The following is a 121896-nucleotide window of genomic DNA, read 5'->3' on the forward strand; positions in this document are numbered from 1 at the left end:
TAGGTACCGCCACGGCCAGGACAATGGAATTTTACCGCCACAACAGCAACAGCTCAAGCGGCAACAGCGGCGGTCAATACATTTAACAGTCAACGTGATGCGTTTTGCCTAAGCTTAAGCTGTCAAGCTGATACGCATTTTTACTATATTTGAATTTTTGACGAAGTATAATAGGTACTTTTAAATGTTTGCTGAAAATAGTTAAAGAGATAAAATAAAAGATTATTATCATATTAAAATTCGTAGCATACTTTACGAAATTAATTGACGATGCAAGTAATATATTATTAGGAGTAGGTACTCTGTATTATATTATTATTATAGTTATATGTACAACGTACATTGTACTGTGCCTATGTGTATTGTGTACGACGTGCGTTCGTTAGGCGCGCTTCCGAGTTAACAAAGGGACAAGCGTACTCTATCGAGACTAGAGACGGTCAATGAACTCTGTCGAGTACGTGACCAATCTACTCTAGTTCACTCATTGCTTAAAAATCAAAATTCAAATACTCAATATAATATTACAAAAAGTATACAGTAATTTTGGACGAGCCAGAGAAACCCGTTTCAATTACAGGCTAGCCCGGTCACTGTAAACCGCGACGTGTCGCGTACGGAGTAGTTTGTACTCGGTATGATATTTTCTTATATCTATGGACATTATAGCCACTCGGTCCGGCGAATATAATGAGTGTAGTAGACGCGTAGGTACCTACACGGCCAGTAAATTGTCGGTGAACAGGAAATGAGTTTTGCGGACGAGTAGTCGTCCCGTGTGCGCGTGTAAACATTCTACGTTCGTTTGGGCATGCGCGTAGCTGAATGCTGCATAAATAAATTGGTCATTGGCCTCGCAAAGTCGCGACGGACGCGTGAATATTGATTCGGCGAGCGTTGCTATAGCAACGGGCAGAATAAAGAAATGTACTGATTGCTACGAGAGAAGGAGAGTAGGTGAGTCAGCGTGTGAAAGAGAGAGTGAGTAGGTGAGTCAGTGTGTGAAAGAGAGAGTGAGTAGGTGAGTCAGTGTGTGAAAGAGAGAGTGAGTAGGTGAGTCAGTGTGCGAGAGAGTGTGGCGTGGTGCCAACATTATTATAAAGAGATAGCTACAACTTTTCCCATCCGTACACATTACAATAACGAGCGAGCGAGAGAGAAAAGAGAAGTTTACCGACTAGATTATTATAAAAATACAGCAGACACTATACGTCTATAAACTATCACACAAACGGGTTTTGAATATCTCTTTCTAACCCGCGTCGTTATTTGTTATCACTACGAGTTTTCGTAATAAAGTTTTAATAATAATAAAAAAAAATGGCAACTACGTTCTGAAGTAACATGAAACGTATGATATAATATTTTAATATGGCGCGTTCATTGACCTTATGACTTATACTAGTAGGCGGAGCATATGAGGACGGCGGTACTTGTCAATTTGCGTTGTGGTGATAATATTATATTAAAAACTATTTTTATTATTATTATTATTTTATTTTATTATTTACTAGCTGATCCCGTGCACTTCGTTGCCCATTAAAAATGCCAACTGTATATGAATAATATGTTTAAAATAATAATAATAGCCTTAAAACCCATGGCAACCATTTATAAACAAAAAATTCCAATCGGAAATATCAAAATCCCTGTTTGGGCACCTCCCGGGGCTTAAATTTTTTAAATTAGCCTATCTTTTGCCCAGAGGTCTAATCTATATCTGTACCAAATTTCATCAACATTGTTTCCTGCCGTTTAAGAATGCATAAAGGACACACAGACAGAATGACAAACATTCATTATTATATAATATATAAAAATGAATGTTTGTATATATATTATATACATTGTATCCTCTAGTGCGCATGCACAGTGTAATTCAGTAACACCCGAACGTCTGACCGGCGGAACTAGGTATATCCATGGACGGACTGGCCCATCGGAAAATCGGGATTTTCCTAGTAGGTCGCCATCAATATTATACTCAGAAGCCCTCCAATGCCCCCCCAAAAAAATAAAAAAAATTGAAAAGTTAATTATTATAATACCGGCTGGCGGCCGCGTGCCTGCGTATTTGTAATTTTTGTATACTCTATTAGCCATTAGAGCCCTCTGTGTAATATCTACGCGTTGCTACCCGTATAAATATATACCTATTGGCTATTATGTTGAATGATCTATGGTATATTGATACTAACTAGTAACTACTAAAACTAAATAATGTATAAAATGTAAATATAAATAAATATATTATACATTATTACATTCGCTTGCGACTTGCAAGCATTTTTTTTATATATAATATCGAGGCCCCAATAAATATGGGTGTACCCATGGGTACATCCATACTCCGTCTACTAGTATATAAGGTCTATGGGTGCTTTAAAAATTAATTACCGAATCATCTCTTATTATTTTACATTTTGTGCGTTTGCTTTGGAAAATTATGCTCATTATTTTACTCACGTCCTCGATCTCGATGCGAAAACAAAGTGGTTAGAATCGCGAATCATTGACGACGATGCTTATACCTAGTGTGCTATACTGCTACATTTTATTACAATGACGTCATAGTTGTAACTTGTACCTAAAAAATGTACCAAACCAAAAGGCAGCATAGATTTATGAGTATCGATTGTTTTACAAGTCCACAATATTAACGCACCTCGTGTAATAAAGGTTTACATTAATCATAAACATTTAATCGTATTACCATAATATGCAGTAATTTGTGGAACTGTACAATGTATGTACTTTAATCGTAATTATATTTTTATTGATACAAGTGGTGGGTTTGATAGGGGGTGACTTGGCGATTGCCTCTCCCTCTTTGGACTATTTTTTTAACGTTTCTTTTTATCATAATATTATAGCTAAACAAAAAGGTAATTTCATTTTTGAAAATACGCCCCCTCCCTTGGATGACGTCTGGATCCGCTACTGATTGGTACACAGTATAATATGAAAATAAATATAAATTTAATAATATGTAATTTAATATGAACCTATTGAACCTATTATATAGTTAAACATTTGTCATCGAATTGATTAAACGATAAGTAAATACGTAGATACAAGATACAACTAGTATAAGTACTACGACGAACTGCCCATACAAATTTATTGTCATTGATTTATAATTATATATGTTTTTTTTATTAATCAATACGATACGATTAAAATATTTAAAAATGTTAGTAGCTCGCTGAAAAATTTAAAATTGTACAGTCGCTACCCATGCCCATACGTTTGTTGTCTACGCCTTATGCAAATTATGTATTAGTTAAGGGGGGGGGTAAAATAATTCGCGATTATACAATATAGAGTTGATGTATGTCATGGACCCGCGTGTGCGAAAACAAGCTTCCCCTTCTATAACCACATCATCACAGACAATGGCCATTTATTACACTCTCGTTGGTTTCACGGCCACGATTCGCACGCAGAAAATCGCGTTATTGCCATACATAACTACAGATTATACATACCTGTTGCTTTGGCCACGAACAATGTAATTTTTTCAACATTTTTCGATTATGTTGCAAAGTTGTTATTGGTCATTTAAAACTGTTTTAATTCTTATTAATTATTACTTATTAGTGTTTAATCTTTTTTTAAATATGCAGACAAAATTATAATATTGTTTTGAATGCTTTTTAAAAGACGCATAATATCAAATTTAGCATTAATACATTTTTTGGTATTGAGAGGATATCATACAACCGATTTGTAGGAAATATGATTTAAGTAATTTTAATGAAAATCTAAGAAAATGTTTTAAAGTTTATTAAATATACCTATTATATAAAATGAAAAGTACTTAAAATATTGTATTATAAGTCTCAGCTAGTGATAGCTTGCGAGGTTCGCGTAAAGCGGTGTACACATTTTTTTTAAAGATATGTCATTAAAAATACTTTTTTATGTACAAACTACATACTTTACTCGATTATTTTTTAAAAAACCTTTACAATGGGAAAATAAAAATAAATTGAAAACCGAGAAAAAATAATAATTGGTGTAGTTTTGATAATGGTGGCGTGGCATATGGCTTGATTAACATACATTTGGTGCACAAATTGATTCTGTCGTCCGAAATATTGTGTGTTATAGGTCGACATGTCGGTGTATGTAAATAATATTAATGCGTCTGCTCTGTAGACGACGAATTTGTGCTCAGTGAAACTATCAATTTAGGCACGCTTGTCGTAAAAAAAATTATTATACTTTTAAAATCCATTATTTTTAGCAACCTAACTTTATGGTAAATTTTCAGAAAAATAAACCGTTAACATTTTCATAGCCTCTTAGGAACCAAAATAAACATTTTAACGAAAGTTTTGGACGTTCTAATACGTTTTAAATATCGAATTCGTATCTTCGGTTCATTTGATTAGGTTAGGTTGGATGATGGATTGAAAATTATAATTTGTTATAGCTGTTATGAGTTATGACTTATGAGTATGAAAAAAATAACAGTTTAAAAAAGCTTATATCTCGCATTAATATTTAAATTCGCAAAAAAACAGACAATATTCTTAGCTTAAAGTTACGTTAACTATATATACTAACGCTAACAATATAAGGTTGGTTCTGTTTGATAGCAGAACCAGCAAAATATTAAGTATACTACAATATAGTAAAGTATAGTATTCTAGTAATAGTTTACTAAAAAATCAATTGTTAAATATAATATATTTTATATATTAATATGTTAAACTAGGTAAAATATAACATGTGCCCACTTAAATACGCCCCTGATGAAGACATCTTGTAGAGATCTTTTCACAAATATATTTAAGTATAACTATATATATATAAATTTATTATAAAAATACCTCTTCCAGAATAAGAGGCAATGATAAAATTATTCTTTCTCTCTTCCCTATTCCAGCACGCTTCCAGAGGGAATATATTGTAATACATTTATGGTAAGTGGCCACTGAGGACAAGTAAGTACAGAAGTATAAAATATGTATAATGACGTCATGAAGTATCATACATTTGCATCGTAAAACCAAAGTTAAAACAGCGTTTTAATTTAAAATTATTATTATTATTATTATTATTATTATTATTATTATTATTATTATTATTATTATTATTATTATTATTATTATTATTATTATTATTATTATAATGATTGTGAATATTTTGTATTCTGCTCTCAAAGTATATGTCTTTCAAATACGCATTTTTAAAAGCAAGTAATTTTACTACCCACCACAATAACAATTTAGAATATAGGTACATTAAATCTCTATATAAATACTGTTTTTGTTTTGCCTCGTATTTTTACTTATACAAGTACTTACATACAGTAAATAATTATCACAATAATATACGTAATACGCGCAATACAAATACCTACTCAAGCCCCTAACCTAACCTGTGATACTCCAAATGGCACCCCTGAGCCCCTCCCCCATAAATTACACAACAACTGTAGTGTTATTGTGATTTATGATAGAAACTATCATATTGTTCTCACGGTGACAGTATCTCTGATTATTATATATTTTAAATATATTTAATATCATTATTCAACTACCTATGACAGGTCGATCTATCCCGCGGCCCTCAAAATATTTTTTTTAGGAAAACTTCTAGAAGACATAAATTATGTAGTAAATATATTTAATAATTTAATATTTTTATGAGTGTGATCGAAAAAAATAATAAATTGGCTTCTGAAAAACAAATAACAATACCAATTACCTATCACATTTTAACCATTAAAATTCTAAATTCTATAAATATACTATTTAAGTTACCTAATCATGATAATTATAAATTAATAATACTTTGTAATGTAATAATTTCTATATTATATAATAATATATTTGTTATAAAATATAAAACCAAGGCTGGGCATTAACAAGTTAAAACGTTAAGTTAATTAACTCGTTATTTTTTTTTTTCAAATTAACTTTTAACTTAATAAGTTACTTTTCTTTCAAGATTAACGTGTTAACTTCATGTTAATTTTATTTCAAAAGTATCTAAATTAAGTTAATTTTCGTCCTAAGAATAATGCAAATGTTTGAATGGGGTTTTACTTTGATGTATCATTTTAAATTTCCCAAATAATTTTCTCGAGCGTAAAAAAATAATCTAATAACCATATTATGTTTCTGGAATTTTTTATTTTTACAAATTCGCAAATTTTAACTTTACACTAAGTTAAGTTACTTTTTTTTAAAAGTTAACTTTTAACTTAACTTAACTTTATTATTTTAAAATAACTTAACTTAACGAGTTAAAAAAAAATCGTTAACTTGCCCAGCCAAGACAAAAACTATGATACTTGGGCGATGTTTCCTCTGAGTGGTTTTCATAAAAAACAGATATAAGAGAGTATAGGTAATGAAATATCACAAATTTTATAACCTAATTACTTTTTTTATTTATATTAATTGCGACTTGGTAAAAATCGTTGATTTTAAATAAACATATCAATTCGGTGTTATACGCTGTAAAAGAGGCAAAAGTCAACGAACGTAGTTTGAGCTAGTAATTTTACGCAGTAAAAATCAATTTTAAAGCGTTTGATTTTCAAAATCGTGTTTAATTGTTATTATTGTACGTTATTTTTTATTTCTATTACATATATGTATATCTGGACAATTATTTGGTCTTATCTTATTTCTGCAGATATATTCATTTTTCCATAAACGTGCTGGTGGGCAATTTGGAAACGGGATATCCATGCAGCCTATTCTAGTGCAGCAACCAGCATGTTTACACGAATCTTGTAAGCCATTGAGTTTTACACATAAACAATTTTGAATCTGAAAAAAATTGGATTTTATTAAATTTTCCAAGTAGCGAGGGTTAAAGGTTAAAGGTATTAACGCACTGTTAAGTCGTGCATTTTATTTTAATCAATATAGATATAATATATTATATTACCCAAATTATATAAACGTGCGAGGACATTATCGGCAAGGTCTTATATAATATAAGACGTATTCACATTTAATCTTAAGTTGTGTATTAAGACTTAAGAGCTATTTGGGTGTGACCAAATTCCAAAAGGGTAACCATTTTTTTAAACCATTTCCACTCTTACCATTAAACTCTTATACTAATCACATGAGTATGCAATACTATACCACATTAAAAAAAAATACTTTTAATATTATAATTTACAAATTTACAATTACCTATAAATTATGATACACTATTAATAATAGCTTTATAGTACTATACTAACTAGTCAGTTGTCACATTCCTTATTTTATACATAGGTATAATTAGTGTTTGAGATTTGAGAGATTGGGTGGGGGGTCTGAAGCCAAAATGTTTTCATATTTTCCCAAGGTGTGTAAAATTTTAAGTTTTTTCTATGGGAGATGCAACGGTAAGAGGGGGGGGGGGGAAGGGCTCAGCCTGATCCATAATTTTACTTACTTATAACACTTGTATTATTAATTTACATATTTACATAATTTATACTGTCAGTTATTTTAATCAATATATATGCCAATATTACACAACAACCACCAAATCACCCTTCCTCTAGTTGCACCACTACCATAATTATGCACGGCTGTTATATATAGACAACAATGCACTTACAAATAGTCGACGAGGAATCTCGAATTACAAACCCAACTGTATGGAGTACAATATTAAACTAACAAAAATTATATTTTATGTTTAATATTACGATATAATATTTTGAATAATATGCGCTTAATTATATGTTTCATTAAATTATTTGTCATATAAACTTAATTTTAGGCTCTTAAATTTGATAAGCAACTTAAGCAAGGTAATACAAAAATGTTGACTCACTAATCTTCCAGTTCTTAAAACGAATTCTTTTCCGTACGGTGTCAATTCGAAATCGTCACAATCGGCATTTACCGATCTACAAAAATTGCCTCTGCAAGGTCTAAGTTTTTCACAACAATCGACACGGATCAAAGGGGTCGGTGCAACGGGTGATAAAGTACAACATTTGTAAAATTGGCCGGATTTAGCTGTAGGCCTTGGATATTCACAATCTACTTTTCTGACCGGCTCTTGACACGTCTTATATGCAGTATCCGGCTCCGGATAACATTTCTGATAATGTTGTGAATTAATTTAAAGATTGATATAAAAAAATCAAAAGCCTGGTTTTAAATTATTTTTGTTGATGAATTTTTAAATATGACTATTGTATTATATTATTATTATTTACCAATGAAACCAAAGGGAAATATTTTTTCTCACAATATTGTTTGTAGATATTATACTTGGCGTTTGAAAATTTAAATATAATATTATACAATATTAATCTCTTAATTAAAGGTTATTACTATTTAGTATTTGTAAATGACTGTATTATAATATAGTATATATCAACAATTTTACCGGCTCTTGACACGTCTTAAATGAAGTATTTTGATCGCACGTAGGCTCCATATGACAGTTCTGATGTTGTGATGAATTCATTTCAAGATAGATATAAAAAATTAAAATAAAAAGACCGGTTTTAAATTATTTTTATTGATGCAATTTAAAATATGTCTATTAATAAGAAATAAAAATAATATACCTATGTAACGGAAAATAATTTTTCTGAAAATATTATTTTTTAGCCATGCTTGGCGTTAGACAACTTATTATTAATATAAAATTATCTATGCAACAGCGTGCCCATATTTTAGATAATATAAATACAACAAAAGTAATTTGCTTCTAAACATTTGGTTTTTTGTTTTTTTCATTTGCTTATAAAAAATTACTGGAAAGTGCTATTAAACAAAGAGCACGGTGTTGCACAGATAAAGTTCTTCTTTACGTGTTGATAAAATTTGGTAGTTCTACAACAAATATGGTGCGAGAAAAGTTGTCCCGCGCAAAACAGTTTTTGTGCAGGCCAACTTTACTCCCTTTGTATTTATAGTAGAATTAACAAAATTCCACAACGCATAGGGAAGAACTTTATCTGTGTCGTAGAGTTTTTATTATTTGGATAATATACATTTGTTTAAGTTTTTTAGTTTTTTTAAATTAAATTATTAAAAATTATTGGTTAATGCTATAAAAAAATGAAAACACTATAACATAGCTACATTTTTTCCATATGTGTTGTGGAATTTTGGTAATTCTGCTATAAACACTGAGGGGGTAAAGTTCTCCCGCGTAAAATAGTTTTTGGTACCTATGTTGTACATTTGTATAATGGAGACAACACATGCGGGTGTGACGTCCCCTTAATTAAAGGTTATTAATATTTGTAAACGACTATACATGCCTATATTATAAAATAATATATATTAAAAATTTTACCGGTTGTTGACACGTCTTAAATGAAGTATTTTGATTGTACGCCGGCTCCGTATAACATTTCTGATATTGTGGTGAATTCATTTCAAGATCGATAAAAAAAAAAAAGCTGGTAAGATAACTTTCACACAATTATTTCACGTGGTCATTTAAACTTTCAATGCTTATAAAAAAAATCTTGCCTATGTATTTTTAAATTGATATTGTAAAGGCGCGTTCGAGCGGCATGGGTATGAATACATAAATACTTTTCCGCGGCATAATTTCCGATCGACCTAGTAGGCGGTCTACATCAAAGGAAAGCCGCGCGGCTTGTGCCGCTCGCCTATGACGCGTGTGTGTGGATGTATTTTCGGCAAATCCGCGCTGAATCAGTACTTATTTTTTAAGTTTTTAAATTATTTTTTATGTAATTAGTAGCGGAACAAATATTTTTCAAATGCCGCACCGTGTGGACGCGTATTTGCCGCGCGGCCGTGCCGAGGGTCAAAAGCTGCTCCGTCTGGACGCGCCTTAACAATGAGCGATGTGAGTGAGTGAGACATAGGTAGACAAACTTATGAGGAATCTCGTGTTAAATTTCGAAATCTTAGATATTATAAATAGAAAATTTTTTTATGAATAATTCATTAGAAATTATTTCTAACTCAAAATAACTTGCAATTTTTCTTGATTTTGACAAATTTTGTCAATGTTTTTACTTCAGACGCTCACATTTTTCTTTTACTTTACACTTACAACTTATGAGCAAAATTTTTTTATCAACATTAACTAAAATAAACTAATACAAATTGAAAATTTCATATGCCTATAAACATGTCAATATGACTCAAAATATTTTGAAAATTTTATGCTGTATAGGAAAAACTAATATAACCATTCAGTCAAAATTTCATATATCTACGGTAATTTTTTTAAGAGGTACACAATTAACCAAAATCGAATTTATTCTAAACCAATTTTTCGTAAAAATTCCCGTTTTTACTTAATTTCTTTTTTTTTTGTTTTCCCTGCACTTTTGAAAACTTTTGGGAATTTCAATTGACCTCCTGAATACACCAACTAGATTCACTAGAAGCATTTTTTCGACTACTAATTATCGTATACATTGAACCAAAAAAAAAAAAAACCACATCACTGTAATATCAATAACATTATGGCTACTTTGGTATATTAATGATACATTCATAGGCTCCGCTTAGAATCTAAATTATTATAATAAAAATATTATTTTTATTGATGAATTTTTAAAACATGAATATTATATGATATATATATTTTATTATTTAGTAAAAGAAATAAAATATACCTATGTATGGTGGAAAATAATTTATCTTAAAATATTGTTTTTAGGCGTGCTTTGACAATTTATAAATAATATTATACAATCGTAATCTCCTAAGTCCTAATCAAAGGTTATTAATATTTGTAAACGACTATATAATATTTAAAAATTTTACCGGCTCTTGACATGTCTTCCTTGAAGGATTTTTATCACACTCCGGTTCCTTATAACATACTTTCTGATATTGTGGTGAATCCATTTCAAGATCGATAAAATAAAATAAAAGTTTGGTTTTAAAATACTTTTATTGATACATTTTTAAAACACTGTTATATGTTATATTATTTATGTATAAGAAATGAAATATATACCTACAAAAGGTGAAAAATAATTTATCTTAAGATATTGTTGTTAGTTATGCTTTGACAATTTATAGATAATATTGTACAATAGTAATCTCCTAAGTCCTAATAAAGAGTTATTCTGTATTCATATTTGTAAAAGCCTATAATATTAAAACTTTACTGGCTCTTGAAACGTTTTAATTGAAGTATTTTGATCGCACTCCGGTTCTTTATGACATACTTTCTGATATTGTGGTGAATATATTTCAAGATCGATAAAAAAATAAAAGTTTGGTTTTAAAATTATTTTTATTGATTCATTTTTAAAACATGACTGTTGTATATTACATTATTTATGTATAAGAAATTAAATATACCTACGGATGGTGGAAAATAATTTATCTCAAAATATTGTTTTTAGCTATGCTTTGACAATTTATAAATAATATTTTACAATAGTAATCTCCTAATTCCTAATTAAGGGTTATTTTGTATTCATATCTGTAATTGTAAATTACTATAATATTAAAATTTTACCGGCTCTTGATCCGTCTTAATTGAAGTATTTTGATCGCAGGCCGGCTCTGTATAACATTTCTGATATTGTGGTGAATCCATTTTAAGAACAATATAAAAAAATAAAAGTTTTTCTTTAAAATTATTTTTATCGATAAATTTTCAAAACATAACTGTTGTATATTATATTATTTATTTATAAGAAATAAATTATATCTACGTAACGTGGAAAGTAATTTATCTCAAAATATTGTTTTTAGCCATGCTTTGATAATTTATAAATAATATTATCCAATAGTAATCTCTTAAATGTTTTAATCAAAGGTTAAGATTAATATCTTTAAACGACAAATGTCGTATTATCTATTTCTATATCTATAGTACTATATATAAAATTAAGTCGCTTTTTTTTGTTCGGGATAAACTCCGAAACTATTTATTCAATCGTCATGCAGTTTTTTTCAAAATTAAAGAGGATATCACAGAGAAGGTTTTATGCATACATTTAGTCCGATAAAGTTGATAAATAATTAGTTATTAATAATTAAAACAAACATGTAAATTGTTTACCTATATAGTATATAGGGTATGGTCGAATTGCACTTATTTTAGTCGAACTACACTTGGGCTCAAAAAAGGTATTACAACAAAAATATCATGCATTTGAAGGGGTTAAATGTTTATAAAACACTAATTTCCCTTTCCACTTACAGGCTTAGGACTGACAATGATTGTCTTATACATAACATATTGTACATTATGTTAATATAATATTATATAATGTACAAATATTAAACCATCAAATATTATAATTGTCACTATTATAACTTTTTTTTTTTTTAACTAATTTTGATCATTTTTGTAGTAATTATATATCTTTTTTTATCTTTTTAAATCGTCAAATATTATTCATTATTTTCATTTTTTTCATTTTTTTTAGTAATTCGTTTTTTAAATCGTCAATTATTATTATAATAATAAACGTGAACGTCCATATTATAGTGAACTTAAATTTTAACTCCTTTTTTTGAACGAGTGCAGTTTGACCACTACCTGCTTTTTACACGAGTGCAGTTCGACCATTACCTTTTTTGAACCCAAGCGCAATTCGACCATTTCTTTTTAGGTAATAAGTGCAATTCGACTATCCCGAATATATATTATACATATTGTGCGGCACGGTGGCCCGTGGGTTTCCAGCTACCTGTAACCTGACCTTTTTTCTTTTGTGTGTGTTTTATCGGCGTGTAGATATGAATTGTTTGGAGAAGTAAAATTCAACAATTTACATATAAACTATATGTATCCATCTATCTTTATATACAAATTAAATATAAATTTCCCTTTGACGCGGTATAACGCGTGAACGTCTGGACTGATTTCGCTAATTCTTTTTTGTTGTGTTCGTAATATTGTCAGGAGAAGGTTCTTAACTCTTCAGTAAGATCATTTTAAGAAAATCCACCGAAAAAGTAGGAAATGATGTAGGTGCCATCTGTCTAGTCAGAAAAGAAACTAAATTATAATATATTTTTGTTTATTGTAAGGTTGCTATTGGTCATGACTCATGATGGAATAATGAATATAATTTTAGACCTGTAGCAATATAGCTTAGTAAAAATGGTTTCTCAAGACTAATTTTTCGACACTTACCATCGTAATATCAACGTGTTAATAAACCATTCGTACGCACTTCGAGGGGTCTGCAATCCACCGCACGTGGATTGCCTACCTGAAAATATACCTACTGCATGTCTCACGCATACAAAACATACAAGCGTGCCTCTCTGGTAATTATATATTCAAGATGATCGATGAAAATTTTTAAGTTTTGAACATCATATGCATGACATGTGTTCACTGAATATTAAATAAACGAATTGAACAAAGTTTGAATCATATAGAGTTTGTACATATTTTAACGAGAAACGAAGTGAACGGATCAGCTATAAATTATAGCCTATAATATATATATACAATTAATGTGTTTTTGACTCCTTGAACTTATACTTATAAGTTATAATACTGCCAATGTATTTCCTAAAGTAACTTTTGCATGGGCAACGCCGAATGGGTTGGCTATTTATATTATAAATATATAGGTCAAATTTAAATAAAAATTTATAATGTGCATAACAAAATGTTAATACCTAACATTTTAAATTAGTTTAAGATGACAATTTAATTCAATCAGTATAATGCATCTTTGTATATAAAATCTTATACTTGGCTAAATGGTTAGGAATTACTTATTCAGTTATTTTAACTAAAGTCTCTTTCTATACAGTATTTCTAAATAAATTTAAATCGATGTAAGTATTATGTTTCGATATGACAATAATACAATATATTTATTTTTCTGTTACTATTATAATATGAATAAAGAAAATTATACAATAATATTATTATAAGCATTTTAATTACATATTTACATATCTTTATTATTTACTACTGTCAACAAACGATTAGGTACAGCCGTATATAGGTATTACTGTATTAGATTATAAATATTGGCGCAAATAGCGTTTGAGATCTAGTGGGGTTAAAGCCTTACTTTGATAATATTGAATAAGCTTAAAATAAAATGTAGTAAATGTATGGGGGGCTATGGCCGGGGGGGGGGCTTAGCCCGTAAAGCCCCTCCACCCTATTTGCGCCCATGATTCATGATAAAATAACATTTTTTTATTTATTTTATTTTATTATATTGTTGTTATTTTATCATGATAAGATTGATATATAATATCATATTGACAGCATATTGACACATTTGTACAGTAGATATCATCTATAAGCCATATAAGACTATAACGACATCGTTTATCATGGCATACCTATTGATAGTAAAGACTTGACGTCGAACGTTTCTGAAATTGTCATACATTAATAGGTCATTCAAAAGGTGATTACGGGATACTGTAATAATGACGTACATTTACAAAAGAATTTGTGAAAATTCAGTGGCGTCTCGTGCTGGTGGTTGGGGTGCGACTTTAAATATAATAGCGGTAGCTATAGGTATAACAAATTATTAAAATATACATCTTACCATGACAAAATAGATCTATTTTGTCATGCATCTTACTTTTTATATGGTCGCAGGTCACAGTAGAAAATGGAAATTAAAATAATAATTATAGCGATTAGCAACCGACAACGTTTTTAATTTTAAAAATAAATTACCCAATATAGTAATATATAAATATTTTACTGTATGGACGACGCTGCCGGTCATCCAAACCCGTATAATATAACATCGCAACATCAACAAACTTACCCGCACGCACACGATTGCAGCCCAACGCTTATACATTGTGTAATACTAATATAGTTCGGAGTTCGGACGACGCTGCCGGTCTCGTGTGTACATGCGCACAGCGTACCCATATGCTCCTGGTATCTGAGAGAAATAACCAGAGAAACAAATTAAATGTTCGCACACGACGAATTAATAGACAAATGTAAGGTAGTAACTAGTAGGTAATTTATAGCTATTTTACTATTTAAAAATGTGCAATATTTTTTAAAAATGTAAAATTAAGAATATTATACAATTAATTTTCTTCATTTAATTAATTTTAGTGGGTACGATCAACCCGTCGCCCAAACCACGAGCCGCCACTGTGAAAATTCTATTATAAAATCGGTAATAATCGAAACAAGGTACTTATTAAATTTTTTTCCGCAGTCGTTTCTTTTTTTATTTAAGAAAATGTACAATCTATATACAAATTTATATAATAAGTAAATATGATGAGATGAATGTTACAGGACATGAAAATCTTGAGGGAAGGGAGTGTCCAGTGACACTACTTCCAATTTAAACTTAGTGGGGAGGTAACTTTATAATAATCGCAGTCGTTTTAAACAGTTAAAAGTGATGTTCCTTATATAAATGGGTATATATGGATATATATGGATTCTTTATATAGGTAAACAATATACATGTATAATTTAGAAAGTATGTTGTGTAACTTTTATTTAATTTTCGATTTATTACTTTTTGTTTATAATAACTATTGGCTACAATGACTTATTTTAAACAGTTTCCCGATGGTCTGTAAGACATCAAGCTTGGCGATCGATTGATCGAAGCTGGTAGTATTATGTGCTATTATAAACTCGTTAAAATACGTAAGATATTAATAAAATAATAAAAATTCGTTAAAGGTGCGGTTTGCGGCAAGCACATGCGTAAAAATAGAAAATCGCAAACTTCGGAAGGATACCTATAACTTCCAAATTAATGATTTCTGCAAATTTTTGTATTGCGTCATCGTTATGACTCAATGAAATACATGTTTCAAAAAAAAAAAAATTAGAAAAACGCGTGGTATTCACTAAGGTGAATTTGTTCCTTTACATAAAATACCAATAATCTTATATAATTTTATATAAGTATTTATAGTTTTTATTTTTAACACTCGACATCCACTTAAGAGATTACTATTGTATAATATTATTTATAAATTGTCAAAGCATGGCTAAAACAATATTTTGAGATAAATTATTTTCCACGTTACGTAGGAATTTCATTTCTTATAAATAAATAGTAAAATATTGATGAAACTCATCAGACCAAGTATAATATTACGGTATGCATTACAGGTTTTACTAGCTCTTTTGAGTGTACATAAACAAATTTAAATCAATTTAGATGATGTGATCGATTATTTTGCAATGGTAATCGTCCAATTTTTTTTTATTCCCTACCATTTCACTTGCCAACCCAAGTCACGGCTTTCACAAGCATTGTTTACGCAGATTTTTTGATAGAGTTGTTAAACTAACTTTTCATGATTCTGGTACAAAAAATTGTGATATTATTCTAAACCTAAATTCTTTGTTTTTATAAGTTTGCTAAATGTAGGTACCTCTTAAGATATTTTCATCAAAATACTGTAATAAGTCTACTGCTCCAATTGGATAATTTTTTTTAAATAATTCATCCCTTAACAATGAGGATTTTTTGTATCAGAATCACGGAACGTTAGTTTAACAACTCTATCAAAAAATCCACGCAAATTTAACAATGCTTGTGAAAGCCGCGACCTTGGTTGGCAAGTGATACAGTAAGGAATAAAAAAATTAGACGATTACCTTATTTTTTATTAAAAACCTGATATTTACCCCCAAGGCGAGCAGTGCAAAACGACGGCAGTTGGCAAGACAGCAAACCGCAGAATATCAAAATAATGTGCTGAGTGCAGACGGTCGTCTTTGTTACTTATTACCGCGTCTCTAGTTTAGCGTTGTCAGTTCGCGTCGCGTCAACCAAGGCCGTTGCTGGAACATGTTTTCGGGAAGGGTTTAAAACCAAATAATATATTTTTATAACATACAAAAAAATGTAGGTACCTACGACTTACCTATATAATATTATAATAATACATCTAAATAAGGGTTATTTTTATATATTATATGTGTTTTCAGTTGTACAGTTTTTCTTGGCACAGTTGTCTGTAACGCATTATATTGGTGTGTAATACTTTCCTATGTAATGGATTTTATTTTATTCAAAGTACCATCAGCATCAGTCTTTTATAAAACGCATTTAATTAAACATTTGATCAAGAGACCTTAATTACCTACATAATTTCAATAACTAATACATATTAATATATTATCATTATGTAATTATACAATATTAGAAATAAAGTCCTTAAAAAAAGTCCCCGGATAAATAGTCTTTGGAAAATTTAAATTCGTGTAAATTTAAATTTATCTTTATACTTCTGTAAACAACGGTTTGCCGTTACAATCGTTAAAATCTTAGTCAATAATTTATTTTATCATGTTCATTGCGTACCTATCTATAAGAATACATTGTAATCGTGATTTCCAATTTTGTAGCCAGCACGTCTTTATTTTTCTTATTATGCCCTAGAAAAAAATATTTTGGAAACCCTTGTATTATTATTTCATTGTTCAGTGACGCATACACTATGACCTCAAACGAACCGTAAACACATAAAAGGCGAGGGTCAATAATAATAATAAAAATGTTTCCAGTTGGTTGTATACAGCCGTTATTTGTTTGTTTTCGATGAAAAGAATTTATATGGTATAGAATATAATGTAGGTATAACGATATCTCTTAGGTACCCGCTGTCGGAGAGGGCATGCACCCACCCGGATATCTGTATATAGCTGCACTAACGATGATGGCCTATACAGTCGGCGTTGCGGTAGGTCGACCGGTTGTAAGGGTGAGCACGGAGTGGTGGTGCGGGGTGACTGAGCACCGAATCGACGGAATATAATAAATTACACGTGAAGGAAGGTTAAAATTGTTTTAGGGTGAATACATTACTATAACGCCGAGTAAGAGCGTGCGCATGATTAAATAAAAAAAAAGGGTTATGTGACAAAAAGATAAAAATAAATAAATTAAATCTCACTACAACGCTTTACTATGGGCGTACGTTACATAGAATGAAACATTTTTTGAAGGAATAATATAAATTGATACAAATCTTAGTTTCTTCTTTGATATTATTAAACAACATAGGTAGCAGGTACAGACATATTATATAGGTATCAATACTACATATTATATGAACAATTCCAAAGGGCGGGGCTGGGGAATCGTGAAAAAAAATCACCACAAAAAATCCCCTCACTAGTTTCGGTATAAGATAGTGGATACCACATTCTATAATCGTCGTAGGTAGATAAATACGTTATTAGGAGTGATTTCCAATGTAGGTACCTATAGGTAACCTATAAGTCAATTTTTATAAAATAACATTGTTTAACAAAATATACAATACCAATGAATTTTATTTTTAATATTTCATTTATAAAATAATAATAATTTATATTTAATTAAATGTAACGTACCCGTTAATCCCCAGTATCTACATTTTACCACTGAGAATTTTTTTTTATCCACAGGGGCTAGGGCGCCCTAAGAAGTATGAGTGCTCACTATTGGATACTATTATTGAATATGTACACTGTATTTATATTAAATGTACATTTTTATTTGTATTATAGAAAAATTGTTGGTCAGTGTTGGTTAAACAAAATTGATCAGTGCTTAGGATCCGTGCCTGGTCCGAGCCGAAAGAACAATTTATTTAATAAGATTATAATATGAACACAGAACAATTAAAAGAATAATTATGTTGATAGACGCTTGTTTCGATTTCACACAATAAGGATATAGTTACCTCATTACGATGACGCCACACCCGGCTTTATAGTCTGGCGCTCAAATATAGGTACCTAGTTTTAGTTTTAGTTCTAGTTTTAGGTCTATACTAAAGCGTTATAATGCAATTTTTAATTTTTCTTTTTCATATTTTAATTGCTGTAAGAGTACCGAGTAGGCCACGTGACCACAATTTGCCATGACATTTGCCGTGCGCCGCCATTCGGCCATTTTTAGTTAACTAGTTCGAAATTAAAAGGTTGGTACCAAAATCGTCTTTGGTAAAAACATACTCGTCTACAAGTATAAAAATCGAAAAGATAATTTTAAGGTAGAAGAATCATATTAAAAACAATCAACTTTTGGAAGTACGAGGTAGGCAATCGTCTGGTTTAAACAAAAGTTTTACACATGATTTTTACCGCATACATTTCAATACATCTCACTTTTAAAATAATATAAAAAAAAAAATTTGTGTTAGAACTTATAATATTTCTGAAATATTGTCAGTGATTATAATTGTTTTATCCTATCCAAGTGAACATGTTATAATTTGTAAGTGATTACAGTGTTTAGATACGTATTCAGAAATTTGATGCATTGATACTGTTTTTCCACCCACCGCAATAAAAATTATATTTTTTTAAAATAAGACATTTTTTTTATATATATAAAATTAAATTAAAGAAAAAACACAGTTTCACAGTTTTCATTTAATTTATCATGATTATCGTGAATAACACAGTCTCTTAGACCATTATTGATATACTAGATCATAAAGTCGTGTTTAGCTGTGAATTGTAATACCTAAAATAAACAAACATTTAAAAATGTTTACTTGCAGATTGATGACTATAAACTTTAATGTATTTAAGGAACCTAAAAAATTTTTTTTTTGGATTTTTCATAGAAATAAAATATTTCAAGAAAATACATTTTATACAATTCTAAATCCCTAGCAGTGTGTATAGAGTGATATTATATAAATGTATTTTATTATTATTAACGAAGTTTTCAAAACGTTGCCACACAACGACGATGAGCATCCGAAATAATTTATTGTACAGTCTCCCCCCACTGGCCACACCCCGTACAACAACATTCCAGTAAGTATCCCGTCTGACAATCTTTTACCGAAGCACCGACTACATTCCATATATAAATTAATAACTATCATCTGAAATATAAGTAAGCACTTAAGAGTCGTTTTATTTAGTGGTAGTTTTGTAACCTGGTCAAATAGTCTTCCGTTAAAATATAATATTATATTACACCATTGGTAGGTATTAGACCGATGCCTACTGATTACTTTTTAAGTATAAAAATGTACAATATACCTCTATATGTTTTCTTTAGTAGTTTATGCTAGAAGCTAATAAAATATTTAAAAAAAAATATACGATTTTGGACATTTTCCAAGTATTTACAATATTGTGCGTGTGTAGTGAGTGGTCGTTATAGAGTATAGACTATACCTATATATTGTAGTGCATGTGTTTGTGTGACTGTATAGTGTAAACAAATTATCACAGCACTACTACAGATGCACACACATGCCATACAATTATTCAATTGTAATGATATGCTCGCACATCATTGTAAAAAATAAACTAAAATATAACAGACTTATAAATAATGTCCAGACTGTCGCACGTAGAAATCGGACATCCCCAGTAAAACCATTGTCACCACAAAAATAGATGATTCATATTATACGATTACTGGTTGCGAAATCAACACGTATTTGTAAGGGTAAAATGTAGGGCGTATTGTTTTCTTATATTATGCCACCAGAGAATAGAGATGGTCGTAAAAGGTCTACGCTAAAGAAAAAAACTAGTTCAGGCAAACCAACTAGTTCAGGACCTTTTGATAAATCTGCCTGCCGCTCTCTGGTCAGCGAAATAATTTCCACAAAATCCATTTAGTCAGTGTATGAGTCATTTCAGTAACAACTTCCCATACCGAATCCTGCGAACGATAACTGGATGTCTGGATATCTTTTAATAAGCAGTAGTCAGTGTAGTTAATGTTTATTAATTAGTAGGATATAATATTGTAGTAGGTGATGAGTTTACTTCGAGTTATTTGAATTCAAAGGTAAATCCACTGTGTAAAACGATTATGTTTATCATCACATAAATATATTTCTAGGTATTAATCATTGAAGCAGGGATTCTAAACGTTATAATTATAACGTTTTATTTGACAAAAAACGATTGAAATTTGTAAACGTAATTTTAACGGAACGCGATAATCAAAAATAATTAAATACCGCAAAACATAACACAACGATTAACAAAATATATTATACACCATTAAATAAAACATAACGCAAAACGTAATTTATGGAATTTCATTGAACGAAAAATAACGCAAAACGAAATAATTTAAAATCCATCTATTCAAAAGTTATATTATTTGTTTCGTAGAAATATTTATTTCATGCATACGGACATTAGAATTGATTATATTATACTCCGTATCCGGGCCATTACCTACCCGCATTAGTTATTACTTATTATTACATTATTACATTTAATAGGTATTAACACTAAACTAAATAACAATAAACGCATAACTTGTATAATGTTCTAATTCTAAATAACGATAAACGCAAAACTTGTACAACGTTTTAAAACTAAATAACGATGGACGCAAAAATTGTGTAACGTTTTAATTATAAATGACATAAAATTAGGATTTTTTTTCAAATGCAAGTCCTGTATTGATGTGAAACTTCTTAACATTTTACAGAGGGTATAAAATAAAATTATCATAATATATTATGTCCGTGATGTACTATGATTTCCATGGTAATGTACTAATGTATAATAATTTTAGTCGTATATTTGTATAATATTAGTAATATTAAATTAATTTCGTATTCACAACAGGCATTTTTTTATAGTAATTTATTCTACCATAAGTAATACGGTACATATTAACTATACATAGGCAATAGCATATTATTATAATCAATCTAAAATTTAAAAAAATAAAATATTATCATACCTTTATCAAAGTATTAAATACAAGAAAATAACTAAAATCGTTATTCTTCATTTAAAATTAAATTTCGTAAAAAAAAATCGTGCTTACTCATAAATCTTTTTTAATATTAAATTACCATAATAAAATCTTACAAGGAACAAAATGTTTAAATTAAATGTTCAAACTTGACCGACCAACATTTTTTTGTAGATATTTGTAGTATTTGATATTTTTCCTCAGTAAGGCAAAATTGATAAATCATATCTCTATGTTTTTATAAGTATTACTGTATTAGGTACCAATTTGTATGCTATTACCTATTTATAGTTTATACCGTATACTGGTAATATAATTAATTAGTATAATAATATAGATTTACGTATAATAATAGGCTATAGACCGTCTCTCTTCAAAATTGTTTTTCGTATCTATGCAATGATTTATCTTCCAATTCAAACTAAACACAATATCCATTACAATGACCTACTCAATTTGACGAGGTGCACGTCTTCACTTTTATTTTTATACTATAGGTTCAGAGCGGTTATCTGAATTTCCACATGTTATGTCGTTGACCGGTGTATTACTTTTGTGTTAATATCTAATAAATGAATTAAAGAAGACAATAATTATGTAACACATTATTATTTATTATTTAAATATATTATAATAAAAATGCATTTTCCAAATTCTAACGTAAAATTCCTACCTAAATTACCTACATATAAATTATTTAAAAAGTAATTTCGTTGCAGAAACTTGTAATTTAAGGTAAGTTTCCAACTCCTCAACACTTGGTATTAGATAGTTATACCTAAATTGTGAAATGACAAACAGAATAATATTGTGCGTCTTACATAGAATTAAAATAAAAATAATAAAAATAGTGATACAAAGTTGGTATACTGACTATATATGCTGGTAGTGGGTATAGTGCCGGTATACCTATAGGTATATTATATTATGTTGTGTAGCGTCGAGATAACCTACGATAAAAAAGGTGTATATAATATATATACTTCTTGTAGTTGTTTGAGTGAGGCTGGCGTCAGCTACCAGGTGCCCGGTGTTTTTAACGTATCTGGTATATAGGTATAGGCATATATATTATATAATATATAGTATGCCTACACCTATGTAATACGTTATAAACACATTATACGTCGACAGCGGCGGCGTCGTCGTGTCGTACAGAAAACACGTTTTATAGGCTGAAATAAAATCTCCCTTCCAGTTACCTAAGCAGGGTTTTCCAAAAAAGAAAAAAACTTTCTGGTGTTGGTCCTCAAACGTTGTCCTTCTTATTCCGTGGCACACACGCAGCAAGACCAGTTCTGCGACGTACAATTAAAAATCGTTTTCTCACTCTATGATCGGACGTTACGTCCACAAACATATTCGGTGAGTAACCAAACTATAATTATCCACTTATAGTTTTATTTTATTATACCTATTATATAATTTTCATCAGTATTATTATTTATTAGTAGGGACAGGAGTCATTACAATGCAAATTGTTTTATTGGCATTTTTAGTTTTTTTTTAAAGGAAGTCAATTTTATGTTTTTTTGTTTAATGTAGGCATAGAAGGAAATGTAATATAATATACTTAGGTTGGTACCTACTTAAAAAATGTATAAAAATTGAAAATTTTCATTTTTGCAACTCAGACCTAGCTTTAATATAATTAAAAACCATATAATGAGCAATTTTATAGTCTTTGATGCCAAATTGAGTCAACCAATAGGACGTTTAGACATGAAAAATTCATACCACTACTGACTTAGGCACTTCAGTGATATTTTTTCAAAACGTCAGAAAATTTCAAATACAATAAAATACATATTTTAAATTTTAAGAATAATATAATATATTATACAGTGTTAAAGTACTTGACCGTACATATAAATTGATGAAAACAGTTTGTTTGACATCCTGATATCAGTGAAGCATTTTTGGCGCAATGTTTAGTGATATTAAAATCACAAGAGTTGATAACATGTAAACACTTTTACTTTTTAGGATGTTAACCATAGACCTTATATTACTCATAGACGGAGCATGTCTGGCCGGCGGGGATGGGTGGTACGATGACGGCAAACTGCGTTACAGTGAAGTATTATTATAATAATTCAATATAACGAAAACGTTGAAATCATATACGAGACTAGCTGTTTGTAATACTTAATACAAGTTTATTCATAATTTGTTTAATTCAATTGAAACCTGTAAGAAATATACATAATTCATGATATAATACAATGATTACGTATTTATGCTGTTTTCATTTTTAACTATGCTCAACATGGTTTGTTTTTCGTATATGCCCAGAAGTATGGAACTAAAGACCTGCACGGGCCGGGCTTACCTAGACCGGCCTGGAATTGGCCCGGCCCAGACGGGCTTTGGGCCGGGCCGCATTCTATAATATGCAAGACGGGCCGGACCGGACCTCTATTAGGACAAAAGTTACGAGGCGGGCCGGGACGGACTTTTCTTAAATCAAATCCGGGCTGGACTATTTTTTGGATGTTAGTATTTTTTATGTTCAACGTGTTGGTGCAATCTTGAATACGACCTTTGAAAGTTATGTAAATTAAAACAGTTACTCACCTAGTACTTAGTACCTAAACTATTTTATCATTTTTATAAAAAATTCTCTTAGATACATCCTGGCTGGGCTGTTTTAGAAAAAATATGGACCAAATATTGCTGGGCTTACTCGCCTAAAACTATTCGCGGGCCGGGCCGGGTTTTCAAAAAATATTACCGGGCCGGATCGGGCTGTAAATTATCAGCCCGTGCAGACCTCTATATGTAACAACATAATATATGTAGCGCAACCAACTTTTATCGTGGGAACTATGACGTGCTCCGTCTATGAGTAAGGTCTAAGGTCTACGATTTAAATAAATATTAAAAAATATTATAAGTTTATGTTCCTTAACTACTTATTTATGACGAATGACGATTTTATGAGTATCATAATCTATTAGTGGTAGTACACCATATAGTATACCTATAGGTATCAGTAGCGGTTCGTGAGTAAATAATATTCTGGTCCCTGGGGAGACTTAAATTAGCTTCTACAAGTATTAAATGTAAAAATATTATGATGGCGTACAGTGACTAACGACGGCTTGGTGGCTTAAAAAATAAATATTGTCATGAACCCAATTTCAATAGCACCTATAATACGCGGCTTATTGTCCCTCTGTCCACTCAGCGATAACATTACATGTTACGATTGAAACTGTCGGGTGGCAGTTTCACTAAATCGGCGACAGTCGTCCAAATTACTAAAATAATATTTCCATCGAAATAACTGTTTACAGGTCTTACTTTTTGTGACCTTTAATAATAATAATAATTATAATAAATAATAAAAACAATATTATATTATATTTTCAAAGACTTCTACACATTTTTATTTTCAACTAATTGTTATTTACAAGTAGCGGGTTTTTTTCGGTATTTGGATCACTAACTCTAACCGATGATTAAACCAATCAATTCTTCTACGTTATTAAAGATTAATAACATTAATTAATACTTACATTTTTTTTTAAAACATTATTACGGTTTAATAGAATAACAATACAAAAATTATTATCATCAACGTTGATTTTATATTATTATGCTTTTGTCAAGGGAGTTTTGACTAAACCAATTGAAAATGGCGAGAAATGGGCAGCTGCTTCCCAGGAGCCTTTGCGGTCGTTCAACAATTCGATTCTTTGATACATCCAAGGGCGGATTTTGGAAGTGCTATAGATGCAATCAAATCATGAATAGCACATCCGCGGCAATAAGTCACCGCAACCGTGGATGCACAATATCAATTCCTGAGTAAGTATAGGTACCTATTATATAGATGTAATAATATATTTAATTTATTTGGCCATAATTAGACAAATAACAGTGTGTTGTTGGAAGTGGTTATAACATTTATAACCTTATACTTCGCCTTTTTTCTGTGTCGTAGCATTTAAATGTTTTTAAATAATTATTAAATAATTAATACAAAAATAGTTATTGATATAATTTTAGTCAAGTTGATAATATTGTGATTAGTTATACACTAAAATGGTTTATAATATATAGATAAGTGGTTCTCAACCGGTGTTGCAAACTAGTTGTACGAGTGCCTCGACTCTATCATATTTAATACAAATATAAATTTCCCAATTCTTAATTTTCGTTATCGATAATGATTATTATATTTTATTACACTTATCGTTTAGTGGCCAAGGTATAATATTATGAACATTAGAAATCAATATCTTCTAAAAATCGTGGTTTTAGTATATCATTTTAAAATTAAAATTATAATTTTTATATAGGTACTATAATATTATTATAATGTTTCGTCAAAATGTATTGTTATAAAAAATGTGCCACAAACAACAAAAAAGTTGAGAACCATTGCTGTAGATATTGTTTGGATTACATTTACCTGTATGGTAATGATAGATGTACAAAATACAAACATTTGTTGGCGGGAATAATCAATAGTATGTAATTCGATATATTATGTTGCGCCCGATATGTGCCGGGTAGGCAACTAAATTATCAGCTAAACGAAATATTGCTCTTTTTGCACTTAATGTTCACCCGGTATGCAATTTAATTTATTGGTACAATGACAAAAGAATCAACAACGAGATAAACCAAAGTAGAGACAATTTAATTATGTGCACTGTAGTCGGGTCTGATTTAGAGGAATGACAGGATGCAATTATAATAATATACAGGCCTTAAAACTACCTTAAAATCTACTTAAAACTACGGCAGATGAAAGACGTCAGTGGTGATTCAATCCGTTGAGCAGTACAACTGGATGACCTGGGTGGCCATGTACTCAAAACCTAAGGGTTGCTGGCGGACTTACACGTAGAATGATTGATCGGGGTTTCGGCGTAGGGACGTTGGACTTACGGTAAATGTAGTTTTAAATTACAAAGCTCGGCAAGCCGAATAGACGGAGATATCGGTGGAAATAAACACACAAAATGTGAAACCAAAGTTGACTATTGTAAATTGTAGTTTTTTATGTACATCCTAATGTAATAAGTTCAATATTTTCTAATTGTATTTCTCAAAATATGATTTTTGTAAGCAAATTTATTTATACTTTTCATTAAATCGTAGGATATGCATTTTGGAAATATTAGTTTAATTATTTATATAGGTAATTAACTAATAACAAATAAATAATACATTTTTTAATAATTTAAACTTCCCCTCCAAAAGTTACGACATTGATAATATGTGATTGAAATATTTTTAATTAATATTATAAAATATTTGTTCTAGAGGCGTCTTTAAAAATGGAATATTTATGTGCAGAGACTGCGGCATTGTTTTTCACAACTCAAAGGATTGGGTCGATCACGAGGCAGGTCATTTAGCCAATTGTACACTGTAAACCAATGCAAACTTACAGATTTGAATAATTTTAATTATAGTTTATAGTAGTTATATCATTATATAACCTCCATTATTATCTTAACTGTATACGATGTATGAACAAAAAACCAACCTTATTGGTAAAGTCGTAATCTTACTCTGAATCTGTAGCTATTGTATACAACTATATAAAGCATTTATATTTATTTTATATTATCTAATAATATTATTATTTATCAATTAATTGTATTATAAACACTATAGATTAATATACTAAATATTTATCATTTTTAATGTCATAATATCCATAAAATATATTATAATATTATACTTTTATGTAATATTTATGACCCAGTCGTTGGCGCAGAATTTTTTTCGTGATCAATAAAAAATATTTGTACTATTGATATTGACAAATGACAAATAATAAACATATTAATCATACTGTATAGAATTTTGTGAATAAATTATTTGTAAAAATAGCTTAATATTAGTCTAAATAGTTTACGCATAAATTGTAAGTAGGTACCTATAATCTACATGCACTTGTATTTGCCTGTTGTCATAATGGAATTACCTCATAAGCAGATAAATCATAATATCATAATATCTGTCTTTGGATGTTAAGGCGCCTCTAAGCCATTTAATTCTTCATGCATTTAGACCTATATAAACTAGTGAAAAATAAATGTATTCAAGTAGTTAAATTTCAATTTTAAAACTAATTTGAATTCGTTGTCCTCTTTTCTATATTTAATAGAAAAACTTTTAAAAATTGTTTGTGTCATCGGCCCTTTAAATTACATATTATTAATTTTGAGAAATGAAGTAAATTCATTTGGAACTGTAGTACACTGGTACACCTACATACACTTTTCAAAATTCAAATATTGGACTGGATACTAGAAGTAATATTTTGTACATACAATGATGTTTTCAAATGTAGCTTTTCCGAAAAAATTAATTTAAACTACTGTATTACCTACCTGTCTAAAAGTAACATTAATTACTTTAAAAGCAATAATATAATTGTACTTACTATTACATATTACTAGTTAGTAATATAGGCTTACAGACTTTCTTTGCACATAATCGTTTTTCATACACATTGGTTTTATATAGTTTAATTAAAATGTAATATATTCAAATATTCAATACACTAGGGGCCCACGTTGTAGGGTCCCGACACCGCCACCCGACAAGTTAGATTAATGGGCACGTTAAGATTAGCGAATAACATAAATTTCACGAAAGTTCCAACACATAAGTTTTTGTTTTAATAATATATATTTTCTCGGTGGATACTGTTTGGTTTTTTGTTCATAAATTCAAATCCACTTAGATTCAACTGTGGTATTCTTAAGTTGGTTGAGTTGGTCCGATCTCTTATTACAGCTGCTTATAATCGTTTCGTACGTGGCAAACGCTATCCCATTAACGGGAAAAGCCCTTATGCAAAGTAACCGAAATCCTCGTAAAAAACTTTTCGCACCGCCCTTAATGTACGTCTTCTTTGCACAGTCCCACGCACCCTTGTATAACGGCTGCGTGAGGCTGTCCGTGATGATTTTAGATTTGATCACGTCAAACGGCAGCACCAAGATCCAACTAAGTACGCCTAAATTAATCATAAAAAATAGATTATGATAATAAATTATATTTCTCACATATATGAGAAAATGAGATTCAATAAATTAAATATTTTTTGTTACGCGCCACCTACTTAATATGGTTTATTCAATTTTTAGTTGATATGTACCTGCTACACCTCCAGACACAATTTGCACATGCATTGGCATTGACTCGTTTTTGGTTTCAGAATACCATAATTTCGTTAACACGCTACATAAATGTTCATATGAGAGCATATAAATTCCCATACTAGGAACATCTCTAAAAAATAAGATAATTTATTAAAAAAATATTTTCTTTTGAACTCTTTTCTTGTTGTTTAATATAATAATAAACCTAATAAACAATAATGTTCCTCCGCGAAACAGTGAACGTATGCCGTTGACCTTATAAAGTTCTCCAGTTAATTTAAATGCACTGGTCGTTTTTAATGGATCATCTGTTTTTGGAATTTCCCTATTGTCTTGCTTTTTTACATCTAAAACCGGGTAATTTATGAGTATCATGTAAGTGAATCGTATTAGAATCTTTAGGTACTCCTTGCTTGTAACAATGTTTTGATAACTTCAATTGGTGTGTTTATAAACGCATAAGGAAGGCCGGCAATACAACCCGATAAAAATACATCCATATGCCAATAATTGTGTAAATTTTCAGCATCGCTGCAAAACCTGACATCAATATTCTTATTTGTTTGATTGTCATCGCGTTGTATCTGGATTAACCTCATCACGTTACCATAAGTTCCAAAAAATACCGAATTCGCAACACCCACGCTTAAGATCGGAAACATCATTCCTCTAAAATATCCTTTCAACTGTTTAATACAGAAGATATAAAGGAATATATTTTGTTGTATTTCTTTAAGTGTTAAATTGATTTAAAATTAAAATTTGTTGCACCATTAATATTCTAATTAACTTTTTTTTACTTGCCTTATCTTGATGGTAAATATCTCTAACGGTTGTTTTTACTGTACTATTATTCACTTGTTGTATTACTTTTACTGTGTCTATTGGATGTCCAATTAATGTAGAAACAATACCTGAGAATAAGAATAAGAATGTATTTTAATGGATATTATTATGCATTCGTTATACCATTATATTAAATTCTAGTATTTATAATCAACAGTGACGGTTTTGGTAGCATTTTTTGGTGAGGCGACTTATGTATCACCCCCCCCCCCCTCCCCCCAGACCCTTTTATAGCGAAAATTAGACTTCAGAATAAATGGAATTTAATAAAAAGCACGGCAGCACGCGTAAACAAATTTAATCGAACCAACACAACTACACAATCGACGAAACGAAAAAAAACTGAAATATATATTAATATATAATTATTATCGAAATATGTGCTATAGGCGAACCAAAAAGTATACTTTTTGAGTATTATTTACTTCAAAATTTTAGGTGATGCGCCGCCTCATTTGCCTCACCCCTTAAAATCGCCACTGATAATCTATACCTAATGGCAATGTGATTAATACGATTAATGATTATCTGAGAATATAACAAACCAGCTGTCCATCCAGATAAATAATCACAAACGGAAAAAAACTTTTCATTTGAATTATTTGAATGGAAACTCGGTATTTTCGATAAACATTTTCGGTAAAATGGTTTTGAAAACTCCACGGTCAGCAGCAAAACTCCGGTGACCGGTATGGTTTTCACCATTGTTGGCAATAAACCAGAGTACAATCCTCGTGATCCATCTTTTATACTCATTACTTTTTGAATCACCTGAAATTCACTATCGTTTACTTCCATCTGCACACGAGATTTTATTGCATCTATTGGGTAGACGACCGACGACGTACATATCCCGGCTAAAGATCCCGCCACCATTGTAGCTACAGCACTACAGTCTTCTTTTCGTTGACCGTCTGGTCTTAGATGTTCACGAGCCCGTTCGTATGCACCAAAGAATACTGAACATCCTATAAACTCTCTGACTATTGTACATCCTAGTCCACGATACAGACCTTTAAAACCTTCAGAATTCCAGATATTTTTAAAAACTTGACCTGCTGATTCACATTTTACGTCATAGTTTATTCCTTGCATACGTATTTTTACCAATTCGGTCGGGCAAAGTACCAAAGCCGAAAAAAACTAGAAATATAAACATATAAATTATGTGACTGAGGAGAGTATTAACTGAAAAATTGGAAAAATATAAAATATAATGTAAACAAATTATTATAAAAATATATATAAATAAATATATATTTGGAAAAGATAAACTAATATTATGTCCGGGATTATTTTAGGTACTACACTAGTTGTGCCCTATTATTTTTTGGTGAGTACTACACTATACTATCATTTTCCTTATCATTTTAATAGACTTAGATCATAGACCAAAAGTTTTGTTGAATATGTATTTTGCAGTTTCTTTGCCAATGAAAATATAAATTATTAACATTTTAAAAATTATTATTTATTATATAACACAAAATATATAGGTACAATTCCAAGGCACAAAAAGGTGAACAAGTGGGTACTGCTCTGCTGTATAGTAGTTGTCAAACATGTCGTATTAATGGATGTATTACATATATGATTTATCATTGAATACAAAAAACAATTCTAAGCGGAGACGTTGTGTCATCATTTTAGTAAATTATTGCATAAATTATCAAATTTAAAAGTTAAAAAAATAATTAATAAAAATCAAAATTATCTCATGGCTATAAACAGCGTAACTTTCAATGAATTTTTTTTTAGATAGAGGTAGAAAAACTTGTTGGAAATCTTCTATTAAAATTTCTAATGTTAGATATGAAAAGAAAAACTTTTATGAATTTCCAACTGTAAAAATTTACTATTTTTTGAAAAAAACTATCAAGCCTCAAAAAGTTAAAATAGTTTAAAAATTTTACCAAGTATGGAAAATGCGAATATATAAATCAGAGCATTTTTACATCCCCTGTTGATGATAGACAGAAAAAAACGCAAAAATCATTGTAAATACAATACATTCATTCGTTCCGCTCATAATCAAATATTAAAAAAAAAAGAAAGTGGAAATCGCTCTGATATACAGTAGGTTACATTGGGTAACTGTAATGGATGGTGTTACATTTGAATTTAATGATATAATATTATTGTATACGAAAAACGATTTTGAGCGGAGATGGTTTATTGTATAATGTTATTAATTATTATTGATACGATGACCGGTTAAGGTGAATCATTATCATTTAAATATTATCATATTTGTTTACAATAATATACTTTAGAAGTTTCAAGTACCCACTAATAATTGTTTAAAAATATAACACAAACTAAAATCATTCTTCTTCGTTTAAATATCTAATTTCGTCTAAATTTGAACATAAAATAACTATAAAAAAGGTAGAATAATATTGTGAAATAAATACTCAAATAATATGATTATAATATTAAAGAAGCGGGTAAGTGGATGTCACTCTGCTGTACAGTAGGTTACAAGTGGGTCACTGACCACTGTAATGGATGGTGTTAAATTTGTATTCAATGATATAATATCATTGTATAAGAAAAACGATTATGAGTGAAAATGGTCAGTCAGCATATGATATTACCAAGTATATTTGATGATATTATTATACCTAAAAATCTGAGCTGGTCTATCTTAATTGCTAATCAGTAGCTGGTTTGTGGTCCCATAGAACAAGTTCGTACTTAAGTAGTGGGCGGACTATATATAGAACAGTAGACGTTTTTTAGCGAGTTGTGAAGTTTGAATTTTAATGATTTACCAACGTCTGACGAAATGGAGGATTTTAAGGACTTTGCAGCAAATATTTTGTATATTTTGTTCGGGGAATAAATTTGGTGAAAGCTGGAAACCAAGGTCTTGGACCGAATCAAAAGTAATAATAGGAATACCATAAACTGTGGTTTATCACTAGGCCCCGGATTTTGATGCCCTAAAAACAAATGAAAAAAAGGTGGGTAAGTGGATGTCGCTCTGCTGTACAGTAGGTTACAAGTGGGTCACTGTAATGGATGGTGTTAAATTTGAATTCAATGATATAATATCATTGTATAAGAAAAACGATTCTGAGCGAAAACGGTCAGTCAGCCTAAGATATTACCAAGTATATTTGATGATATTATTGTGAACAAAGTAATTTATATATAACCTATTTACGTGGAACCCCTTGTTTTAAATTTTCAATCCTTAGCCATAAAAGTTAAAAATTTATAAATTTATAAATTTTTAACCACAAAATAATTAATAAATTATACATTTGATAAATGTTGTCAAAATTTGAACTTTAAATGCTTATAAAAAAAAATTGTGCCTATGTATTTTTAATATTTTTCAACTGCTATTAGAACGATATATCAGGAGCCTTATATTAAATTTTTACGCTTTTTTACCAAACAAATAAAAATTTATTGATATTTATAGAAAAAAAATCTAAAAAAATTGAAAACTGACATTGTCCGTAAACAGCTCAAAAAGAGTCAAAATATTTTCAACATTTTATGGTGTATAGAAAATACTAATATGAACATTCAGTGAAATTTTCAAGTATCTACAGTCATTCGTTTTTTAATTACAATAAAATATAAAAATTGTTACATGAGAAATCGAGTAAATATCAAATGTTGTAAAAATATAAATTTCAGACGCTCGGAAAAATTTAATTTAAGTTTCTTCTAGACATTTTTTTTTTGATAAAGGTAGACAAACTTATGAGTAATCTTATATTACATTTTCAAATCTTAGATTTAAAAAGAAAATTTTTTATGAATTTCTAACTCAAAATAATTTGTAAATTTTCGTCATTTTTACGTATTTTGTCAATATTTAAACTTTAAATGCTTATAAAAAAAAATTGGGACAATGGATTTTTAATTTTTTTTCTTCTGCCTTTGAAGCAATAACCTAGGAGTCTTATATTAAATTTTCAAGCTTTTTTAACTAACAAATAAAATTTTATCAATATTAACTTATAATTTTCGCATTACACGTTCAAAATTATTTTTGTTTTTATTATTATTAGTAAAATATAATATAATTTATTATCATTTTTGTGTTATTATAATGGACAATGGTATCAAGTATTAACTATCAATTATTGAAATATATGATTGAGCCGTCAGCTGATTCTCATAAATAACAAAATGGCAGTGTCCATGAGTTCAAGGCCATGTTCCCATTTTTTTAAAATAGTATTAGGATTTGTGAGGGTATCATACCCCCGGTTGTAGTTAGATAAGCAGGTTTTCTAGATTTTAGTCTAAGGTTCTGGTTTGAAGTGTCTTGATTGTAATGGAAAGGATGAGTTTGATAAATATTTTGACCATTCTCTGCATGCAGCTTTTTAGATATGTGGCGGTAGAATGTTGCAGAAGACTGAGAGCCATTCTGTCGGAGTTGATTTGACAGTACCAGAGATAATGCGCATAAAATTATTAAGTTGAACATCGATCTTGCCTCAGTGCGCACTATTTATTCACACTGAGGAGGTATACTCAGCGGCAGAGTAGACTAGCGCTAAGGCCAACGTTCTCAGAGTGGGCATTACTGTCCCCCAGGATGAACCAGCTAGTTTGTGAATAATGTTGTTTCTAGTTGTGAGTTCAGCAGTAGTATTTTTGATGTGTTGTTCCATCTTGGATTAGGAATGGATTTAATTGCTTCGATTTGATATCCCACCTCTATGAATACTGGCTTGGGTTGGCTATTTGGAAAGTCCTCTAAAACTCTTCTCTGAGTTGGTAGGCTAGCTCCATTACTATCCGTTGATATAAAACACAGGTCTGGATTATACTCTCTGTTCCATCTTGCAGAGTGGAATGTACCTTTTTGTTTCTCATCGTGAACTAATTTTACTCTATTAGCTTCGCTCCGCTCTACTAGTTTATCTCTGCAGGTGTTAGTAATTCTGTATCTCCAACTCGTATGATGATTATTAAAGTCGGTTATATTTATTGCTGTATCGTATTAGGAGCAGAGTGGGCCAGTCAGTTGTCGGAGGCTTGTAAATATTATTTATATTAAGGTTCCCACCAGGGTAACTATGAAGAATATGTTGTTATCGTCTTAGGAATTAATCGGGTTCTATTTTCAATCGTTTTTAACATAGGTAGCAGTTCCATATTTTACTATGGTAAGTTGCGCTAGTGATAGAGTAACCCAGGATTGTTCCTCTTTTCATGAGTTGGTCCTGGTTGTGATTATGTGTTTCCTGAATATCAAGTGTATCTATCTTTTCTTCGTTTAAGATTCTACGTATGACTTCGGCTTTAGCTTTACTAAGTACACATTCAACTACATAATTCTGGTTAGATCCTTCGTTAAGAAGCTTTTAGAAAGGTGGTTTTGATCAGTATGCCGTTTGTTTGCTTGAATAATAGGTGGGAGATGTAGGAGCACAGTCCGCCAACCAAGAGTCCGTATACTTTAGCCAATTGAGAAAATAGAATTTTATCAAAGCCCACTAACCTTATATTTTAATATAATTTTACTTACTGACGCAATGCTCCCTGCCGCTGCGTTTTCAAGGTAATTCAAATCAGTCGTATTGTCAATCCCGACTGATTTGGCCACTATTTTCTGGCACTGGCCGTAAGTTCCAAACATGACCGCTTCATCGGCACCATGTGAGGCGAGTGCTGGTATTATACCCGCGTATAGACCACGGAATCCTTGTTGACGGACAATATTTGTTAAGCATGAGATCATGCCGCCGTACATATGGGGAAACAGTTGCATCCTCCCCTTGACCGTGTCCAGCGGTTGGCCCACGAGCGCTGACGCAAATCCTCCGGTAACACCAGCCAATACATCGACAAATAGTGTGGAATCCATCGCAAACTTCTATAACTATGATATGTATTTTTTTTGCCACATTTGTACCGATAGTTTCTGTAAATTATGTACATTGATGATAATTATGACCTATATACAAATTATACAAGCATAAGGTATTGGTCTATTACCTACTGTGAAGTTTGAGATCGGAATAAATAATCTACGCATCAATAACATGGTTGCCGGATTCAGATATTTCCTAGCAACGACTATTGAGATTGGAAATTAATACTTTAAGAAATAGGTACATCCAACATTAATTACACATTTTTTTCAGTGAAATTTTCTGAAAACTTTCAACTTTCTTTGAAAATTTGATTTTTAATGAATTTTTTTAGGATGTCCCATGATTTTAGCTCAAAAGAACTTAAGTTTTGACAAAATTAAAAATAGTTTGTGTTATTGGTTCAGAAAAAAAAATTGAACTCGATAAAAAATTGTTTGTAGATCGTATAGAACACTTAGTAAAAATGAAATATTTTATTATTGGGAACTGTAATTGAAAACTTGAAAATATGAGTTTTTTCAAATCATAAATAACATTTGAATTTAAATTAAAAACGGAAAGTGTTTCGTACGATCTATACAGGCATTTTTCTGGTGAATTCAAATATTTTTTCAGAATTAAAATCAGACAACGGTAAGTTGTTAAATAACTTTAATTTTGCTAAAACAATAAATAATAAAATTGTCGTAAAATTCGTATTGTAAATTTTATATTATTTTCGAGTTATTGACATGTACATGTACGAGAGTATAGTACCCACATTGAATTTCTTATTTCATTCATACTAATAATTATTTATAACAAACGTTAAACACATAACCCCCGGATCGCAGTGACAAGATTAAAAATTGCCTAAATGTAGCCCTTTAAATAATTGCAGTAGCGAGGCTACTTTTTGAAGTGGTACCTAGCTTAGGTTGGTATGTTGGTTGAATACTTATTATTCAATTATGAATTAAACGACTGTAAACATTAATATGTAAAATTATTGACGAAAATGGTACTTACTTATTGGTTATAACCCGTCAACTTATATAATTTGTCGTTCAATCTGAATTAGTTAACATTTCATGTATATTGTACATACATATTTGCAAGACTGGGCAAGTTAATGATTTTTTTTTAACTCAGTTAAGTTAAGTTAATATGCACCAATAACAAAAAGTTAAAAGTTAAAAGTTAATTTAACTATAGGTTAACTCAGTTAAGTTAAAAATTAATACACACTTTTTGTTAACTTTTTATTAAGTTGAAAAAAAGTTAATTTGTTTATACAACGTTAGCGTACTTAATTTTTTTCCAACCCAAAACTAAATTATAGGATATAGTGTTAATACTTCATACAGTATTTCCATATAATAGTTAGATTCGAATGATATACATTTTTAACTTTAAACAATTTACGATACAAATTTTTGACATGAAAACGAAATAAACTGAAATATTGAAATATTATAAAATTAAAAACAAAGTAACTTAACTTACTTCTTAAAATGAAAAATATATATAATATATATATATATAATTATACCGTAAAGCTACGTTCTATGCATATGTACATAATATTATTATTGTACATGTATTAAAATATATTAATAGTATGCTTTGCAGTTTTTAAGGTTATATAATATTACCTTCAAATATTTAACTCCGCTCATCTGCCACACTTCATAGAAAACCATTTTATTGTCATTGAATATTGCATAATAAACGTTAACGTTATTTGTTAAATTACAAACCCACGTATCACGGCTCTTGACATGACTCGTACAATGAGCATAATATCATAATAGCATAAAGTAAGCCATTCATCGTTAGAATGAATCTTTAGTCAGGTTAACCTTTATATAAGTTTGATTTCAAAATATAAAAAATATTGTATAAACATTTATATTGTTTATTTACGATTTTCGATCCCTATGGATGTGTTGTCCTAGCCGCAGATATGTACAATTTCATGTTTTCACTGACTTGTTGAAACTTTTCAGAAACCTTTCATGTTTTCATGAAACTTTTTAAAAAAAAAATGAAACTTTTAATTTGACATTTTTATACCTTTAATTTTTTTTATATATGATTCAATAAATTTTTTACACATCTAAACGATATTATCAAATTATTTAAAAGTGATTTATATAACACAAATAGATGCGTTATTGCAAGACAAAGGTCAGTATAAAATACGGACTTATTATTAGGTACTAAATGTAGGTATGTTGACTAGAAAAAGCTTTGTTTAAATTTTTCTTTACGTTTTATGCTTTCTTTAAATTTTGTGTAGCAATGCATTGTTTTATTAAGGACTATTGAGCTGTTGATACTGGTTTTTCATACGCGATACACAGTAAAACTTAACCATCGATTTTAAGTGTCTCGTTCAAAAATTCATTTAAGTATTGAGAAAATTTGGACGAAATGGTTTTACTAATTTTTGGCATTTTTCAAAGTTAGAATGTGTGTGGGTACGATTACAATCAAACACTAAATTTTGAATGCAACAAAATCTAATTTTTTTGTAAAATAGTTCGTGTAAAAACGTCATTTATTACTTTATACTATATCAAATTATTAATAAAAAATTGAGAATTTTTTTCTTTAGCCACCCAAAGTACCTACTAACGAGATTCACATTACTACAAAAAAAAAAATGTTGAAATTGAAAATTGAAAAAAATTTTCCTCCCCGGCGGGGAATCGAACCCCGGTCTCCCGCGTGACAGGCGGGGATACTTACCACTATACTACCGAGGACTGTGGAATGTAACATGAATTTTATGTTATTTAATTTGTGGTACAATATATTTACCTATTTTGTTGTCATTTAGTTGGTACCTACTAGTTACTACCTACCTAGGCACTTCTGCTTGTGAGTTGTGACTTGTCTATCACAATCTCAATCAACATAATGTATATTGTGTAGTCAAGGGCGGCCCATGGGTGAATAGGCTATTTTTGGCGTCCCGGGAAATTAAAAAAGGGCCCTTAAATGTAAAAGAGGGGCTCGCTTCACTCGCAAGTTCATAATTATTTAAATATGGTATTATATTACACTAATTAAATATAACATGACAAATTTTAAAAAAATGTTGAAAAACATTTATTTTTATTTTCAAATAATAACATTTTACCATTTAGTATTTACCCAATAATGAACTCATATAATATAATAGTTCTTAATCTATTAATTATTCTTGAGAGTCAATTTTGTAGGTACATAATATAAATACGTATAGTAGGTAATCTGCACCAAAATACAAAAAAAAGTATGAAATTGAGCCACATGTAATTATTAACTTTTGTAATCTGCGTCACAGTTATTATTATTATTGAAATTTACCAAGCTCAAATCATTCATACTTATTGGTATATAAACATAAATAAATAACATGAACAGTTAGACAGTTAAAAAATATATATTTCATAATATTAAAATAATATAATATTGTTGATTTTACATATTTTATTATTAATTTATATTTGAAATATTACTCATTTTATAGTCTATACTAATAAATTTATACAAATAGGTATACAAATACAATTACAATATTATCTTACATTTTATTTTATGTAGGTACATTTTAATATTTTTATTGAAATGTATCCATCACAATGAACTTGCGGATTAATAAATAAAATACATATAAATAAGTAAGCAAAGAAAATAATATACCTATATTTATAGTTATTTTAAAGTGCACTGGACGTAATATTATCAAATAATGTAAATTATTTTTGAAAATAATAGGTATGTAGATGAGTCCACAAACGTCACGAGGGGGAAAAAAAACATAGTACATACTTTACAAATAACTGTAATTTACATTATTTACTGTATCCAATCCTTTATAGTTTATTATACATCTTATTATGCATTATAATTTATAGCTACTGCAGCTTATAAGTTATAGTGCCTTATACCAATAAACGATATTGAAACGTGGTAAAAATAAGTCCTAATTATGTATTATATTGTCATGAAATGTCCTTTTTTTTAGGAATATAATATTATACTTCAGCAGTACAGCGACTACAGCAGAGTTATTTACCAAGCATGCTAACCCCATTTATCATTTAATTTTAATTTTTTGGAATTTTTAAGCATACTTTTGGGCTAATGTTCAAATACTAATATTGTGTTTGAGAAGTAGTATGTTTTGAGCTGTGCAATACAAATTTTTTAGCCACAATTTTTATTGTAAATTGTTTATCTGACGATTTTTTTTTTAAGTGCCTTCATATTATTTAGTAGAATAATAGATACATTTTGTATACCACGAATTGTAATCCTTAAAATGGTTTTACATAAAAGTCATAAAATATAACAGATGTATCATGTACCTATGTAATATTTATCTAGTTGTTAGTACTTATAATTATATTCAAATTAACCAACGACTTGCCAGTTAGCGAGTATTGCGAATCATTTTATTAAATATATAAAAAACATTGACGGACATAAACTATTTTTGTAATTTTCTATAACCACCTTTAAGAACGCACTTTTCTATTACTGCTATACAAATACCAATAGTGAAATTATATAATAATATATATATTATAGGTATATACGCAGTAATTATACATTAGTTACTCGTATACGTAATTTATGAAATTTGTATATTATGGTCTATGGTTCATATCAGTGATATAAGTTACCCAAATAGGTACTAAAAATATGCCAACGTAATCTTAATTAGTATTTTTTCTAACGAAATAATATGCCAGTGCCCAAATGTCTGGCAACGTAATCATGTACTTTTATATACTTATAAATCATTTTATACCTTAAAATTAAACTATGTGGTATTATAAAGTAATTTAAACTGACCAAGTTGTGTTTTATTTTATTTTTAATGTAATTTCAAATGAAAAAAGTGACTAATCTTAAAAAGAAAAAAAATAATTTAATGTTTAAACTAAAATAGTTAATAAACTATGTTATAAAAATTTTAAATTGTAATATTTAAAAGCGGTTTTTTTTTTAAAAAACAACATATGGGTCTTATAGTCTAAGCAAAGACCACCATTTTTGGTCCTTATTGTTATCATATTTGAAAACTTATCGATGCATCTGTGAATCATTTTATTCAACAAGTAAACGGTACGGACTAGGTACCAGGGTCGCAGGACGATGTTAGTCGCTACTCCTTGTTCGGTTTCGGCGGCGTTGCGGTCCGAACCCCTTGGACCCCCTACCCACCGTAAATACTATACTGATGAAAACCTTCCGCCTTTTTTCCGCGTCGATATCCATAGAATATCCACAGAAGGATTGATCATATCCATCGGACGTACTAGGTACCAGGGTCCCAGGAAGATGCTAGTTGCATCTCCTTGTTCGGTTTCGGCGGCGGTACGCATTACCAGTGCCAGTAGAGTCGGACTGCTCACTCGGCGGTGGCAGTAGCTGCTAGTTCGATAGTCATCATTCACTCATCACGATCACAGCATACGCTCCTAATACATTTATTCTTATAGGTTAGCATTCAATATTTGTTATAATGTTTCTACAATGTTTCTACAATGTTTCTAAGATGTTTGAAAAATCATTAACTAATTTATTAACCACCCGTTTTAGGTACTAAATTACCAATTTAAATATGGCTACAATATTGGGTATTTCAACCCAAAATTCGAAACTTTTGGGCACAAATGCACAATTGTTTGATTAAATGTATATGTAAGATTTAATGTACACTAAGTATATTATATTTTTTATTCAATTTAGATCTGATAGTACAGGCATATCTATACAAAATTGTAACTTAGAAATCATATTAAGAACATGAATTAAACTTGAAAACTATAAAGCCGTAATAAATCATAAAATTCCAAAAATAAAATAATGGTAATTTTATAAAAATAAAATAAAATTTGATTTTACATTTTAGATTCTCAGTAGCAAAAAATGAATTGATTTTACACTATAATGTGTGGTTTTTTTGTGTGTCTTTACACTACACGATAAGTATCAAAATAATGCTTCCATCTTCAACATCACTAAATTATCTGGTGAAAAAGTGAATTTAGTAGGTGCGTCTGAAAGGTAAAAATTGAAAATTTCCATTAGTTGTCGAAAGCGTCGAGAAAAACAAAAAAATATGTACCTAACCTGACCTAACCTTTGACAAAATCGATATTGAAGTTTTTTTGGTGAAACTCAAAAACGAATAATCAAAGATATTTAACATTTTTACCAAATGTTTATTTTAGCATTTTCTATACATGTCAAAATTATGAAAAATATTTTGATTGTTTTTAAGCTATTTATAGGAATAAGAAATTTTCAATTTTTATTAGTTTTTTTTAAAAATTACTGTCGATAAAAAATTGTACTCTTGGTAAAAAAACTTGAAAATTTAATGTAACGCTTGTAATGCTAAGTTGTTACTAATGTAATTTTATATTATTATATATTTTATAAAAAACGTGTACTCACAATAATTTATATTAGCGCACAAAGTTAGAATTTTAATTAATTCGTCAAAATCACGAAAATTTGTAAATTATTTTGAGTTAAAAAATATGCAGACTTGGGTAAAATACTTTTTAAAAAAAGTATTCAGAATATGTATTCGAATACTTTATGATAATAATATTCCTAAGTATTTGGAATACTTCACAAAAAGTATACCAAATATTTTTCGAATACTTATTTTCAGTGGCTTTAGATTTCAATAGCAGAAATATTTTTTTTTCATTCCTCTATTTATAAATGAACATTATTATAATTTCGATAATACACACCTATCTGAGTATACCTATATAAGATCTCAGATCACCAACTATTGTACCTAAATAATTATAATACAATAATATCAAGCAATATAATACTTTTAAGCCGTTTATTTCATCAATATATTTATTATTTTATTAACTGAAAAAAATAATAATAATCAACATTATAGTATTATACTAACATAACTATTAATTACACAACATTACAGCTACTTCGTTTAACTACTTTAAGCCAATGGTCAAATTCATGCTTATTAAATAATAATAGTAAATAGTAATAATAAAAAGAATTGCTTTGATAAAACACAATAAAAAAAAAACCCTAACAATTAGGTAATTAATAGTTAATTATAATAAAATAGCCAAGTTGTCGTGGCTTAAGTAATAATAATAATAATAATAAAAAAAATTACAACGTTGACAACATAACAATATTAGATAAATATATTTTATAATATTTAAGAGTTAATACTGTATATTTTATATTAATGATTTATTACACTTTAACATTAATACATTTTCAAAACTTTTATCGTTCATCCTACCTTTTTTTTTTGATAAAACAGCACCACCAATACTAAATATGCGTTCTACAGCAGCACTGCTAGGAAGGGGCGCAGGTAAATTGAGTCCCAAACAAAATTACTGTTTTTCAAAAGCGGTGAATTAAGTCCCTTGTATAAAAGTTAAAGCGGTGAATTGAGTCCCCTGTAAAAAAATGAAAGCGGTGAATTGAGTCAATCGTATATTATTAGACTAGTTTTCAAAATTACCTATACGTATAATCGCGCGTAAACAAATAGTTGTGAATCATTTCACGCAAAGCTGAATAGTTTATTTTATACTTCACATCCAAATATTTATATTTTTATTGATGCACTCAAAGAAATCCAATCTAATACATATATTCAAATAAGAAGTAAAGAGCTATGCAAAAAATCAAAACACAACATAGAAAAGGAGAATATATTAAGAGAACAAATGACGAAGTACAAAAATAATGAAATTAATAGACTTCAATTTATTAAGCTCGTATCATTAAAATATTTACCCGTTTAATATCAAGAGTATTATTTATTATTTTTATTAGGTATTGAAAATATTAATTATTATATGTATTATGTATTATTCATTTAAAAGTTGACATTGATTACCTATTTAATAAGCATTATTAATTTACTAGAATAAATATTTTATAAGGGACTCAATTCACCACTTTCATTTTTTCACAAGGGACTCAATTCACCGCTTTAACTTTTTTACAGGGGACTCAGTTTACCTAAAAATAATAATATAGGACTCTATTTACCAAATCCGCTAGGAAGTGGTGTGTTAAATTTTAAAAATACATTCAATGTAATTTCATTCAATATATTTAGATTTTTTATAGGACTTTTTGACAAATATTTAGTTATTTCTTGCTCTAATGAAAGATCCACTTTTGATTTATTTTCAGACCAGTTAAAGTATTTATTTGCATCATTACTCATATTGCTATCAGATACCTCAGATTCAGGCAAATTTGATTGTTCAAACATTTCCAAACAAGATTTTTTAAAAAATGATAATGCCTTATCTTTTTTATCATTGTCGGTTAGCCAGATGGTTTTAAAAAACGGATGTGAAACCGTTGCAGATAATAAAAACGGATCAGTCAAAAAATTGTCGAAACGTTTTTCCACGTTTGCTTTAATCAAACTAACTAAAGAATCACAATATATTAAATTTTTTTTAGAGATATCATCATATTTTTGTAAGAGTATTGTAATGGAAGGCAACAAAAACCCAAAATACATATTTTTTTCACCTTGCAACACATCAAATGCACAATGGTTCCATAACTAACATACTCTTCTAATAATTCTAGATCATTTTTCGAAAACCGATTTAATTTTAAAGTATCACACAATTTAGTGAACTTGGAAGGACTGTTTTTAAAATGTAAAAGAAGAAATTTTGACGAATCAAACCAACAGTTCCAACGTGTTTGATTAGGAGTTTTTAAATAAACGCCCAAATTCATTTTAATTATATCAGCCATTTGTGAAGAACGGTTCTGCTTATTCCATAATGCTTGGCATTTTGAAAATGTGAATCTACTTTGTTTTCTGTAGTTTAACATAGATGGTCGTTTGGAAACATTAGGCGATAAAGCCTTTTCAATATCCTAAAATTGTAAATGTTATTATAGAAAAATTTAAGATAAAATAAATAAATTTAAATGTATCTTACCGCTGTTGCTATTAGATTTAGAGTATGCGAAGCACATCTGTGATGCTTAGGTAGGTTATATACCATACAATCACCCCAATTGGATGTACATTCACCAATTAGTTCTCTATTATCCAGAACTCGGGTCATAGATATACGAGAAAAACTAACATCTTCATCTTTTTCACTATCAGCATCATCGTCAGTGTCTTCTTTGTTTTCATCATATTCTTCTTCAATTGAATCTTCTAGAGTTTGAAGAATTTCTTCATCCGTTTTCTTACTTCCATCAACAGTTTCAACACCTGAAGGTTGACCAAACATTCTAAGGGAACAAAATAATTGATATAATATAAATTAGTTAGTTGAGTTAGTTACAACTATAGTCAAATGGTAAATATTTAAAATTATTAACATTAGAAAAAAATGCATACTAAGAGTTCATATTAATATTCTTTATGAATTATGAGTAGTACAATTATCATACGAAAGTCAGATTTAAATTTTGAATTTATTTTTTTTCCAAATGTTATATTATTGAATAAAATGTATTATATAATTTATTATAGGTACCTATAATGATTTATTTAAAATTTTGGTTTTATAATTATGAACATTGTGGACTTACATAGAAATTCTATTAGGTAGTATAACATATTATAATATAAGCCACTTCCTTACTGAATAATAAATATATATATATATTTATAAAAAAAAATGTTAACCCTTCAGTTGAAAATATCTACCTATTCAATAGTAAAAATTTCTAAAATACAAATAAATACCTAATAATAAATATTATAATTACTCAAAGCATTTGACAAAATTAGAACCATTGTCAGTTGTTGTATAGATAACTTTATCATTGATATTAAATTCAGTATAAATAGATTCCATAGTTCTTGCTAGCAAATCATAAGTATGACTGCCCTTTAATCTTCTTATAGCCAATAAGCAAGACTCTCTTTCTAGTGATACTGGATTAATCCAATGATAAGTCTTACCCAAATAGGATCTGAAAATAATATTTAAATTATAGATGCTATGAATTAGTTAATAATTTGTTTAAAATAACAAACCTTTTGAAAATAGTCCAACAATCGGCAGTGGTAGTTAAATAATTAACTTTGGAAAATATGCTTTTCATATTTTGGAAAAGGACTTGATGTTGAGCTTCTATATTTTTCATCAACGTCTTTCTTGATAACATATGACGATTAGGATATCCAGTTGTAATTAATTTTTTTAAATCAATCTGTTCAACCAAATTAAATGGTAATGAAGCATTGATAATCATATTTTGAATCATCAAATTTAACTCATCTAAAAATAATAATATAATTTATAATTGATATTGAGTGAAACAAGCAATAAATCCTATTTTAAGGAATAAATAAGAAAAACTATTATAAATGTCATTGTCAATATTTAGAGTATCATATTCAAATGAGTTTTTTAATATCTTTATCAGACAATTTAATCAATCACAACTCATTAAAAAACTTGATACACCTATATATAGATTATAGGCTATATACCTACCTAGTGGCTACTGGCTAATGGAAGTTCTCATTGACACAGTCATCAGTTTTTCTTTTGAGTTTAGTTTGAACAAATTTTTCATTTTGTGATGTCCAAATATTTTTATGTTGCATCTAAACCAATAAAAAACAAAACAAAATAGTAAGTAGTAACCTTTAAAATTAAATTATAGTTTATTAATGTATAAGTATTTAAATATACTTATAGTAGGTACTATTAATAATTCAAGTAATTTTTCCAATTAATTTAAACAAAAATATATTACTAAATAAGCTACTATACAAAGCAAATCAATGACCAAGGCAATTTTGTACCATCTAAATTTATAGCTTAGAATATAATATAGGTACATAATTTAACTCTATTATATTAAAATTAGGTACGTATATGGAGCTTTATATTGAAATGTATAATAGGCTTTTGCGTCTGGTAAAAAAATGTCAAAATATCGAAAAACGTTACTTAGGTTTTTTATTTATGTACCAATCGTAAAAACTAAAAAGTATCCTTCAATCATAGTTTACGTACCATAAATATTATGTGTACCTATAAATATATTTTTTAACACAAATAAATAATGTAGCTAGTAGGTACTTACCTCTAAGTGCTTTAATAAATTGGAACTAGTCCTTGTGTCTGCTGTCAGTAGTTTGGACGAAGCACAATATTTACAACGAACATTGAATTTTTGATAAGTTTCAAAATCTTCTTTTATATCAATTATTTTAAAAATGTTGTCATATTTTGACCAAGGTAGAGGCGATAGTTTTTACCAGTGCCATCAGTGATCGAAGATTGACCTTCGTCAATTTCGTTCAAATCTGCCATTATAATGTTTTTCGAATCAAACTTATTACTTAAGAACAACGGAAAAGACGTATAAAGAATAAAATCAGCGTCGCAACAGAAAGATAATGTCGACTAATGGCGGACTGCGCGGAAAGTTGCACACAACACACACAACGCAATAATTTTAGAATCGCATATGGCATATACTATTAGCCATTAGTTATTACTTATTATAGGGAAATCCCGAAATCATAATAATATCTTATCGCCTTCGCTGGCTCGTCGCTATGAAATTAGAAAATACGTAATAACATTACTGGCCAACTAAAAATAGTAAAAAATAAAATAATATACATATACATAAACATATTACTATAAAATATTGTGTATAGAAATATACATACCTATACAAGCACAAAAGCAATTTCTATGACGGAAAATTAATGAAATTATTTTTAAAATTTAATTGGAATAAAAGTATTCCGAATACTGTACTCAGAATACTTGTAAAAAGTATTCAAAATACCATGTTGAATACTTTCAAAAAAAAGTATTTAAAAAGTATTCCGAATACTGTATTCGGAATACTACTCAAGTCTGAAAAATTGTAATAGGTACATGATTCATCATCAAGTTTCACTACCATTAACAATAAACAATGTTACCCAGAAAATCAAATAAATATTTTATGAACGTTTACATTTCAAATTTTTTCGACATTGGATATTCACTCGTAAACTAACGAACAATTGAATGGGACAATTGTCTTGTACCTAATTAAAAAATGAATAACCATAGATAGTTTCAATTTTCAGTAAATTTTTATTTTAGAATTTTCTATACACAGTACATTTTTGATATAATATAATATTTTGCATGGATAAAATTACATTAGCACTGGGTACCTTAAGGTGCCTCGCAACGGTCATTATTTAAGGGGCAACATTTAGGCAATTTCTAATCTTGTCATAGCCGCCCGGGATCTATGTGTGAGCTGTAAATGGTTATTAGTGTGAGTGAAATTAAATGCGGGTATCCTCTCTCGCAAGCGCATGCACGTGTCAATAACTCGATAACCATATACATTTCACTACATGAATTTTACAAAAACATACATTTGTTTTGACAAAATTAAAGTTAGTTAAAGTTGTCTGATTTTGATTCTGAAAAAATATTTGAATTCAACAGAAAAATGTCTGTAGATCGTACGAAACATTTTCCGTTTTTAATATTAATTTTAATTTTAATTATGATTCGAAAAAGTTCATATTTTTCAGTTTTCAATTACAATTCACAACAATATAAAATTTAGTTTTTACAAAGTGCTTCGTAGGATCTATAGACAATTTTCTGGTGAGTTCTCAAACCAGTTCTCTATCAAGAGGTGGTGGCGTTCTAATTGCTGTCTGTAATGCATTAGTCTCAAAACCTATCTTGTTACATGAAAATAAAATTGAATTATTATTTGTTATTATTCGATTACCATATCGCTCTCTCATTATAAGCTCAGTTTATATTCCAATTCGTTCTAATATTAATATTTTTAATGACTATTTCAATTATGTAGAATTTGTATATAACAAACATCCTAATCATGATATTTTATTATTGGGTGATTATAATCTTCCCTCAGCCAATTATTCTAACATTGAGTTACACTTTAATGATAAATTATCTTATTTTAATTTTACTCAGTACAATCAGATTTTTAACTTAGGTAAATAATGTAATACTTGATTATGTTATATCTAATTCAATATCCATAAATGTTGAAAAAAATAATTTTCCTATTAATCCTGTTGACCCCCTCCATCCTCCAATAACTATAACTTATAATTATTTATTTTATAGTGAATTAAAATTCAATAATTATGTTTTTAACTGGAATTTAGGCAATTAATTATAAATTATCTAGGTTCTATTAATTGGTTCAATTATTTTAATTCTAATTCAAATATTAATGATGGTATTTCCTTTTTATAATTACATATTAATATTGCAATTAATCATTTTATCCCAAAATAACGTAGACATAAATTAATTTATCCTATATGGTTTAGTAAGGAATTAAAAATCTTAATCAAACAAAAACAAATTGCTCATCTTGCTTATAAAACATTAAATTTACCCGAGTCATATATCACTTTTTCTAATCTTCGAACTCAATGTAAAAATATCAGATACCGTGATTATAATGTATATATTAATAACACTCAAAACTCAGTTAAAATTAACCCAAAACATTTTTGGAAATTTTATAAATCACAAAAATCATTGTTACAGTTACCTGCAGTAATGTCATATCTGGATGAAGAAACTTCCTCTGGGTCCGAGATAGTCAATTTTTTTAAATCACACTTTTCAAACGTATATAAGCCAAACACATTAAATAGTTATAATATTTCCAATATGAGTAAATTAAATAACTCTTTATTCTGTGTTAACTCTATAAATATTTCAATAATGGATGTTTTTAATGAATTTTGGTGTACTAACCAAAATCAATCACTTGGTCCTGATGGTATCTCTGCAAAATTTTTAAAGGAATCGTAATTTATATTATCACCTATTATAACTTACTTATTTAACCAATCTCTAACGACTAGTATCTTTCCTGACAAATGGAAATTTTCATTTATTACACCAATTTTTAAAAAAGGTAATAAATCATTAGTTACTAATTATCGACCTATCTCTAAAATTTCAATCTTACCAAAAATATTTTCTAAATTAGTAAATAATAAAATTTTTCCATTATGTGAAAACATTCTTTCAAATGAACAACATGGTTTTCGCCCAGGGCGTTCAACAATAACTAATCTTAGTATATTTAAACAATTAATTCTGGAATCTTTCAATAACAAATCTCAATTTGACGTTATTTATACGGACTTTGAAAAAGCCTTCGATAGAGTTAATCATTCTCTTCTAATAACAAAACTTAAAGCTTATGGTTTTTATGACCCATTTCTTTCATGGATTCATTCCTTCTTAACCAATCGCACTCAAGCCCTAAAATATGAAAATTATATTTCAGATCGAATTAATATTTTATCCGGCGTTCCTCAGGGTGATCACTTATCACCCTTACTATTCTCGATATTCATAAACGACATTAGTACAATTTTAAAACATTCAAGTTGTCTTTTACTTGGGGATGACACAAAAATATATAAGAATATTAAATGCACTAATGATGCATTAGAACTACAATGTGACTTAAACAGCCTTTATCAATGGTGTACTGAAAATGATATGTCTTTGAATATTGATAAATGTGCTATAGTCTCATTTTCTTTAAAAAAGAATACTTTACTTTTTGATTACACATTAAATAATTCAATCTTAACACGTAGTTATGTAATTAAAGACTTAGGTGTTTTTTTCGATACAAAACTTTCATTCAATTTTCATGTTAATTATATAAAAAACAAATCCTACAAGAAACTTGGCTTAGTAAAACGTATGTGTAAAGATTTTTACGATGAATCAGCCCTAAAAATCTTGTACTTTACGCTAGTTCGTTCTAACTTTGACTTTGCCTCTATAATTTGGCGTACTAATAATATTATCCAAAACCATAGTCTATCTACTGTACAGAATAACTTTTTAAGATACCCGTTTGTAATCTCTTTAAAATAATGCCCCTAAATAAAAGATTTATTATCTTAAACTGTACATTTTTATATAAATTATTACATAATATTATAGATTGTCCCGAAATAATCGAACGTTTAAATTTTAGAGTAAACCAATCTAATTCCAGAAATAATTCCACTTTTTATCTTTCCTCTTTCTCTTCAAACTATATGCTATATACCCCTGCAAATATACTTATGTCAGCAGCTAATTCAACTAAAGACTTAGATTTATTTAACACTACCTTATTTAATTTGTCTAATATTTGATCTAATCATCTCTTATCCTCTTCTATTTCTCTGCTTTCTATATCATATTTTCCCCCTTTTTATTTCTTCTACCTACATTTATAACCACTATACTCTCAATATAATTATTTATTCATATTATGCTGCTTTTATATAATATCTTTAAGTTTAAATCGTTATTTAATATTTAAGATTTGTATACATATACATTTTTTTTCTTTTTTCTTTTGTTCTTTTCTCTATTTTGTTCTGTTTTATGTTATTTGTATTCACATTACTTTTAAGTTGTAACCCATATTATGTGCATTAAACACAAACTGTCACTACAATATTTTTTTGTAATTGGAATTTATTTCCTTAAATAAATTATTGTTATTATTATTATTATTATTATTATTATTATTATTATTACAGTATTTGTAGTATTATACAGTGACTTACTCTTCAGTCTTCAATTACGATGTATTCATGTAGATACAGTGTCTTGATATTTGCAGACCTGTTACCTAGTACCTACATTATCCATCATACATTTATTCCACCTCAGTATAACATACCTACCCCACGTTCATACTTTAAAATATTATATATTAATATATTAATAACATTATGTAGGCACCTACATCCGACGTTGTATCAATAATAAATTGCACTTCAAATAATCTGAAGTAGGTAATATACAGTTTCGTATATCAAGAACAATTTATTTTTGAAACAACTAATTTATAATTTGATAAATAGGTAGATTGATAATAGTAATTAATAGTTCTAAAAAAACTTATTACAATATTTTATCAATGTTAGTACTTGTTTTTTATGATACCTACATAAGTTTACCTATTGCAAGCCATAAGCAGAGCCGCATTTAACGGGGGGCAAGGGGGGGCAATTGCCCCGGGGCGGCAATTTTAAGGTGATTTGAGGGGCGGCAGATTTTTAGAAAATATATCATATTATAATATTATACGTTCTCCGTTACGAATTTCGTATTAAATTTTTAAAATAATTATTATTATATCAAAAATATTAATACCAATAATAATTTTATCTATCAACGATTCAATAATAACTAAATGCATCACAGTTGTGTGTCTATAGCTTTTAATTTTCGGCGAGTGACTCAATCACATCGAAGAGCTGTCGCCTGTTTGCGGTTGCGGGCAATGCGGGCTGTATGATCTAATAATAATCGCAAAAATACTTATTTGACGATCATTTAAGTAATCTTATCATCGACTGTCGTCTGTCGACGACCACAGTCTCGACGCAATTTCGGTAGACAACAGTGCTGTGTTTGTTAAATTTATGTTATTGAATACTATATTATACTATGTCTGGTAAGCGGATTAAATTAAGTGGTGCAGCTTACCAAAAAGCAGCAAAAGAAAAAAAGAAAAATAACGAAGAACTACTTCAGAAACTTCCAAAAATTCATTCTTTTTTCCCTACTAGAATTGTAAGAAGTGTAAGTATTTATTTTTGTATAAATTATTTTTTTTAAATCAGATATGAACTTATCTAAATATTTTCATTGGTTATAGCCGGAATTGATTCCCACAGAGGAATATTCTCAATCTAAAACGTGTTTACCAACTGATATTTCTAAAATTGAAATACCGTTGAATACAATCGATGATACGAAAGTTACGGAAATTATTACGCAACCCCATAGTCTACAGGTATAATGTATATATATAAAAAATATACTTAATACAATTTACTAAATTTACTAAATTAATTTTTTTAAATCAGATATGAACTTATCTAACTATTTTCATTGGTTATAGCCGGAATTGATCCCCACAGAAGATTATTCTCAATCTAAAACGTGTTTACCAACTGATATTTCTAAAATTGAAATACCGTTGAATACAACCGATGATACGAAAATTACGGAAATTATTACGCAACCACATAGTCTACAGGTATAATGTATATAATATATAAAAAATATACTTAATACAATTTAATCATTGAAATAATAAACTTAAGCTTTAAAGTAATCACGGATTATGCTTATTAACATCAGTTACATTTAATTTTTTTTTTGTGGGGGAGCGAATTTATCGGCACTGATTGGATCAATGTGATCACATTAAACAGAACTCACTGTACTTTTAAAATTAATGTATTTGTATAATTGTATCTGTATTTAAATACAATTTTGAAAGTATCTTTTATAAGACTATCTATTAAATCAAATATCTGACATCTATGTCTCACGAGTCACGGCTCATATAGTACAGTTTTAAAACAAAAATGTTTCCGTTTTATTTAGGCAGAAATCACTGTTTATGATTTTAATGACCAATCACAAATTCCCGGACCTGATCCAGTAAAATGGAACTTAAATTTAGATTCCATTGATTTCTTACTTGCGAATCCTCCGAAGATAGATATATCAACTATACCATTTGCAGAAACAAAACGAATGTTTGGTGATATAAGTAGACGTCTAACTCCTGATAATTTTATGAGAAAACTTCAAAATGGTGAAAAGAAACTAAGAGAATGGGTTTTATATTCTCCTTCAAAAAACGCGTTATTTTGTTTCCAGTGCTTGCTTTTCTCGTCTAAACCAAGTGTTTTCGGAAATAAAAACGAAGGTTTTATAAACTGGAAAAAATGTAATGAATCTCTACAAGAACATGAGACTAGTAAAACTCATGCTGAATCAGTTAGAATCTGGTTTTCTAGAATCAAGAAAGACCGTGGTGTCATAGACTTAGAACTAAAAATAAATATTGAAAATCAAATTTCTTATTGGAAAAATGTTTTATATAGAGTCGTTGAAACTGTTTCCTTTTTAGCATCTAGAGGCTTAGCTTTTAGAGGAAATAGTCATAACTTTGGTTCAAAACAAAACGGAAACTATCTTGGTTGCCTGGAACTAGTGGCTAAATTCGATCCTTTTTTGTCTGCACATATAGCTAATTATGGAAATAAAGGAAAGGGGAACGTGTCATACTTATCTTCCAATATATGTGATGAGTTTATATCTTTAATGAGTGATACTGTAATAGATAAAATTGTGTCCGAAATTAAAGAGAGAAAATATTTTTCACTTATAGTAGACTCGACTCCTGATGTAACAACACGAGATCAACTCACAGTCGCCATAAGGTATATTTCAAATGAAGGTTCACCGGTGGAACGTTTTCTTGGTTTTATTCCCTCCGTTGGACATAAAGGATCGGACATGGAGCAAGCACTACTTAAAAAATTTTGTGAACTTAATATAGATTTGAAGTTTTGTAGAGGCCAATCATACGATAATGCGTCTAATATGTCTGGTGTTTATAACGGATTACAGACTCGAATTAAAAACTATTCGTCGACAGCCTTTTTTGTGCCATGTTCAGCTCATTCTTTGAATTTAATTGGTTCCAATGCTGCAGATACAACTCAAGAAGGCACAACATTTTTTTTTATATGTCAAGCAATCTATAATTTCTTTTCTGTTTCAACATTCAGATGGAATATTTTGACTAATATTATCGAAAATAATCCAGGTTGTGTCAAAATAAAAAAACTATGTTCAACTCGTTGGTCATCCAGGTACGATGTATGTAAAGCAATGTGTAATGGTTATGCACAAGTACTCAGTGCTTTAACTACTATTTGTGATGACGAAGGACAAAAAAAAGATACAAGACACGAAGCTCGTTCAATTAAAAATAAAATTGAGAGTTTAAATTTTTGTTTTATGATTTGTATGTGGACACCTATACTTCAAAGATTTAACGCAACGAGTATAAGTTTACAGTCTATAGATATAGACCTAGCCACAGTTGTTACACTGTACGAATCTTTAGAAAAATATGTGGAAGACTTAAGAGAAAGATTTGATGTGTACTTAGAACAAGCAAAAACGATGTGTTCAAAAATATTATTTTCCTGGGATGGCGTGAGACAAAAAAAGAGAAAGAAGTTTTTTGATGAAACTGAAAGTAACGATGAATTATTGGAAGGAGAACAAAAAATGAAATGTGAAGTATTCTATGTTATAATTGACAGGCTAGTTGTGAATTTACGTGAAAGAAAACTGTCCTACACTGATATAAATAATAATTTTGGATTTATATTAAAATTAGATACATTGGATACTAACAGAATACGTGAAAAAGCTAAAAACCTAGTGAAAATATATCCTAAAGATTTAAACGAGACATTCATAGAAGAACTGGTGCAATTTAAAAATATTCTTAATTTGTTTTCAAAAGAAGATAAAACATCTTTTATAAGTCTTTTAAAATGCCTCACAAATTCTGCCCTTTTGACAACATTTCCAAATGTAGAAATAGTATTACGAATATTTTGTTGTATGGCTTCATCTAATGCAAGTGGAGAACGGTCATTTTCTGTATTAAAAAGAATAAAAAATTATCTAAGGTCTGCTTTAGTTGATGAAAAGATGTCATCATTATCCATATTAAATATAGAAAGCGATATTTTACAACAGATTGATTGGTCGGACATAATACATAAATTTGCAGTTTTGAAATCAAGAAAAAAACTAATATAAGTTGAATAAAAATGTATTTTAATTTACTATTTTTAATTTTTAATTATAATTCTAATTAATTGTATTATGAATATTTAATAAATAATATGTTTAAAAAGAAAAATTAAGTATAAATTCATTGTATAGGTTACTAAGTACTTACTAGGTAACTCTTTAATATTTTATAACTAACGGAGAAACGTATTAAAATATAATTCTGCTGTGTTTATGATAGCGAAAAAAGAGAGGTGAAAATCATATGATATTTTTTTTAAATATATAGAGGCGGCAAATTTTATATTGCCCCGGGGCGGCAATTTGGCTTAATGCGGCACTGGCCATAAGTGTTAATTTACAAACTATATAAACCTGAATAACACTTGTATAGCTTAATATTAAGTCTGCCATAATTACCTATACCTACAGTGACCTATCTATTGGCTTTTGCCTAGTCAAATATCCAAATATATATTATGCACTGCTAGTCAGCTATGAGTAATTTATAGGCTTAACCGTCTAGGTACAGTTATAGGTGCCTATATATTTTATTGTTTTTATTTTATAACTATTATTGTGCATAGATCGAATTCAAGTTTTGTTTTAATTTAATCGATACCCGTTCAAATGCGTAATTTTAAGGGGTTAAGAGTAGGCTATTCATTTGACTCTTGTGGGCAAGACTTTTTGCTGTGGTAGCAGTACCTAAATAACCATTAATAATCATTAGTGTGTTTACGACTCGACGATTATACACGCATCACATACATCATACATAGTTGTACAATGTACATATTGTTATATACCGATAATGTCATTACAGAAGTAGTTCAAAATATTCAAGACCAATTTATGAATGAAATGAGGCTATGCGCCTGACAAACATTTGTGTGATTTTAAAAATTAAAATATGTTTGAATTCATAGACAGATTTGTTTTGAAGCCAGTCGTTAAAAAAATGTTTACAAAAATAATGTGTATGAAATATAAATTTGTCAATGTTCAATAGTAAAAAATTAAAAAACTATTTTCAATATAAAATAAATGGGAAAGTCACTCTGCTGTATAGTCGGTTTCGAGTGTACCTTGTCATTAAGTTGGTCACTGTAATAAATGTGTTATATTTTAATTCAGTAAGCAATCATTTTAAACGAAAAACGATTCTGAGCGGTGTGTCAGCCTCAATTTCTAGGGATATTTTATAATATATTTATATTAGTTGGTACATTGTATATTACTAATAATATGTTAGGTTGACCTATTTTATAATTTCATACTTTCATATTGTACCTATAGAAATAATATTATACTTAATGGTGAAAAGTTTGAAGTCCTACGATGAATAGTTTTTGAATTACAAAAATAAGCAGGTATAACGGTTTCTAAAAATCTTCATTTTTCGTTTAAATATCAAAATTCATTAGCTTGTTAACTTCAAAAACAAAACATTGAGTTTATGTATCTTCGATATTTTTTAATTGCTATATGATTAATTATATATCATTGAATTCAGATTTAAAACATCGATTACGGTGAAATACTCAATGAAAAGTTACATTAAACAGCAGAGCAGTAACCTATTATAGTTGCCCGATTTTTTCAATTTGTATTGATACAATTTATTTTTATTTCGAAAAATACTTAACAGTTAGAATAAGGACGTGGTATCAATAGGGAATAGCTTAAAATTAATCTAAATACTTAATAATTTAAACATTTCATTGTGTGTAGTAAAATATAATAATATTAATATGTGTAAAATTTCAAGTCCCCACAAATATTTTTAAATTACAACAAAATAACTAAAATCGTTATTCTGTATTCAAGTTTCCAATTTCATCAACATTTGAATTTCAAATATCTATACAAAACTCATGCCAATGTTTTTTAATTTCTATAAGAATAAATTATATGATTAGGACACTAAGATCGTGTATGTATTACATTTTAAAATTTATTGACCAAGCCTAAAAATGTTATCAACACTAAAAAAAACAAATTTTAAATACTTATAAATTTAAATTAGCGTACATTTTTTAAATGATTCGTTAATTATGTAAATGATAATTTAAATAACAATGGAATTTGTCAACTCTCTACGATCAATACTTTTTGAAATACAATAACAAAACTAAAATCGATTCATATAAGAATTCGTTGTTTTACGTGTGAATATTCAATTTCGTCAAAATTTAAATGCCAGACGCTCATAAACAATATATGTAAAACTATAATATAAACTCAACTTTTAAAATTATTTTTAACAAAACTTATATAAAATCTTGTACTTATTCAATTTTCAAACTATATAGACATGAATACATGATTATAAAAAACTGTATCTACACAAAATAATTTTCAAATTTTTCACGATTTATATTTTGTTGAAATTGTAACTTCAGACGCTCATACAAAATTATTATATACCTTAAACATTCAAAATATTTTGTAAATTATACTATAGTGTAAATTCTTATATACATATTTGATTATAATTTCAAGTACTTATCTGTTATCTACTTTTGAGGTTATTTGTTTTTAATTACAAGAAAATAACAAAATTGACTGTCAAAATGTGGTTTTGCGTAAAAGTTCGTGTAGTTCTCTATATTTTTTCTTTCTTCCGATTTTTAAGGACAAAGCTAAGAATTTTTACTCAATATCCAATTATATTCGTTTTCCTACAGAAAAGATATTGAAGTTAAAGAATGAACCTAAGCATTATGAGTTATAACTCTCCAAAAGGTGATGACGAATAAAAAAAAAAAAACAATACATCATTGTAAAATACTAAAATCAACACATTTATCGCTCCACTCATTAACCTAAAGCTAAATTATAATAGTGAAAAACTTAAAGTGTCATAAAAAGAGCCGTACCATTTTCAAATTTATATCATGTCTAGAAAATCGTAATATGATTATTTCAAGCCTAATATAACTTTTTTAAAGTTTCAAAAAAAAATCTGTTTTTGTCAAAGACTTGTGTTGATATTCCCGTTTTTCTATCGTTGTTATTAAATATCCTCAATTATTAAGAAAATTAGTGGAAATAGCCTACTTTTACCAAAACTGCCACCAAAATATCCAAAAGTTAACAGATCAAATTATCCACCAGAAATCACCGGTGACGTTTATGATATTTTTAGTGCTCTTAAAAGTGTCGCAAGACATGCACGAAAAACAGCACATACCATGATAAACGTCATATTATAATCATTATAAAACTGCTCGGAATCTAAAAATGCGCCCCTACTGATTCAAACAAAATAACTACATACTTATTATACATTTTTAAAATCAAACGACATAGAATGTACCTATTTCATTTTTTCTTGCAGTTGGGTATAGTTTTGATGAAAAATTGATGATTTTCGGTGGTTTGCAGCCTCACAAGGGTCTTATTATTATACCTTCTTATTTTTTAATTATCATTAAATCCATGTGTTACATTATTCATGTTATGTGAACTGAACTCAGTGAGCGTTATGTATGATAAATTTTATCTACCTACTCGTATATTTTCCGGACATTATATCATAAATAGGTACCATTATTGTAGTCTGCGCAGATTTTAAATTTCCAAATAGTCCATCCGCGGCATTTCCTTCACTAATTATCGTTAATTTAATCGTTCCACACACGACACGTAGGTATACGCGTCCGCTGTAGCTCGACGCTCGTTGATATAATAATATGATATTATAATGTTATCGAATTCATCCCGAGCAATTGTACGAAAAAAACAATGCTCTGAGAATATATATAATAATATAATAATAATATTATATTAGAATATATATTATAATAGGTATTCGCAATAGGCATTAGGCATGCGACCATTGTGTTGTGCGTTTTTATTGTCCTATATAATATAATAATATCATAATATATATTATATTATATAGCTGTATAATATAATAATATGCAATGCATGTGTTATTGTTTTTGTCATCGTTATTGTTATTATTATTATTATTATTCGGAGACATTTTCGCGTAGTCTTCCTCATTATACTTATATCAGCCGAAATCCGGTTATCACTCGGAGTAATGCTACTGAAAACTAGAGCAGCCCGTCGCGTAGTAGGGAAATCTTTCATGGTCCAGTGAAGCATGGTGGAAAGATGGGCTCCTATATTATAGTAAACGATATTAAAATCAGTCGCGTGCCTGTGTTTGGCTTGTGTTTGTATACGACTCCTGACACGCGCTGTTGTACCTATACCCATCAAAAGCTCGTCAGTTTTTTTTTCCAATTTCAAAACGTCCGATTACCGCCCGTAAACACACACGTGCCCACACACTTTAACATACCATCGTTTTATTATTAAAATAATAGATACATCAGCTGTTAAATTCCGTGGAACGCACGACTCGTGGCTTGCAACAAATATCAGCTTCTGTTTGTCCGAAGATCCATCATATCGAATGGCAAAGTAGATGATAAAATCGTATGACAACCATCATGCCGTATCAGGTAAACCAAAATACAATTTTATTTATTCATGCAGTGTTTTTATTGCCACGTGGTTAGATATTATATTATACAATTAGAGGTATTGGTACTTATTTTTTTAAGAACATTATATAGGTATGCATATTTTATTTTTCTAACGATTTATATTTATTATGGTACATATTCTATGAAGTACTTAGGTACTTACCCATATTAATTTACTGTTCAAGGGGTGGAATATACACATGTGGTGTACGTGGATATTGTGTGTACAATAAGCGTAGCAATATATTATAATTGTATATATCTAACGTCATACAATATCTATTATAACGGCTATAATACATTTTAATAGTAATGTCTATGTTATATTATGTTTATCTATAAATATTATCAAACGTATTGTGTATTTAACACATATAATTTTTAGTAAGTATCTACCTAGGTACCATATTATATTATCTACAAATATTATAACTTATAAATAGATACCCGTGAAAGTAAGAATAAGCTGTATCTACTATTTAATGATAGTTTAAACGAATTAACATATGTAGGTACACATTTCACAGTATAAATAGTATGATAAACGATAAACGTAATAAAACTTAATAGCTATAAATAAAAAAATAATTTAAACATTTTATAATTATTTACTCAAATAAATCAACCTGCAGACATACAGTGACTTGGTGCCCTCAAATTGGTCATTGAAATCGTATTCACATGACCTATGATTTTATCTAAACATTCTAAACAGTAAATTTCATACTCTCGTGTATAACTACTATAAGTATTAGAGAGAACTCTCGGTATCAGCAATTAGCTTTCAAAGTGCTACCAAACATGCACCTATGTATGTAGGTATGTATATTTTGATAGGCTCATAAAATCTATAGAAAAATACACCATTCAATATTCGGGGATATGTATTAGTTCATAATATGACATGGTAACTGCTTATACCATAACATATTATAGTGAATATATTTTAGTTATAAATTCGGTAGCTACATCGACTCAGAGCCTCAGAGGATATACGAATAAACACCCATACCTACAATATTAGGTATAATTAGATATGCAGGCTTGAATATCTAAAATTTTTTTTTTCATTGGCATTTTCTGAAAATATTCAAAGAAAATTAAAAATATTAAAAATTTTCTTTTTAATGTATTTTTCATAACATAATTGTTTTTTGAGTTTGTACGATTGGTATGTTAGTTAGATATTTATTATTTAATCAGGAATTAAACGACCGTGAATATGAACTAAAATTAATAGGTACCTACTTACCTATAAATGTGAAATAAAAAATATTTATAAATTACAATTACGACTGATGGTCTTGTATCTTGTGTTGAAACTAGGTACAGTGTATTTTATAATAACTAATAACTACGAATATTCATTTTTTAAATTACACTATTATTTATAAATTACAATTACGACTGGTGGTCTTGTATCTTGTGTTGAAACTAGGTACAGTGTATTTTATAATAACTAATAACTACGAATATTCATTTTTTAAATTACACTATTATTACATTTCTCAAACATACGTACTTATCATATTTATTTTTTTTAAATATTTAACAATATATTTTTTTTTTATCGAAGTTCACAATCAGCAAGGTTAATTATCTAATTTATTTTATATTACCTATAATACCTACCTACCTAAATAGTCAACGTGGCAATCGCATTGACGTATCCATGGCACATGTGGCAATTTCTCTCCACTCAAACACACTCACTGCATACTCACTGCAACAACACATTTGTAACATTTTTGTAATTTTGGTACAAACGCTAAGTTTATCACTTGTGGTAAAAATCAGTAGAAACATATATAATACAGTGTGAAACAGGAAGACCTGACAGATGAAATAGCTTTTATTCAAATCAATATTTAAAATTTTTTATATATATATATATAATTTATTGTGACTTGCACTACACGCTTCACGTACTGAAAATAAAAAAATTTAAATTTGATTTAAATTTTTTGGGATGAATATTCAAAATAGCTATGTTGTGAATCTGATTATGAGAACAATTTTGATGGTAAAAAAATTGGTCTAAATCAAGTAGTTTATATATATAATTTTTTTAAATATAATTTTTTTTTTTTATTAAATTAATTTGGAATGTAATAACTTTTTTCAAAATATTATTTATTTTTGGGAATTTGCTAATATGAGTATATTTTTTAAAATATTTACTATTCAAATAATTTTCAGCATCGTTTTTTTCTCAAGTCTTCTTGTTATACCTTGTATATTACAATATGTACATATTATGAAAACGTACCATTAGTAAAGTATGATTAATTACTGTTTCTTATACAATATTATATTATTTTCTAAAGTTTTTTTATTTAGGTAATATCAGGAATATTACAAATTACAATGGTGCATTAGGACATTAGGTGCTACGCATTAAGTACTCGTTTTTATAAGTACAGAAGAATACATAACATTAACACTTATAGGTTATAAGGCTATAATAATATGTAAGATATAGTCATGATTTTCAACAATTTAGTACACTTATTGTATATTAACTTTTTTTAACTTCAAAGGACTAAGAGAAGTATAGTCGTAGTCGAACAATAAAAAATTGAAAAAAACAAATGCGTTTAATACAATATTCGGAGGAATTCAAAAATGTTTCCTTGGAATCAATACTTTTGGTAAACCCTCCTGCATTAGAGAAAATATTAACTAATTTTTAGTTTTTAACCTTAAAAAATGTATTTCAGTATATGTATCTATAAAAAATTGTGATAAAATAAAAATATTTATTTTAAAATTTGAATTATTTTTATCAAAAATCTGAAATAATTGGTTGAAGATCTCGGGTATCTTAACTCTTAAGTGTTTGAATCCAAATATTATAATGATTAATGACTAATTACTGACTACCTATAGCAGTTAATCTGTAGGTGAAATACCTAAATAAATAATATGATGGATAAAAATAATTTAATATTTTGACTATATTAATAGATACAAACACAATTTACGCATTATATATATTTTAAATATTTCAGTAAAAATGAGTACCTATAATTTATTGTAACAATATATTCTATGACTATTATTTGAATTAATCGGAAATTAATTATTATAAATGTTATACGTATTAATATTTGGCCGTTTAACTAAAGCAGTTAGGTCCTACATTATCCAAAACTTTAATATGAAATGCAGCTTATTTGTATGTAGGTGTTTGTTGTTATTTGCAAAAGTTATTTTCTAAAGAACACTTAATACTGAAATATAATTTCTATAACTAGGTATTTAGTTTTGTAAGTAAATATAATTATCACAATAAATAGTATTATGTAATTTTTTATATCGATTTTAGATACCTTATTATGTTTTAATAAAATTATAAAGTATGCGTATTCAAACATTTTGTATATGATAATAATAGCCTATATTATATGACTGATAGCTACAAATCAAATTAAAAAAAAATACAAAACACTAATATGAAATATAGTCTGAAATTAAAGAAAAACTTTTTTAAATAAAACAAATAAATAACAATAACTATCAATTACATGATGATGTTAGTTAAAATAATATTTTAGTTAAATTTTAATAGACCTATAATTATTTTAATAGTTACTTCCATGGATACATTGACGATTGTCAACTATATCTATTTGATTTGATACAGTGATTATATTATAAGTTGGTTTTTTATGTGAGCTTTAAATTATTTGGAGAACAATGCAGCATAGGTATTATATATTATGAGTTATAATAAAATAAAGAAAGTTTCGTTTCGACTGGTGTCACAAATACAATCGCGTGTGCGAAGTTAACAGTTTCCTTAACAGCGAACAATGAAAGAATGTTTTTCTGATTGTGTAATAGTTGATTTAGATTTTATTTTCTGTTAAAATAATTATAAAATTGCTATATAGTATATAGGTAGTAGGTACCTTTTTATATCTCTTTAAATCATTTCACTCATTTAGTTATAGATACTCTAAAATCTAAATGACTATTAAAATAACTCTTAGAAATTAACTTCATAATCACGTTATGACTTAGGTGTAAACGTTTTAATTTCTAGATTTTATTTAAGATGTATGAAAAACCTATAGGTAATTACATCTTAGTTAGCTCGACCATCTCCAGCCCATTGATATTAAACATAATATTAATACGTCATTCCTATCTTCACTAAACATATACACGTTTGAGTCAATATTCTCTACAGAGAGAGAAAAATGGTTCTAACTCGCACAGAAACTTCTGAGTATATCAGAAAATAGATGTAACAATGTTGCGGTTTGCAGTTTTTTATTAATTCTTTCATATGCTTAATATCAATGACTTGCCAAATGAAAAAGGGAATTATATTTATTTGTGCCTTATTCGCAATGGAATACACTCTTGATAAAATTAGTTTTTCACTTAACTATTAATTAATCAATGCAATAGACAATATTAATATATGCAAAGTATATGGGCGTAGATATGAGGGGATATGAGGAATGGACCTCCCCCCCCCAACACTTTTTTTAGATTCTGAGCGGAGCGTTGAATGTATTGATTTTACAATGATGGGTGTTATTTTATTTGTGTCCGTCTTCAACTTTTGTGGCAGTAAAATGCATTTATAGTAGGAAAATGAATCTAGTTGGTACTTTGGGGGGTCAAAATTGAAAAGTTCGCAGTACTTTTCAAAGATGTCGGGAAAACAAAAAAAAATTAAGTTTATTCTTTGGTGTAACTCTAAACACATAAAATGTTGTTTTAAAATCTGAAATTTTCACCGAATATTTGTATTAGCATTTTCTATTAACCATAACATTTTTAAAATATCTTGAATTATTTATAGACATATAAGAAAATTTCAATTTTTATTAGTTTTTTAAAAAATATTGTCGATAAAAGATTTTTTGCTTGGTAAAAAAGCTTAAAATGTAATATACAAGGTTCCTCATAAGTTGTTTTTTGTGGAAATTAAAAAAATAATTTGAGCCTAAATCCGTAATAATTTTTTATGAGCGTCTTAAGTAAGAATTTTAACAAAATAATATCATTGTAGTTTATACTCACAATGACATTTTTAAAATGCAATTTCTTCGGCAAAAATGAATTCTACCTATACTGTGGTACTAATTCCTAATAGGTAGTAAAATAAATTACTTTAATCACAGTAAGAATATCTTCAAATCTACTTACTAATATTATAGGTCGACCGTCTTCATTCAAAATTGTTTTTCGTCTACAATGATTTTATATCATATTGAATTCAAATTTAAAACATCCGTTAAATTGACCCCTCTAGACACTTGTGCTATACAGCAAATCGGTACACGATTGCCCACTCAATATAATATTAGTGCGGGGGCACTACTCTGCGATTTATCTTAGAAACAATGAATATATATCTCTCCCCCTCCCAATAAAAATTAATGTCTATACGCTACTGCAATAGTATAGTACAGTAGTTACTTATCTGTATATTCTTAAAAATGTGAAGCCGTAGCCTGCCGTGCAACCATATATATATATATATATTATATAGTATTTTAAATTAAAAATATAGAATAATGTGCTTCGCCTATATGTGACATGGGACGTGTTATCTATCTTGTATCTACAGGTAGATATCTAAAAAAGAAGATTATGTTGGGGCAGTAGTAAACTTTACCGATTTCTAAGATTAGTAAACTCTCCCGATGGTCAACTCTATCGGCAAAACATTATGTTTACCTGAATGATTGAAGGAATTATAGTATAAAATATACTTGTCGTTTCAATTTTTTTATATACATATAATATAGTACCTATGTACAATAATTTTAACTATATTTTCATAGTACGTGTAAGAAAAACGTATATTCGTTTAAACAATAAAATTATACCTACCTATATTTTATCAATTATCTTAACATTAATAGATTATTCTCTCAATGAATGCACATCCATACCACCGGGTCCAGCCGCTTTGCTCTAAAAAGCATGTACAAATGAAATAATATTTATTTTGCGTCACTTTTAATAAAATCATTGTTCATGGTAGGTTATAGTTGGTTAATACATTTTTAAGTTTTAAATAATAATTGTTTAATTTAGAAATTCAAACTAAAGTAGTTGACATGTTATAATTGTACAACATTCTTGAATAATACAATTATTTAAAAAAGGTATTTCGTTTTTTAATCCTAAAGTATAGTTAGGTATAAGTTGGTTATGTATAGGTTTAGGTATAAGTTTTAATATAAACTAGTTAATAGAAATTAACTACCTAACTAATAGAAATTCACTTAAAATGTACGGATTAAATGCCTAGTCAGTGATTCATAATTGGTTGAAGGCATTTGAAGACCACTCGAGTAACAACTTATAGATTGGCTCCTACAAGCCTTTTTAAATTTTAATCAAAGCGAAAATATTTGTCTTAATTATCAAACTTAGTGTAATTAATGTTATTTACCCTTCATAAAAATTGACAGTACAATTTTTTTATAACACGATTTGTTGAGATATTTTTTTATAATTTAATCATACAAACATAAAAATTATAAAGCTTTTAATACTTCAATAATTATCATATGCTTACCTACGCACAGAACCATACTTGGGCAATTTTTAACATCAATGGAACAAAAAAATTTCAGATCCTAAACAATTTAACTTTATATTCAAAGACGTTGTTTCGCTGTTTTCTGTTAATAGTTATTAAACTTGTTCTGTACAACTTACAGGGATATTTACATTTAGGTCTGTCAATATTTGTATTTTTAAATTTAATTTTCAATTGGTATTTTGCCCCTTTCCCCTTCTAACATCTGATAATAATCTTAAACTCTTTATAATTATTATAATACAGTCTGCGTCCGGATATAATATTATTTTAAATCAGTAAAAAATTTGTAATTAAGTCTGATTAGTGATGAGTGATTGAGTAATTTTTAAATTCTTATTACTATTCTTAAAACGTAGATGTAAACAAGTAGCACGACGCGCGACGGTTTTCTCCGCTGTTAGACTTGTTTGAGTACCTACCTACTATCTACAGCAAAAATAGTTAATTTTACGCATTTATAATGTATTTTGTGTACAGTATACAGTGTACAACCTGTCAGTGTATATTGACGTAAATTCGAGGAGAATGGTATAACTATTACTTTCCTTCCACCATCCTTCTATCCCTTCCACACATTAGGTAGGTATGTACCTATATATAGGACAACCGTTCGAGTTTCCGACATGACCAAACTGTCGTTCAAACATCACGCAGGAACCTAAAAATCGTTCATATATGCATTGCAATGCACATTAAAACATCGACGACATAAATTTCAAATTGACCGTGAATTTATTATTATTGTCATCGGTTCAGCGCCGAATTCGACGCCGTTATGCTGAAAAATAATTTCGAGTTAAACTGATGCCCATATAATTATTGATACAAGTTATATTTTACATAGGTATTTATGTATGTGTGTGTGAGTGTGTGTGTGAGTGTGTGTGTGAGTGTGTGTGTGTACTCTACCGTAGGTAATAATATATAAGATGATTCCCCAAACGTGATCGTCACTATTTTATTCATTATTAATAATGCATTTATTCATATACTGGTTTTTGGATTACCTCCACCTATTTGACCATGGCAATATTTTATAATACAGGTACCTTACTCAGATTTTTTACACATTTTAAGGAGAATCTAGTGGCGATACTAACAACTTTATTTAAACGAGAATTTCTCTTTTTACTGAAAATTGTAAATTTGATAATTTTTTTTTAATAATATATATTTAGAATTGCGTCAAATCAATTTTAAAAAATCACTGGCTTGAAATATTATAATAAAAATTAGTAGCCCTTATTTGTAAAAAAAAGTTATATCATCGCAGAACACTCTTCATAAGTAAGATGACATAAAAATCAAAGTGTTTGAAAATATTATGGTCCTTAAGTAAAACTATGGGTAAACCTAGTTTACGTTGTTATCCTAAAAAAACTAACCAAACTTAGTTAAAGTTAATTTCAATTTAATTAAATTACAATTATTCAAGAAAATAATAACAACTTAAGTTAAGTTTGATGTAAATCGTATATCTTTATAATTAGGTACTAATTATCTACTACTTATATTAACATATTTTGTACTGTATGAGTCAAAAATTACTTGTTAATAGGTATATATAATAGGTTTGGTATAGAATAATAAATTAATAATGAACAAGCCAGGAACTGACTTTTTTTTATATACCTACATTTTATTTTTGTATAAGTAACTGCAGTTTAGTATACTGTACACACATAAATATTAGGTCCGTCGTTCTGTCGAACTTATTACTATTAAGTAACAATATTAATTACATCTACAAGTCGCACTTCAATGACAATATGAATATCTAAATTTTCTGAAATGAACATTTTCTAATTATATTCTTACTATCCACTATATAATAGGAGAAAAAAGTGGGCAAATACCTATAGGTACTGCTCTGATATCAGTTGTAGGTGTCCTCATAATCAGTAGGTCACTGCGATGGTTTATACTTTATAGAATACAATGATAAATATTATTGTATACGAAAAATACAATAATAATTTTACTAAAATACTAAGTAAATTTAACTAAATATTTAAATTGTTTCTATCGTAATTTATTTTACCATAAGGAATACAAAAAATAACATTAATATATACCTAATATACCTATACTACTCTTATACGTTCACGTGAACACAACAATAATATGCTTAATAACATGACGTATAATGTATATTATTATATGGGCACACTCGCGCGTGTTGCAATGGCGTTGCCAAACGTTCGCCTCTTTCCACGGCTTCGTAGGAAAACCTTCGTCAACACATCATAATGTAGGTATATTATTATGCACATTATATTAACATTATGCTATGCAGCAACGCTAGTTGCACTCGGATCGCATATTCTGCTCGGTCGCGGGTTCCATTCACTGAACTTGCCCGGAACTTAGGTCCGATATTATTATTATTGCGGTACTTTTTTTTCCATCTTAATATGGATAATAAAACACTGCAAACAGTGACCCAGTAACTGTTGTTTAATTGTTGTTCATTCGGTATTCGAGAATTAATTCTGCGGTTGTCCGTAGACCGTACAAGAATATTATTATATTATAATGTGTGGCGTATAGGACCTATATGTATAGCATGTAGCGTGTACACATTATATTGTGTCCGTCTATCCTGTATGATGCTTCGTTGGTAGATATACTACGTACCTAATATATCGTATAATATTATTTTATCGGGGACTTGAGTACATTTATGCGTGTTAGAAGAAAATTGTTTTACATTTTCCCCCTTTAAATATTTGTACTCGGTGCACAATATAGGCAGGTACTCCGTAATGGCGTATAGCCTGCAGGGTGGTGTTTTGGATTTTATATTACTCCGGAGCAGCCGTATAAATTTATACAAAAAGTATATTTAAAATAATGTTTCAGAAATCTAAACAATTCTTATTATATTTATGGTTCTGTATATTTTCATATATATGAAATATTATTTTTATGAAGATTTATTACTAACACATAGAGTGTTTGCACCGTCCCAAGTGCTATTTAAGTATAAAATTAAAACACTCCCTAAGAAAAGTCTTGGATACACGTCTGACATACCGGAGGTATCGTCTAAACTTTAAATAATTTTTACTAAAAATAACTACTGATTCCAAGCACGTATCCAGGAGGGTTGAGGGGCTTTATCCCCCCTCTTTAGACGTGTTATATTTATTCATATAGTTAATACATAATATTAATTTGATGCTTATAAATATGTTGGGTATCTAATTATATTATATTTGGATATTATATGCGGCTATATGGGGGTACCTACAAAAATTATACCTATTTAAATTTTTTCTAACAAAAAGAGTGTTGCCCTACTCTCCCCATCTCACCCATTTCAGTTTTCTAAATCCGTGCTTGACTGGTTTGTAACTCAATTTTTACGAAGAAATCGTTAGAAAAATATTTTGATTTAATATGAAGTATAAAATGTATGATGTCATTTAAAAAGTAAACATTTTAATTGATAATAATAAAATATAGTTAAATTTTGAATTTTTTTCTAAAACATTGTGCTGTAATAACTTCAAATTATGTAAAACGATAACTTAATCACATAAGCTTACCGAGATAATGATCGCATTTTATTAATAATAAAATCACCCAAGACAATATTATAGTAAAAATATTCTCGTGCGGTTTTGTATTTGTGATGATTGCGAATTTGTAGGTACCTACGCCATCCCTTCATCTATCAAGAAATCGGTTCTAAGCTCTACGACAAACAGTGATTTACAATAGTTAGGTAATTGTATTTACTTACTTACGAAGTTATAAATATAATATAATATAATATACATATATTAGTATATTATTTATATTATTTTTAATTTATTATTATAAATATATAATATAATACCTACGTAGGCACCTAAATGTATTATTGCATTCGCTCCGTTTGTGGTTTTCTAGTTTTATAGGTATGTGCGTATTATATATATGATAATAATATATAGGCTATTCACGGTTCATCAAGTTCGACGTTTATCAATAAAACGCGCGTGGCAGTTACTAGTTAGGTATATAATGATGTAGGTACCTATATATAATATATATATATATGCACGCACGTGATCCGCTGTGAAATTAATGTTTTCAAGAGAGAATAATAGAATCTTCGAAATGGATAGAATTATAGAAACGATTTGTTCCTAAACACGTTTCGTCTTCCAAAAATAACAACAATATATAAATTTCTAATTTACTACAGCTACCAAAACTTACTAAGACTTAATACCAACTAAATGTTGTTACACATTAAATAAATAATTAATCCAGTTAAAAGTCTTAATATTAATAATGTTAATGTCTATATAGTATATTATGCATAATACAACAGTAGATATACTGCAACCACATATATATTATATGAATGCGTATACCTATAACAACAATATATAATATTATGAAACATAAATTAAAACGTTTGTGTCAATGCTGCACGATGACTCCAAAAATAACACTTTTGTTCAATAACTATTAAAAAAATGTATATACCTACTGTCAGAAAATTGTACTTATCTAGTTATCTATATTGTTTTTTTATATTCATTATCAATAAGTTTTTATATAATGTATTTTTTTAAAAAAAAAACCGAGTAATTTAGTAATTCTTCTACAAAAAAGCAACTTAAATTACGTTTAAATTACTTAAAAAGTAATTTCGTTACAGTAACTTGTAACTTCAGTTAAGTCACTCCCCAACATTAACAATATATTGTGTATAATTCGTATAGATATATAAAAGCACCGCTTTCGGTATTTAAATATTTTAAACATATATTTATCATATAATAATATTCATGTCTAAACAGTATAAATGTAATTTTGTATATTTTATATTGTTTCTGCTGGTAGTCTAAATTTGATACCTACAACTAAATAATGCAGTTTTGTACAGGTTTATTTCCACTACGTTGTCGCAGATGGGCACTATATATAGAGGTATCCTACATTTTTTTAATTAAAATCGATTTCAGCGTCTGGCGCGTAGTAACGCTATATATTTGAAACAACGACGAAAACGCATCTACCTATATAGTCATAGCCATTATAAACTGCAGTGTTTTATTCACGTAAGCAATCAAAATGTAAAAATATCAACAAAAACAAACGTAATAAAACTTATATCAGTGATAGTTATATGAGTAATTTGATTTACGAAGGTTGAGCCGGTTGAGGTTACATCAAAAACATGTGACAGTATAATCTCGTAATGCGATTAGATTCCTATAATTCCTGATTAACTCATTATGTGTTTTTCATCAAAAACTGCACAAGTCCAACGTATATTTTAGTCTCTGCAGTCTCGAAGATTATAAGTAATATATAACATTTGGTACCTACTTATATATTTAAATAATAATAATAATATTACAATTATTATTATTATTATAATGATAAGAACATAATGAAAAACAGATGAGTCTGTTGTTTTTATTTAATTTTTTTCTTTTTTATCGCCAACGATTTCTAAAACGCAAGCAATATGCACGAAAACAATTATTATTATACGACTAGAGGCTGAGGACTGATTAATGCCGACAATGAAATGGGCAGGAATAGCAGGAACTTCGGCTCAAAACACTCGTTAACACTTTCCCTTGCCGATGATAATGATAACGGTGTTAATTATGTATGTCAGAGGTATTTTGAAAAAAGCTTTTGTTATTCCATATTATAATATGGTATGGATCTCGCTAGTCGCTATACAAGTCGCTAGTCGAAACTCTTTTACGTTTTATTTTCGTTAATTATTCTGTGGCAATTTTATCCACAGTGTAGAACATTCGAATTAGATAACTTATTTGTATCGCAATATTACACTTACGACATATTATATTTAATAAAAAGAAACGTGATGTAAAAATTACGCATTGCAGAAGTCGTATTTAGATTTTAAGATTAAATATATGTACCTACTTAACTATAATACGATTTGACCACCTGCAATTGCACGATTCATAATATAATAAAAACTCACCGTAGGCACCTACTCCTTAAAACTAGTTCATTAAAAAATTTTATCAATGGTGATGTATATTATTTTTCAATCATGTGTTCTTCTGCACTTCTGTGTATCAATAGCATCTACGATATTTATGTACCTATTAATTATTATATTATAATATTGTATATATAGTATACATATTTTATACTTATAGATAGGTACTATTTTCATTATCATATATTTTAGCATTAAGATTTTGTAAAAAAAACAGATAGGCATGTCCTAAAAACATTATTTTTATTCGTCCGTTTGACTATACACGTCATGCAGTATTTTAAAATGTAAAATTCGAAATTATTAAACGTTTATTGTACCTATGTGTTTTTTTTTATAGCTTTTTTATAGTTATTTCATAAACTACACACATTTATTAATACTGAGTTATACATAAGCATAAAATGTTTAAAATGTTAAATTAAAACTTTCTATAGCAACATTTTATCATTTTATTATGCGCTCAGTAATTTTTTATGTATATTAATATATGTTCTTAATGATTATCATTAAAATAATAATATAGATAATATATACATATCGTACATATTATAAACATATTACATTATGTAATAGCTGATAGTTTCCACATATTAATGTAAAATATACATTAACAAATAACAATTATCTGAATAGAATGGCGTGGCACATTAATTGGATAAGTAAGACCATATCATAATATTATAATATTATCATATTATAATCTTTAGTCGTTAAGCACTTATTTGTCTTTATTGGACAAATATGTTATCAGAAATAAAATATAATATGTTATGTTGATTAATTAACTCTGAAAAAAAATTTTCGTGCAGTTTGTATAAGAATTTGTATTTTAAGATTTTTAGATTCTAAACAAAGCGAGTAATAATGTACTCGTATATACATGCGCAGATACAAGGGGTCATTGGGGGAGGGGGTGTAGCCCCCTTAGGTCTTTGGTACTCAAAAATATTTCACTTTTGCCTGTGATATTACATAATATACCTATGCAATAAAAGATAATTTTGTTATTTTTATTTTTTATAATATAATGCATGTATGATGAATATTTTATTCATTATAAAAACTTAAACCCTGCCTGCTTTCATGTACTTAAAGTTAATTTTTTCGTCTAGCCCCTCCATTTTTTCATTTCTAGATCCTCGCCTGCTCGTATAGTCGTATACTATATTAGTTATACGCCGAAAAGATTTTTTCCCATGTCTATAACGATTCTTTTTAGAGCAGAATAAATGCTCAACATAAATTGTGGTTTTTGGTAGCAAATTTGATCTATAGTTGGTACTTAAAGTTAAGTTAAGTAGGAACTTCTTAGTACTTTGTTTCAATAATTATAAAAATAACCAAAAAAATGTAATTATAAAAATATTTATACTGGTTATAACTTATATTAACCTATCATTATAAGTATAACTTATAAGTTACTTATACCACGAACCTACTCTCACCATTACTATTAAATTACACATAAATATGAGTAACATGTACTCACATAAAATAAATGCATACCAAATAAGTACTAAATTATAACTTATGAGTAGATAATTTGAATCAATTAATAATTAAATGTAAACATATACTAGGTACATATTACATATACTAGGTACATATACTAGGTACATATACTAGGTACATATACTAGGTACTAGAATAAATATTGATAGATAAATTTATTTTTGTTTACTTTTCACAAATTTACTAGTAAATAATACTTATTATTCCCAATATTGCACTATGCAATATTATGTCACATATACGTGTCAGAGAAGTTTAATATTAACCTTGTAAGTTGTAATATTGAGTACCTATTTATTGTTATACTTTTATATGTTACATCAATGTTGTGGTGACTGCATCTCTGCATGTTGCAGTATTCATTTTATTAAACTATTCGTACAAAGTATTTTTTAATTTTATAAACATTTCAAAAAAATATTTTATGATAATATATATGTATCAATACCACTATGATAATATAAAAATATGTAAAGACAATAGGTAGATATAATTAATATATTGATATACATATTAACATATCATGTTATTATAATAATATTATTGAAATTAAATGTTCAAAAGGAATTTCATTTAAACGACCTAAAAGTCTAAAAATAGTTCAAGCTCTATAAAAATATGATTTACGTTCACGTTCTATTTGATATAAGTGAGTGTCGTTTACAAAATATAAACGAAGACGCGATGAACGTTTGTTCACGAATGCGTTCTTTCCAGACATTGGTATACTTATATAATATATTAATATGTAGTTTCACGCTATATTTTTGAATCAGAACCTAACGAAGTGTTCTAATTCCAATTATCCCGTAGTTTCCGTCATAGACATAACCTCCTTTTAAATAATTTTCATATTTTATTTATATCATGCACAATTCAGTTTCAATATGTACTAATGGACCTACCTAATTTACATTCCTAAGTCCAATATCAATCCGAAACGAACTATTTTATTCCATCGTCATTGGGATTGCAGTTCTGTGTATTCCTAAACCCTTCCAGAGATTTTGCATTAAATTAGGGCCTTAAATATTATATTAAGTCCCCGAATCAGAGGCCCGTATTTTACCTGTTATTGTTAGTAAATAATGTGTATTTTTTTCTAAAATATGTGAAAACAAAATTGAGTGTTGTGTACTTGTGCAGTGTCATTATAAAATATATTGTAGCTATGTAGTGCAGTCTAGAAATGTAAGATCTATAAAAGCATTAATATTTCAGGTATAAATAAAATTGTTATTTTACATTTAAATATACGTTTAATATATTTGTCAAAATTTGAACTAGGAATGTCCATATTAAGAATTTAAATTAATTATTATATAGTGGAATTTTTTTTTTAACCTCAACCTCCAAGCCAAAAAAAAAAGTACAAGTAAGATCCAACCAGTAAACCAGTAAACCACTCTTGAAGTTTAAGATCAACGCATATTTTTTACTATAGAACGCGTTGTGTAGCCGTGTAGGTATACATACAATAAGAGTATAAGACACAACCGTATTTACATAATAATATGAAAGCATATTATTTTATTTTACTTGTTTGTGTCAAACAAAATTTTACAATACAACAACGTAATAATAATTATTAATCAGAAATGATAACAAATCAAGATTAACAGCAGGTACCTATAATACAGTTTAATATGGTTCGCGGTCAAAGTACTTAGATAACAGTTTACAAGCTAACACAATTAAAATATACAAAACAAAACGTAGAGTTAATATAACAGAATGTCAGAATAGGTATAGAAAACAAAGTGAATTTAGAACTGAATTAATAAATCAGTTGGACCCTTGCTATACGCTTCATCCTAATTGGCCATTTACGGGAGTTATTATTGAAATAATATTACCTACTCCGCACAGAATCTAAAACATATTTAAGTTTTGAAATTTTAATATTTTTAAAATATTGTATTAAATTAATTTCTATGTCAAATACTTTAAGAGAATGCTACACACCCACACGTGTTACAGTCATAATTAAGAAACGACATTTTCACTACATAAAAAGGAGAACTTTGGCTGTAAAACGTCGTTTTTATTTATTCGATATCGGAACTACAAAAAAAGTTATTTAAGTTTAAAAAACACAAAAATAATGAATTTCGAAACAATTATAACTTTTTTCGTATTACTGCATGAGTGATAATACATTAATATCAAACAAATAAAAACGATATTTCACAGAATATTATAATGTTCTCAACTGTATTGTAATATTTTGGAGTCTTAACTATCTTAACTATCTTCACTACATCCTGAGTGGTTCTATCCCGCGCAAAACAGTTTTTGCTATGTTGTACATAATATTATTTTGTAAGACGGAGACAACACGTCATGTGGGTGTAACGTCCTCTTAAAAATACGGATGTGAAGCGCGTCTTGGTAAAGGTTCCGAGGAGGTAATCATCGTGTCAGGCGTCAGCAGTGTTGTCAAATCGCGGTCATTACGTGACATAATAAATTGTGATTGTGGTTGTGGTGACCGAGACACCGACAAACGGACTCCGCGGTACCAGGGTCGCATGGGCTAGGCGGTGTTCGTTCTTCAGTTTCGGCGTCGTTGTCAGTCGTGAAGGTGTCGATGATATTATATGATATTATCATAATAATATTGTGGCGGCGACGGCGGCAGTATATACGACGGCCATGTAGTTCAACAACCATCACATTCCCAACATACATCCCTGGTACATATATTGTGATCGGTCGCAGTGAATATTTTCAAAATGTTTCTAAAACGTTTCCACAATGTTGGTACAATGTTTCTACGGCGTCACCGATGAGCACAATTTATTCCGCGATTAACGGAGCGATGTTTTCAGCAACTTTTAGTATCCAATATTATATAATATTATGTCCAAATACTCTCATTATCAACAATATGAAATTAAAATTATATTTTTTAAAAAAACCGGGAAAGTCGCTCTGCTGTATGGCACAACTCGTCACTAAGTAGGTCTGAATAAAATATCATTGTACACGACGAAAAACGATTCTGAGTACAGACAGTCATTTTGATATTTCTGTTAGTATACGAGTATTTCTGTTCGTAAATAGTACTGTACTACTGTAGTAGTTTATTTACTATTAATCATATAGCTGAACCAATTTTTGACAAAAACAAATTGCATATATTATATTGCTATTGTAATATTATTATAATAATATTACACATTTGATTAGTTATTACTATTATAGTTGTTATTAACTTTTTACTAAATAGTCAATACCGACGCACCGCAGAGTGGTGTGAATAGGTTTGTCGTATAAATTATCTTAATTTTAATCTAAATATTTTGAAAAACTCATTGAGTATATTATAATGAATACTAAATAATAATACCTATGATAATGGCGCAAAAATATGCAAGTCCATAAATAATACCTAATAATGTTTTAAGAATTATATTGTAATTATTACAACATTACAATCATTATATCTACATTTGTTAATTTTTTGATTAATATCCAATATTATCAACATTTGAAATTGAAATGACTATAAATAAAAATGCTTAGTACATATTATCTATTTTTGATAATTATATGTTTTTATAAGACGGACTTATAAGTAACCATGTTTAAAATTTTAAATCTATAGCTATGAAAACTGAATATTTTATACATATTTCATTATTTCGTATCTACAAATTTATAAACTTTGGAGATTTTAACTTTAAATGCTTATAAAAAAACCGTGCATATGTAACTTAAATATTTATGAACTGCTATAATATATCAACTTAATATGGGGAACCTTGAATTCAATTTTTTAACTTTTTGATCCAACGAAAAAAATTGTATTTACATTTAAAAAAAAAAAACTTAAAAATATTATAAATTTCAAATGCCCTAAAAAAAAATTCAATAAGAGTCAAAATATTTAGACAATTTTATAATGTGTAGATATTGATAAAATAAACATTTGATGAACATTTTAAGTATCTATACGGTTATTTGATTTTGAATTACAAAAAAATAAAAAAAATTGTTAGATGAGAATTCGTTAATTTATTGGTGAAAATCGAATGTTGAAACTTGAAATGCTCGTAAATAGTGTACTTGACTTTAAAATAAACTTTTTTTTTTTGTTATAGATAGGAAAACTTATTAGGAATCTTGTATTATATTTTAAAATCTTAAGTATAAATTAGACAATTTTTTATGTATTTCTAACACAAAATAATTTGCAAATTGTTGTGATTTTGACGAATTTTATCTAAGCTACTTCAGGCGCTCATAAAAAATGTTGTGGATTTATGCTCAACTTTTCATTTAATTTCCACTAACTATATCTTATGAGAAATCTTTTATTAAATTTTCAAGTTTTTTGACCGAGCAAAAATTTTTTTATCGACCATAATTAAAAAAAACTACTACAAATTTAAATTTTCTTTTGCCTATAAGTAGCTCAAAAAGAGGTATAAACTAAAAATGTCTAATACCTACAAACATTTAGTGAAAATGTAATGTATCTACGGTATTTATTTAGAGTTACACAGAGTTGTCAACAATTTTTCCTTAATCTCGATAATAATATATAAATGTATAAATGTATTGTATTTTACTATTGATGTATATACGATAGAATAAATGAGAAAATATTCTTGGCTAAAATATGAAAATTATAGGTATACGTATTATTATTTGAGTGGCAATTTTGTTATTTTGATATTGACACAAAATGGTCAATAGGTAAATTTTTCTTTTTATATAATACAATTATATAGCAATAATAGTGTACATGTTATAGTAACTAGTATCAATACATTATATATTATTATTTATTGATTACTTTTGGTACAGCATAATACAACATACATTTAATTTGACAATTTGAGTAATATCGATTTACCCATATTTAAATACCCGCTAGGTAACTATTTTTATTAGAATATTTTTTAATTTTTTTTTTTTATTATAAAAATACCTGCGGCGATGTAGGCCATTGGGATAAAGCTATTAGAATATTGTTATATAGATAAAAGCCAATAAATTATTAAATTATTGCGTATACTACAATAATTGTTAGTATAGTGGACGCTCCGACGAAGGTAAACCGTTGCTTGTCGTATGATAAATAGTTAACACAATATTGTTTTTCATAGTTATTTAGAGATTATAAAACGTAAAAAATATTTGATTATATTATGTGCGTTATTGTTATGCAACTTCTCCTTATAATAGTAATACCAAATTACAAATATATATTATATTACATTTATTGCACATAACTCGGGTCATAACTGTGGCCCATTGATAGCGGACTGTGAATTAAAAGTAGATGCTGAATTATTTATTTTTACATATTACATAATATATTTAAATAATTAATAGCTATGTATACTGTTATCGACACTGAATAATTCTGCTTTAATCAAGCATTTTCCTTGCAAGGAACTATTATATTACAGTGGTGAATATGTTTTAGTAAATATTTTTATTTTAGAACACACGCTATAATAATTTTGATGGAAAAATAAATTATAAGCAATAATTAAATCGGGTTAGCCATATTATCACTTATACCAACCTGAGAAATGAGGATATATTTTCAATACTAAAGTATACTACCTATAATTTTATATAATGGTATTAAACGATTTGGAGTCTACGGAGTCTCGCTATTGCTTATACTGATGGTTTCATATATTTTATTTATTTTTAAAAATGCAACTATCCGTGGGTCTAAAACCTTTATAAGTTTTAACTAGAGATCCTTAATTCATAAATATATTAAGGCTCTCAAAGTTTAACTGTATACCTATATATTATGCCCTATTGTTTTAACACTATCGTATACAAGTTGGTACTAGATGATTTAAAATCCAAAAGCCAAACTAAAAATGTATAAAAGTTCATACAATTTATTTTTTTGTTTTGTACTAACATATTATATTATTCATTGTTATTAAATGTACATAAATATATTAAATTTGGGGTGGAGGTCTAAATTTGGGGATTAGCTCTTGCCTCCCCCCCCCCCACCGGTTGTGACGATATGAAAAGTTATGATACTAATATTATACGACTATCGCGTTAATTACGGAAATACATTTATATATATATATATTATTTATACATAGTTGGGTATGGCATAACCAACATTATGCCTAAACAGTAAACATCTTTAAACGTACAATTCTTCTGTACGTCTGTACCTCACTGAACTCCTCCTAAATGGATGGACTGATTTTGATGACATTTTTAGTGTGCGTTTGAGTGTGTTCCTGGATGGTTTGGATTCACAGTTGGACCCGGTAGGTAGGTCCAGCCCGGAGAGGTGCTCAAAACCAGGATTGTGTGATTAAAGATGGAAATTTTTATTTATAAATTTGCTATTATGGTTATACAGCCTACAGATTATAACAGTAATATAGGAGAAATTGGTTAATTTTTTTGTATATAAATAGTTTACATTGGTTACTCGGGCAGATGAGAAGCATGCATCAATTCGTCGCTTTTATGGTTTCGAATATATTATATTATAAATTGTTTATTACCATTTTCCAGTACTTAGGTAAGTATACATAAGTCATGTAGGTAGGTACGTGAATCGTGATTACCGACATATTTAAAATGTGTTAATTAGATATAGGTAGGTAACTGTTTCGTATAATATTATTATGTCTTATAATAATTTATAAAACTGGTAAAACGGTAGTTTATTCATTATTTATAGAGAGTAGAGACCAAAACAACATGGAGAAGTGCAAATTAAAAATGTTTGTACGAGTAATGTAGGTATTGGCCATATTATAATATAAAGGATTATAAATAAGTATTATTATAATTATTGTAAGTACCTATAAAAGTAATAATTTACGAATTAGTTGTCTTATAATAAGAGGTGGAAAGTTAAGGAAGGGAAATGAATGAAAACATGTTGTGACGACTTGAGCATGCAGTAATGGGAGAAGTGAAGAAAATGGAAAACCTATGGATGGTGTGAACGGTGAATACCACAATGTGTTTGGTAAATGCAGAGAGAAAGAAAAATAATAATTAATTAGCGAATTTATTCGGTGTGTGTATATAATTATACGGCCAGGTTAGTCTAACAAGACCTTTATAGGACATAGGTGATGTATTTATATAGTGATACTGCTATGTGTAAAATGAAATACAATATTTCAACATAAGTCAGTCAGCTTACCTATAATTATATTAGTACCGCAGTTTAATATTAAATATGCTATAGAAATAATAATATTTTATAATTTTATATTAATATAGTGAAAATTGACGTAGTGTGTTCTAAATAATTTGGAAATTATGACCATTGTTAAAACTCAACGAAATAGTTATTATTAGCAAGGTTGTCCATAAACCAGTAAAAAATTAAATTTAAGTTAAAAAGTTAAGTTACTTTTGACTTTAAGTTAGATTTATTTCCATGTTACGAAGAAACTTAAGTGAATTTCACACTACGCCTAGTTCGAACGCGTGCCTTTAAAGGTTTTTAAATTTTACATTTTAGCCCATATAAACTTTTTCTATTCTCTAACATAATTTATTTACCTATTATATATCTTACAATCGTAGCTACGCAATCTACGTTTTAATGTTACGTATGATATTTTAATATTTGAATATCTACCTAAATGAAACGTTTATAAACATTTGTTTATATTTTATTTTCGAAGTAATTATTTTTCTTTCAAACCCGTTCAATGCCACAATATTAGTGTCGTACCTACTACCATTGATTATGTATAGTATGTACTATGTATTATCAATTCTACTTCCTATATACCTTCTGATTACTGACTATGTGGTTCGCATGACGCATTGAATATATATCCAAATATACTTACTAAAAGATTAACAATACTATCATATCCAACAACCTAATTGTTTATGTATCATTTATTTTAAAATCGGTTGTATTATATTTTTACATTTGAAATAATATAATAACTAATATAACAACATGTCAGCAACATAAATGTATTCTTATTGTCATGTTAAAAATTATGTAATTTAAATATTGTGATGTATCGTCTATTTTATTAGATCATAGTTTTAAATTTACTTGGAATAATTATAAAAGACATATTATTATAACAACGTTCAAATGATAAGTCACAATAACATTACGTGAAAAATTATCTGAATGAGAAAGGGTTTGACAAAAATACACATACCTACGTACATCATATTTCTTTAGTTGCAATACAAAAAATATCATTTATATAGACTTAAATATTTTCACTACTACTTGCGTTATTTTTATTTAGGTACCTATATAATACACAACGACATTTTCAAAATATTATGATCGATTTTAAGCTGATTATACGACGAACCTATATTCACATACGGTATGTCAGTATATTAACTTAACTCGTTCCATTCAGACTCTAAAATATTAAGAAACAAAAAGTTATGTATTTTTTATATTTTTCTAAGCTATATGGTCTTTTATTTAATAATTGTGTCCCTGTCTTATATTCTTATTCTCTAAAAACAGTTAGGTATTATAACATCTAAAATTGATTTAAACGCTAAACATGATTTATTTTTAAAAATCTTATGTGTACCTCATGGTCGAATTAACATTATTACTGTTTATATTACAAATAAAAACACACAGATAAATGTAGTTGTATTGATAATACTATTATGGTGTAATGTGTAAATGTGTTCGATGATATTTATAATATCTAATCTGGCGTGAACTCAAAACGAGAGTCACAATCGTGAAAGTCTGATACGCGATTTATACAATATATTTGTAAACAGTGTAACATATATAACACGTGAAACTGAGGAAGGAAACCGATCTAATCTTGCGTTTCATTAAAATTTAAAATATTTGCATATATTTACAAATGTATAATTATACTGTGATTGTGTAATATGTGACTTGTGACTATACTGTATTCCTAGGTAATATTATATCAAATACGTTCATTGTTTATTTGTATTGTGTATTTTGTACGTTTATCTGTACATAATCGCATTCACATATTAAAGGTAGTTAATACATATATTATAGGCATTAACCTTACTGCAGTACCTAATAAATTTAAATCGTATTCGGTATATACTTATAGTATATTATACAAAACACTAGTCGAAAACGACCGAGACAACGGTCAAATATACTGTATATTGTAATAATGTATACCTACATAATATCTACTGTATAATAAATAATAATATTACTATAGGTACATCGAACCACTGGAGAATATAATATCGTAGGTACATAAATAGTCTGACCGGTCCAATTGAGTCGACTGTCGAGCGTAGAGTAGATTAAAGTTGTAGTGCTCTGCTTAATATAACGTATCGTATAAATAAGAATAAATTACTGTTAAAATGAAATATTTTCGTCTATACGGACATGAATATAAAATATAATTTATACATTGTATGAAAATATATAAATGAGTGTGTTGCAACAATATTACACTACGGCAACACAACACTATAATAATATAACTTGAAAGTATAAACGCGAGAATACGCTATTTTAATATTTGATCCTACCTATCCAATTGAAGGGCAATTAATATAATATATTATAGACGCCTAGCAATTTGATGCACTTAATCGAATACTTTTTACAACTTAAGGTAGTCGATTTAGCACAACAGACTTATTAGTATTGCAAATCCGCACCACACGGTATTTTAATATTTACTATTATTATTATTACTGATACTTAATGATTAACGAGAGATATGTTTACGTTGTCTATATTTTATTTTACGTTAGTCTTCCTCGTCTATATAGATTTCAGAAAAACGTTGAACAATTTTGGAAAAATATGTTTTATTTGTGTTTGATGTACCTGAATTCAATGTACCTACTTCTTATGTAGTATAACTGAGTCTATTACCAATAGTATATATAGTCATATAGACATTAATACGCCCAATGAGTTAGATAGTATTTTTTTAGCGATTTAATGTTTAGAATTTCGTGCTATTATGATAATATTTTGGTCTAAACTTCTAAAAACTTCTAAGGCTTATACGCTTATAAGACTTTGTTGTAACTTATAAGTATAATTAATTCAGGACCTAAATTGGGAGTAACAATAACGACACACTTTTTGCTGTACAAAAAAAAAACGTGTAGGTAGTGGTATTATTCTATGTATAATTTATTAATTGTCATTAATAATATTTTATTCCAGTATTTGGCTGCTACAGTAATAAATAAATCCTATAATGTAATAAGTTTTGAAATAACCTATAAGTATTGTGTTGGTATATTAGGTAGGTACATCATAACTATGATACCACTCCCCTTGAGAATTTAGACTTATAGTAAAATTGGTCCACACTGTTAATTAATTCATGTATACGCCAATTAATTTTATGGTCAGTAGATACATCTACAGACTAATTGTTGACAGTATTCAACTTCTGCAAGTAACCTGATTGTAAATTTATAATTAAATAGCGTTGGCAATTAATGAGATTGGACGCCGTCCAGTATTCCCAGTTCTTACAACTCACTAGCAGGTGCGGATTAAAAGTTGTATAAAAAACTCCAAATAAATGTACACAGTAGGTATTTTAAATAATTGGATAGTAGCCGTTAATGAAAATATTGTTCTAATATTTTAGCACAGTTTAACCGGAATAATAAAGTTAATTTTATTATTTATTAAATTTAAAAAGTGAAAATAAAATAAAAGTAAAAATTAAATTATTCAAATACATTTATGCACCGGTTGAGTTTTAAAATGTTAACAGTTAAACAGTATTGACACTTATCAGTAACTTCACTAGAGTAGGTACCTATATAATAAATTGTAATACCTACCTAGTATTATTATTTCGATGCTTATAAATATATTTAGGCAGATTATAATTTAAACATGACATATTTTAACTTTCTTCGGATAAGAATCGGATAAGACATCTTTTGATTTAGACAGCAATAAATGTAATTATAAAATCAAACATAAAATATGAACGGTATCTCCTCCGTGAACAATCTTTGGATTTTGCGTGTATACGGTACCGGAAAATAGGAATTAGCGGTTGTCCATAGTAATACCTTAGTGATACCCATGATTATGTGTATAAATAGGAAAACAACGGGACCCATCGCAAGTCATACATACCTAATATAATTATAAAATTAATATCTATTAGACGTTTTTTTTTTGTTTGTGAAATTAATCGTTATCCATTTTGGTCACAGGAGAAGACCGTGACCGGTTGAGGTCATGACGACGCAATGCGGTCCACCGACGGTCTGCTGGCACTGCTATGGGTCTTCATCGCCATAGCTGTGACTGCGAGGACGCCGCGTGCCGCGGCGGCTACGTGCCCACAGCCCAGTGATGCCGTCCGGCGGTGCAAATGTTCCAGCCGAGACAACGAAATACAGATATGGTGAGTGTTCGCAAATCTGAATAAATTCTGATCCGTGTTCCAAACCGTATACATGGTACAAGGCATGTGTACAGGGGCATTCGCAGAAATTGGTCAAGAGGATGGATGGAAATATTTTTATCTTTAAATTTTTAGTTTCACTATTCGATTACCTATATATAGGCTTATAAGCGATAAGTACCTATAGTTTTCTTCCAGAATGGTGGAGAATGTAAAAAGTATTCATGAATTATAAATGTCGATAGTTAGTTTTAAAACGTAATCTTACAGATGGCAGAATTAATTTTAATTAATGGACATGTAATTTTAAATTAACAAACACATTTTTATTTGTATTTTATACATATAATGTATGTAGTGTTAGGTACCTACTTCCCACTGTTTTGATAGTTTCAGAAAATGTATACAATTAAATGTTTCTAGGTTCTTTATAATAAATAAATAACAACCAATCCATTTAGAAATTAGCTTATTAATTCTTTTACAAATTAAAAAATCAAAAACCAAAACATAACTCTTATTAATTATGAATCAAACTAAGTCACTGATACCACTACCGACGCATTCTATGAACATTAAAATTGTTTATCAAGCAACCCCTACTTACCCCCCCCCCCCCCCTGGACATTACCAACGTACGCCCTTGGTACCGTATACGTATTTTCATGCAAATTATGAACGTATAATATCCATACCGTCCAATGTTCATACTCCGGCACTCAAGCCCGGATTAAGACCTTCAGGGGCCCAGGGGCCAATACACGGTTGTGGGCCCCATCAAAAAAAACAATTCTTTAAAATTATAAAAGTAGGTATACAATAAAACAAATTTAAACCTTTTTATTTAAATATGATAATAATAATAATAATAATAATAATAATAATAATAATAATAAATGATAATATATGATAATTAATGAGAATAAAAATATTAAAAACATAATTTTTTTTTTAATACATATTTACAAATAAAATTAAGTATTGTTTAAGTAAAAGTTTTTTATCTAGCTTTTTGAGTAGCAAATATTTCTAATGTTTTATCGAAGCTTAAATTTTGAAGAACATCATTTTCTGTTGATAAAATCATTAATGATGACAAATTATCTTGTGTTTGTGAAGATCTATTTTTATTTTTAATTCTGGCCAACTTCGAAAATTCTCTCTCTGCAGTACAATTAGCGACAGGAATGGTAAGATATATTCTTAAAGCAATATGAATGTTAGGAAAAATATTAATAACATTACATTCAGTTATCCATTCAAATATCTTGAGTACATCACTTCCATCAAATGTTGGTTTTAACTGATCCCAAAACTGCTTGAAATGTACTATTTCATACTTTATTGAATCATCAACATCATCTTTATATACACTAATGCATTTGTTAACACTTTCCTCAACATCAATAGTAGACTCAACATGTAGTCTAGTTAAGAATAAAAAAATGTCAACTACTACACTATATGCATTTATTCTTTTGTCCAGTTCTGAGCAAAATTTATCAACTATTACATAATGTGTTTCAACCCAAAATTTATCAATACCACTAAGTGCAGTTAAAGTTTTATTCAAACAAGAAAAAAATTTAAAATAAAAATATTCTTGTAGGTACTATAAAAAGTGAAAATTATCACTCGATGTAATTCTAAGCCGAGAAGACTATGGGTCCTTTACACACGTGAGCCCCAGGGACTTGCCCCCCTGCCCCCCCCCTTAATCCGGGCTTGCCGGCACTCGACATAAAGTGAAATCAACAAAAAAATCCGTTTTTTTAATGAGTTCAGCATAGGCAACATGTAAAGTGCTTAGTAACTTTATTATGATCATATAATATTGTGCGATTAAAACTTTATAACTTTATAACGCCTCAGACTTGTGAAAAGTAAAAACAGATTGTAATTTATGATTAGCTAATAATTTTTTTTTATTTATTTATTTATTTATTATTAAGTTTAACGGGACAAGCCCTTTTACATAGGATATAATACATAATAATCAAGAACAACCATACATATAAAATAATTAATACAGTTTGAAAGGTGAATTATAACAAAAATTTACATATATATAAAATAATTAAATTTCAATTAGATAGTAGGTATAAAGCTTTTGATTTAAAAGATTCACGAGACATAAAAAAGAAATCGACTTCATTACAAATTGAATTACATAATAATAGAGCTCTAGGAAAAAATGAATCTGAACATATTTTTTTTTTATAAAAAGGTACATAAAATAAACAAGAGTTTCTAATCGAATAATTATGAGTACAAAAACTAATTTTACTTAATAAATCAGAACAATCAATATAATTATTAAGAAGATCATAAATAAACATGACGTCAGATAACTTACGCCTAACCTCACAAGGCTGAATATAAATAGAATTAGCTACTAATGAAAATGAATCCCTGGAAATAGGTAAGTTTAAACGAAACGCTATAGACTTAAGGAATTTATACTGAATATTTTCAACCAATTTATCAGTACAATTTTGAGCCCAGATTATTGAAGCGAATTCAGTATGTGACCTAACAAGAGAACAATAGAGCATCTTTAATGTAAATACATTTTTAAATTCCTTAGTATTTCGTATAATTTAATTTTATCACGATATTTATTTGTTTTTCATTTGTTTATTATTATATAGTTAACCCGTAATTATATGCAATAGCGTGTATTTTCGGAAAGCAGTGTTGTATAGAATAATTTAAATAACTTATAGAGCACTATTTCGGAAAATGTATTTAAGCGATATTCAAATACTAAATAATTGCAAAAATTCAAAATAGGTCTCGAAGTCTCCTGGAGTTAGAAACAACTGGATAAATGCATATTCCCCTCATCAAGAAAATCCTATTTATACGCTTCTGTCCCTATGACCCTACTAGGTTAGGTATAAGTAATGATATAAATAACATATTATAATAATATTTACTACCATAAGAAATAAATACTGAACCACCGTTCTCCTTCACTCAGAATCTTTTTTATATTCAAATTTTACACAATCATTATATAGACTCAACTGGCTATAGTTAGCTACCAAAAATACAACATAATGAGTTCCTTGGTTTTTTTTTTTATCGATTTTGTCGAAATTTCTTATATAGTTAATCGCAGCTCAAAAAAGCTCAAAAATATATTGTAGGCACGAATGCACGATGAGCATTTAATTTTAGACTTTAATATCGTCTATAATAAACATGTAAAATTAATGTACGTTCATGCAATTTTTTCTTTAAAATGTAACTGAAACAAAATTACAATTTTACCTTAGTTACTTTCAACATCTACCAAACGACTATTATTATTGTCCAAATGAAAAGTTGAAAATAGTGATTGTTTATCGATTTTCTAATTTTATTAGTCAGTGAATTAACGTATAATTGCATAATATTTTTAACTATTTTAGATTTAACAAATACAGTGTACATTTTTACTTAGATTTAATCATATTGACCAATGCTATTTGCTACTAATAGTTAAATACCAGCTATCGTTGACAAATAAAATCATAAATATCATTAAAATGTTACACAGATACTACTTAAGCACATACCTACCTATATTTATATAAGCACTACCTATTAGCAGTAGGTACATACATTACGTTAGTATATAGGTACATTACGTTTAGCAAATTATTATTATTATTATAGATAGGTACTAGGTACTATAATATAATTATAGTTACTTGTAACTTCCTATATAGTTATCTGTGGATATAACTGATTCACATAGGTACCTACCTACATGAACTCACTGTGATAAATTGAAAATGCGAATTCACGTTTTATAGCATAGGCGAAAATCGCAGGGCAGCTAAGGCTAATTGATAGGGGTGCTAAGCGCCCAAGCATCCTGAATGCTATATAAGTATAGGTGTATATAATTATGAGAGCAATAATATAACCATAAAAGTAGGTACATGGTACATCGTAATTTTATTATGCCTATTAAATTATTATCTTGAATAATTCATTATTTCAGCTTACGAGAGAAAATGTTTATAATTTAGGTACCTATATCATAACACAATTACCTATTCATTTAACACTTCAAACAATTGAATATTTTTTAATAATATAATAATTAAAAATATTGTTTTGAACAAAATTGACTTTGTTTTTTGAAAACGAATAGCCGTAAATAATATACTAATTATACTTGATATTTTTACCAAATATGTATATAATCATTTAACTAATTTTTAAGTCTAGGTAGACATGGTAATTTTTTTTAAATATTTAGACTATTTTTAGAACTATTAATACCATATTATATGGGCCTCCACATGAGTTTTTAACTCAGTGAGGCACAGTAATCTTTTTTGATATAAAAAAAATAATATATTCACATTTCACACCGTTCTGCAAGTATAGGTATCTAATATAAATAAATTATAAAATATTCTTAGTGATAGAGGCTGGGTGGTCGGATTTATCGGCATCAATATTATTATTTTATACTTTATAGTAGGTAATCTAGCTTACGGTATTACAGGTGCCTATATTAAACAATACAGTCCATATTTTTTAAAATCTTCATTGAGCTTAGACAAAAAATATATTCTCATTGCATTCAATATTGCAAATTTTTCGGTGGTCCGTTAATAACTAGATACAATATTGATGGTTTGGAATAATTTGACCGTAGGTAACGATACCATGATAGTAATAAATAATAAAGGAAGATATTTTTTTTACTGTTCTTCAGTTTATCCCAAGTGAGATTGATTGGTCATAATCGTCTACGATATTTGTAATCTTTATGTAAAATTTGAAACCAGGCTCGGTTAATCACATCCATTCTTTTAAAAATTTATTTTGTGCGCCCATATTATGTGGTTGTATCAAAACTAATCTTTACTATAGGTACTATTATTTGCACGTGCCGCCGTCGTGGTTTTTAGAAACGTTTTTATTATGTATAAATGTATTGGTAGGTACCTACCTATAATTAGGTATGTTTTGTTCCTTGTGATTGTTTTGACACGCCATTATTTTATTATCTACACAATAGGTAGACGTAATAAGATAGATTTCATCGTTTACCTGTAAGAATATATGTTTTTCACGATTATGTTGTTATAAATAATACGTGTACCATATCCACAAGTAAATCGAGAGACTTTCAATTTATTTATGCCTTTAATTTATAAATTATATTACAATTTATACTTTTATCTAGAGTTTGTCTTTCTAGTTTATATTGATATGGGTTGAGAATTTAATAAATAGGTACCTACCTAGTTTAGTTCATACGCGGGAACTGCTATTACGCATTATAATTATTAAAAAGGTACACTAACAATAATGATTAAAATATTTTTATCATTTGCTAATATTAATGGGATTAGGTATATAAATGTAAATAATATGAATGGGATTCAATTATATTCAGTTGCACGACTTGAATTAGATACCTATACCTATTTACGTACCAATTTAAATGATTATTTCATATTTATATATATCTTTAAGTATAAATTATTGTTAACTGTAAATAATTTCAGATTTATTATACCTACTTGTCAAAATGTACAATATTATATTATTACAATTAACTCCTATAAAAATTCCATAACATACATTTTTATCATTTTAAAATTATTTTTCATAAAAAAGAAAATGGTCTTGTGTTTTTTTTTATATCTTTAGTCCAAACACTTATTAAAAATATTAGTTCTATTTAATCAGTGTAATTTACTATAGAGTTTTAAAATAGAAACATTAAAATTAGTTTGTGAGATTAAAAATATTCGCAATATAAAAGACTATTGTTTTTTTTTGCACTTCCAAATATATTATACAATATCAAATCAAATATTTTCTTGTGTTGTTGTGTAATTTGATATTCAAATTATATGCATAGTAAGTATAGTGAAAGGAAACTTAATTTCTTAAAAAGAGATTCGTTAAGTGTAAACAACCTTTTATAAAATCCTCTCTCTTTTGTCTTAATACAAATGTAAGTTTAGAAAGAAATAATCATTAGAGAAAAAGTATTATTTTACCACTTAAATAAGTTTATCTACATACTTGTAGCTTACTTGTTTTATATTTATTTTTATATTTATATTTATGTTATAAAGGATTTCTTATTTTTTTACTGGTCATTAATAATTTACTTGATACTTCAAATTTCAGGTGTAGTCATGGAGATTCGAAGACCATATTGGATGAGTTGAAGCAGTTAGCCTCATCCGTAACTGATCCAATTGACGAACTAATATTGGAAAACAATGCCATTTCGTCAATGCCTGCCAATGCTTTTTCAACTTTAAAAATTATACGATTAATGTTACGAGAAAATGGAATTCAAAAAGTTGCCTCCAACTGGTTGTCTGATCAAGAAACAAGCATATTAGAATTATTCATAGTAGAAGCAGAACTTAGAAGTTTTCCAGAGGAAAGTTTGATGGTTTTACCTAGACTAGAAGCGCTATCGCTAATTGCAGGTTCACTGACTCGACTACCAATAATATCTGGCTTAGCTAGATTGAGGTATGTTCAAATCGAAGCATCTTCACTGATAAACATGGGGACAGGAAATTTCTTGGGGTTGCCATTTCTAGAACAGTTGCATATCACTGGTTCTCCAAAAATGCAAAAATTGGACGTAGGCACCATACAAGATTTGCCTCGACTATTTTTGCTAAATTTCACGGATTGCGGAATCACGTGGATGCACCCTAGAGCTTTCGCTCGCTTGCCATCACTTATTGAACTATCATTAGTCGGCAACAAGCTAGCTGATGCGTCCAATATCGGAGGAGCAATTAGAGATTTGACCTCATTGACTACAATCAGACTAGATAGAAATGAATTAGAATTCATTAATGAAGCCACATTCGTAGATATACCATCATTACGTCACGTTTATCTCTCCGCGAATAAGATAAGTGACATACGCAGGGGAGCGTTCCATCGAATGCCCAATCTGAAGTCAATCGATATAAGCAAAAATCAAGTACGTCACATCCACCCAGAGTCATTTACACCCGTCCGTGATAACAATCTAGAAGAATTATGGTTATCCGAAAATTCCATAGACAACGCGATGACAATAAGACTAATTTTAGACATGTTTCCTAAACTTCGTTTTCTGGATGTCAGTAGGAATCAGTTACAGGACATAATTTATGGATCAGTACAGGGACATTCAAGACTAGAAATGTTGTATTTAGAACATAATAAACTGCAAAGGGTTGGCAGGGAAACATTTACCGCAATGCCTATGTTGAGAGAATTGAGATTGTCCAATAATTCACTGTCCAATTACTTAGCAATTCCTTTATGGAATTTACCCATGTTAAAAGGGCTTGACATATCGTTTAATAAATTTGACAAACTAGAGCGGCGTATGCTAGCTACATTACCATCATTAAGACGATTTGATATCAGTCACAATATTGTTTCGTCGTTGGATCCGACCACTTTTATCGATACTCCAAATTTAGAACATATCAATATATCTCATAACAACATAGATTCTATAAACTCTCTAACACTATCCCATTTATATCATTTGTACGAATTTGATGCAAGTTACAATAGACTTAACCAAGTACGTATTTTATTTTAGATATATTTAATATTAGTTTAGAATATACAAATGTAATAATTATATGAATTTAGTTTCTTTTACTGATCAAACTAAAATGATTCAGCTAATATCCTACGATTATGATTAAACTTATCTCGTTACGTTAAGTTAAGTTAAAGTTTAAACTATTATTTCTCTCAATATGTTTTGATTCACAAACGAAGTCGTAGGTACCTTCATGTTGTTTTATTACACACTTATAATCTGAGAACCACAGTGTAAAGGAAAAATAAACATATGGACAATTTTCTTGTATTACATCTGTATTTTAACTTATAAATGTGTATGCAATTTTTTTATATAAAATCACTATATAATATTATAAATATTTTTTTTAAATTCTTATTGCCATGCATATACCTACTAAAAATAAAATATAAATATGATTTACAGTTCGTAGGTGGTATGCCAAGAGCCATCGAATACTTATACTTATCTCATAACAAAATAATGAGCTTGCCAAGTGATAGTTCAACAGATTTACATCTACCAGCATTGAAGCTTCTTGATGTTTCAGGTAACCTAATAAATCATTTTGTTATAATCGGTATGTGTTTTATTTTATCATAGGCTTTGATACTAAAATAATATAATAATATGTTATATTTTAAATGTTTGATTATAAATGAAATGTATTTGTTTAGATAATGGTATTCATAGAGTACCATCGAATTCATTGACTGCTTTAAATTTATTGCGTTGGCTCTATTTGGGTGGCAATTCAATGCAACAACTGGATAATGGGGCGTTTAGTGGATTAAACCAATTAGAAATTTTGACATTAAATGACAATAAATTATTAACTATACATCCAAATACTTTTAAGGAGTTACCTCTTCTTGTGAGTTTGAATTAATAAAATTAAACACATAAAATATCTAATTTATATTATTTTTTAGAACGAATTAAATTTGAAAGGTAACAGATTAGAGATATTAGAACCTTCTTTGTTGGCTAATAATGAAAAATTGAAAAAGCTCGATGTAAGTCATAATAGACTAACTGAAATTCATGAATCATATTTTTCTGTTAATAAGTAAGTCAAATTTAACTATTCAATTATTTACATTAATGCATATTAATTTGTGTTAAAATTAGTTTTATACTATTTAATGTGTTCAATATTTAATTTGTTTAATTTAGGGAACTCGAAGAACTATCTATTTCTCATAATTCTTTATCGGAGTTTCCGTCATCATTAGCAGCGAATCCAAACTTAAAAATTCTAGATTTAAGAAATAACGAAATTAAACAAATGAAAAGTGGAATGGTCTCATCAATGCCATATCTAAAAGAGTTGTATTTGTCAGAAAACAACTTAAACATTTTAAATGAAGGGGCCTTCCAACAGCTACCAAATCTGACTATTTTAGAAATGGAAGGAAATAATCTTAACACATTACCTTCGTATGGCATACAAAGTTTGCCAAATCTTATGGTTGTAAAAATGGCTAGAAACAAATTGGTTTCCTTGCCAAGTGCAGCTATGGTGAATCTACCAATGCTACAAATTGTTGAACTGCAACAAAACCAACTTAATGAGATAGCTAGTGATGCATTTGTTGGTATACCAAATTTAATTATGATGAACTTGAGCCACAATTATTTGAATGGGATGGAGAAATCTGGTTTAAATAATCTAAGAAACTTGGAAGTCCTTGATTTAAGTCATAACAAGTTAAAACAAATAACTACTAGAAGCATACAAAATATGCACTCATTAATCATGTTAAAAGTAAGCTATTTAACATATTGTTACAACAGTTATTGTCGAACATAAAAATATTATTGAATAATCTGTATTGTTCCAGCTTGATAACAACAGATTATGTAATATTGTTGGAAGCCCATTTGAAGGAATGAGCCGTTTAAGAGTATTAAGCTTACGGGACAATAAGATGACTTCACTATCAGAATCTACGTTTAACAGTATCAAACCTACAATATCCCGTTTGGATGTTGATGGTAAATTTAATTTTTTGTACATATTATACAATTGATTTTACTGCAGTTGTATTATTCATATAATTGTCTTATATATTGTTTAATGTACATATTATAATCATATACAAGAACAATACGACTAAAGTATTTGAAACAATAATATGAATATATTAAGATTAATATTATAAACTGAACGAATAAAATGTTTATTTCATTTGATAATAATTCAATATTATGTTTACATAGGTAATCCAGTACACTGTGCTTGCAACATGAAATGGTTGCAATCATGGTTAAGAACAACAGCTGACAGTTTTGGCCCTAGATGTACCGACGGTACTTTGCTTAGAGAAATGCCTTTTACATCGAAGCACTGCGACGAAAAAGAATCAAACAATATAGAGGAAAACATTCCAGGCTGTGAAATCGAATCTGTTCCTGTTGGTAATGGTAAGAGTAGCGTATAAAACCCACCATATATTACAAACTTACAAACATGGGTTTCAACTTACTGATATTCAAATATTATTTCAGCAAATGCAGTGACATCAAATAAGGTAACAACGTGGACAAACAGCGAAGAATCAGATAAAAATAAGCCACTGCCAGAGGAAACTGATTATTTTTACGATGACGTTGTCGATCTAAATGACAAAACTGAACTCCAAAGAGGTTATTCAACTGAGAAAACACTGTCGACAATATCTCCTGCAATTTTATCACACTACGTACCCGGTGATACCCCAACATTGTATGCCAGTTCTCGGCCTAATAGCTCTTCTTCTTACACCGATGACCACTCGGTGCAGAGCAATGCCGGTGGTACTGCGTATACATTTTTCGGGGTACCAATACCACCACTGAGTCTGAACAATATATGGGGCCAAGCAAAAGGCACCGGTAAAAGACTCAAGGATGGTAGAAGAAATTCATTGCCAAAAAGGACGTCAACAGTAGACCAAGATAGTTTTACACCAATATTACCGGGCACTAGTGGTTTCCGACCAATGATGACTACTCCTGATAATAATTTCTTTGGAGAAGACGTGGAGAATGAAGACGATGTAGAAAATATTTACAGAAATACTAGTGCGTCTCATAAAATTATAGGTTCAGGCAGTCCTCCACGGTATCAACTTAGCAGCACCACAGAATCACCATTCCGTTATGATAGATTTTCCAGCAGCGACTTAAGTTTTTCTAAGTTCGTAAACATCACGACTCGTGATTCCTTGTTCGAGTCAGCCACTATAAATTCGATCATTAGACCAACCGTTAAGCCAAATATAACCAACAACCAGCAACAAACGTTGGCGTCAGCTACCACCTTACAAAGCGATGATTCAGCTAACCAATCCGAACTTTCACTTGTTCAACTGTCAACAGGTAACAACATGTCGTCCAAGTTCTAATATAGTTGTAATGGCATTATTGTGTATAAGTCTGTGGTATGCCCATGGTGGGGGAGGCGGTTAGTCATCTCATATCAAACCAAGGAATTTTATATAAATTCCAAATAAAAATATGTATCTTATACTCATATGTACCTATAACAATTGTATACAGGTTATATAATCTGTATATAATTATTTGTATATGTAGGTATAATATTATGTTACTAGCTAAACGAAAAATTGATCATTGTGAGAAACTGAACTATTGAGAATTTCCTGGTCAGTTTTATCAGGTAAAAAATATCAGTCATTTTCAAATATGTCTAGTTTGACATAAGTATAAATACACATTTACAAATACAAATCTAATTACATAAATTAATTATATTTGTATTCACTGTATAGGATATACTTAACTAAACAACACAATATAAAATTAAAATATCTTATAATAAATGTTTAAAGTGTTTAAACTTTTTCAGTTCTCTTATATTTATACCGAAAGTTAATATATTCGAAAATTCCAACGAGAGTTCTAATTTATAAGCATTTAAAGATAGGATTAATGCGAAATGTTTTATCTTCATGAATAATTACGATATTTATTTAATTAAAAATACAAACAAAATTTCAGACTTAGGTCTCAATTTAAAATACTTAAATTATACCTATATATTTATATTATGTAATACCACATTTTAGAATGACATATAGACGTATATAGACATATACACATATAGACGTATCATTTATTAACTTCATAATATCCCTTTTTCGCCTATTTTTGTCATATAAAATACACGAGTTACGAGTATAAAAGCAATAAAAGTATGTTTACCAATTACCACTATATAACGCGGTCTGTGAAAAGTAATAAGTGACCCCCCCCCCCTCCCCCCTTAAAAAATCTGAGCATGCCACTGCTGTGCACCTAAGAACAAAAAAGCCCCTTTCCATCAGCAGACCCATTTCAGGATCTAGCGCGCATCATTAATCTAATATAGATTATTTATTTACGAGCTTATCAAAATTATTTTCGTTTATGATATAAATTAATATGTACCTAATTAAATTTAGCAACCATCGTGTCGAAACTAAACTACCCTCCCAAATAACTCACCCAAGTATATCTATGTGAAGTTAAATACAATATTTGCATTATTGAGTTGTTTTCAACTATACAATTTGTCCAAAAGGCCCAGTACTTAATGTTTGTGAGGAGACCTTAACACATCAATATATATTTTAAATCTGTGACTTACTTTATAGGTAGTAACTAATATAGTATGTAAATATGTTTTAAAGTAATACACTAGAGAAGATTTTTTTAATTTCATCACAATTGTTTTATTTCCTGTTCATTACACTCACCTCTCCTCTCCCACGCTGCAGGTTAAGTTAGTCGTTCCCTCGTGAGAATTGCTTTTTAATGTACCTACACCCGTAAAGTTGTGTGTTCGCAGCGGGACCCGCGACGACGAGCTCGGCGACCCAACAACAGCGCCAATTTGCCACCGTCACGCATCCGGCCACCACAGCAGCGTCGACGACGGCGCCCGGTACGACCGCAGCGGTCTCCGAAGCGGTCAACGTGTCCACGCCATCGTCGCTGACCGGTTTCTTGGCACCCGGTGGTCAGCTGCCGGTTCACAAAGATGGAGCCAGTGGCCAGGTTCCGGTGCAGAAAGATGTAACCGGTGGCCAGATCCCGGTGCAAAAAGATGGAACCGGTGGCCAGGTGCCGGCGTCACACAAAGACGGTGGTGGCGTAGTGGTCACCGGTAAGCCATCCATCGTGAAGGTGACGTTGAGCCCACCCGGCCAACAGGGCCAGCCGCAGCAACAGCAACAGCTACAGCAACCACAACAACAGCCCCAGCACCAGAGGCCCCAGGCGGCGGCGGCGGCAGAAGACGCAAAGTACTCGAAGAGTGGCGCCAACAACCATCAGCAAGCGTACCAACTCCCTCCGCCCACCAGGTCATCGGATGCGTTCCAGTCGACGCCGTTCAAGACGAGTTCGGCGAGCGACTGGTACTATGCCAACTACAACAAGACAAACGTGGAACCGTTCGTCAGCAAGACGTCGTCCACGGCGTCCCGCGCCGGACGTCCGCCTACTATTTCAGCCACGGCAGCGATTGCTGCGACTGCCTTGACGGCCGTTTCAGGTTTCGGACGATCACCCGCTACCCTTGTAATACCATACTGTACACTGACCTATATTTTATATTATCATTACTATCATAATTATTATTATTAATTTCATTCGTGAATTACCTTATATAACCTATACCTATACCTATATAATTTTACTTATAGGATAATATAATAATATTGTGTAGATTTAGATTACGTATTGTAATATATGGGCGAACCTCTGAACATACATAATTTGTGTTATGCCTACATATAGCCTGTAGTATATACATTAAACAATAATTGTACGTTATTTGTATTCATATATCGTATTCTTATATAGTCAGTGCCGAAGCCAGGGGATAGCTGAAGGGGCTGTGGCCCTGCCAGAATTTCTTGAAAAAATTAAAAATACCTCCAGCGTTCTGTGAACGTATTACGTTAGACACAACCACCATGACATCGTGTAGCTATTAAAATGTAATTTTTACAAGAGTTGCTTCAAAAGTCTAAAATGTCATATTATACTCATCATCAGCATACCAATAACTCATGCAAGGGACCCTATACTTGGTATAGTTTAATCTCCTCTTTATAACATGTTATCAGCCCCTAAAGCAAAATCCTGTCTACGCCACTGATTGTAGTACTTATATTATAATTTAACTGTTAAGTACAATATCGGAATATATCAATTAAGAGAATTAACAGACGTACAAAACAGCAAATTTTTCGTTCATAATAATACATTTTACTCTGTTATTTTAAAATTAGAGTGAATGAGTAAATAGCAAGAGTGGCTCATGGTGCATTTTAAAGCTAAGATTACTACTTTTAAGTAAGTTATGTTAGTTTTAAAATGTACAGATTGTTACATTGTACATACATGTATGATCATAACTTGCTTCTTAATAAAAATATCTATGAAAGCCTCCGAGATACCTCAGATCTTAGCTTTAAAATGTTTCATTAGTCAATTCACTTTTAATTTTAAAAATAACAGACTAAAATGTATTATTGTTAATAATGAACATACAATTTGTCATGTTGTACGTTTGTAAGTTGGAGACAAATTATAAAGTTAGGTATGTACCTAGTAGCATTTGAACAAGATTGTGACCAATGGTAGTTGTAGATATATTATACACAAATATCCATATATCGGTAAATGTTAAAATGTTATATAATAACCGTTCATATTTTATTTCACGTCCACGTGGGAATAACTATTTTACGCCTTATCGTAGTTATCGTGTTATGTTATATTATATAGCTTTAAATTGTAATAAATAGAAAATGAATTGATTTACTTTCTTTTTTGGTAATAAATCCTATGAATGCCCAAAATTTATAATGCGCAGATAATAATCGTGATACTTATTATGGAAAGATTTTATTATTGCATACCTAATATGTTCTATAAATATTATTGTGTGATTCATGTATAAAAATGTTTTAAAATTAACGATTTTTGGAGCATATATTATACTATAAACATTATATTTTTGTACACAACCAAATAAATGGTAGGTATTTAACTACTTTTAAATAATATATACTTTATTCTATAACTATTAGTCTTTTATTTAACATGCCTATACCAGATATTACCTCTAGAGTAAGTTATAACTTGTAATAATGTAATGTATACAGATTTTAGTGTAGATATGTGTGTAATGTCGTAAATTATGCACCATTGCATCATAACAATATTATATTTCATGGTTTACAGTATAATATATTTTATTTGCAGTTATATTTTCCAAATTATATAAAGTAGGATATATTATATTATAAGTATCAACCTATATCTATAGTTAAATTCTCGATTTTAATTCCATATTTTCATCTATTTAAGTTTGTTTATGATTAGAGCCAGTAGTATAAGCAAGTGTTTAATACATCATCCAAAAAAACAAACTTAAATAGATGAAAATATGGAATTTTTATATTTAATAAGGCTTAAAAAATATGTTAAAATTTAAAAAAATTATGAAAATATTTTTATTTTATACATTTACATTCAGTTTGAAAACATCAATTATTTTTCCTACATTTTTTAAGCCTTTACACGGGTCACTTAATGGCATGATAATATTATTGTGAACCACGGTTTAAAATAGAATGGTTGCGCGACGAAAAATAAATAGTTGCAGGAGAAAGACGTGCTTATGTCAATTTACTAGCTCTTAACGCGATCTAGTGGTCATGAATAATTGAGATACCTATGAGAGATTAGATATTATAGTAAATAAACATAATATTAAAATACATTGTAAAACACGATTTCAGTTTTTAGCGCAGTTTTGTAAAACATATAGAAGTCGACACTAGATGGCATTAACCGTCGATAAATTCTTAAATGTGCATTGCATAGTCCCTTCGTCGTTAAGGGGATTCCATACCGTGATTTTCTGTTTTTGTCTAACATACGCGCGACATAGGATTTTTGACGGATTCTTTGCCAAACATATCAATTAATCTAATGAAATGATGAGAATTCTGAAAACAGATTTGAATTCGTCGTCAAGTCTACTAGAAATCGACTTTCCCACAATTTTGATTTTTTGATTTAAGCTTCTCCAAAAATTGAAATACAAAAATGTTTGAATACTCTTTTTTAATATGACGTTTTCTGGAATTTGGGGGATAATATCAAAAATGTGGGAAAGTCGATTTCAAGACTTGACGACGAATTCAAATCTGTTTTCAGAATTCTTATCGCTTCAATAGATCAATTGGAATGTTTGACAAAATATTATGTCACGCGTGTGTTAGACAAAAACAGAAAATCACGGTATCGAATCTCCTTAAGGCTGTTGCAGCATAGAATATTTTAAGTAGTACAATTTAGGAAATTGTGCAAAAATATTATTGGCAAATATTTGTCATTGTGTGAGTAGTAAATGAACCTTAGTGTGTGTAATCCATTACCTGGGCCATTATCGTATTATCGTAAAAAAACCCATAAAAATCGGTACAAAATAGCTATAAACGGAAGATTAGTTTATGTACTTCCCGATGTCCGATTATTATTTTAAAAATATGTATGGCTATAAACGAATTAATTTTTCATTTTAAGAAGTAAGTTACATTAATTTATTTTGTTTTAAAAAATACAGTAGTGGCACCATCTATCCAGAAAAAAATCAACTAAATAATAAAATAAAAATTTAGTTTATTGTTGCATATAAAAATATAAATAGTGTATTATATATTGGTTAATCGGGCAAATTTGTTGTTTTGTATTATTATTTTTTGCCAATATGTATAATACTAGCCGACCCGTTAAATTTGGTTTTTTTTATTCATTGGATTTTAGTACAGTTACATTAGGTTAGGATTTTGTAATAATTGATTATATTAATCCACCGTAGGTGTAATTAAATAAAAACGATAAACATGGTATAACTTTGATACTTTAGAGTTAAATCATACACTTACCACATACGTTCAAACTGCACGGGGTCCGCGGTCTACATCAGGTAGATTGCCGCCTGTTAATATACTGCTGCGAGCCTGCAAATCAGAATTTTTATTCCGGGCAACGGAAAAGTTAAGATACAATTTGAACACCACACACCGAATATTAAATAACGAATTTAACAATATAAAAAAAGTTTCAGATATAAAGGATATTGGATATTATACTACACGTATAAAATAATATAAGAATTATTAAGAAATATGGTAATATTATTAGTATAGGACTTTAAGAATAGGAAATGAGTAATAGTATTTTTAGAATGAAATTTCAAATTGACAACATATAGAAAAGTACCTGATGGATTAAATCTATAAATTGTCAATTGTAATAATTTTATTATGTTTAAATAAAGTATAACTTGTGGAATGATATAGAGATTAGAGACTTTGAGCAAAATAACTTTAATAGGTACTGGACATTTCCTATGTAACCTTTTCACTCTTTATGTTCAACTATTTTGTGTTATTATTTTATTGAACAAAATGTAGTCTATTGACAGTCACGACTCACCAATGTGTTAATTATTATTTGTTAGTGTTACAAACTACATATCTTTCACCCTGGACCCGGGTGTTAATTTTTAGGAATAGAAATGTTTTAATCATATAAAAGTGGTGAAAATAAGAGTTTTGAAGGATAAACTTCTAAAGCTAAGCACAATTCCACAGTGGTAAACGTTATTTGAAAATAAATTACTCATAATATGAAATTATAATTAAGATTTTAAATCTATTAATACTTGTTGTCTTGGTTTTTGTGTTCGTTCTTTTTTTCGTGTTGTTTATATTTCCTTGGTCGTTTTTACTGATTACCAAAAAGGCAAAAAATATATAATATAGCGATGGCACGACAGTGTATTGTGTGCCTATAAATACAGTATAATAATATTATCTCGAAACACTGAAGCAAGAGTTGAGAAAATGTTGGTGTTTTCATTCAAAGGGGATGACAAATTATCTACTAAATCAAATTAATGCTTAAGGAATGTAAAAAAAAACTGTGCAGATAATTCTTTTGCAAAAAATCATTTACATATTTACATACGATTCGGTATGAAGTTATCAAAAGAGACGTGCAAACTTTTTAAGGCACCCGGTGTCAATATAATTTTGTAAACAAAAATACGCTCTACGGGAATAATGAACTTGTTCTGTAGAAATCAACCAAGTTTGATAAATTTTGAATATCAATATTAATTTTTTATAATTACCATGATCATTTATATTATTATGTGGGCCGTTCCCGGTGATAGTGCAATACCGGGTCAACCCGAGGTGGAGCAAGAGCAAGCCCCAAAATCTCCACAACTTTTCCAAAAATTAGTGAACTAACAAATCATTGATCTCAATTGAAAAGTTGATCATAGATTAAACATACGTATAGTATATTATAATAAATACTATACGTATATTTAATCTATGACGAGATTAACAACATCACTGAGGTATCTTAAAGATAAACGCAATTCTAAGACGATTGCAGTTTCAAATTTGAGCGTATTCGGAAAAGCAAAAATTTCGTTTTTCAAAAAATCGCATTTAGAAAAACAGGCGTATACGTCAATAATTTGATGTTTTAGACCTCATCTGTCATTAATAATTTCATTTAAATAATATAAGATTTAATAGATTAATTATCAACAATCCGATCAAACAAATGGTACAACTCAATAGCGCCATCTAACATCATCGAAAAACGGACGTACACGCCGAATATTTTTGATTGTGCGTAATGCGACGTTGTGCCGCGAGATACGACGGCACTTCGATTTTTGACACTTTTTGGCACTTTCGACAGATTGCCTGGTTACGAGAGGGCGCTATCGATACACAAAAGTCGAAGTGCCGTCGTATCTCATGGCACAACGTCGCATTACGCACAATCAAAAATATTCGGCGTGTACGTCCGTTTTTCGATGATGTTAGATGGCGCTATTGAGTTGTACCATTTGTTTGATCGGATTGTTGATAATTAATCTATTAAATCTTATATTATTTAAATGAAATTATTAATGACAGATGAGGTCTAAAACATCAAATTATTGACGTATACGCCTGTTTTTCTAAATGCGATTTTTTGAAAATCGAAATTTTTGCTTTTCCGAACACGCTCAAATTTGAAACTGCAATCGTCTTAGAATTGCGTTTATCTTTAAGATACCTCAGTGATGTTGTTAATCTCGTCATAGATTAAATATACGTATAGTATTTATTATAATATACTATACGTATATTTAATCTATGATCATCTTTTCAATTGAGATCAGTGATTTGTGTTAGTTCACTAATTTTTGGAAAAGTGGTGGAGATTTTGGGGCTTGCTCTTGCTCCACCTCGGGTTGACCCGGTATTGCACTACCACCGGGAACGGCCCACATAATAATATAAATGATCATGGTAATTATAAAAAATTAATATTGATATTCAAAATTTATCAAACTTGAAACTTTTTTTACATAATATGTCATTTCCATTGTACGTCAAAACGTTCTAATTATAATGTAATTAATATTGTAGGAAAGGATTTCAAGTGCTATAGGTAATTGCCATTATTATTTAGTTTATTAGGTTCATCGTGTAAGTGTGTAAATGAGCGTGTTAATCATGCACAGTTTTCAATAAAAAAAATAAAATTAATATTGACTATTTTTAAGCGTTGCCCATCATAAGAATTTACCCATCTTAAAAACCACCACTTAGTTATTTTTCAAACAAAAGTGTAAATTGTAAATTCGTAGAGATGGATAAAAAGTTGCGTAATATTCAAAATGTAAATCACGATAGTTCGATGTTTTTGTAATCCGTGTAGTACACACATAAAATTAAGTAGTTGATTTAACATCAAACTACAATGTTCAATATATTCTATTAGTTAAATCAACTCCATCAACAGAGCTTCGTGCGTTGTGCTTTGTGCCGTGTGCACACAGTGTTCGATGTTCACTAGGGTGTTCATGACACCCACTTCGGCTACTGCTTTGTCGTCAACAAAGTTTTTATCATAATAATCGTAATTAGGTGACTCGCGATGACAGTAGCTCTACCTCTATTCAGAATATTCGATACTTAAGTATAAATACGTACTTACGTTAATCGTCATGGGTTTTAACTTTTAATATTCGCACAGATATTAGTATATTACAAAATATGTGGGTGTCATCTAAACTCTAAAGCGTAGAACTTCAAATAATAAAAAGCTGGACAAGTGGGTACCGCACTGCTGTACAGTAGTCAGTAGGTAGCTGTCGAGAATGTAAATAATGTCATTATTATGGATGTGTTCGATTTGAATTCAATGATAAATCATTGCATACGAAAATGACTCTGGACGGAGATGATGTGTCAGCCGAGCATACTTGTATAGATATTTAATCAAATTTAATAGGTATTTTAAAAAAAATATATACATCATGGCTTTAAAAAGCGTTAAATCCTGGTAAACTTTATTTTTGTTTAATTCAGAAAAACTTATGGAGGAAGATGCATTGAATTTTCAAACTTTTTTACGTAGTGAAAAATTTTTAATCGACAATAAATGAAAGAAAATTTCTCATGGCTAAAAATAGTATAAATAGTTAAAAGAGAGTCAAAATATTTTGAACATTTCATCACGTATGGAAAATGGATTTTAACGTTTGGTGAAAATTTAAAGTGTTTACGGTTACCTACTCGTTTTTGAATTACAACAAAATATCAAAAATCGATTGATGGAAATTTGTGAATTTACTGATTTGGATATCCAAAAGTTAGATTCAAAAAACGTTACCCGACATTATACTAACCACAAGCATGCACCCATTAACACGGCCGCCTGGTTTAGTCAAATCGGATAACGTTGTAATCGCTAGTAGTCACGTCGACCTACCGTCGACTACCGGGAGTAAATATTTCGTACCACCGAAAAACCGGCCAGTGAGCAATCTATAGTATTATTATAATCAATGATAATACTAGCTGATCCCGTGCATTTCGTAGCCCGTTAAATGGGCCAACTCTATATGACTCAAACATTGTTAAATTCGTTATTTAATATTCGGTGTGTGGTGTTCAAATTGTATCATAACTTTTCAGTTGCCCGGAATAAAAATTCTGATTCGCAATAGTATATTAACAGGTGGCAGTCTACCTGATGTAGACCGCGGACCCTGTGCTGTTTGAACGTATGTGGTAAGTGTATGATTTAACTCTAAAGTATCAAAGTTATACCATGTTTATCGTTTTTATTTAATTACACCTACGGTGGATTAATATAATCAATTATTACAAAATCCTAACCAATGTAACTGTACTAAAATCCAATGAATAAAAAAAAACCAAATTTAACGGGTCGGCTAGTATTATACATATTGACAAAAAATAATAATACAAATCAACAAATTTTCCCGATTAACCAATATATAATACACTGTTTATATTTTTATATGCAACAATAAACTAAATTTTTATTTTATTATTTAGTTGATTTTTTTCTGGATAGATGGTGCCACTACTGTATTTTTTACATCCAGATATCCTACTTTTTCGGTGGATTTTCCTAAAATTTTCTTTCGTAAAAGCCTTCTCCTAGCAATTACAAACACCTTAAAAAAATTTAAGCCAAATCGGACCAGCCGTTCTCGATTGATGAGGTAACACACATTTTTCACGCTCTATTTTTATATATACGTTTAGATATATAGATTATAATATGTCTGTGTTACAGTTACGTTTAGTTGCCAAGATAGATACAACAAAACATTTTGTTTTCATCTTTATCAATTCTAAATTCACTACATTTAAAATTATGAATTATAATTTGTACGGCACTTTTACCACAACCGGTTTCAAAAACTTAAGTAATATCATTGATTATACATAGTGTGTATGACCCATTACTTTGTAAATTACAGTTTTGTATGAATATAAAACATATAAGAGGTATAATAACCTATACATGGCTAAGTATACTTAAAACTAAATTTTTGTTTATACTGCAGCATTATTATTAGAACGTTGAAATAAATAATATTTTTATTCGCCCATATAGCCTGCCATGATGGACGAAACGGAAATCAAAAATAAACAAATATAATTTTTATAGTTAGTATTAGTTACCTACTAGCTACTAGATAATACTTAGTATGTAATGGAATATTTGAATACAAGGCCAGAAATTTGACCATAGACAAATATTAAGGAAAATCATATGAAAAACTTAAATCAAAAAAATCACATTCCAATTCATATTTGCAATTATAATAACATGATTAAGTAGGTATAGCAAAAAAAAAAGCATAGGTATGCGTAAAGTACCGAACACTGGTAAGAAGAAATATTAAATATTATGTATTTACGTGTAATACCTATAATCTGTATTAATATGTTCATAGTTCATACAAATGCCTACAAGATCAAATCTAAACACCCGTTTCAAAACTATGATTTAGGTACGTTGTGTTGTGTTCAGGGGTCCGTTTTTAGACCTAGTATATATTTTAAATACTATATGAAGTAGGATATTTATATTGTGTAGGAAAGTCAGTCATCAACTTAATGGTACAATGAGTTAACAATAGTTTTACAAGCAATTACATAATATAATAATACACAGTTGATTTAATTTCCATTTTTATACTATTATAATATTTTTAATCACCATAAACAAGATTACATTAATTTGTTAGTGAAATAGATTGTGAAACAGCAAATGGATAAGTTATATATTATATGAAAAGAAAATAAACAAAACAAAAAATCAAAATGTCTTTAACATCTAAATAGGTGTATAACATTATAACAAAAACAATGTAACATAAAATGTACATTAAAAATGGCTAAGTACAGCAAAGTATATTATAACACCTAGATTAAGCACAGAAGTATTACTTAACACTTAACTTAAATTTATTGGATCATTTGTCCAATCAGAGTATTAGGTTTATGGACACTAAAAAAAATTTTTGTAGTGACTAATTATAGATGTAAAAATGTAAAATATAATCAAAATCCTCATACATTTAATAACATCTTAATTTAAAAATACATTACAATTTAATGAATGTAAAATCTAAGTAAAGTATATTTTAAAGTTAATTTCACATCTGAAATTCATACACCAAACACGGTCAAATTGCTATTATTAATTTTTCGTATTTAATTTTTGTAGTTAAAACATTAGTTTAGTTAATCTATTATAACAAATATATGAAAAGTTTAATTATGATTTAGGTTCTTATATAATAATATAATATCTACATTATATTATTAAGAAAAGTACAAATAAACAATATTAGTGCAAAATTGTAATGTTTCTACGAGTTTTAATCAAAAAATATAAAAAGAGATCGCAACGCAATACATATTTTTTTAAAAATTTTATTGCCATAATTTAATTACAACCACGACATCACAAATAAAAAACAACAACAAACGAAACATCATATTTTAGCTAACAATTAATTATTATATTATTTAGTTACGTTGAAAAATAAGAATACATTTTAAAAACAAGATACAAAAATGAAAATTTGATTTAAAATATCAAAACTATTAATTTAATTGAAAAAATTGATTAAATAGGAAACTAAAAATATTTTAACTTTATTAACTTACCGTGAAAATTAAAAGAAGGACCATTTTAAAATAGTTATTATTAATAGTATATACCATTTTATTTATTTGACAAGAGTATCTGTATAGTACATAAGTATTTAATATAGATATTAAATGCCTCTAAATTTAAAATTTAAAACAAATTTAACTAATTAACCACATTACAAATTGATAATATTGATAGTAAATATTTCAAGACCTAGGTATATGTATTATGTTAACATATATCATTATGTTTAAGTTCAAATTTTCATTTTTTCTTATATATATATTTAAGATGACAATTGACATTTTCTATTTATATAAAAAAATATATCCATCCCAGTTAATCTTAAAATTAACTTTAAAACCTTTTTTTAAACATTCATTAAGAATAATAAGAAGAACATTTTTTTAAAGTATGGACATATTAAGTTAAATTTCAAGTGAGATGTTTCCAAACATAATCAGCTAGAAGTGAAGTACATTGTGTGCACGAGCAATTAACTTGTTCTCAACTATGTTTTGGATGACCATCCATACCCATCTGATGACGAGGCAACTAAGAAACAAATTTAATTATGATTAAGAAAATATATCTTTAAACAAATGGAAGTAATTGATTTATTAACTTACAGCCATGTTAGAAGGTTGTTGTGGAGCAGCTTGGTACATTGGGTTGGAGTTTAACACTCCCATATTATGGTTGACTTGTCTTCTGTTGTCAGACCTAGGCTCTTGAACAACACCTCCACGGATGACTACATGGGAGGGCATATTATTTGACAAATGATTAGCTGGATGTCTGTAAAATAAATGTAAGAACAATTGTAATATATTCTTTAAACATGTTAGATTATATGTCTAGTATACTTATTACTTTTATATTATAAATACCACGGATATAGACACTATGGTTGCATGATGAAGAGCCGATATAGTACACTTAAGGTGCGCTATACGTATTATAAGACTTTTTTAGTTTGAATACTATGTATGTATATATTTAACTTGATAAGAACATTTGGCATCCTTATATTATTGCTCGTTGTTCAACCATAGTATCTATAACTATCTATAACTGTGATTAGTACCTATGAGATATGTGGTTCTGATATCTATGTTGTAATGAAGGATCAATGTTTCCATGATTGGGCTGATAGTTTGACCTTGGTGGTTGAATAGGAATCAGAGCTTCGGTATGATTATTAGTAGGAGGGGCTGGTGCACGGTTTCTATTATCTTAAATGCAAAATATACATGTAAATTATACATACTGAAATAATAATATATACTAAAAAAATAAGGACAATGATATAGGTTTATATAAATTACTTTGAGGTGTGAGTGGAATTGCAAGACGTGCATTAACGGCTAATAAGTGATCACGGCGCCTTGTATAACTAGCTAGTTCATCTTCCAAATTAACATTTTCACTCTTCAATTGATATAAGCATGTTAATAATGATGCAACTAATTTTTAACAAAACAGTTTTAATAAAAAATTATAATATATAATAAGGAAAATTGTCATACTATCAAAATGCTGCGCTTGTTCCATTAAAAATGCTCCACCTTGTTCCCACTGCCTTTCAAGCAAATCTTCTAAAGCTTGAGGGCTATTATTATTAATACCATTTGAAAACGATGACCATGATGAAGCTGACCCTTGGGGTTGTGATGTTTCCTGTAAAATAGTTTACGATGAAAAAAAAATTTAATTAAAATTAAATACATTATTATTATTAATATACTAGCTGATACCGTGCACTTTGTTACCCGTTAAATGTACAAACTTTGTTCAATGCGTTATTAAATATTCGGTGTTTGATATTCTATACCTATTTATCTTAAATTTTCTGCTGCCCGAGATAAAAATTCTAATTCGCAGCAGTTATTATCAGGTAGGCAATCTACCTGCGGTAGATCGCGGACCCCGTGCTGTTTGTACGTAAGTGTATGAATTAACTCTAAAGTATCAAAGTCATACCAAGTTTGTCGTTTTTACTTGGTATAACTTTGATAAAAAAAGTAAAAAGTAAAAAAGGAAATTTAGCCCTTTTTAAAAAAGTAAAAAGTAAATTGTTGACATTTTCCCCTAAAATTTAACCCTTTCTAAAAATTAATCCTTTCTTAAAATTCAACCATTTCTAAAAATAATAATTTCTTTAAAAAAAAATTAACCCTTTTTAAAAAATAAATAAATATTTTATCTATTAATTATTTCTTCTATAACCAATAACGACCATATATATAAACAAACATTTCCACCGTAAGTCTCAAAATCCCTGTTTGATCACTTCCCCAGGCTTCTATTAATTTATCGTAGTGTGGTGTTCTATAGCCTTCCTCGATAAATGGACTATCCAACAAAAAATTAATTTTTCAATTCGAACCAGTAGTTCCTGAGATTAGCGCGTTCAAACAAACAAACAAACTCTACAGCTTAATAAAATAATAATAATAATATATAATATAAATAAATAATACAAATATCGATAATAGCTGGGCTTGAAATCGATTAATATCGATAAAAATCGAAAAAAAATAATATATTTTTATATTCTGGTTGATATACATTTTTTATTTTAGACACTAATAACTCTAGAGTAAACAAATATAATAGTTGGCACATTATTCATTTTATTTTGAAACATTATCGTTTTATGTTATCTAAGAACTTTTTCAATCAAAAACGACTATTGTTTTTTGGAGAGAATTTTTATGCTTAGAGTTATGAGTGTCTAAAATAAAAAATGTAAATCAACCAGAATATAAAAATATATTATTTTTTTTCGAAATTATCGATATTAATCGATTTCAAGCCCAGCTATTATCGATATTTGTATTATTTATTTATTATTATTATTTTTATATTATTTATATTTTTGTCTGCTAGATGGCGCCACCGGTGTAACTCAGTTTTTGTCTCTAAATCTCTAACTCACATCAGTTAGGTCCATAATTTATGCTATAAACCCGCTCCCCGACATTCTCTATCATTTAAAAAAAATTTTAGCAAAATCGGCCCAGCCGTTCTCAACTGATGCAATTTCGAATTTTTTGTCTCCATTTTTACATATATATAGATTTTAGCAAAATCGGCCCAGCCGACCTCAACTGATGCAATTTCGAATTTTTTGTCTCCATTTATATATATATATATAGATTATTATATTATAATTATAATTAAAAAAATTTAATATAATACGAATAGCTATAATTTGAATTTCCACAAACTTGAGGAACAATTTGAGATGTCCTTTGATTTCGACGCTGCAACTGAGGGCCCAACATGACATTCTTAGGTACGTTAGAAGATAAATTTGATTCATTATTAAACATTTTATGTGTTTCTATTTCCTCATTTAAAGTATCTGCCATTTTCTGTGCCATACTTGATGATGGATTCAACGAATTTCCCAACATATGAGGAGCAGCAGCATTGGTGCTATTTTCAACAAAATATTGTAAAAATTATTTTTTAAACACCGGTTGTTATTGTTATTTACATTTTTTTTTCGGTTGCTTCTGTTTTAGTAACTTGTCTGCTATGTGAAGAAGGAGAATTAATTACGCTGGTTTCTTTTTTTAATGTACTTGATTCTGGAATTTGGGTCAAATTTACTGCTGATCCACCTAAAATACAAATTAAAATTAAACATAAACATAAATAAATTATAAAATACTAAATTTTTATTGAATTTAACATACTAAAAATCATTAAATTTTATAATATTTTAAATATTTTTAAAAATATTAAGCTCACTTGATTTTATAATTGTACTTTTATTTTCAACTCGATACAAGTTTGGTTCTTCAGTGACTTTTAAGCCATTAGAGCTTTGATCTTCCTCAGACTTTGGAATATTCATTGCATTCTTTGTTTTCTGATACTTAGCTGAATGTTTATTTTCAGTCTCAGGATCTTCAGAGTAATTTTTCTTACTTGCTGGTTTATTTTCCACCTTTGTTCCAATTGAAATAACTAAATTTCCAGATGGATGAGTAGTTACAATATGCGGTCCCGACACTCTAAGATCTTCACTTTGAGCGTTCCGAATGGTCGAGTCCTTCACTTTTTTCTCACTAGCAATTTTATCACCTGAGTAATATACTTAATTGTAAATATATTTATTATTTTTAACAAATATAATTATTTAATTATTGATGAGTAAATATATATACCAGCATAACAACTAGTATGTACAGGAATAAATAAAACTTCACTATAGCCCCGAGTAAAAACAAATATATTTTTTTACTAATGATGTAAGGCATATTAGAATTTATAGATTATTCAACCAATGATAAGTGGGATTTTGAGGATAGTTGATTTTTAGAATTAAATATATGTATGTAATATATATGTGGTTAAAATAGTTGAACAATCCAAATATATAAATGTGTAAATCTATAATGCAGCTAAATATCAAGATTATTAGAATAACATTGTTCATATTATTATTTTAAATTTCGTAGAGATTGAATCATGAAGAGATGAACAATCATTAATAGGTTTACCATAATATAACCACAGACTAAGATAGAATGAACCGGAAACGAACAGGTGGCCGGTTGACAGTTATGAGTACGCTTGTGTGGGGGGTTAATGGATGTAAGTGTAAATCTAGCGATACCTTTATTCATCGTATAAACTAGATAACAAATTTAGATAGCACTAGATTTGTACTTGCATCCATCTCCCCCACACACACACACAAGCTTACTCATAACCTTAAGCAGACCGGTGATTAGGCTTTCGTTTCCAGCCCATTCTATCTAAGTAGGTATAACAAAATAGGTATGTTAGGTTAGTTATATCATGAGATTGACTACCATGAGATCCTAAATGGGGTACCACCAAACTTTCCCTACCACTAAGGGATTTTTTTCATAGGTTTAGTAGTTTTGAAGGTTTAAACAAATATTATTAAAAAAAAAACTCATGATGATATTTTCAAGCTTGGAACAACTACTGAAAGTGGCAACACTGTATCTTTTAAATCTGACGAAAAAATACCGATTATTGAGATCTGCAACGTGATCTCGTTGAAATTATTTTATTTTGAGAACCATAAATGAATCTCACAAATTGTTTTTTGTTATTTTGTTGAGACCCATGTTACATTATGTCGAGACCCAAAATTTGCAAACTAAAGTAACTCTGTAAGAAAAACCCTTGGCAGTCAACCTGTTAAGGGGGTTGGAGCAAAGCATATTTTAAGGAGTAATATTTAGGCAGTTTATATTACATATATATTTGAACAGTACCATTGTGTAAGTAGAGAATGAACATTAGTGTATGACCTTATCGATCATTAGGCTAATGAAAATGGTAACATGTCGTCTACGATTCTAAGAACAGTCTCACAAAAGCACGCAGATGCACATGTCACCAAATTGAATTTTTACATTTTTCTGTTTTTAAAATCGGTACAAAATAGCTATAAGAGAAAGATTTATTTAGTTACTCCTATGACCCGATTTAAATTTTGAAAATATGTCTGTATTTGATAACTTTTTTACTATGTAGGAAAAATATATGATGATTTAAAACTAAATGTAAGTATATATAAAAAAAAAATACTTTCAAAATTTTTTAGAAAGTTAAAATAGTCAATAAGCCTTATTGAATACTAAAATCAAAAATCTATTTCCAACATAACCTAGAAAAGGGGATGAGTTTATACGTATTTTTAAAATAATAATCGGACATTGGGTAGTACATTAACTAATCTTCCGCTTATTGGTCTAAAACTACAAAAAATACGGTGTACTCCAACCACCTTAAGAGTATTTTACTAAATACAAAATGAAATAAGTAAGTGCGGAAAAAATCTTAGGATGTGTGTCACAAACATAGTTACCGAGCCTCAGGAAGCCTCAAAAATTCAATAATATCATGAAAAGCCAAAATTTAAATGAGTGAGTGATCACAACCTGAAGAGTATTTTTATTCCCACTTAACCAAGTAGAATTATAATTGAATACAATAGTTAGGTAAAATATAATAAAAACCAAAAACATCAATTCTTTACCCTTAAAGATAATTTATTAAGGTTAGGTTAACTAAGCAATTTTTTTTTTTTTGTTTTGATGATAGTTCGTTGACATATTTAAATATATGTTACATAATATGCCTAATTAAAACATGTGAAAAATAAATTATAATATAAAAAGCATACCAAAATTGTTGATGATGGTCAACTTTCGTTTTGGTTTTGAAGTTTGATAATCTGTAATATTATCAATATTTTGAGGTGACTGTTTTTCAGGTGTAATATCTGATGAAGAGTTGTCTGATTGATTTTGAGGCCGGTAAGGAGCAATAGGTTTGATATTATTGCTTTTCTTCTAAAAAATAGATAAATATCAGTAACTATGTAATGAATATACAATCATTATCAACTACTTATAGGATATGTAATTTGTAGATAATGAATGTATACAATAAGAATAATAAATACTAACCAACTTGGAATAATGATGTTTACAATAACCAACGTATTTAACATTATCATAATAATTTCCAGCTTCTTCACACAGTAACCCAGCACTTTGAGCACATGTCACATGAAATCCTAATTTGCACCCAGATTTGTTACATGACATGCATGCACCAGATACTGTTACTTTTTGTCCTTTATTTTTTTCTTCGCATATATAACACAACTAAAAACAAAATACAATATAAATTATTTACTAAAAATATCAAACAGAATATTATAAATACATATAAAAATGATATACTGATATGTAGTTATATATTTTGAAGAGCTATTACCTTTCGGCATTACAAATTGAAAATATCATAAAATATACTTGTGGTTTTAAAACATAATTCAAATATACTAATTATAATATTATGTGTAGTGTGCACAATGTTCAACAGTAATATACAAGGGCTTGAAACAGAAGATAAGGAATGTTAAAAAATAAAATAAATATTAATAACAAGAAAATATAAATACTGTTAAATAAGCTAAAGGAATAAGTGTAAAATTAAGCTATGGGCCATGCAAAAACTATCTAAAACAATAATATAATAAAGCTTTTAAGCATTTAAGTATATACTATTTATATCTTCTATCATTTTTATTCTTTTACTATAAAGTTTTTATTAATATACTTTAATTAGTTATTTTAATTAATTTTAATCATTAATAATACCTAAATTAGTAGTTAAAAATTGAATAATATTCATTTCATAAACTTCAAAATCATTACATTATGAACTAATACATTTAAAGACAATTTAGTATATAATTTAAATAAATAATGGCAATTTCAAATTAATTATTATCTTAAAAATTGAATAAACATTATTTTTATTTATCACCTATAACACCATAAATGTTATTTTTGTTGTCATTGGTATTTATAATTACTTGATCTAATATAGTTTGTATAAATTTTTAACTTACAAAACTGAACATTTTTATGGGGTTTTATCTTATTGACAACATTTTGATGTTGAATTAGGGCTAGCGGTATTTTAAATTGTTTACTGGTATTTTTTTGAAATCCTGTAATTTTATACAAAATAATTAATAACCTATGTTGAATGGTTATTAAATATACAAAGATATCTTAAGCTTGAGTTAAAAAGGTACGTAAAAATAGATATTATTAGATTCTGAGCGAAGCAGGGCTAGTGTTTTACAATGGTTTATTTTTTTTTTATATCCTGTATACAAAATGTTTACCAGAAGCAGTGCTTCGATTTCAACATATAGTACCTTATCTTTTAGCGAGCTGTTGATAAATATATGAATTTACCATTATTGAATAAAATATTAATACATTTTAATGAATGCACTAAATTAAAATGTTTTAATGATTATTTCCACATATTAAATATATTTATTTAGTTTATTAAAATTATGATTACTGATAAAAAAAAAAACGACATTACCATAAACATGCAGAAATACTCAAACCATTTTAACTATTAAATATAAACCCATCATAATTTAGTTATTAATTGTCATCTAATAATATAAAATTATAAATACATCAAAAAATTTATTTTTGAATCTATTCAACAGTTGGAAACTAATTAAAGATAAGTTCAAGCCCTATTAAGACCAAAATAATTGATATGTGGAAAATTAATATTATTTACTCTGTTAAAGCGGTCTCGGGGTATTGCACTCAATTTTACTGGTTCCATAGTAGTAACATCCATAAATGTAACTTCTGGTATATACAATGCGCATACAACATGAGCCCAGTTCCCATTTTCAGTAGGTTTTAGAGCACCATCTTTAGATGGACACAGTTCACATTTCTGAAATTAATGCCATAGTTTTCGTACATTCTAAAAGGAGTTTTAAAATGAGTCTATTTTTTTAACGAACCACTTTAATAGATTTTTCTTTAAACGCTTCACATTTCCTGCAAAACCATTCTCCTTTTGGTACAATCCGAATTCCATAACAAGCTGTTATAAGTTTTAACAAATTAAACAATATCTAGGTATTTTGAAAATTTTATAAAAATTGATATTAAAGGGTATCAAAACATTAGTTAAATTTTTAATAATGTGACAACTACTGTGCTAATGACAGCAAACTTACCTTGATGTACAGCAACGTTACAATTAGGCCCATCACAATACACCAAGGGGTTTTCAGTCCATCCCGTATCATCACAACATACGCTGCATCCACCAAGCATTTCTTTCATATTGAATTTTTACTACAGATTGAAGTATCACAAAATATATTTTAATAAATACAAATCTGATAGGTATAATTGGGTAATATCGAATAAAACTTAACACAAACCTCAAGACACTAGGTTTAGTGGAAAATAATAATAATGTGATAGTGATTGCTTTCTAAGTTTTATCAGGATTCATTTCAATCAAATACTCACTAAATCATACACAAAAAATAAAAAACAAAATAATAAAAATAGTAATAGGTAATAATAATGTAAAGATAAAAAACACAATTTAATAATACAATTATTACAGGTAAGTATTGCTAATAAAACACAATAAAAACAAAAACAATGGTCTGCACATAATATATCAAACACATAATTTGATATAGTCTACATTACAAAGGCTTGACCATAATATATGTTCACTATCAAAGACTCATACTATACAACGATAAAATGGAATAGCAGTTTATAGAATTTGAACCGAACAAATAAAAAACAGCAACAAAACATTCCCTATTACACTCATACAACACGAATAGAAAAAAATAAAACAAAGATGCCGAATTGGATTTATATTTCAACAGCATATAACAATCTCGGCACTCGGGCATTGGCGTTCACAGGCAGGTCATTAGAATAGGTAATAGATATTGTGTAGATTTATAACAATTCAACCACACTACAGCGAAATATTTGAAATGCTCCATCGCCACAAGCCTAATATTACCGATAAATTATAAATATAAAATATATAAACGAATACATACTTATTACTTTTTCTTATGCCTATCACTTAGCGTAAAATTTCGTTATTACAAATTAGATACAACTATAACATTACGATACATATCAAACATAAATGGTGTATACACCTTACATTATTTATACTATTATATTTACTAAACAAAAATAAATTTCGGTTTACTGCGGAGATATAAAATCAATGATAACAACAAAAAAAAAAAAACAGAAAAACGAACAGCAAAGATTTTCGACTATAGTGGAACGTATCGTCGGTTCCGTAACGTTAGGTCGAGCATACGTGCCGGTACGCATCTGAAACCGTATTAAATTATTGTGAGTCCTTGATCGTGTGTATTTTGATCACGGACTACACTACTACTATTTTTTATAGTAGTCCGTGATTTTGATTGAGATAATATCACTAATATTGATAACAATTAACAACTAGAAAACGATTAAATACGAAATTGTACAACCAATGATTAAGTAAAACTTTTTTTTTTTTTGCTATAGTACATATTTACTAGTCAGTACTCAGCAGGAGCATAAATAATATATTTTGTCATGAGCAGAAGCGTCTATTGTCTAATGTAATAATGTGAATATAAAATCTACTGAAAAATACATCGATGACATTGTAACTACGACATCTAATTTGTAAAGCGTCTTTAGTATTTACATATAATTAATATGTTGAAATATAATAACAAATTTTGCGATAGAAAGGAAGGAAAATTCGTAATCATGGATTTTGAGTTCTCCATGATGAATAAAGCCATTTCAAACAGTTTGAACAAATGTAAAATTCGAAAACTCGAGGGGAGGCCGCTACTTTTACCACTTCATGAACGAGTTAGGGAAATGCATGTTCATGAATAACTGTTGGCTAAAAAAGAAATCAAGTGGATATTCGACTGTAAGGAGGTTCTCAGAGAAGCATATTGCATCAACACAACACAACTCAAAAAAAGTTTGAATTCAAATTTAAATAATTTAAAACCAGCTTTATCGAAATTATATTTTGAATGGGATTAAATTAAGCGTGATAGCAGGCATGCCCGCAGATAAGTAGCCCACTAGGTACAAAATACTTTTAGTTACAATATAAGATCTGATTACGTTGGTAAAATATAAAATGTTATAAATTGTAATGCACTCTTTCATACAAATCACTAAAAATGTATACCTCCATGAGATTTGAACACAAGTCAAAATTTTTTTGATTTTTGACAATCTGTAGTTTTTCTTACCAATCATGAATTGAAAATAATTATTTTTTCCAAATCAACGTAAACCCTAATAAAATAATAAATTTAAGTCCAAGAAAATATACACTGTGATTACAGCCAGACATAAATAAAAATAATAATTAACAGTTCATCATAATTGTGCCATGACATGCTAATCGACTAACCACTGCCACCCACGTCATGAAGTCCTATACACGAGAAAAAAAAGTTTTTTTATGAAATGTTTTATGATAAAAATTAACAAATACATTTCTTTTTTACAATTGTTTATAAATTTCCTCCATCATCTTCCGAGTAATACCAAGTTAAAGACTATAGTTAATAGTTTTGTATTCAAACTTTTTCAAAGGTGCTGTTTCTACTTTAGTTCTTATAACTAAAAAGGGATTTTTATGAAAAAAAAACACAGTTAATAAGGGGATTCGATACCGTGATTTTCTGTTTTTGTCTAACACACATGTGACATAGTATTTTAGACGTGTTTTTGCCTAACATACCAATTGATCTAATGAAGCGATAAGAATTCTGAAAACAGATTTGAATTTTTCGTCAAGTCTACTTGAAATTAACTTTCCCACATTTTTTATATTATCCCCCAAATTCCTAAAAATGTCATACTAAAAAAGAGTATTTAAAAATTGTTATTTTTAAATTTTCGGAGGAGTTAAAATCAAAAAATCAAAAAGTGGGAAAATTGATTACAAGTAGACTTGACGACTAATTCAAATCTGTTATTAGGTCAATTGATATGTTTGGCAAAAAACACGTCTAAAATACTGAATCGCTCGCGTGTTAGACAAAAACAGAAAATCACGGTATCGAATCCCCTTAAGACACATACAATCAGTTTTTAAACTTTACTTACATAATTTTTAATTTTAAAATTAGCTGTTGCTTGATCAATTATTTGTATCATTATATATATATTTTTTCATTTTTCGTTTTTTTGAGAATTTTAATTTTTATAAGTTGTATTCAAATGTTTTTTATTTTAACTCCTATTTAATTTCTGAATTTTACTGATACTGAAAAAGATTAATACATGAATAATGATTTTTTTTTTAATTCCAAAAATCCTTGACTTAACATGATTTCCATGACTAAGTAAAAAATGTTCCGATATTTCCAGGTATGTAACATAAAATGTCAAAATTTGAAAAATGATTGCATTAAATCTGTTTGAATGAATACCATCAGTCAAATTTATGCGAATCATTAAATATAAAACATTAATTTCACAATACCACTATCGTAAGATAAAATATGATAATAATAGAAAAAAATATAAAACAACTTGAGATGGGTACAATGAAATACAACAAAAACAAGAGGAACAGGAAAAACCAAAATTTAAAATTTAAACTTTACTAGACGTAATTAAATATATCTTGAAACACCTACTATAGATTATTATAGACAAGATCTCTTATGTTTTCTAATTTGTCCCTATATTTGTTGACATTAATAAAAATAATACATGTAATACGTCAAAATATATAATAAAAAATGTAACAGCCCTTAATTGTATATTCGGTATATGTTATGGCAAAAACACATTCTTTGGAAACCTATAACAAGGGCAATAGCGTTTAAGTAGTAATAACATGTTTTAACTTGATTATACGATGGCAATATACGTTTTGGAAAGAAGCAAATTTTCAAACCTGTTAAACCCATAAATATTAGGTACAGATACAGCTGAATTCATATATATATTTAGCCCACCCTTTTTATAGTAGATACAATAAGTAGATAGAGGTAGTGCCTACTGACTACTGGTAGAAATATATTATTATGTATACCTCGATTTTGAAAATTTGCTATAGGCCTATAGCTAGTGTTGTTCTGGAATGTAACCACATAATTTAAAATTAAAAAAATATCTAAATAATAAATAATACCTATACAACAACAATCTGTATAGCTGCAACTGCTACCAACTTATACTGATGGATACCTTTTATAAGTTAAGCACTATAGATACCTACTAAGTACCTAGTACCTATATACTATTATATAATAAAGAAATAAGAATGCTTCTGAGTTCTGACTGACTCTTATTAATAAGTGTTATTGAAGCATTAAGCATTGTATAAGCATATAAGTAAAATCAGCAACTAGAATACATAAATACTATTATCATTTTGACGAAAGTGGTTGAATAATAATTACTGAACTAGACGTAATATGCGGCTTACTGCTATAAGAAGCTTACTATTTTACCATACTATCAGCCGAACTGCCATTTGCGTCCATTTTGATTCGAATCAATATCTCTACGAACGCGGTTGTAATAATAGGTTTAGCTATATAAGGAGTTTCAAAAAACCTAAAACTAAAAGTACACAAGATTTTGGAGAAAAATATTAGGTGATCCCGTAGTAACCGTGAATGCGACGTAATTGGTACACCAAATATGTATAATTATTTATCACGAAATATTCGGGCTCGGACACTGGTGTAATGGAATACAGTATAATATTCTACCGAGAATGATCGAACCAGACTGGCGATGAGATCTCTCAATCGTTGGTCGGTTGCGTCGCATTATTATGTCCATATAATGTACAAATATTGAAAAAAAAGTATGGGGATAATGCGTATGCATTAAATTCATTTATTACGGTCATATTTTTTTTATAGGTGTGTCTCACCGGGATACCTGTGTAGTTAAAGGTAGTGGTATCTTCTTCGGGTGGTCGATTTATGTATCTTATCGTGACAACGCTACACCGGGCCTATTATTGTCATCGTTTCGTGTAATTTATTACCTTAAAATGCTGTAACATTCAGTGGGTGCAAGGTATCTATACATATAAAGGGTTATAAACAGGTATTGGTGGAAGGTGAAACAAGGGAAGGTACACCAACCTCTATATCAGGGGTGGCCAAACAGTCGATCGCCGTCGACTGGCCGATCTCGGACGATTTCTAAGTCGATCCCACTTGTTAGAATTTTTTTATTATTGTTATACATTTGTCATTTAGTATATACAGTTATTAAATACA

General features: G+C 28.7%; 5 protein-coding genes, 2 non-coding genes and 1 pseudogene across 13 annotated transcripts; 2 read left to right on the top strand and 6 right to left on the bottom strand.

Moving 5' to 3' along the window:
• Nucleotides 1-6587: 6587 nt before the first annotated feature.
• LOC132933980 (keratin-associated protein 16-1-like) lies at nt 6588-11529 on the bottom strand. Its single transcript, XM_061000258.1, has 6 exons — nt 11449-11529; nt 11093-11155; nt 10743-10805; nt 8365-8424; nt 7801-8073; nt 6588-6791 (listed from the first exon to the last, which is right to left on the bottom strand). The coding sequence occupies exons 1-6, from the start codon at nt 11527-11529 to the stop codon at nt 6588-6590; spliced, it is 744 nt and encodes a 247-aa protein (XP_060856241.1).
• Nucleotides 11530-28314: 16785 nt separating this feature from the next.
• On the bottom strand, nt 28315-29643 carry LOC132937530 (solute carrier family 25 member 45-like). Its single transcript, XM_061004350.1, has 5 exons — nt 29554-29643; nt 29156-29435; nt 28955-29096; nt 28746-28879; nt 28315-28604 (listed from the first exon to the last, which is right to left on the bottom strand). Exons 2-5 carry the CDS (start codon nt 29412-29414, stop codon nt 28315-28317), a joined length of 825 nt encoding a protein of 274 aa, XP_060860333.1. The 5' UTR covers nt 29415-29435; nt 29554-29643.
• On the bottom strand, nt 29419-35437 carry LOC132948796 (mitochondrial ornithine transporter 1-like). The gene is made up of 4 exons (XM_061019447.1): nt 35099-35437; nt 30141-30738; nt 29550-29663; nt 29419-29435 (listed from the first exon to the last, which is right to left on the bottom strand). Exons 1-4 carry the CDS (start codon nt 35435-35437, stop codon nt 29419-29421), a joined length of 1068 nt encoding a protein of 355 aa, XP_060875430.1.
• A 2688-nt stretch (nt 35438-38125) lies between these two features.
• On the bottom strand, nt 38126-38197 carry Trnad-guc (transfer RNA aspartic acid (anticodon GUC)). The gene has a single exon. It is a non-coding gene; the product is annotated as a tRNA-Asp (tRNA).
• Nucleotides 38198-59298: 21101 nt separating this feature from the next.
• On the top strand, nt 59299-99720 carry LOC132936311 (protein artichoke). 4 transcript variants are annotated; one of them, XM_061003011.1, is made up of 12 exons: nt 59299-59595; nt 84879-85072; nt 91226-92645; nt 93078-93201; nt 93329-93525; nt 93584-93720; nt 93828-94419; nt 94496-94649; nt 94875-95078; nt 95163-96014; nt 97486-97694; nt 97761-99720. In XM_061003011.1, the coding sequence occupies exons 2-12, from the start codon at nt 84915-84917 to the stop codon at nt 98283-98285; spliced, it is 4572 nt and encodes a 1523-aa protein (XP_060858994.1). In that variant the 5' UTR covers nt 59299-59595; nt 84879-84914; the 3' UTR covers nt 98286-99720. The 4 variants fall into 4 exon arrangements, with proteins under 4 accessions (XP_060858994.1, XP_060858992.1, XP_060858995.1 ...); XM_061003009.1 differs by having other exon boundaries at nt 97486-99720; XM_061003012.1 differs by having other exon boundaries at nt 97472-97782.
• Nucleotides 99721-102874: 3154 nt separating this feature from the next.
• LOC132937651 (U2 spliceosomal RNA) lies at nt 102875-103076 on the bottom strand. The gene has a single exon (XR_009663756.1). It is a non-coding gene; the product is annotated as a U2 spliceosomal RNA (small nuclear RNA).
• A 748-nt stretch (nt 103077-103824) lies between these two features.
• Nucleotides 103825-104028, top strand: LOC132937650 (U2 spliceosomal RNA; annotated as a pseudogene).
• A 3142-nt stretch (nt 104029-107170) lies between these two features.
• On the bottom strand, nt 107171-117829 carry LOC132936348 (protein AF-10-like). Of its 4 annotated transcripts, none has more exons than XM_061003065.1 (15): nt 117661-117829; nt 117010-117099; nt 116800-116920; nt 116581-116663; nt 116346-116510; nt 114692-114892; nt 114406-114571; nt 111987-112322; nt 111730-111856; nt 111458-111668; nt 109754-109904; nt 109553-109690; nt 109312-109459; nt 108854-109022; nt 107171-108779 (listed from the first exon to the last, which is right to left on the bottom strand). In XM_061003065.1, the coding sequence occupies exons 3-15, from the start codon at nt 116906-116908 to the stop codon at nt 108732-108734; spliced, it is 2052 nt and encodes a 683-aa protein (XP_060859048.1). In that variant the 5' UTR covers nt 116909-116920; nt 117010-117099; nt 117661-117829; the 3' UTR covers nt 107171-108731. The 4 variants fall into 4 exon arrangements, with proteins under 4 accessions (XP_060859048.1, XP_060859047.1, XP_060859045.1 ...); XM_061003062.1 differs by having other exon boundaries at nt 107174-108779; nt 114406-114574; XM_061003064.1 differs by lacking the exon at nt 117010-117099 and having other exon boundaries at nt 107173-108779; nt 114406-114574.
• Nucleotides 117830-121896: the final 4067 nt, after the last annotated feature.

This window comes from Metopolophium dirhodum, chromosome 1 (genome assembly GCF_019925205.1).
Source record: "Metopolophium dirhodum isolate CAU chromosome 1, ASM1992520v1, whole genome shotgun sequence".
Taxonomy (NCBI): Eukaryota; Metazoa; Arthropoda; class Insecta; order Hemiptera; family Aphididae; genus Metopolophium; species Metopolophium dirhodum.

What these genes read in the sequence shown, in the direction of transcription:
- LOC132948796 (XM_061019447.1), bottom strand. Translation starts at nt 35,437, where the DNA reads ATGGATTCCACACTATTTGTCGATGTATTGGCTGGTGTTACCGGAGGA. An exon ending in CGGCAGGGAGCATTGCGTCA is followed by an intron (nt 30,739 to 35,098) that starts GTAAGTAAAATT and finishes TTATATTTCTAG; the next exon opens with TTTTTTTCGGCTTTGGTACT. An exon ending in TTTATCTGGATGGACAGCTG is followed by an intron (nt 29,664 to 30,140) that starts GTTTGTTATATT and finishes TCTTATTCTCAG; the next exon opens with GTATTGTTTCTACATTAATT.
- LOC132933980 (XM_061000258.1), bottom strand. Translation starts at nt 11,529, where the DNA reads ATGGATTCACCACAATATCAGAAATGTTATACAGAGCCGGCCTGCGAT. An exon ending in TTAAGACGGATCAAGAGCCG is followed by an intron (nt 11,156 to 11,448) that starts GTAAAATTTTAA and finishes CCACAATATCAG; the next exon opens with AAAGTATGTCATAAAGAACC. An exon ending in TTTTAAGAACTGGAAGATTA is followed by an intron (nt 6,792 to 7,800) that starts GTGAGTCAACAT and finishes AATTTTTTTCAG; the next exon opens with ATTCAAAATTGTTTATGTGT.
- LOC132936311 (XM_061003009.1), top strand. Translation starts at nt 84,915, where the DNA reads ATGCGGTCCACCGACGGTCTGCTGGCACTGCTATGGGTCTTCATCGCC. An exon ending in GAAGCTTCTTGATGTTTCAG is followed by an intron (nt 93,202 to 93,328) that starts GTAACCTAATAA and finishes GTATTTGTTTAG; the next exon opens with ATAATGGTATTCATAGAGTA. An exon ending in ACTCATTAATCATGTTAAAA is followed by an intron (nt 94,420 to 94,495) that starts GTAAGCTATTTA and finishes GTATTGTTCCAG; the next exon opens with CTTGATAACAACAGATTATG.
- LOC132937530 (XM_061004350.1), bottom strand. Translation starts at nt 29,414, where the DNA reads ATGATGTTTCCGATCTTAAGCGTGGGTGTTGCGAATTCGGTATTTTTT. An exon ending in GGAACATTATTGTTTATTAG is followed by an intron (nt 28,880 to 28,954) that starts GTTTATTATTAT and finishes CTTATTTTTTAG; the next exon opens with AGATGTTCCTAGTATGGGAA. An exon ending in TGTGTCTGGAGGTGTAGCAG is followed by an intron (nt 28,605 to 28,745) that starts GTACATATCAAC and finishes TGATTAATTTAG; the next exon opens with GCGTACTTAGTTGGATCTTG.
- LOC132936348 (XM_061003064.1), bottom strand. Translation starts at nt 116,908, where the DNA reads ATGAAAGAAATGCTTGGTGGATGCAGCGTATGTTGTGATGATACGGGA. An exon ending in GAAGCAACCGAAAAAAAAAT is followed by an intron (nt 111,669 to 111,729) that starts GTAAATAACAAT and finishes TGTTGAAAATAG; the next exon opens with CACCAATGCTGCTGCTCCTC. An exon ending in ACAAGCGCAGCATTTTGATA is followed by an intron (nt 109,691 to 109,753) that starts GTATGACAATTT and finishes GTTAAAAATTAG; the next exon opens with TTGCATCATTATTAACATGC.